The sequence below is a fragment of the Lepus europaeus genome, chromosome 4 (genome assembly GCF_033115175.1).
Source record: "Lepus europaeus isolate LE1 chromosome 4, mLepTim1.pri, whole genome shotgun sequence".
NCBI classification, from domain to species: Eukaryota; Metazoa; Chordata; class Mammalia; order Lagomorpha; family Leporidae; genus Lepus; species Lepus europaeus.
In genome coordinates this window covers 71430776-71574954 of record NC_084830.1, presented here as the reverse complement: position 1 = coordinate 71574954, position 144179 = coordinate 71430776, and positions in this window count along the sequence as shown.

Sequence of the window (144179 nt, the reverse complement as noted above, 5' to 3'; positions counted from 1 at the left end):
ATTCAGCTGTTTACGTGTCCTAAAATGCTAATCCCAACTGCTATCCTAACCTACAGTATATACAATAAAGTAATGACTAAGTTTTTCACACAAGAAGGCGAAAAAAATTGCTGAGGTGTACAGTTATACTCTGGCTTGTGGAATAAACACAGAACATGTGATGGAAATGCAAGTTTAAACTCATGTCCTATTCAAGTTCTCAAATACAGATCCACAGAAGGCAAAGGGCAAAAACCAAGAGTTTTGCAGTTCTTTGAGAATTTTTATTTTACATTGACAAATTACATATGCTGTGAACAATACTGATTTAAAAGAAACTTCTCTCTCTCTCTCTCTCTCTCTCTCTCAACACACACACACACACACACATACACACATACATTTAAAATTCCGTTGTTATTTAGTGTTACAATGTAACTTCATGCAGCAAAACTTGCCAAATACACCTAAGAGGAGTTTTCCTTAAGAAAGAAGGTGAAATTCCAGCCCACTTACTTTAGATCTGGATTTACTCCTGAGTGTCAGTCAGAAACTGGACCATATAGGAACAGTGAAGTCACCCTACAAGTGTGAGTTCAGGATGCTCTTATTTACAGGCACAATGTAGTGAAAGTTTAATGGACCAACCATGCCCCCGCCATACTTGGATTTCCTCTTTCCTTTCACTAAAGGAATGAATAAGGTTAGGAACCAAGTTAAATCTTTGAGTGTTTCAGTACAGAGCCTTAGTTGAAGATGCAGGAATAATAATACCAATAAAAGTTACGTGCAAGACTAAAGACAGTCTTTAAGCTCTAGGACTTTTGTAAATATGTCAATGTACTGTTAATCTGAAATATCCTGTAATCTGAAAATAAATTTCTGTGCCTGTTGATCCCCTAAGCAATCTATGAAATAAACCAGGAAATTTACTTACTGGTCACCATCTTGCAGGAGCCATACATTTTGACTTTTATATTCAATTTCTTATTCCAATAGGAGTGTTTTTCTAAACTAGCTATTGTTGATTTGTGTTAGGAATTACATTTCTCCTTTCAATACATAAAGATCATCATCATATTTCTTAAAAATACCTGAGATTTTGGAGGTATGCAATGAAAAGTTTGGGTGATAAGAGAAGTTTGCTTTTATCTTTATAGCTTAGGAGACCCAGTAAGGGACACAATACTAGAATTTTTGGCCAAATTACTACTAAAAGGAAGATTTAAGGTTAATTTTTAAGTGAGGCTTTACCCATAGCCTGTATATCATAAACAATTACTATGGTAAACTTTATTATATGGTTAATTTAAAAAAAAATCTGTTCTATTGTACTTTCCCTTTTAGGTAAATCTTCCAAAGCTATTGAAATAGAATGTTTCTGCATATTAAGCACTACCTAATATTTTTATCATTTTTATCTCTTGCCATACATACATGTGTACATATATATATATATATATATATATAAAACACAACTTTGTATATATTATTTTTCATTGTCAACTACTGTTGTAGGTGGAGCTTTCCTGAGCTTCCAATCTAGGTCATTCTACTTGTTAATATATCCATTTGTGAACTAGCTATATGTGCTTTGGGAAAATAGGAGTCTTTAATGCAACGTCACACATTGTCCCTCTTCCCCTCAAAAGCCAAAGGCAATGATTTCAGTGTGCTTTTAGCTTTCTATCACGTGACAAACAAGCATCAGGCTTACTATTCTTACAACCAGCAGATTCAAAAAATAGTAACTTTTCCTTCAAGAATAAAATAGCAGGTAAATTTTTTAAACTGTACAATATTTTGCTTCTCAAGTTTGTTTTAAAACAGAACTGCACACTCCCTAAGAAAACACAAATGGCCAGCAAGACAGAAAGACTTAGAAGTTGAATTTGTGTGTAGTTTGGAGTTGGAACTCAAGTTTATTACTTTTAGAATTTATTTCCCCAGACGTACTACTTGCACTTATCTAGGTTAAATCTCATTTGTGATTTCCTGACTCTGCTTTTGGCATGGCTGATTGTACTGTTGTTGACTTTGGTTTACAGTTGTAAATTGCTATTAAACTTTCCTAAGGAAAAAAAAAAAGATCCAATTTTTTGAATCCCATCATCATGCAAAAATAAAACTAAACAGATATACCTTTATGTCAGAAAGATTGAGATCTGGAAGTTTAGATTCTTTAAAAAGATGTAGCATAAAGGGTTTATTCTATAAAACATAGATTGTGGACTGAGGCCCATTTGGAGAAAGCATGTAGCTCCCTGCTGGCCAACAATAAGCCTAAAGAATAGTACTAGAGGTAGCAGTAAAGATAATTTTCAAACTGCCTTGCCTTGTATGCCAAACCAAGCACCACAAAACTGCCAAAATTAGTGCCAAAGGAGTAGTGGGAAGGAAAAAGCCAACAATCCATTGTTTGTTTGATAAGCATAAAATATCCAGAGCGAGGAAAATGATGTTTCCAGCCTTGTAGTTGTCTTTATTTCTTAGCATGTAACAGAGACACTGAAGAGCTATTTTTGGTAATGGAAACCCACTGAGTCCTTGAGTATTAGTCAGATACTCAGAAGGTTGACTTGCTCATTAGGGTTGATGTCTTTTGTTGTCTGTCTCCTTTTTTACTTGTTTGTTTTCTGTTTTGTCTTGTATTTTGCCTCCATGTGGTTTTTTTCCCTACACTAGATATTTTGTTTGTATTGTTTTGCTAGGATACTCTACTGTGTCACACAAATGTATTATTCTTAAGCCATCCTTTAATGAACGAAACAGGAAATTGCTTTATAGCATCTCGTAAACTAGTGTTTTGTGATATTAAATCTATATGTTAACTGAATCACAACCCGAGTCTATACATGTATGGTGAGTTTGAAAGGAGGGACTCAACACAAGGGATGATTGTGTTTTGTTATTCATTTTCCAGAATGCACAGTGGGCTGACAACTAAGGGGCTTTTTATTCTGAAAATTTTTCCCAGGATTTCACATTTTAATGTGCTGAAGATCCTGAAGTATATGGCTAATCTGATGATTTACCTACATCTAACATGGCATAGATATTTGCCTTCGAATTGTCAAATTGATTTATGCAAATAGAAAACACATAGTTTCACAATCAGCTAAGGAAACTATTGGTGATCTGCCTAGGAAAAGTGTTTGTTGGAGTAAAAAATGAATGATTTGTACACACAAGGAAACATATGATCTCTGTGGTCACTGCAGTGTGATTGCTTATAGCAATTCTAAATTTTGAAGTTATGTATAATTTCTTTGCAATCTCAAGTCACTAATTGAATAGGTCTGGGTTGCTTTCCAGCAACAGGGGGAATTTCTTAGTGAAATCAGACACGATGACATTGAGGGCACTGAGAGAAGCAGAAGGCGATGCTTGTGTGCTAACTTGTACTCTGTGCTAGTGGAAGTGGATCTCCAGTGTAGACAGGCACAGGGGGATATGGATGAATGCTGAAAATCATTTGTGAGCTAGAAATGCTAACAAAGAGGTGCTTTATTCTTCAAGAAATACTGCAAATTTGGTTGTAAGGATCAAAAGTGGGTGACTCACTGGATGTGAAGAGAGAGAGGAGAGAGAGAGAGAGAAGAGAGACAGAGACAGAGAGACTGGGTATGGAGCTAGTCTGTAGCGACAGAGGGGAAATCCTGTGTCAAAAACCATGAAAGGACTTGAGCCCGGTTCCGATAGCTAAGCAAAATTCACCTCAGGTAGGAGGGCTTTCTTCTGTTGATTTCCCCTTCTCTACGGAAATCTAGCTTCTTACTCAAGGCTCTTTCCTGGAGCCTGGGACACTGGTTCATTCTGAAGCAGTTTGTGCGGGGTCCCGGGAGATTTCCGAGGAGCCGGTACAACGTGCAGAACGTCCCGTCGCTCTGCCTCCTGGTTCTACAATTCGATTTCGGGCCGCTCTCCCCCCGCAGCCCCACCTCGCGTTATTTTTCTGACTACTTGAGGGTGTGTGTGTGTGTGGGGGGGGGGGTGCTGTATAAGAAACTCGAGAAGAGACTGTGGGACGCAGAACGCACACGTGGTCCTGCAAATTGGATAGGAGGGTGAAGGAGGCGGGGAAGAGAGAAGTGAAACTAGAAATTACGGCACAGCTTGAGAATTCAAGAATCTTATTCTTTCCCTATATATTGTTTTTGTTTTTGGTACTGCACAGCTGCACGGACCCAATAAAAGGGGAAGGCAGACGCCCATCTCAACAGGCACGTCTACGGACATTAAGTTACAAGGAGCTCCGCGGTGGGGATTTTTGCACCGACATCTCAAAGAGAGATGCTGCTCCCGTGGGTGTTTCTTAGTAGTAGCAGATTATCTTCTCAAAGATTATGAACAGTTCCTTTGTCCAGACCCAAGATACAGAAATGTGTGAACTCCCTCAAACACGACCTTCGAATTTCATTCGTTTAAAGGAGACCCAAGCCCACAAGAATTAGAGAAGACGAAAAGCCATCCCTTTATGATACCTTTTGGCTAGCTAACCAGGTAGGCAGATAGGTAAAGGAGAATGACTCACTTCTGGAAACTGTTTTGCTTCGGAATGTTCCTTCTTTCTGCTCAAAGAAGATGCTATTTTGCCTAAAACGACAAAAAACCGCTGTCGTTACAGATGCGGTATTTGATAAGTAAAAGTGAACACAGATTTCACTGGAAAGGAGACGATAAATCAAAGTGCTACTGCCGAGAGCTCAATCAAGGCAAGATTTAAGAAAAATCATTTCCCCATAAGTACCTTGAGTTTCATTTTTCTTTTCCAACATGTCTTGAATTAAACACAACATGTTAACAAGACTGTAACGAAAACTCTGCATGATGTAAACATCCAAAGAAAGAAATCCTAGATTGATTATATTCTGGGGCCGCAAAGATTTTATGACTAGATATCACAGAGGTAGGGGAACCAGAGGCCAGGAAGCAGCAGGACTGGGGGCAGGGGAGGGGGGAGGCAACGGAGAACCTTAGAGAACTCTCCCCCAATTAAAAAAAAATACTGCATAAATGTAAATATAATAAGTTAAGCCGAGGTTTATTTTTCAGGGATGCAAGTGTTATTTAGTAGATTTTGAAGGGCAATTGCCAATTCATGAATGTATGGGGAGGAAAAAAACACAAAAGCAAATGCCAAATGCCTGCGGTTTATGTGAACTCCACGAAATCACGGGGCTTTTATATTTAGGAAGATGACGAGGAGATAGAAAACGATATCATAACCAGTTGTTAGTGTCTGTCGTGGCTTTCTACCTACGGCACAAGTTTTTCCTCTCTCCAAATTTTTCGTTTACAAACCTTGTCTAAACTTTGCGCCTCCGAATCGTCAGCAGACGCTTCTTGACTTCGCTGCTCAGAAGTCCTTGGGTAAAGATAACCAGGGATCCTTCTAAGGGAAGCGCGTCCCCACTGCTCGGCCTCGGGGAACAATGGGACACGTTTGGGCACCTCAGTGAGGACGAGGACGCGGGACGAAGAGAGAAATGAGCGGGCTTCAGCTGACATCCAGCGTCCCCCGGCCCTAAGAAGCTTCGAATAACGCGCGCTTGGCACCTTTTGTTGGGTGCGAGGAGAGAAAAGGGAGGTCACGCTGTAGGGACTGTAGGGTCTCACGCAAGACCCAGGCCGATCCGCCTTGCAGGAGCGCGGGCGGGCAGACGCCTCCGCCGCGGGTCGCTCTTGCGGGTGGCGGCTCTGGCCGGGCTGCCACCCGCGCGCCCACTGCAGCCGCATGACTACCGCGCTGGGAGACCCGCTCCCTCCCAAGGGCGCCTATTACCAGCAGCTGCTTCTGCTTAGCCCTGCGAGATCGGTTTGCCCCAGCCCACGGCCTCTCCTAGGGTTCGGGCTCCTCGCCCCTCCCTTCCTTCCCCGCCTCTCCCAGCCAGCTTCAGTCGCGCAGTCACTGGCCCAGGTCCTTAGCCCCCTGGATGGGGCGCGCTGGGGGCAGGGAGCAGGAGAAATAAACCTGAAGGATCCAGAGGCTTTAAACCCACTGACGAGGGGGTAGAGGAGGGTTTAGGGGCGGTGGGATTAGAAGGCCGCAGGCGGGAAGAGCTCCGGGCTGGGCTAGCTGCCTGTACACGGAACTGGGCGCGCCCAGAAGCAGCACCCGAGGCCTCCGCGCGAGAGGGGCGTCCCCGCGTTCCCCAGCGCGCTGCCTGCCACCTGTGGCGTCGGGGAGACGGGACCCACGGAGAGAGTGCAGGGCACCGGGAGCTCGGGAAATTCTTTCCCTCGGCGGCGCTGGGGGAGGGCGCACGGTTACTCTCTGGGACACAACTGAGGCTTCTGCTAGAGGCAAGTGCCGGGGGAGCCACAGCAGGAGCTCCCAAAAGTTTCGATGCAAACTGAGACAGGGAAGTGGACTCTGAAGCGCTGGGTGGTGCAGGCTGGTCACCGGGCCACCAAGGTGGCCTTGCTTCCAGCGCACGAGATGGAGACCCCAGGCCTGGGAGAGAATCGACTGCTGAGGATGAACGGGCCCCTGGTGCTACGCTTTAAATGGCCTATGGCCGGCCCGCAGCCATGGAGGCCTGCTGGGACACTAGGAAGGGTCAGATGGTCAGGCCACAATTGCAGAGGGACGTTTCACCTGGTCTGCGGCCGTGCTTTGGGAGCTCCAACTGAGTACCTCCTGGACCGGATGGGTTGCATTCCCGGGATCTCATACAGATTTGTTCTGTCGGCTTAGCTCAGGGAGCAGTAGCATCGTGCCGGCCCAGAAGTGACCCAAGCACAATGGCCTATCGGGTCTTTCTCCCCGCCCACAGCTGAGAGTAGGGGGCTCCTCCGCCAGCGGAGGGCACACCCATTACCGCCTGAGTCCTGTTCGATAGCTATCTGGCCACAGAGCATCCCTGTGGTTGTCCTGCGGGTGAGGACGCTGACGTTCCTAGCGTCCAGTGACCTGTCCTAGAGGACGACGGTGCATGCCCAGCTTTAGAAGAATGCCGGGCTCCGGCCGAGCCACTCGCAAATAGGCGTCCCATGGGTGACCACACAGCCGGGTGGCGGTGTCCCGGGATCGGAACCCGGGTCTGAGTCCCGGCGCGCCCGGGTTTCCACAATCCCGAGCACAAACACTGGCTGGGGCGTTTCTCAAGCCGCAGCACAGCACTCGTGAACCCGATGCCCCGTAGCCCACCAGTGCCGGCAAACCAAACCTGATCCCTTCCCCCCTCCTTTCTGATTGCTGAGAATCCGCAGTCTCCAGCTCCCGCCCCACCTCGGTTTTGCCGCCGCAGTTCTGGAAACTGTCTTGGGGGCAGCGTCGTTTCCCCATTCTCACTCTAACTCGGCGGTGGGCAGCACGTTACGGGGGGTGAAACCTGGACACCCGGGCTTTTGCGGGGTGTGAAGGCAGGCTGCGTTAACCCCGGCCAAGCACAAACCTCCCGCTTCAGGGCGGGGTGAGCCTTTTCAGGGTCGCTCGGAGAGGCTTAGTGTCCCTCTCCAGCCGGCCTCCGTGAACCCCAGTCTAAGTGGGGGAAACGCGCGCGCGCGGCGCGTCCCAGCTGTTAGACCAGGGCCCCCCTCCCGTCCCCAATCAGACGCCAAGCCAACAGTTGCCCTTCGCCGAGGCCTCCTAGAATTTCTGGAGCCGCCACTGCTCTGGGGGAGCCCTTTGCTACGCAGTCGCGAGAAGAGACGGAAGGAGGCCAGGCGCTGGGAGGTGCGGACTGCCTCTGAGTGGTCACCCGGGGCCGGGAGGTCTCTGGTTCGTTCCGCAAAGCAGTGAGGCCACTGAACAGGACGCAGTCCAGGGACGCCCTGTTGCGGTTGGCTGGGCAGACCCCTTTGCTAAGTCATTTAGGGAACTTAAGAATCATCAGCCACGTGCCACCTGAAGACCCTCCCGCGGAAGACAGATGTAGGCATTTTTCGGAAGGTGGAGGGAGAGAGATTTGGGGGGGGGGGGCATTATGGAGATTTAGATCAGCAACTTAAACACCACTCTGGACAGACAACATTTATAAAACTCGACTCGGCAATTCTCGCCTTTTTACAAGATCCTGGCATCCAGGAGTGCAATGGTCATTGAACGAATGTGCCACCATTTGTGACAGTTCCGTTCCAGTTTTTTCTCTCAGCAGCTACCATCGTCCCTATTTCTATAATCGCCATGTGACGCAAGTAAATCAATTCGATTTCATGACTGTCAGCTGGATATATAAGGAAGAAACAGCTTTTCTTACCTAATACAGCTTAGCAACCAGGAGGGTCTTAGAATTAGGACTCTTCCTCATGATCAGAGAAACACGAACTCGTGTTCATATTCACCAGTAAGGAAGGTAAAGCAACACAAATACAGCTTTTAAAATAATGGGAAGAAATTGGTGTTTTTGGAAGAAAAATGGGAGAGATGCCCCAGATTTTTTTCACTGATCCTGAATTTGGGCAGCACCTAGTTTCTAGGGGGATAGTCACTGTGGCAGATACATCGTAGTAGCAAAATTACTTTGGTGTTGGAACAATCTTTTTCAAATATTTCCTATTCGATTGTTGTACCTATGTGCCAATATGGAAAACCTACCATTTATCATCTTATTAGCAAAGGTTCTGTGAAATATAACAAATCATTCTGGGAAGAAAAGAAAACAAAACAAAACAGAAACGAACAAGGACATTTTCAAAGACCAGATGTAGACACTTGCAAATCTTTCCTTTTCCTGAGGGTCAGCCTTGCTTTCCTTGGCTGTTGCATCTTAAAATAATATTTATAGGTGATATTGAAATCATGGTCTTACATCTCTCAACAAAGGGTTGTTGCCTGGTCTCAATCATATAAAACCAAACGACTTCACAATCATGGGTTTTTGATTGTTGTTTGTTTTCATTTGCACCTTTCAATGCCACACATTCTGTCTGTAGTATACTTCAAGCGTATATTACCAATATAGGCATCAGAGCAATATGAAGAAAAATCTCCCTGTGGCCAGCCAGTCTGTGGATTCTGCGGGAGCTGCACAGCGCTGTTAATTCTCTGAGCTCCATCTGCGGGAATGACAAAGTCTAGCCTTTATGGAGGATTGTGAGGTTAAATTAATTAGGCTCTTCCATTATAGTGCTGTCTTCTGGAGATGGTTGCCATTTTCCCTTCAAATGTCATTATTTCTAGATATAGTTAGCAGCTGATGCCATTAAAAAGGAGATAATGTAAATTTAACAATACAAATAACACTTTCTTTCACATCTCTTGCTAAATGCATGAAGAGAAGGACTGGTTAAGTTGTACCTGCCTACCATAAACAACCGATGAAACTCGTCCTTTGAAAGACTAATCTAAAACCAGCCAGTGTGTACTTGGGTTCTGTTCTTCAGTGAAGTCTTGAATCAATACTTTTGTTTCATGTTTTCATGTTCTCAGTAATGTTAACGTATCCAGTTACAAACTCTTGCCAGTAAGAAAGAAAATATGCCCTGCTGTGCACCCCTCTATACACATTTAAAGAATCAGGTTTTCTTTTCATTTGGAATTATGATTTTGATTGTCTGCTGTATCTTTGAAATTTCCAATGGATAATAAGTGAACACACTTAATTCCCCACACTAATCACCTGAGTAGAAAAACAAGGTCACATTAGCATCACCATAACATCTCTGATCTTGCACAAAAAGGGCATGTATAGACATAAAATAGCATTAATTATGATATTTATTCTGCCACTGCAGAAACAGATTAGAAAGACTGGTAGGCTAATGAAACTATACAGCAAATATCAAAAACAGATGTATTCCTATTGCATAATAGAGTAGGGATGTATTAATAGGCAATAAACTGCAATTCTAATAAAAATAGTGCAAAATAGTGCAATATAATTTTCAATTTGCAACTATTCAAAAATTATTCTATGATGCTTACTGTTAATAAGAATTCTTGGTAATTCAGTATCCAGTATGTCTAGGACCCATATTTAAACAGATAACAGATCACAAACCAGAGCCCCTTTGTTCACATGTAACAGTAGTGGTTGCTGGAGCTCTCCTCAGCTTTTCTCTTTTGTTTCCTACAAGATAGCTAAGCAGTTTTAAGTCTGTAAGGGGCACTATAAGATCCAAATTAGCTTATGAAAATAGCTCCTTTAGAGGTAAGCAATCCTAGGTACACTGTTGGCCTTCTAACATGTTTGTTGAGTTTTCCTGATGGCTGAATGGGCATTGACATCTGAATATACACTTCTGCTTCTTTCTCACTTTAGAATGAGGGATGAGAGGAAGTGTTGTCCTCACCATCCCTGCTCCACCTGGGTAAGTGTTTGGGTGGAGGATCACACTGGCATTTTTACTGTGGGTTGTGCAGGCTGTACAGATCCTGGGTGAAGACAACTTATAGTCAGGGGTGCTTAGGTGCACAGAGATCTCGGTACTGTGAAATTAATAGATGCAGGCACTGGCAGGGACTACACTCAAAGCTGTTCCTGATCCAAGATCTTATACTCTTGTCTTAAACACATGTGGAAGCCTTTAGCTGATATCAGTAGTCCCGGAATCTACAAGCACCAACATATTCGAACTCAAAGTCTCTGAATTAGGGAGATTCACAGTTTGGTACACAGTAATTGTGTTGAGGATAGGATCAGAACAGGTAAGTCTAAAGCTCAGCTATCTAAAATGAGCGTTTTATTATTTTATCTGATCAGATAGCCCAAAATATGTCACCAGCAGTCCTAGTCATGCCTTCATCTCCATTCTTTTCTCACCTCTTCTGTTGCTATTGCTGTGTTTCCAGATCAACATTGTCCTTTAAACTTTCAAGAAGGAGGATCTAGATTCTGGACTTTCAAAACTTTGTCCTTTCAGACCTTTTGGAGCTGTCAGTCAGAGGAGGAAAGAGCAGGGAGGGAGAGAGCAAAAGCCAGACAGAAAGAGCTGGGGGGAGGGGGGAGAGGAAAGGGGGAGAGAGAGAGAGGGCTAGTGGGAGGGGGAGAGGGAGGGAGAGGGGAGAGAGAGAGAGAGAGAGAGAGAGAGAGAGAGAGAGAGAGAGAGAAGAGAACTGCTTATATTTGAAAGGAGTTTGTCCCTCCTTCTCTTTCTTTATTTTTAAGTAGGAGGAGGGAGAGGGGGTCCCCTGAAACTCTCTGCAACACATGCTGTAGGTTTTGCTTTACTGAAAGTTTTAATTTTTAAAGTGAAAGGACATTTTCTTGACTATTTCAGTTCTTGCTGTTCATCTAGGGGAAAATCCAGGAGGCGAATTTAATGTAATTCAGTAAAATTTTCCAGCATAGCCTTGTTGAAGGCAAACATCTTGACTGGAACAGGTACTTTTAGATGCAAATCGAAATCTGTTTTTGTTGACATAAAAGGCTACTGGCATTTATTCAAATCTTCATTGGTTCAGAACAAGTTAACAAGTGGATTCAGTGGATATGCAGAGGAAGAAATAAAATGGAGAACAAGGAAGAGCAGGACTCACACGTAGTGAATTTCTTCAGGATACTTTTCAGATAATCTTCTTTCTCAAGTTTAATATTTACAGTTGGCTGAGAGACCAACTATATTGCAAAATGTAGTTAACAAAGAATTAATCCAGCAATTCTGAAGATGATTTGGTTAAAAAAAAAAAAAGGTGTATCCTGACACCAAAAGCAATGCATCACTTTGAATTAGCATAAAAGGATGATATGATGACTTCTCCAAGGAAGTTCTATATGTTTTTTAATTTGTAACTTGCTAAGAAATAATAATCACATCAATTCCTTTCTCATTTTATTGGAAAATATTTTTAAAGAGATTCTGTAGACGATTCTGGATGAGGAATTCACCTTGTTTTTTAAAACAGAAACAAAAACAATCGTCCTGTATTTAGTACTTTTTTTTTTTTTCCATAAAAGATGTGATGAAACTGAAGCTCAGAAAATTTCTTTAATGTTGATAGAGCAGGCTTGAAAAAACTTGTCAAATAAATCAAACCGTTCTGGGGGCAAACTCATGTTGTTTTTAAACCACAGAGTGGGTCAATGGGTGTGGTTATGCACATGGTTGAATGGTGAATGTATAGATTAAAATACATTTTGCCACACTAGTTTCCAGAGGATTGTTTTGGCTTGGGGTTCCAAGCCATGAGCCAAAACTTTGGTCAGTATTTTGACAACAGAGCCAGGAAAAACAAAAAAGGCTTAGCCTGTGAAAAAAGAAATGAAGATGTAGTGAAGGAAAACAGTAGTCCCTCTGCCACTGCCTTACTCAATCCATATGTGGGCTTAAACACAGGAAATACCCACCATTCACCGCAATCAAGCCAGAGGCTTGTGCATCAGAAAGCGCCTTGTGGAACTAATTGGACTCTATTAAGATTGTCATTGACATGGGAAAGCATTTTGAAATTTTAAATCAGAACATGCAATGTACATTGAAAAAGATAACAGTCACATTGTTGACTCAGGACTACAGATACAGGCATCATACACATGTGGACATGCAAGCTGTGTGTACTTTATTTATTGAAGTACTGTCTTAATTGTCATTCAGGAGCACGTTTATCTTCCTTCACTTTCTATGTTTGTTATTAATCTACAATCTTTCCAGAATGGGCAAATTTCACTGAGTATGATCTGGCACCACCTCATAGGCAGAGAAAATCTAAGCATTGTCAATTTAAAATGATAATCAACAAAGTTCATGGTACTTGCCCTAACAGCAAGGTTTAGAGAAAAGAAAACATAGTTTGAAATAATGGAACTTACAAGGAAATTTTTCATGGTATTATATGAAAACACATATAGTCTAAGTATTCATGCATACATACAAATCTAACTTTGCCAACAAATTCTTTGGGAAAGAGTATAGTTTAGTATTTTCATTACAGATGTCTATAAAAATTACCTGAATCTGGCCTCTACTGGAAGCTCAGCCTCCCTTTGTTCTTGCTACAGGCCAATGTATTATCACTTTGAGGACTGACATTGGAGTCCTATGGGCTTAGCTCTGACAACCATCTCAATGTTATGGTTGCCAATCACATTTGTTTTATAGATAAGGGTAACTTGTTGCTAATATTCTTGGGTCTAAAATCTGTATTTGGTTTGCTTTTCTAAAAATGATTTCCCACTATTATGAGGAACATGCTATATTCCATTTACCTAACATTTTGGGAAGGCATTATATTTTGTTGTCATTTGACTTAAGATTTTTTTCCTATGAATGGTGACAGTAACCATAGCCACAATCTATATTAGAAGATAATTGATGATAAATATGGATAGGCTTATCCCTCACCAAATTTTTCAGTCTAATGTTTACTGCCATTTATTAGTAGTAACTTTTGTTACTTTGTTAGTTTCAAAATGTCTTCTTTGTCACGGGTCACTTCTAGTGTAGTTCAGCATTTCTCCAATTTCAAAAACAAAATGATTGCAACTAGAGAGGATATGTAATTTGCGTTCCTGAAACTTAGATTTATCATGAAGATATTGCCAAAGGCGAATGCTGGATGGGCAACAAATCTTTGGAAGGCTCTGATTTTTATGTGTGTGTAGTATGTACTTAAATATCTTCATAATCCTAGTATCATGAAAATTTATATCAGATTGTTCTGTATGAATTAGAGAGCTAAGATTTTCATATGAATTAGCTCATTTAACCCTCACAATGACGCTCTGAAGTAGGTGCCTTTATAAGAAAATTGAATCACAGATAAGTAACTTATCTGGAATCACACAGACAGAAATTATAGTGTAAGTATTTTATTGGTAAATAATAAAACACTGCGACCATTGAGCTACTATATTAATACAAAAAGTACATAGAATATAGTAAAAAAAAAAAAAAGATCTATTAAGGGGATTTAAATGTGTAAAAATCCTGGCGCCGTGGCTTAACAGGCTAATCCTCTGCCTTGCGGCGCCGGCACACCGGGTTCTAGTCCCGGTTGGGGCGCCGGATTCTATCCCGGTTGCCCCTCTTCCAGGCCAGCTCTCTGCTACGGCCCGGGAAGGCAGTGGAGGATGGCCCAAGTGCTTGGGCCCTGCACCCATATGGGAGACCAGGAGAAGCACCTGGCTCCTGGCTTTGGATCAGCACAATGCGCCGGCCCGCAGTGGCCATTGGAGGGTGAACCAACGGCAAAAAGGAAGACCTTTCTCTCTGTCTCTCTCTCTCACTATCCACTCTGCCTGTCAAAAAAATTAAAAATTCTCATCCTCATTTTTTGTTTCTCAGCTTTGGAAACAAAAAAAAAAAATTTGTAAACCAAAACAATTATATGAAAATATCTAGTGGGAAATGGGCAAATAAAGATCAAAAATAGTTGCTATGGATTTATATGTGTGTGTGTGTGTGTTATATTGTTAGTAAAATGGCACAGTCTTATCTATGGTACAATCTACACCCTGACACCATCCTAGGCTCTAGTCCCCACCGCCATTTCTGGAAGCCAGGTAGCCACATGGCCCAACCACCAGTGTCAGCCCCACACCCATGCTAATGGGATTTGCTGCTCCTACTTCCCTGCCCACACCCTCCCCGGGAATTTTAAAAGGACCTGTTCCTAAACACGTGGCTCTCTCTTCCTCTCTATCTCCTGACCTCTGTCTGTCTGTCTGTCTCTCTTTCTCTCATGCTCTCCTCCCTCTTTTCCTTCTTTGCCCCTTTCCTCCAGTCTGTCGGGTTTCCCCGAATAAACTCTTTCCCTTACTCCGCTATTTGGTGTGTTTTGTGGCAGCCATATATATGTATATATGTTTAAGAAAGTGTCATTTCACCTTACAATTACATTGTCTTTTGTAAATACACATCATGGGTATACACATACAAACGTTGTGCCAGTTGGCAACCATAAAAGGATCTCATTGAGGCAGGGAGAAGTAGGCTACTTTACAGCTGGATGGGCACAAGCACCTTAAAATTATTTTTGTTTTGGGCCGGCGCCGCGGCTCACTAGGCTAATCCTCCGCCTTGCGGCGCCGGCACACCGGGTTCTAGTCCCGGTCGGGGCACCGATCCTGTCCCGGTTGCCCCTCTTCCAGGCCAGCTCTCTGCTGTGGCCAGGGAGTGCAGTGGAGGATGGCCCAAGTGTTTGGGCTCTGCACCCCATGGGAGACCAGGATAAGCACCTGGCTCCTGCCATCGGAACAGCGCGGTGCGCCGGCCGCAGCGCGCTACCGCGGCGGCCATTGGAGGGTGAACCAACGGCAAAAGGAAGACCTTTCTCTCTGTCTCTCTCTCTCTCTCACTATCCACTCTGCCTGTCAAAAAAAAAAATTTAAAAAAAAATTATTTTTGTTTTTAACTGCATGAAAAACTTCTCTTAAGAAGAGAAAAAAAATACGAGACTATACAATGGGAAAATTGAAGAAAACTGATTATTTATGGTTTTCAAAAGTAAAATAATTTTAAATGGGGATGGGATTAAGGTAGCAGTATGGTACAGGAGGGAGATTTGCTTTGAAATAGAAAATGAAACAAAGCTATAATTTTGCACAGGGCTAGAGCCCACATTTCCCATTTGTAAAACGTCATTAGTTTTGTTTCTTCCTCCCTCTCTCCCTTCCTTTCTTACTTCTTTCCTTAGAGGCATAGAAAGAGTAAAGCTATCAACCTACATTTCTTTTTTTTTTAAACTTTTATTTAATGAAAATAAATTTCCAAAGTACAGCTTATGGATTACAATGGCTTCCCCCCCCCCATAACTTCCCTCCCACCCGCAACCCTCCCCTTTCCCACTCCCTCTCCCCTTCCATTCACATCAAGATTCATTTTCAATTCTCTTTATATACAGAAGATCAGTTTAGTATATATTAAGTAAAGATTTCAACAGTTTGCCCTCACATAGCAACACCAAGTGAAAAATACTGTTGGAGTACTAGTTATAGCATTAAATCACAATGTATAGCACATTAAGGACAGAGATCCTACATAATATTTTTTTAAGAATTGATTAATTTTCTATGCAATTTCCAATTTAACACCAAGTTTTTTTTTTTCATTTTCAATTATCTTTATATACAGAAGACCGATTCAGTATATACTAAGTAAAGATTTCATCAGTTTGCACCCACACAGAAACACAAAGTGTAAAAATACTGTTTCAGTACTAGTTATAGCATTACTTCACATTGGACAACACATTAAGGACAGATCCCACATGAGACGAAAGTACACAGTGACTCCTGTTGTTGATTTAACAATTTGACACTCTTGTTTATGGCGTCAGTAATCTCCCTAGGCTCTAGTCATGAGTTGCCAGGGCTATGGAAGCCTTTAGGGTTCGATCTTATTCCGACAGGGTCCTAGTCAAAGTGGAAGTTCTCTCCTCCCTTCAGAGAAAGATACCTCCTTCTTTGATGGCCCCGTTCTTTCCACTGGGATCTCACTCACAGAGATCTTTCATTTAGGTCTTTTTTTTTTTTTTTTTCCCCCCCAGAGTGTCTTGGCTTTCCATGCCTAAAACACTCTCATGGGCTCTTGAGCCAGATCCGAATGCCTTAAGGGCTATCAACCTACATTTCATCACCTGTGAGTGGTTGTGAAGAGAGCTATTTTATGGCATTGTTGTGAGAATTAAGAGAATTAACCTAGATAATGTAGATTAAACACCTAATAGAATTCTTGGCAGAGTAAGTGCTGAATAAATGCTAATATAATTGTAGACATTTGAGCAAGAGTAAAACAAGGTTAGTAGGATTTGAACCCTCTACTCTTTATAATCCCTTAAAAAGAGTCAATTAATAAATTTCTATTTTCCAGATAGCAGAAGCTTTGGCTCTTTGTTTTCTATTTTGTGATTTTTACATTTGAGCCTCAATTTCTTTATCTATAAAATGGATGTATATCTGCTCTTAACTCTGTACTGGTTAATTTTTAAGATACAAGGACGTCTTCACATGGAATTAGATTTCTCAAAATAGCATCTCCCTGATATGGCACATAAAAATTATTAATGAACTGACAGTTAATGATTCATGAGCTATCATTTTGTCAAGCCAAATTCTTGACCCCAGAAACTCAGGGTCTAGTTTTCCTTTATTGGTTGGAATAGGATGATAATCTATTCAAATAGATTTAATTATAAAAGTAATCTTAGAGCAAGTCTTTCTTTTAAAACCAATTGTGCATATATATATGTATGCATATATATTATAGAACAGATTACAAATGCCAGTGGGGAAAACAAGTGACAGAAAATATAAAATAATATTTGTAGACTTAAAGCCAAGACTGTCAACTGAGAAAGTCATGGGTGACAGTTATACTGTGAGTCACCAAGAAAAGACCAAGGCACTTTGGATAGTTCCTCTGTGTTCTTTATATCCTGACCTTTGTTATAGCAGACTTGGAGTGATCTTCACTAAAAATCACCCCTGAGGGTACAATGAAATTTGCTCGTTAAACTATTTTAGTGTTTTTTCTGGATATCATGCATAACGTGCTGCTGTCTTTCTGTGGTGGAACCAAAAGCTAATAGCTTTTACTGATTCTGCAGATAAATATCATATGTCACTACCCATTAAAAAACTGTTCTAAAACCCAAGTTCCCATTAATCAATGTTGTCTTTGTTTTCAAATAATTAATTTTAAAAATGGTAAAAGAAGAACTTACAGAGAGTTCACAGTTAATTATGGGTAGAAAAATTTGACTTGCATGTTATAAAGCCATTTTTTGAATTCATATTTGGCTTCTACATATTTTCTTTTGAAATATAGCACTGTGTTCTGTTCTGTAGCTCAGTTATCTATAAATAACTTGACCACATATTTTATTTCCAAATTAGATACTTTTGAAAGTGTTGCCCAAAACAATAGAAATTGTCCTAGGAAGAGATGGAACGAAAGGACTCCTATTTCAACTTAAGTGTTTAAGCCTATATATTATAGAATAATTTGGTGATCTTATGAAAAAAAAAAGCCACAATTTTATCAATTGATATTAGTATGAATTCCCAAGCATATTTGAAACAAATATGCAAAGTACTTTAAAACCTAACACTTTTTCCAATTATCTAGTGAGTTTTCAGAAATGCATATTATTCTGGACTATTTGTTATTTTTCACATCAGTTTACATATTCATTTCTGTTTTTTTATTAAATGGTCTTAGATTTAACAGTAGGTCCACACAGTCAAAAAGAACTCACTATGGAAAACTCCAGTTATTATTGTGTCATTATTATTCTCTAGCATTATTATTCTCTAGCATTATTCTCTAGCATTATTATTCTCTAGCATTTAGCATTGCACTTCATAAGAATTAAATACCTGTTTTGTTTTGTTCACATAAAAAAGTTAACCAAGATATTTCTGGGTTAATTTGGACTTCTTTGGATAGTTCAGACCTCTTCAATATGTGAAGCAATTTCCTTAATCAAAATTTCTATGTAAAAAAAAGACCACATTCTACCTATTTTTGGAAGGGGTGTGTGTGTGTGTATGTGTGTATCACCACATCACCTACTAAAAAATCAAGCCATTATTGACACATCACTGCAAGAAATCATAGAATTCATCATCAAAGGTACAGAAATGCCATCTCTTTTAACCAAATGGAAGCTTGGCTATTGTAATTAAAAGAATTTGTATGACTAGCATGTTCTGCATGTACCTTCAAATTCTTGAGAAATAGGAAATAACCTAATAATGCTCAAGGAGGTAGTGATGTAGCAGTAGCTTTTTAAGATATTATTTAATACCACAAACCAGGTTCATCACCCAGGAAATAAATAAGAAATTCTAACATATCTTATTTCATTGTAATCCATAAGCTGTACATTGGAAATTTACATTCATTAAATAAAAATTAAAAAAAAAAAAAAAGAATGGGCGAGTCCAGGCAATACAAAACATCATGATGTCCTTGTCATCTTAGGGTCTCAAGATCAGACAAAACTTTGAAGGTTACATGTTACAAACACATCATCAACTTACACAGCACTGTCCCTCCCGAACTGCCCATATTTGCTTGTCTTTGACCCAGCTGAGATTTGTCCTAAGAAACTACTTTCATGAAGCCCTGGCAAGTAGTACCTGTGTATCTCCTAACGCACTACATAGCTTTGCACTTAGGAGTGGTTTTCTCTCTGTTAGTGCTACAAGATTATTAGTCATCTCCTGGTTGAGGCCCATGCTGTTCAGCCAGACCATTCTTCTAACCTCCCCCACAGGGAAAGACACTGGCTTTTGGCTTATGAACCTTTTCTTCACCTCAAGCCCCAGCATCTTAGTTCAGTGTTCCAGGTTCACCTGCTACCACCAAGGTCTCTCATCCCCTCCCTCCCCTTGACTTTCCACTCTATTTCGGTCATGTAAGCCATCCCCATGGCTACCTGAGACATGATCACCATCTGCAGTTTCTTCACCTCCAAAACCACTCATCTTTGAACCCACCTCTGACCACAGTCCTCTCATTTTCAGCTTGTCTGTTCAGCTGCCCCCCACCCCCCATTAGACATTCATTTGCACCTCACCTTGGCCTCTAGACAACCGACTGCTGCAGTTTATACGAATGCATCAGCCTTTACTTTATTTCACTGCTATCCCAATTAGAGATTTGGGATCATAACAATCTTTCCAATAACCTAAAATCCCTCCACCACTTGTCTTTTTTGTTATTAAAAAGATTCAATTATTTATTTGAAAGGTAGAGTTACAGAGAGAGAGAGAGAGAGAGAGAGAGAGAAGGGGAGACAGAGTGATCTTCCATCTGCTGATTCACTCCCCAAATCGGACAATCCGAAACCAGGAGCTTCTTTTGGGTCTCCCATGTGAGTGCAAGGGCCCAGGGACTTCAACCATGTTCCACTGCTTTCCCAGGCTGTAAGCAGAGAGCTGGATTGGAAGTACAGCAGCCAGGAGAGCCAGCACCCATATGGGATGCTGGTGCTATAGGATGAAGTGTAACCTGCTGAGCCACAGCACTAGCCCCATAATCCCTTGTCTTTTGACTGCATTTACTTACAAATCATTACGTTTAGGGAGCCAACTATTTACTTCCTCTGGGTCAGGAAGTATGATGATTTGGTTCTACTTCATTTATGACTAGCTTCAACTGGGGCCTCGATAATGCTTCATCTTTTTTATTGTATTTTTTGAGCTGTTTATTATTTATTTTCTTTTACTTGAAAAGCAGACATGCACGCATATATACACACACACACACACAGAGAGAGAGAGAGAGAGAGAGAGATTGACTTTCTATCCTCTGGTTCACTCCTCAATGCGAGCCTGGAACTTTAACCAGACTTGCAGCTGGAACTCAAACCCAAGCATTCTGATATGGGATGCAGGAGTCCCAAGTGGAAGCTTAACTTGCTGCACCACAATGCTTGCCCTTGCTGTTGTTCTTTGTATTGTTGTTAAGACTTATTTATTTGGAAGGCAGAGTTATGGGGGGGAGGGGGGAGGAAAAAAGGGAGGGAGAGAGAGAGATATATATATATCTTCCATCAGCTAATTCATCCTCAAATGGCCACAAGGGCTGGTGGTGGGCCAGACTGAAACTAAGAGCCTGGGGTTCCATCCAGGTCTTCTATGTGGGTATAATGGCTCAAGCATTTGGGCCATCTTCTGCTGCTTTCCCAGATGCATTAGCAGGGAGCTGGATGGGAAGTGGAGAGTGGGGATTTGAAACAATGCTCATATGGGATTCTGGAATCACAGGCAATGGCTTAATCTGCTGCACTAAAAGACAGGCCCTGCTTTTTTTTAATTTTTAAAGATTTATTTATTTATTTGAAAGAGTTACACGTAGAGAGAAGGCCAGCTGCGGCGGCCATTGGAGGGTGAACCAACGGCAAAGGAAGACCTTTCTCTCTGTCTCTCTCTCTCACTGTCCACTCTGCCTGTCCCCCGAAAAAAAAAAAATGGGGGAGTGTGCAAAAAACCATGAGCATAAAGGTATCATAGTGCCACCACACAGTCAAAACATGAAGTTCCAAGAAGTACAGAGAGTGAGCCCAACATTCGGGGCTGCTTTGCACCTTGAGATATTTACAAATCAACAAGTGGTGGAAGAGAGGCTGAAAGACTGAGTAGAACTCTCAAAATTTCATAGCACTAAAGAGACAACAAGAGGATTTCAGGGTCTACCAAGATACACCAACTCTATGAAAATCTCTATCTGGTGTATGGTGCTACAGATAAGTCATTGCTTGGGATGCCCACATCCCATGTTGGAGTGTCTGGGTTTGAGTTCTGGCTCTGCTTCCCAACGAGCTTCCTGCTAATGCACATCCTGATAGGCAGCAATGATAGATCAAGTAGTTGAGCCGCTGAAATTCACAGAGAGACTTGGATGGAGTTGCAGGCTCCTTACTTTGGCCTGGCCTAGCACCAGCTGCTGTGGGTATTTGGGGAGTGAACCAAAGGATGAAAATCTCTCTCCTCTCTCTCTCTCCCTCTCTCTCTCTCTCTTCCCCCCTTCAAATAAAAATAAATAAAGTTAAAAATGAAAATCAAACAAACCACAACCATTCTATTAAAAGCCCTCTAGAGTTACACCTTATGAATACAAATGATTTGGAAATACAGCAGACTTCTTAAAGAATGAAAACTTTTTTTTCAACTTTTATTTAATAAATATAAATTTCCAAAGTACAATTTTTGAATTATAGCGGCTTTTCCCCCATAACCTCCCTCCTACCCTCAACCATTCCATCTCCCACTCCCTCTCCCATCCCATTCTTCATCACAATTCATTTTCAATTATCTTTATATGAAAATCAATTTAGTACATACTAAGTAAAGATTTCAAGACTGCACCCACACAGACACACAAGTATAGAGTACTGTTTGGGTAGTAGTTTTACCATTAATTTGCATAGTACAACACATTAAGGATAGAGGTCCTACATGGGGAGCAGGTACACAGTGACTTCCATTGTTGATTTAACAATTGACACTCTTAAATTTATGATGTCAGTAATTAACTGAGGCTCTTGTCATGAGCTCCCAAGGCTATGGAAGCCTCTTGAGTTCACCAACTCTAACTTTATTTAGACAAGGCCATAGTCAAAGTGGAAGTTCTCTCCTCCCTTCAGAGAAAGGTACCTCCTTCCTTGATGGCCTGTTCTTTCTGCTGGGATCTCACTCACAGAGATCTTTTATTTAAGTCATTTTTTTTTTTTTTTGCCACAGTGTCTTGGCTTAAAGAATGAAAACTAAACCAGAATCCATTCAAATCCCATTTTTGTTCATTTTCTTTTTTACTTCCTGCTAGTCACTAAAGTAAATTTTCTGAAGGAAAATATCATCCAAGACCTCAAATGTCTTATATTCAATAAAAATAAATACATATATCAAGGAACACATCTAAACAACTGCCAACAAAGAGAATAATAGGAGACATATCTACAGATATTCAACTATTGAAGTATCAGACATGAACTTAAAAAAATTATGATTCATATGTTTAAAAATAGAGGAAAGTTGATGAATGTTAGCTAACTTGAACATAAAAAGTATTAAATATAAATTCTAGTGCTGAAAAGAAAAGTAATTAAAATTAAGCACTTAATAGTTAAGTTTAATGGCATATCAGTCACAGCCAAAAAGAGGATTAATGAACTGGAAGATAAGGAAACAGAAATAAAAGCACAAGAGAGGAAGGATGCGAAATGTGTAAAAGACACAAGAACATGATGAAAATGAGGAGACCATTGTTTTTTGAGTACCAGAAGGAGAAAGAGAAGAGAATGGAACAGAAGCAATAAATGAAGATATGGGGAAGTCAAAGTTTCATAAAACTGATAAAGGCCATATATTTAATGTCTATAACATTTGGGTTTGGTGTTTAAAAATTTGGATGGGCTGGCGCCACTGCTCACTTGGTCAATCCTCCGCCTGTGGTGCTGGCATCCTGTGTTCTAGTCCCAGTTGGGGAGCTGGATTCTGTCCCAGTTGCTCATCTTCCAGTCCAGCTCTCTGCTGGACTGTGGCCCGGGAAGGCAGTGGAGGATGGCCCAAGTGCTTGGGCCCTGCACTCGCGTGGGAGACCAGGAGGAAGCACCTGGCTCCTGGCTTCGGATCGGTGCAGCGGCCATTTTGGGGGTGAACCAATGGAAAGGAAGACCTTCTCTCTCTCTCTCTCTCTAACTCTGCCTGTCAAAAAAATTTTGGATGAATAATAACATCACTGGTTAGACAGGTAAAACTGAGGAGAATAGGCTCCAGTAGGCATGGAATTGGAGGAACCAAGAATTCAGTGTTGGACAGGTTAATTTCAAGAAGCCTATTAGATACTTCAGGAAAAATGTTGCATTCATATTTTCACACAATAGATGGGTCAAGAATGAAGAACTTATGACTTTATCTCAATTTAACTGACTAGATCAGGCTGATTCAGGATAGTAGATAAAAATACTGCCCACCACCTTGCTAAGAATGACTTCTCATTTTCTATTAGGAGTAAAAACCTCATAAAACTACAAGATCATTTGAGTACATAATGTTACTTTCAATGTGTACGTAATACTCATTGAAATTAAACCAACCAAGATATAATGCTAGAGAACTAAAGAAAAGGTAGATGTCTCTAGGATATTTAGATTTAAGATTTGATTCATAATATATGACAGTCAAGATTGGTGTATATGTTACTTAAATCTATATGAAATCACATAGGAAGTACGCATAGAGAAAGGAAATTTTGCAAATATTTAGCCTTGGATATACCAATACTTAGGGCCCAGTTCAAGGAAGGGATTCTAGTGCAGAAGCCTGGGAAGGTTAGACTGGTGGAGATGGAGGGAAATTCAAGAAAACGACATGTCTCAGGAACCTAGTGAATAAAGGAAGCTTTAACCACAAATGCTAGATGTTGCTGAAAGGTCAGGATGAGAACTGAAAACTGGCCATGGGAATTGCCAATGTGAGAGGCTGGTGACCTTGAGGAGAGCTATGTTAGTGGAGTGATAGGGATGAAATTGTTATTTGAATGGTTTTATATGAGAATGGGGAGATTTACGCCTCTCATAATGGTAGTATAGATCATTTAGATTTCTACGTAGACAGCTTAAAAATAAGGATTAAATATTTTTAAAGACTTATAAAAGCAATAAAAATGTAGCACAATATTGAGCAATTGTAGGAGTGCAATGCAGGAGAAGGCATAAATCCAGAAGAGGGAATCTGCAATCTGGGACTGCTTTTGCCCAGAAAGAGTTTGTTGACATGAAAGTGTGGCCAGCAAAATCAGCAGTGCTGCTAGGTGTCTCAGAGAATGGAGTCCAGGGTCTGCCAAGGGTAAGTCTTGGTGGACTAGCATGTGCCTTAGGTTAGTGTCGGGATGCTGTGCACACTAAAAAGGGAAAAGGAAGCCGGCTCCGCGGCTCACTAGGCTAATCTTCCGCCTTGCGGCGCCGGCACACCGGGTTCTAGTCCCGGTCGGGGCACCGATCCTGTCCCGGTTGCCCCTCTTCCAGGCCAGCTCTCTGCTGTGGCCAGGGAGTGCAGTGGAGGATGGCCCAAGTCCTTGGGCCCTGCACCCCATGGGAGACCAAGAGAAGCACCTGGCTCCTGCCATCGGAACAGCGCCTTGAAGTCTGAAATTAGATTCAAATTACTTTGATAATTTGTTATTGTCCCAGTGTGTTTGGAAGAAGCAAAGAACACACAAATAAGCAAAAAGTAAAACTCAGATAGATAGGTAGTAGATATGATATTTAAAAGTAAAGTAAAATATGAAGGTAGAGTCTATGTGCTCACTGCAAATATTTAAAATCTTCAGTACTTTAGAACATTTTAGAAGTAAAATATTGCTAAAAGTTGTCTCCAGAGAAAAAGTTTTATCATCCCAGGTTCCAAATAATGTTTTCTTTCCACCATTCCTAGGTGCTATGGATTGAATGTTTGTACCCCAACCCCCCAGTTTATATGCTGAAATCTTGACAACCTAGATGGTGGTAATAGGAGATACGTCTTTTGGAAGGTGATTAGGTTATGAGGGCTCTACCCTCATGAATGGATTAATGACATTAAAACACATGCGAGCTGTTGCTTGCTCTCTCTCTCTTTCACACTGCCTCTCCCTCTGCTTTCTACCATTTTCAAAGACAAGAAATCAGCCACCTGCATCACAGAAGACAGTCCTCACCAGAGCCTGATGACATCCTGATCTCAGACTTCAGTTCCCATAACTGTGAGTAGTAAGTTGCTCTTGTTTATAAGCCACGCAGCCACTCATGTGCTTTCTCTCACTATAGATTGGTTTGCATTTTCTAGGCATTTATATAAGTGAAACCAAATGCCACATATTCATTATTATTTTGAGATTCATAATATTTTGAGATTCATCTGTGTTGTTGCATGTATTAGTAGTTCGTTCTTTTTATTAATAAGATATACTAAAATTTGTTTATCCATTCACATGTTGATGATATATGGCAGATATCCAGTTTTGGGCTATTGTGTAAATTGTGTGCTAGTATGAGTATTGAAATATGCTTTCATTTCTCCTGTGTAAATACCTAGGAGTAGAATGGTTGGTCATATGGTTGGTGCATGTTTTGCATATGAAAAAAAAATTGCCAAGCTAATTTCTTTTTTTTTTTAAAGATTTATTTTATTTATTTGAAATATAGAGTTACAGAGAGAGGTAGAGACAGAGAGAGAGGTCTTCCATCCGCTGGTTCACTCCCCAGATGGCCACAACTGCTGGAGCTGTGCCAATCTGAAGTCAGGAGCTAGGAGCTTCTTCCAGGTCTCCTATGTGGGTGCCGAGGCCCAAGGACTTTGGCCATCCTCTACTGCTTTCCCAGGCCATAGCAGAGAGCTGGATTGGAAGAGGAACAGCTGGGACTAGAACCGGCGTCCATATGGGATGCCAGCGCTTCAGGCCAGGGCTTTAACCCACTGCACCACAGCGCTGGCCTGCCAAACTAATTTCTAACCACCATTTTTTATTCCTACCAGTAAAATTAGAGTTCCAGTTGCTCTACATACTCAGTGATATGTGATAAGGTCAATCTTTAATTTTAGACATTCTAATAGGGATGTAGTGAGAGCTTATGATTTTTGATTTACATTTCCCTAATGTCTAAGTATGTTGACTATATTTTATTGTGTTCTTTACCTATATGTTTTCTTTGGTGAAATGTTTGTTCATTCTTTTTTCCATATAAAATTTGCTTTATTCTCTTATTATTGAGATTTTTGAGAGTTCCCTATATTTTCTAGAAACAAGCCTTCATCATTTTTTAAAATTTTTCCACTCTGTGGTTTTTCAATATCTCAACAGTGTCTTTCAAAGAACATAGCTTTTTATTTTGATGAAATCTAATCTATGTTCTCTTTTTAAGGGTTTATTTATTTATTTGAAAGAGAGAGAGTGTGTGCTTCCATCCCCTGGTTCACTCCCCAAATGGCCCCAATGGCTGAGCTGACTCAGTCTGAAGCCAGGAGTTAGGAGCTTCTTCCGGGTCTCCCACATATGTGCAGGGGCCCAGATCTCTCAAATGTGGCAGGAACTCATGCACTTGAGCCATCATCTGCTGCTTCCCAGTCTCATCAGCAGGGCAGGCTTGGGGGCTGGATCAGAAGCAGAGCAGTGGGACTTGAACAGGCACCCCCATATGGGATGTGTGCATCACAAGTGGTGGCTTAACCTATTTTACTACAAAGCCTGCTCATATCAAATGCTCTTTTATGCTTTTTGATATTATATATCAGAAACCTTTGGCTAATCCAAGGTCATGAAGATTTGTGTGCTTTTGTTAAGATAGTATTATGGTTTTATGTTTTACATTTAGATTTATGATCCATTTTGAGTTAATTTTTGTATATGGTATGAGGTACAGATTAAAGATATTTTTTAACATATCAATGAGCTAATTGGTTTCTTCCAACAATTCCCTTTCATAGTTGCTGAAAATCCATATATGTATATTAGTCAGCTTTTTGTTATTGTAACAAAAATATCCAAGGAAAATAAAGTGAAGAGGTTTATCTAGCTTACAGTTTTACGTTCAAACACATGATTGGGTGGCCCTGTTGGTGTGTTCACTGGCAAGAGCAGTGGATAGAAATGGTAGAGTGTGGACAGAGGCAGGATCACAACATGAGTCAGGAAGCAGAGAGAGTGGCTGGGCCCACCTCAGGTTTTATGACCAATTCTCGTTAGAACCATCTTCTGAGAGTGCACTCCAATGAGCTCTGTGTCTCCCATTAGACTCACCTTCTGAATGCCATAATTGGATTGAGATTCCATCCTCTTAGTATCATTAATTTACAACTTAGCGTTTAAAGTCCAGCATGAGCTAGGGAGCCAAACTATGTTCAACCCATAGCAGGATAGTTTAATTTTAGACTCTTCATCCTGTTTTATTGACTGATTTTTCTGTCATTACACCACTGTCACACTGCCTTAGTTATTGTGTTAATATGTTAAGTATTCATGTTGGATAAAACAAGCATTTTAACTGTTCTTTTTCAAAGTTCATTTGGCAAAAGGTCCCTTGTATTTCCATATGGATTTTAGGGTCAGCTTAGGAAAAAAATCTTCTGAGAATTTTGTTGCAATTCTCTCAAATCTATAGATCAACGTAGGACAGAAGTGACATCTTAACAAAATTCAGCTTTCTTCTCTATGAACTCAATATATCTATTTTTGTTTTCTTCAGTTTCTCTCATAGCAATGATTTCAAATTTTTCATGAATTGGTTTTACACATCTTTGTCAGATTTATCTTTCATGTGGAAATATTTTTATATATTTTAATGCTTTTATAAATATTTTACATTTTAATTTCTTTGTATTCATTCTATAATAGGAATAGTTGATTTTCATTTATTTCATGTATCCTACAATATATCTAATAACCTTGTGTTAGTTTTACTAGCTTTTTCACAGATTTTATTATATAATTCTTATGATCATGTTGTAAATAAAATTTTTTCCAGTATGGATTTTTTTTTTCTTTTTGCTTTTGCACTGGCTATGTCTCTCACACAATGCCAAATACAGTTGGTGATGGAGGACTTTCTTGCCCTGTTCTTGACCTTAGAGGGAAATGAGTCTTTCACTTTTAAACATGACTTAGCTGAGGACTTTGCAAAACCCTTCATCAGGTTGGAGAAGTTCCCTTCTATTCCTAGTTTTCTGAGAATTTTTCTTAGAAATAGACATTGGGTTTATCTAATTTTTCTTCTGCGTCTATTGAGATAATCACATGGTTTCTCTTTTGTAGTCCATTAATATCATCAATTAATTACATTGGCTGTTTTTTTATTTATTAAATCAACCTTGTATCTGTGGGATAGACAACACTTTGTCACAATATTAATTATTTTATATATTGGATTTGCTAAAGTTTTGTTTAGAATTTTTGCATCTGTGTTCATGAAGAACACTACTCTGTAGTTTCGTTTTCTTTTCTCTGCTGTCTCCCTTCTCCTCTCCACCCCCACTCCTCCTTCTCATCCTACTCCTCAGTAGAGCCCTTCTGAGTTCTGGACCCAGAGATTCCCCACTCTGCTGCTGAGTGGCATCACCTGGACATGGGAACCCTCTCTGTTCACACAGAGTTCCCTTGCCCTCTGTCCCTTCTGAGTAGGAGCCCCTGTGCTGCCTCCTCCGAACACACTCCTGATGTGAGAGATGTCCTCACACAACCCTGTCCAAGCTTGGGTGTTGTTGCCTCTTGTGGTCATGTCTTTCTCTTTAAAAAATTCTCAGCATTTATTTATATTAATTTTATTTGATAGGCAAAAAGAGAGAGAGAGAGAGGGAGGGAGAGGGAGAGAGAGAGAAAGAGAGAGAGAGAGAAAGAGAGAGAGAGAGAGAGAGATATTTTCCATCCATTGGTTTACTCCCCAAATGCCTGAAAGAGTCAAGGGGCAGGGCCAGGCTAAAGGCAGGAGCCAAGAATTCAGTCTCCATGTCCAATGTGGGTAACAAGAGTCCAAGTACTTGAGATGTCATCTGCTGCCTCCCCAGGGAGGAATCTGGATTGGAAATGGCATCAGGAGAGTCAGGTACTCTGATATGGTGTGTGGGCATCTCAAGTGTCATCTTAAGTGTGCATTAAATGCCCACCTCTGTATCTTTTTTCCTTGATCAGTCCCAAGTCCCTCAAAACTCTGATCCCCTCCCCCTCCTCCTTTCTCCCTTCCTCTTTTTTTTTTTTTTGGTTTTGTGTGTGTGTGTGTAATATCTTTGCTTGATTTCAGTGTCATAGTAATTCTTCCTTTTCTTCAATTTTGTAGTTAGAACATGTGTAGTCTTGGTATTATTGCTTCTTTTCAGTGTTTGGCAGAATTCACCAGTGAAATCATCTGAGCCTGCAGTTTTCTTTGTTGAAAGGGTTTTAATGTTGATTCTTTCAGTGGATATAGGTTTATTCAGGTTCTTTCTTCTTGTGTGAGCTTTGGAAGTTTATGTCTCCTAGGGAATTTGTCTGCTTCAGCAAAGCTGTTGAGTATATTGGCATAAAATTATTCATAATATTAGCTTATTATCCTCTCAGCGTTTTTAGAGTCTGTGGTGATATCATTGTTTTCATGCGTAATATTAGTCATTAATATTTCTATATTTTAATTCCTTAGTAGTATGCCCAATAGGCTTATCAATTTTATTGGTCTTTTTGAAGACTTAACTTTTGGTTTCAATGACTTTCTCTGTCAGTTTTTTGTTTTCTTTAACTGAACTCCACTCTTATCTTTACTATTTCTTCTATTCTTACTTTGTATACAATTAATTTTTCTTTTTCTAGTTTCTTACATCATCATTGGTTTGAGATTTCTTTTCTCATATGGGCATTAGGTCTTTTTTAAATCATCCTGTAAATACTGCTTTAACTATCTCCCACATTTGATATGCTGTGTTTTCATTTTTATTTTGTTAAAAGCTTTCTAATTTTTCTTTTGATTTATTCTTTAATCTATAGGTTATTTATAAATGTGTTATGTTCTAAATAGTTAGAACCTTCAAGATCTTTTGTTATTTCTTTTGAACTTAATTTCACTATGGTCAAATAATATACATTATATAACTGAAAACATTTTAGAATTCGATGAGAACTGTTTAGAACCTAGAAGTTGCCTTCTCATAGAAAATGTTCCATGTGTACTTGAAAAGAATGTTTCCTGATGTTAGAGTGCTCTATAAATGAAAATTAGGATAAGTTGATTCATAGTGTTGTTTAAGACATCTATTTCCTGATTTTCTGTATAATTCTATTTCAGTCTATTATCTGTGACTGAAATTGCTGACTAAAACCATGATTTCATGTTTTTCTTTCAGTTTTTTAATCATGTATTGTTATGATCTCTTATTAGGTACATAAATATTTAGGTTTGTCATACTCCTTGATAAGTTGATCCCCTTATCACAATAAGATAATCTTTTTTATCCTGTTAAAAATTTTTCTCTGAAATCTAGTTTGTCAGATAATAGTATAAACAATCTGGAATTCTTTTCATTCATATTACTTGATTATCTTTTAACATTTTTTTAGTTGTAACCCAAGTATGTCTTTACAAATAGAGTTTGTATCTTATAGGAAGTATATAGTTGGGTCTTGCTTTTTAATACAGTTTGACAATCTGCCCCTTCTAATTGGAGTGTTTGATTTAAACTTACCTTAAATATGATTATTGATTTGGTTTGGTTTAAATCTACCATCTTGTTACTTGTTTTCTGTTTGTACTATTCAGAATTAACTATATAACTTTTAGGGACCAGTGCAATTTGAAGATATAAGGGCCTTGTTAATAAATTACTAATTTTACCAACAGCAGAACATTAAACCAAACAAAGGATGCTTCCAAGTGCAGGGTTTCTTATGACTTCATACTTCAGGTGAATACAGATCTGACTATAGACTTCTCATTTGGAATAGTTTTTTTGTTTATCTATTTGAAAAAGAGAGAGAGAGAGAGAAAGAGAGAGAGGTCATCCATCCACTGGTTCACTCCCCAGATGGCCACAAGGGCCAGCACTGGGCCAAGGTGAAACCAGGTGCCAGGAACTTCATCTGGGTCTTCCATGTGGGGGGCAGGGGCCCAAGCACCTGGGCCATTATCCACTGCTTTTCTCAGGCCATTAGCAGGGAGCTGGATTGGTAGTGGAGCAGTGACAACATGGACCAGCACCCATATGGGCTTCTGAACTGAGGGGCAGCTTTACCTGCTCTCTGCAATGCCAGCCTGTTGGTACAGTTTCTGTGTCTTCAAGTTTATTCATGTTTTCTTCTGTAATATCTACTCTGCCATTAATCTGATCCAGTGTATTGTTCATCTCAGTCATTGTGATTTTCATTTTTAGAATTTGATTTGTCTCAGTTGTAGATCAGTCTTAACAAGTTTAATCTTCCCCTAATGCAATACTTTCATCAAAATACATCTCTATTAATTAGAACATCTGTGTCACATCAGAGTTGGGTTCAATAGGTTGACTTTTACCCTCATTATGCATTGCATTTTTCTGTGTCTTTTCATGCCTGACAACTTCTTACTAGATGTCAATCACTGAGCATTTTAGTTTTTTGGGTACTAAAAATATTGAATTCCTATATATTTTCTTGAGCTTTACTCTTAGGTAAAGATAGACTATTTGGTACCAGCCATATCATTTTATGTCTTCTGTTATCCTTTGTTATATGGGACAAAAGCAGCATATAGCCTGTAATCAATATTTCTGTCTACCAATACAGGACTCCTTTTTACTAGTCTAATCAATAATTTATGAATTGTTAGGTCTTTCATTTCAGGTATTGGCAGCAGGCACTATTCTTGTCACTGGAGATTTGGGGACACTTTCCTTCTAATATTTGGGTGATTGTTTCCCTGGCCAATCATAGTTTCTTCATATGTATGTGTTTATTCTTGGCCAAATACTTGAAACAAACCTTTTGCAGGTCTCTAGAGAGCCTCCTTCCATGTAGCTCTCTCCTTTCTACTATCTTGCTGTACGGACTCTAGCAACTAAATTTATACATGTATTATAAAGTTGTATTAAATAACACAGCAAAAATGGAAATATCTCTAAGGAGAAGTAAACAAATCAGAATGGGGTATTTGAACACATCTGTCTCAGTAGTTAGTGGAGAAAGCATATATTTAGCCCATAAGAATAGGTAAGACCTGAACAAAACAATAAGTATGATCTAATGGACACATTTAATATAAAACTACTTTACTTTCATGCACATACAAAATACTTATAAATATTGATTAAACCAAGAAGCAACTGGCTCATAGAAAATATATAATCCCAGGACCACAATTTAATGAAAATAATAACTATCAGTAAAATAATTGCTAATAGAAAATTTTCATAAACTTGAAAATAGGCAGATCACTAAAAAAATTATGTGTATGAAGAAACCACAGACAATGACAAAATATTTTGAATAGAGTTAGTAAAAATATAAAAAAAATTCATGGTGGTGGGAAAATGTATAGTCTTACAAACTTATATAAGAACAAAAAATGAAAACAAATGAGTGGCTGGCACCGCGGCTCACTTGTCTAATCCTCTGCCTGTGGGGCCGGCACCCTGGGTTCTAGTCCTGGTTGGGATGCCGGTTGCTCCTCTTCCAGTCCAGCTCTCTGCTGTGGACCAGGAGGGCAGTGGAGGGTGGCCCAAATGCTTGGGCCCCTGCACCCACATGGGAGACCAGGAGGAAGCACCTGGTTCCTGGTTTTGGATTGGCGCAGTGCCTTGGCTGTAGTGGCCATTTGGGGGGTCAACCAATGGAAGGAAGACCTTTCTCTCTGTCTCTCTCTCTCACTGTCTAACTCTGTCAAAAAAAAAAAAAAGAAAAAAGAAAACAAATGAATAAACTATTTTAGATAGGTAGAAAATGAACTCTATCTCAACCCGACAGAAGGAAATAATGAAAAGCAGACATTACTGGAACAGTCATAATGAAAAAAATCACCAAATACCCTATAGAAAGCTATTGAAAAAATTAATTCTGTAATCTTGAAACTTCAAGAATAACTGAAAATAATTCTACTAGGACCCTCTGAGGCAAGATGGATTATTGGCAAACTTCAATAAACATATAAGGAAGAGTTAATATGCCACCTTGTTCTAGAGAACTGAAAAAGAAAGAATACTTCCTAAGCCATTTTTCTGAGGTTGGTATAAACACAATATGTTAAAGCTGGCAAAAATATTAAAAAAAGGAATCATTTAAGCTGATATTACCCATGAGGGTAGATACAAAATTTCTAAACAAACTATGTGCAAGAAGAATCCAGCAATACATAAATTAGACAATATATTATGAGTCAATTGGATCAATTCCAGGAATTAATGTTAGTTTAACATTTGTAAAATGTATCATTGTCTCCATAATAGAATAAAGGAAAATTATATTACTATTTCAGTATACGCAGAAAATGCATTTAATAAAATCCACATAAATTACAATAAACGTTTTTAGTAATTTGGGAATAGAAGTGAATCACTTTATGTAGAAAACACAGGCAGCTAACTTCATACTGTGGATCACATGATCAATATGAGTTAGTGGTATGATGTAGTTGCCAAAGAACTTGATCCAAACTTAGAAGGAAGCACAAGGCTCTGCTCAAAGAAGAAAAATGCTATTCTTCTCTGCTTAGGCTGGGACTGATTTGGAATAGTGTGCTCTTTTGGGGGAGGGGACTACTCTAACAGGGACATTAACAAACAGAACAGACCCAAAAAAGGTGGTCAAGACCACAAATCAAAATAAGTAAGCAAAGATGAAACAACTGAGAAGAGAAGACTTAACAAGTAGGCAATGTTCCCAGGAAGGAAGATCTACATGTGGTTTGAGAGTCTAGGGAAAGTATAACTAGAACTAGTACTAGGTAGGCAAAAGTCTAGGAGGAAGAACTTTTCAACAATTAAAGCTCTCTGGCATTGAAAACCATCTGCTTTCTATGTTCTCTGGTACAGTTATTTATTAAGAAGCTGCCCACGCCTTCAATAGGGATATGGTAGAAAGGATTGGGGTAAATTAGCAACAGCTAAGAAGACTTCCAACCTTAAGATTCTATAATTCAATAACCATAAATCAGAATGTTAATGATTTTTACAAAGAACCATTGTAAGTTTACACCTTGATGTTTATGGCAGCAAACGTAATGGCCTTAACAGTGTAGTTCTAAGCATTAATTGCCTATGTACCTCCCTTCTAAATGTTAGAAGTCATTGATAAAACATAGTACCCAGAGGGGTGTTGTGCTTATCTTGTCATCAATAAACCCTGAAGTCATTTCAGTAAGACTCTAAGTCGTCACCATAATGCTGCATGTGGAACTGAAAAAGCCCATCACTTAGTTTCTCCTTCTGGAGCCAGGATACTTACTGAATGAACAGCTCGAGGAAGTTGAACTGGTTTCTCAACATCCCTGAATTTGCTCACGACTTCTTGAACTCCTCTCATCCATTATTCTCAGTTTACATATCGGGTTTCTTCTCTTGAGACTGGTTTTACTTCCAACCTGCCTTTCATAGTCCCCCAATTTTACAGAGTTTAAATTAAATAACAGTGAAAATGTAGCATTTCAATAAAATTTCCCAGCGAAATTTCTAGAGAATTGTTACTTTGTTAACATACACTTCTAACTTACTTGTCTACATATTTACTCTCTCTTATTTAAGCTGTAGTCTTTTAAAATTGTATCCCAATTTAAGGTGTTTGTGGGTATATGAATACTTCATAATGCTACTAAATTTGCTTATGGAGCAGTTTCATAAAAATATCTCAGTGGTTCTAACATCTTGATGGAGAATGTGTGAATTCCTCTATCTCCCCCCCCCCCCCCCATGCCCTCAGTGGTTCTTTTCAAGTAAAGGCTTTGTTTACTAGTGAGAGAGAGTCACAAAATCAAACTCTGCAAACAGCAGCTCTAGTCACAAGACCTCTGGGGCTCTGTATCCAGTGTTTGAACACTACCCCCGGCCTCATGTTTTGTTGTTTCAGAAATGACTAATCATTAAAACAACGGTTAATGCCAAAGCTGCATCCTTGCACCTGAATCTTAGCACTGTGTCAAATGCATTCATACAACTGGCCGTCATTTTTTCCATCTTTTATGATTTGTGACTTGTTCAGATTGCCATGTTTAACATTATCTGCATTTCCCGTTATAATTTTACTTATTTCAAGTATAGTATAATGAAACTTAAGAAAATCTTTGTCTTCCCTCTTTTGAACAATTTTATTTAAGCAAATAAGCATATTAATTTATTAATATTGAATTTACAATTGTGTTTATTACTATACCAGACAAATTAATAGAGCTAGAATAAATTCTGTATTGTTAATACTGATATGATTTTCAGTACAATTGAGAATTATTTATTTTTAGATCACTTTGTTTTTATCTACCCAGAAATGCCAGTATTATAATTATGTATATGAACTTAAGAAATCATTTCTATTTTTAATTTTACTTAAAAACTTAGGCTAATTATGTGAAAATGTGTTATCAAATGGTTAATGTAATTGTTAATATGCTGCACAGAATTTTAAGCCACATATATAGTAACCTGTTTAACGATATTCATGGAAAACATTAACCCTTAGATACTCATATTGTAAATTTTTGCTCTATCAGTAACTACAAAGTTCTCACAAATACAAACATTTGAATGACTAAAAGTAGTCATTTTAGTGATATACATTCCTAATTATCTCCAAATTTATCTTTTTAAGAAATTCACAAGTTAGGTTATAATAGCTATATCTAATTTTGCTAAATAAAGTTGGACTATTCAAGGAATCAGCATGTAAAAAAACTTTCAAAATTCATGTTTATTTATTTATTTTTGGAACTCAACATTGTGTAGAATTTGGTATAACATTGATTTTTGTTTTGAATTCTTTCCTAAGAGGCTAGTTACTAAAAATGCTGCAAGGAATTTATTCTGAAATGTTCCTACAGCATGCTTCTGAGGCTACAATGAGAGCAAAAAAGAATAATGAAAAATCAAGAAATGGTTGGAAAGCCCATGCCAATCAAAGTGGACCTTGTAGTACTTTTATGTGAAGGAAATAAAAACCATGGGTTTTCTAGAGCAGTGATCAAGCTAGGCTTTTACCTATCTTCATTAAACAGATTTTGTTTCCTCAAATAAAGAAAAAGTGAATGGCTTTCAGCAAGAGGATAAGTTTTTAGAGTGGACAGTAAAGACCGTCTCCCCTGGGATAAGTAAAAAGCAGGCAATTCAGATTTATTTTTGCTCTTGCAATAAAATCTGAAAATGACACAAGGAAATGTAAGAATCTAATCACTCTAATATAATAAAAATAGACCCCAAATGATAAAACTCAAAACTCTAAAACTGTACTATACCATAGAGTAGCCACTAGGCAGGTATAGCTCGTTAAATTCAAATTCATCACATAGCACTAAAACTCATGACCTCAATTGCATTAGCCATATTTCCAGTGCTCAATAGGCAAATATGGCCAGCAGCTAATGTATTGGATAATACAGACATAAAACATGTCATCACTGCAGAAAGATATATTGGACACCACTGGGAATATGAGATACAAAAGGGATGTGCATATTAAAGGGAAAACAGCCTAAATCATATGGATTAATAGCATGCACAGTAGGTCTTTCTTTTCTTTTCCTTTTTCTGTTACAAGTTTTATTTATCCAGAAAATCAATATATAATGAAAGGTCATTCTCTGCTTTTTGTTTTTGTTTTGAAGAAATAGTGTATTTCCGAGATCAAGCCTTGCAAGCAAGAAGCAAGCAAGCAAAAATTGATCACCTCTAAAAGAACAGGGCCTGGGGTAGTGGCGCAGTAGGTTAAGCAATTTCCTACAATGCCAGCATTCCATATGGAAACTGGTTCAAATCCTGGCTGTTCTACTTCCCATGTAGCTCCCTACTAAAATACCTGGGAAAGCAGAAGATGGTCCAAGTGAATGGGCCCCTTCCACTCATGTGGGAGACTAGGATGGAGTTCCTGGCTTTTGCCTGGCCCTGCCCTGGTTGACACAGCCATTTAGGGAGTAAACCAGCAGATGGAAGATCTCTATATACCTACTTTCTCTAACTTTGCCTTCACAATAAATAAATAAATAAATAAATCTTAAAAAAAAAAAGAGCAGATCAAAACTTTACTAGTTGGCAGGCCACCAAAAGTGCCTACAGATATGAGGGTAGCAGAACTGATTAATGCTTGCTCTTTATAGTGCTGTAAAGGAAAAAAAAATCATTAATAGAAAATCATGGCCCTGAGTAGTGAGATGGGTAGCTTGGTGATTAAGAAAGGATTTGTGTCTCTGTTGACTGAACTGTCTTGTAGCTCATGGCTATCTTCAGAAAGAGTTCTATAAAGCCAACAAGGAAGAGATGGAGCCAGGTAATCCTGCAGATTGTTGGTATGGAGGCACCCTCAGGCTTGTGACTCATGACAGTAAGTGAATCAGGGGACTTTGGTTAGAGTAGAGGTTGAATAATGCCTTCTAACAGAAAAAAAAAAAAAAAAAAAAAAAGCTAAACCATGTAGATTCCAAGCTTCAGAAACCAATTCCATGTAAACCACAGTGACTCAGCAGGAAAACTGCTTATTTGAAAAAGTGTTTCTAAATGGAGACTCTCAAATTCTGATTTGATTAAATCCACTTAAGGAGAAAACACCCTTATTTTGTATTGGCCTATATCTTCAAATGATTAAAATGATATCATTACCACTTATAAATTTTATATCTCCCTTAAAGGTTGCATTTTTAAAAACCACTTAAATGACCCCATGCTACCATAAAAGGCAGTTTCTCCTCTCACTGAAATAATATTCCCTGAGGGGTCAGATTTACATCTCATGAAACACCATGGGAGAGTTAGACTCCAAGAAAGCAAAGAGAATCCTCATAGAGTTACATAGGATGAAAATTTGGCTCAGACATGATTTTTTAGATAGAAACTGATAAACAGAAGAAACATTAAGATACACAGAAATGGGGATCTGAGGTAACAATGCCCAAAGAAAAGAGGCTTTTGTTGTTGTTTCTAAGATTGGTTTTTTTTCTCCCTTCCCTGTGCTATTTTTAACCATTTCTTTCCTGTTGCTTCTTATGTTACTTGCGCTACTAAGACCTGTTAAAATAGAAAAGAACGTATTCGAATAAAAAGAAAATGGCTCCTTCTCTGACTTACCTTTTGTGAAGATTAGCTCTGAGTTGCATACCCCATGTGTCTCGAACTGTGAACTAAAGACCAGACTCCTGGCCTGAAATTACTCCATAGGACATGCTAACCACAGGGTAGTGAGGACACAGAATACCTCTTTTACTTTCTTCAACAGCCATCACCCTGGGCTATGGCATCTTCATGTTTAGAAAACCAATGAGGTCTTCTTCTTACTAGAAATGCAAATGTAAACCTCAAGATGTGTATGTGGCAAGTGGGCAAGCATAAAAGTGCTAATACATTTTCTTTTCTTTACTTACATTTTAATGTTTATACTTTCTTTACTTTGTTTTATTGCTACCACAACGTATCTTACCTACTATATTTTCCTGCTTATTCTAAGAACAGATTAACTACAGTCTACATTACTTACTTTTACTCAAATAGCTGATAATAGCTCTTTGTAATTTCAAAAATCTGGACTCTTGAGTTGTTTCTCACTCAGCACATAACTTACTTTCTAGGTTTGAGTAATATTTCTATACTGTATATTCTGGGCTATCCTAAATTATTTTTAATTAGTATGGTTTGGATAAATTCAACTCTAAAAACATTAGGCCATCTTCCAGATGTGAAGGCATATTTTCAGATATTCCTAACATGCTAATTGCTGGTTTTAGAGAAAAAAAGGTTAACTAATCTCTTGAGGTCTATAAAAGAAGCATATGTGGCTCAAAACACTGCCTTATTTCTCTTACTGTAGTATCTATGAGTGGTTGCCAATCTATGAGCTGTGGTTGGTACATTTCAAAATACCAGGTGCTTTTTGACGAAAAAGTCAATACTCCTTCAACTTCTAGCCCAAGAAAATCATATCAATGTGTTCATAGAGAATGCACATACTTGAGACACTACTCCAATCTCTTAAGTGTATTATTATCTTCTTTATTGTAACAGTTCTCTTACTGTCCCCATTTTGTCCATGAAGAAACCAAGCCAAAAAGAAGTTAAGGCTTCATTTAAAGCCTCATATTAAGATATGCTAGAACCATAACTTGATTCTCAGAAAATCCAACTCCAGAGAATCTACCAAAGGGAATATATATATACATCTAGATATTTAAATCATCCTGAGATTTTTGTCCAAGGAAGTTTTGTACTCAGCTATTTATTACTATTTAAGTCTCATTGATACTCACAAATAATAATAGCTTGATTGTCTGCAGGGATTGAAAGAAAGGGTACTGTGTGTAGAAGTATGAAACAAGAACCCTACCTTACACCTTATACAAAAATCCACTGAATATGAATCAAAGACCTGAATCTATGACCCATTACCATCAAATTGTTAGAGAACACTGGAGAAACACTGCAAGACATTGGCATAGGCAAAGACTTCTTGGGAAAACCCCAGAAGCACAGGCAATCAAAGCCAAAAAATATTACATTAAGTTGAGAAGCTTCCTCACTGCAAAAGAAACACTCAGCAAAGTGAAGAGGCAACCGACAGAATGGGAGAAAATAATTGCAAACTATGCAATTTATAAAGGATTAATATCCAGAATCTATAAATATTTCAAGAAACTCAACAACAACCAACCAAATGATCCAGTTAAGAAATGGGCCAAGGACTTTTTTCAAGAGAGGAAATTCAAATGACCAGCAGATAATTGAAACAATGCTCAGGATCACTAGGCATCAGGGAAATGCAAATCAAAACCACGCTGAAGTTTTACCTCACCTTAGTTAGAATGTCTCCTATACAGAAAACCAAAAACAACAAATGCTGCAGAGGATGTAGGAAAAAAGGTACCCTAATCCACTGGTGGTGGGAATCTAAACTGGTGCAGCCACTGTGATATACAGTAGAGAGATACCTCAGAAATCTCAATATAGACTTACCATATGACCTAGCCATCTCACTCCTGGGAATTTACCCAATTGAAAAGAAATAAGCATATGAAAGACAGATCTGTACTCCCATGTTTATCACAGCTCAATGCACAATAGCTAAGATATAGAATTAACCCAGATGTCCATCAACTGATGACTAGATAAAGAAATTATGGTATATATACACTGTGGAATACTATACAGAGGTTAAAAAAATGAAATGTTGTTTGCAACAAAATGGATGAAACTGGAAACCATTATACATAGTGCAATAAGCCAGTCCCAAAAAGACAAATACCACATGTTTTCTCTGATCTGTGGTAACTAATAAAGTACCTAAAAGGTAATCTGTAGGAATGAAATTGACAGTTTGAAATTTGGTGATTTTTATCAGCCCTTGGATAAACTGGTGAGGAACAGTGTTCTTTTCTTCATACTATTTGTTGAACTCTTTATTTAGTGTAAAGTTAACCTTATGAGTATAAAGTTAGCTGAAAAATAGATCTTTGTAAAACATAAGAACTGGAATAGGAGAGGGAGGAGGAAGAGGGGTGGGAGTGTGGGTGGGAGGGAGGGTAGGGTGGAAAGTATCCCTATGTTCCTGAATCTGTATATAGAAAATACATGAAATTTGTATACCTTAAATAACAAATAAATTAAAAATATAAAATAAATGGCCATAAACTTATACCATATGCTCAGCATTGTGTCATCTCATACAATTGGCAAGAAAGCTTGAAAATGCTGTTGATTTCCTATTATACCAAAATAAACACATTTCTCTTTTGATAAATAAGTTTCTGAAATTGTGTTGAAACATATCTGAAAGAAGAGATCATATAATTAAATAATCAGTAAGATTAGAAACAAATGAGTAATTGAATTGAAAGGCTAATTGTCCATTTTCAACATTTATCACAATATGAAGACCTTTGAGATTTATAAGCATATGATATTATAGTAACACATAATATATTAAAAGTATGACAAAATATTTCTTTTTTTTTTGACAGGCAGAGTGGACAGAGAAAGAGACAGAGAGAAAGGTCTTCCTTTTGCCGTTGGTTCACCCTCCAATGGCCACCGCGGTAGGCGCGCTGCGGCCGGCGCACTGCACTGATCCGATGGCAGGAGCCAGGGGCTTCTCCTGGTCTCCCATGGGGTGCAGGACCCAAGCACTTGAGCCATCCTCCACTGCACTCCTTGGCCACAGCAGAGAGCTGGCCTGGAAGAGGGGCAACCGGGACAGAATCCGGTGCCCCGACCGGGACTAGAACCCGGTGTGCCGGCACCGCAAGGCGGAGGATTAGCCTAGTGAGCCGCGGCGCCAGCCAAAATATTTCTTGATGGGAAGAAGATATAAATCTCTGGTCAATACTAGAACTACCACCAGGAATCCAGTTAGAGGTAATTATTCCATAGAAATAGCCTAGCTAACCAGATGGAGCAAGTGTGAATATCTGTACCCAAACAAGGTATAGTTTGGAGGAGGCTATGGCTATGAATTCAAACAAAGGTTCGTTTGGAAGGACTGAGGTAAATCCCAGTGATTGTGAAAAAGCAATACTTTAATGTGTCAGGAGAGGAGGACAGAATACTTTTTTCCCTCAAAGAGAGAAAGCAGTCATTCCTTCCCTCTCACTACGCAGAACTACAAGAGATATATTTTTTTTTCCATTTCTGTTAGGAAGGGACTCAGGATAAGATTGGTTATTCCCTTTAAAATATCTTACAAGCAGAAATGCTGAAATATTCAAATTTCTATCTGTAAAGCTACCACACTGTCCAGCACACTGTTGGACATGTGTTACACATGATTTTACAATGAATGAGGTAATGACTTAATGTATTTGTTTGACATGGGGAATGATGGATCACAGAAAAGGTGTATTTGGAGATCATAATAAACATATTTCAGCATAATTTGGCTTGTGTGCACACCTTGAGGGAAGCCTGAGACAAGTGAATGATAATATGCTTATGAGCAACATTAAAAATCTGCCTGTATTCACCCCTCCGCACTCCTTCATTCTACCAATATTATAGGACTGCAGATGGCAGTCAGTGAGTCACTTGGGTGTGGACAGGACTATAATAGAAAGGGGGTGGAAATTTAGAGGTAATTTATTGTACCTACCCATTCACTATTTCTCTCACTGATTATCTACTCATTAGTTCAGGAAATATTTATTAAAGACCTACTATGTGTTTCAGTAAGTGTTCTTGGACTATGGATATAAAGAGGCAAGGTGGTGTCATTGTCCTTAAAAATTTACAATGAAATTGAGGAAAAAAATTATAATGGCGTTTAAGTATCAGGACAGAAAAATCAAACAAAAGATTTTGTGGGACTCAAAGTGGAGCTGTCAGAATCAGAGAAGACATCCTGAAAGAAGTAATGCCTGAACTAAGTGAAGATCAAGTCTTCCTTAATCAACTATGTATATAAGAGGAGAGAAAAAAATGGGAAAGAAAAAGAAAAGAGCACTCCATAAAGAAATTATACACATGTTAAAATAGAGTCATGACATAGTAGCCATATATAGGAAATTTTAAGATACTCAGTGTTCTGAGAACAGATATTTGATGTAAGAAATGACAAGGGATGAACGTAAAAAAAAAATTGGTGTGAGACCAGGGGATATCTAATGAAACTTGGCATTTAAAGTCTTGGACAATGGAAAACTATGGAAAGATTGAAGAAACATGACAGGAACGAATTTCCATTGAGGAACAGTGTGGAGAATGGTTAGTGAGACTTCACAGTAGTCCCAAGAGCGATGATAAAATCTTGCCTTAGGCAGTGCTAGTAGACATCAACCCTACTGAGGGAGTTGGTATACTTACAGATGTCTCAGCTTTCTGGCCTCAGTGACTGAGTGGATGATCATGCTTCTACCTGGGCAAGAGAGCCTTAGAAGGAAAAGCTTCTGGGGGAAGATGATGAGTTTAGTTTTGGGTACAGAGTCATTCCACAGGATTGGTATCCACAGGAAACTAGTTCTAGGAGTCCCCTCAGATTCCAAAATCTGTGGATATTCATATCCCTCATATAAAATGGTATAGTGTTTTTCTATAACCTAAACACATTCTCCATTATACTTTAAATTATCTCTTGACTCCTTCTGATGCCTAATACAATGTAAGTACTGTGTAAATTGGTATTACTGTTTATTGTCTAGGGAATATGGGCAAGAAAGCATTCTGTACAAGTTCAATACAGACATAATTGTTATTTCCAATTATTTTTGATTTATGGTTGCTTGAATTCATGGATGCAGAACACACAGATAGGGAGCACCAAATGTATTCAGTTTGAGGGGCTGGAGAGAAATTGAAGTGCTGTGCATGATTTTCCTATGGTTTGAATGTTTGTGCCCTTCAAAAATTCATATTGAAACTTAATCCATGAGTAGAATCCATGCCCTTATGAACGTGTTCAATGGAACTAGCAAATCCTTTTTGCTGTTCTGCCGTTTGAAGATGCAGCAAGTAAGAGATCTTGGAAGCAAGAGCTGCCTTACCAGATATCAAATCTGCTGATGTCTTTATCTTGGGCTTCTCTGCTTTCAAAACTCTGAGAAACAACCTTATATTAATTACAAATTATCAAATTTAAGGTATTTTGTTTTAGCAGTAGCAACAGACTAAGACAGAAATAATCATTGAGAGCTAAGTAGGCATCTCTTGTTGATAAAAAGCTAGAAATTCCCCTCATATAGGTAGTCACTGAAGTTGAGAGTAGAATGTGAAATACAGGGATCGTAGATATAGTTAGAAGGACCAGAAGGAATATTATTATTATAACAGAGAAGGAAATGTAGCTCACCATGGAGAGTAAGAATGGTTTGAGAAATACAAGAAATATTATCATGCATTCCCCTGCAGGGAAACCTGCAGGGCATTTAACTTTCATATGCTTCTCTTTGAGCTCCTGTAACATCATAAGTACACCTTTCTTATAACATTATTGATATATCTTTTGAGCCTGTCACCATCAGACTGGAGTCTACTACTCAACTTGGATTGTGCCTTTATCACCATTATGCCCAAAACTGAATGTATTGTAAGCATTCAAAATGTTGGGGATACAGATCAATACACATATATACATGATGATCCCCTGCTCTTTTGTGAGACTATTTGGGATATAAATTACAGAAATTTATCCTGGGGCCAGCAGTGGCATAGAAGGCTAAGCCTCCAGCTGCAGTGCTGGCATCCCATATGGGCACCGATTCTGGTCCTGGCTGCTCCACTTCTCATCCAGCTCCCTGCTAATGCACCCAGGAAAGCAGCAGAAGATGGCCTAAGTCCTTAGGTCCCTTCATTCATACAAAGAAGCTCCTGACTCCTGGCTTTGGTCTGGCCCAGCTATTGCAGTCATTTGAGGAGTGAGTTGGCAAGTAGATCTCTCTCTCATTCCTTCTCTCTCTGTAATCTGCATTTCAGATAAATAATTTTTTTAAAAAAGAAACATCTTGAACTTGATAGTGGTTCATGGCATTTAAGGAAGAGTTAAATATTGAAGCTCTATGAAGGATAGGAAAGGTCCTAGGTTTCAGAAACTGCAGGAATTCAACATTGGAAAGTCCTCAAAACATTTTGTCTGGCATTTTTGTGCCACATTGACTTTTCAGATGATTTTTTTGGTTTCCTTTTTCTTTTGTTTTGTAAATCCTGGGAAATATAACTACAAACATTCCCCCATTTTTTTCATTTTATGTCTTCAACCATTGGATAGAAATTGACTGGGTATTTTGAGTAGGCACAAGTCTAGAAGTCCTAAAAGACACAGAGACATTGGTCTAGAGTAGACCAGGTGACTATTTGTGGACCAACTGACTATGTCAAGGGGATCAAGTCAGCTTTCACGAAATGTCTGCCATAGCTGAGACCATGAAGACAGGGGAATATTCCAGCCAGAAAGGGTTGTGTACCACAGAAGAGTATAAACCCATCAAAAGTCACAGAAGATGAAAACTGAAAGTAGAAACCTGATGACCTAGAAATCTTGAGAATCCTGGAAATAGCCTCCCATGTGAAGCAGCCTGGCAGAGAATTCAAAGTGTGGTCTTGCCAGAGATTTCATTTTCAGTTGTATCTCTTTCTGGCTCTGTGGATTTGGTGATATTATTTTACCTGACATAGGGTTTTTCCTCAATTGTAATATTTAGACATTTACTGTCTGCTGTGAGGGTATGAGATAATATTATAATAGTTTTGATTACATGCTTATTAAGGACTGGATACTGATCTAATACATTGCATTTATCTATAATAGATATAATTTTTATCTTTTTCAGAAAAGGATACTGAGGCCCAATTTTCCAAGTGTAGAAGCCAAAAAGGGATAAGTTAAAGTTTGACCCCAGGAGTATAATGCTAGAGCCTGTTTCCTAAATTACTATGATCTACTGCCTCCCTTATTTTTTATTTTTATCTTTTTAAATTTTTTGCCAGGCAGAGTTAGACAATGAGATAGAGAGAGACAGAGAGAGAGAGTTATAGACAGTGAAAGAGAGACAGAGAGAAAGGTCTTCCTTCCGTTGGTTCACTCCCCTAAAGGCCGCTATGGCCGGTGCTGTGCCAATCCAAAGCCAGGAGCCGAGTACTTCTTCCTGATCTCCCATGCGGGTGCAGGGTCCAATCACTTGGGCCATCCTCTGCTGCTCTCCCAGGCCACAGCAGAGAGCTGGACTGGAAGAGGAGCAACCAGGACTAGTACCCGGCGCTCCAACCGGGACTAGAACCTGGGGTGCTGGCGCCGCAGGCGGAGGATTAGCCAAGTGAGCCATGGCACTGGCCATACTGCCTCCCTTATTGACGAGTGTTATGATAATCTATGCAAAGGGATTGCAGGACCTAGAGCACAATTAGGAAGCACATTAACTCATTTGAAGAATATTTAGCATCTACCGTGTTGTAGAAACAGTTCTAGGTACTGGAAGTAAAGAAATAAGACACACACACATTAAAAAAAAAAAAAAAACAAAAACCCTCAACTCAGCAGCCTTCATAAAGTTCTACATTTTAGTGTAGGAAAAAGCTTCATAAGTATATAATTAAAATATAAGCATAATTGTAGGTAGTTATTAGCATCATAAAGGAGTTGAAATAGATCAGTGATACAGAGCATGTCTGAGTTGTGGGAAGCACATAGAGCCCCAGTAGTTGAGAATGGACCAGACAAGGAGATGACATTTGACCTGAGATGTAAATGATGAGAGGGATAGAGCCCTGCAAAGACCCAAGGCCAAGGGAAGGATTTTTCAGGAAAAGGATATAGCACTGCCAAGTCCCAGAATGGGAATGAGTGTAGGTGTGAGGAACTCACAGGAGATGAGTCTGGCTAGAGTTACATGGACTTTAAGAGTAGAGGATGAAAGTTGTAGTGATAACTGATTAGATGATTAGAAACTTTAGGGAATGACAAATAGCTTGGAATGTTTTTCAGGGTATAATGGGTTGATTTAGGGTTACATGCTGGGAAATGATATATGATTTAGACTTCAAGAAGATCATTCTATTTGCTACCTGGAAAATGGAGACCAGGCAGCAAGTAACCCAATACAAGGATGTGACAGATGATGATGGCTCAGACTAGCGTTTTGAGGTGCCAAGAAATGGTCAGAGTAAGAACATATTTTGGAGGTAGTGTTGGAAATATTTGCTCATCCTCTGATTGGCTATAAAGAAAAGAGGAATTGAGAATGAACCACGAAATTTAGCATAAGTTACCTAAGGGGGTATACAGGATGAGAAAGGGAGGCTCTAGTCCACTTTTATTTTCCTGCAAAATATATCTAAGAGAAACTAAAGTTAAAGATACACATCTAATCTGTTAGCATTTGTGTGGAAGAACAAACAATTTTACGTACCTAAGCAAAGACATAGCGGCTATCATCTGTCTAACTCTCACAGATGTTGTGGGGGAAATGGAAGTAGTTTTTTAACTTACATACTGATTTGGGTTTAATTTAAATTTAAAATGCAATTGGACTGGGATTTAAATTTTGTACTTTTTTTTTTTCCTAGTGAATTGCTGTACTCTGGAAGAAGCAGGAAATTATTCTTACAAGACTTTTTTAATTGATCAGATTTAAATTCTTAAAGGTTATTTGTAACAAGCCATCAGATAACTGACGGATCCACAAATCCTACAAACCCCATTTGGTGTGGCCCACCCTCTCTATCTAACTTTATTGCTATTGACAGCTGGGACCTAGGGGAAGGCCTAGTCTGAAAGCTGAGTAATCTGGGACTCAGCTGCCTAGGCCACCACGACAATGGGGCACCCAGTTCTTCTACTTCTCTTTCTTTGGGACAAGGATGTATTTCCCCAGGGAGTGTTCAATGGCTGGTGAGCAGGGACATGGGATGGGCAGCCAATTAGTGCCCTGCAAATTTTGCCCAATTTCATGACTTGGGAAATTGGGTAGCCTACATTTGCAGGTGATGCAATTTTGTTTTCAAGTTTCCCATTTGTGGCTTTCAGCTTTGAGTTCCATCTTCGTGAGTGTGCCACGACCATTCAGATACCCAGGATACCAGGGCAGCCTTGACCTACAACACTATATGCTGAATGTGCCCAGATCTTTCTTTTGAGTGTCCAGGCATGACCGTAGTATGGCTTTTGTCCATGTATTCAAGTTAAGGGTGATTGAGGTCAGTGGTTTATGAAAGGTTTTCTGTGAATCCTGAGGCAGAGGAAGCCAAGTCCAGGGAACTCTGGGCCTCCTGCCTCCATTTCAGTCAGAGCAACTCCATAATTTTTCATTTTACATTTTGGGCTTCCAAGTGAGGTTACCTGTGGGGCTAATGGAAAAAAAAATGTTGAAAACACTGTTTAGACAAATAAGTCTAAGCCTATAAAAATTAAGCTAACAGATTAGATGTGTATCTTTAACTTTAGTTTCTCTTAGATATATTTTGCAGGAAAATAAAAGTGGACTAGAGAGCCGAGGTGAAAAAAAAAATGGAATGTTTCCGTTATCTACATACCATTTATCACCAGGGAGAGGGGCTGGCCAGAAGTAGAGAGGGAAGAACAACATAGCTTTCTCTTTTGGGCTCTGTGTTTTGGCCTAGATTTTCTTAATTTCTTTTAGTTCTGGTTTAGGCTGGAATCCTCATCAAGTTCAGTAGTTCTGGAAGAAAAAATATTTAGTGATTGCTGCTTCGTAGTTTAGAATTGTTCTAACCATTCTTGTTGACTGACATCCATGCAGTAAGAATGGGCGGAATAGCCGTTTTTTTGTTTGTTTTGTTTTGTTTTGTTTTGTTTCCTTTCTTCAAGTTGATGAATTTTCAGGATCATGGCTCAGAAGTGATCAAAATAAAATTCTAGCCTCTGGTTATCTTTGTTAGGTCAAGAAGATGTGAATCAACTTGTAGGTTTACCAGGATGATTTGTTATTTTCCATGGAAAACTAGAGTTCTGTTTGGCCAGCAGCCCCCTCTGCCTCTCTCTCTCCACCAGCAATCTAGCCATTGTATAACAGGGCTTACAAAAAAATCATGGAGAAGTTTCTCAAGTGCACTAACACACGGGGAACTTGTACTGAATCCAGAAATCCAGCAAGTCCTTTGGGAGCCTGGTAGACAGATTTTGGCGTCAACAGTGCACCAACCCCCAGAATAAGCAAAAGAGCTACAAACAATGGAGCTGTCCAAAACACTGGGAGGCTCTGATGCCTGGACCTGCTACAGATACTACTTTCAACTTCTGGACTGTGTCCTATCAGTTATATCTATAAGCTTTACTTAACAAGGCCACCATTAAAGAGGTTGTTCTGTGTTCTCAAGGAAGCCATTATTTTTTTTCAGTTTTGTTCCACTGAATTGTGCCTATTAGGGTCATAATGCCCTATCTAAGTTGCTAATAGCTTGAACTAAAGTAACCTTGAAGAAACTGGAAATACAGAAGAGCCTGATATTAACTGCTTAGACTTGAGAAAAATTTCAAATAAGTTTCCTTTAAGCATCATCCCTTCAAAATGAGTGCTTGATGACCCCACATTCCCCATCCCCTTGGTTTATATGGTCACAACAAGATATGCTATGTCCTTATATGACCCCACACTACTGGTCAGAGATGGTAGACACAGGGCACAAAGAGATAGAATACCTGTTAGCCACAACTGATTGACCACAGAAAAGACACCAGATCCAAGTCTGTTCATCAGGATGATTGACTCAACATGAGACAGAGATGCAGACAGGTCCCTAGTCTGTGTGGAAGGCACAATTCTGGGAAACCATTGGTGACCACATTGTATATTGAAAAAATAAGTCAATGTGCAGGGAGCAGTTCTCTGGATTTGCCTTGCAGCCTTACACTTTTGTACTCTGGGTCAAGCTCTTTCCTCTGCCTAAGGGATTGTTTATTCCTGCCTCAAATTGGCAAACCCTACATTTTCTTCCAGGTTTGGCTCAGGTATAATTTCTTCTCAAAGAATGTCTTCAGTTTCCCAGGCTTTGGTACAATACATGCCGTTCATCTCTGTGTGCTCCATAGAAAGGACCTGGAGGGCAGTAACCACAACCTTATTCCTTTTGGTAATTCTCAAGGCTTCCAAACGCAGGGCCTGGGACCCCATGGTTTTGTTGAGAATCTGCTTTGAGTCTTGACAGGTTGTCACAATATCAGATCATTGGGATGATGGAGAAAAAAAACTTTCCAACTGAACTTTGCTTTATCATGTCTCTTGGTGGTATTAGAAGAGGCTCACAGTGCCTGATGGTATCCTGGTCTTATCTCAACTGACAGCATTCCCAGTGGATCCAAGTACAGCTTGGATGAATTTGTAGAAGCAAGGGATTATTCCTCAGCTGTTAATGAAACTATTGATCCATTATATTTTTGGAGGAAAAAGTTCCTAAACTCTGGGCATCATTTTCATCTCAAGGTATACAATATGCACAGAACTTATTTGCTGAATTAACAGAACATAGGAGAGCATGATTTCATGAAGAATACCCTGCATTCACTCACCTGTGAATACAATGCAAGTAAATGTTCAATCACATAGCTGGAAAGTATAGTGCATAACCTAGTGGAGGGTCGTGTGATGCAATCTTGATCAGGGGTGAGAGAATTGCCTGACCCAAGGAGTGCTTGTGGGGATCCTACACTCTAGGCTAGCAGTCACGGGGGAGTTTCTATTTTATTTTGTCTCACGATCTGTTGGCTATGCCTCTTGTGAGAAGGACTAGCTGTGAGAAGAGACCTTATCTGTTGCTCTTAGTACTTAAAAGAGTTGTCAGTTTAGGTTGTTTAGGGATTTATTTCAGGTAAATTAACAACATCATGCACCTCCTTTTTAATTCATTCATTAACTAAAAAATATTTATTGAGTCCTCAGTAAATAAACACAGCATGGAACAAAAACTGAAATGTCCCTGTTACAGTCTCTTAGAGTCTACCTTCAGTAGGGTAGGGAGGCATTTGAGTTAATAGGAAGTTGCTATCATAGGTACTAGGAAGAGAGATTGTGACACTTAGGAGAGCTCATAAGAAGATTTGAGCACATCAGGGAAGTTAAAGGAAGCTTTTCCAAGGAAGGTGGAAAGAAGGGGACAAGAGTATTCCAGAACGATAGCGCAGCTTGCACAACTTCTGTGAAGCAGCACATCACATGGTGCACTCAAGAGGCTGACTGAAGGCTGGTGTACCTGGAGTGCATAGAAGGAACAGAACAGGACCAGTAGGGGTCCTACCATGTTACTGGGTTTGAACCGATACTGAGAGCAATGGTAAGCCTTCAAGAGTTTAAGTAAAATGACATGGTCAGATTCATATTCATAGACTACTTCTTCTTGCAGCCAGGTGGAAAATGGAGTGGGGGAGGCCAGATGTAGTAGACTGGGTAGGGCTCCATGGTGGTTCTGGTATAAAATGATGGTGGGTTGTATAGTATGATAGAAAAAGACATAAAAGCAAAGGCATGGATTGAAGAAATATTTAGTACATAGATGTACATCATCTTCAGCAAGCTGTACAGAACTTCTGAGTGGTGGGATCATCTTCTGGTCCTTGAGCCAGGGGTCTGAAAGTATACTAATAATAAGGGGGGAAAGCATATAGTCATGCAAAAAAAATCCAGCAAAGGAAAATTATTCTAGTGTTAATATGCCTTTGCAACAAACAAAATTATCTGAACTTTCAAGGTACAAAAAACAGCCCTAACTCGTGTGACTTGTACTTAATACTAAAATGGGCAAGAAAATGTTTATAAGCTGGAGACTTTAATGTGATTCAAAGCTTTCAATAAATCTGTAGCAGAGATTTAATGTGACTGTTCATGCTAATTTTTTCAATATGGGATTCCTCATTGTTAAGATATTTTGGAGGGTAAATGACCCAGAATTTATACGCCCCCAAATAAAATAATTCTAGTCAAAGTGAATAATTGTAGTCAAGGAAAACTGAGTTATTTGGAATAGTCAGTTTCTAGTGAAAACATTCCAAGCCCAACAAGCAATTTTATTCCTGTGTTTATCCCTGGGACTCCGTTACTGTACCACAGAGACACAAGGTCTTCTATGTGTCTCTGGGCAGAAATTTAATTAACCATGAAGGTGCTTGATGGTGAGGAATCCTGCTTATTCATGGTGTTTTAACATCCAAGAAAAGGAAATACCATGGTTTTTAGGTCTGGTCATGCAGCCATACATTTCCATTGAGAAACATAACTTGGAGGAGGGGTATTTCTTAAATAAATAAACAAACTGATTGAAAATATGTGCTGCTGTAGATGAGATACCAGGAAGACTGACACTTACTGTTTTCTAAATGGATCAAAATGACTCAAATTAGATCTCTCTCTCTCTCTCTCTCTTCTCTTTCTCTCTCTGTATGTGTACCAAAATAAATTATCTTTTAGTTCTTTTTCCATGAATTTTTTGAAGTATGTGAGTGAATATGTGTGTGTGTGTGTGTGTATGGAAAACAAATACTGAACAAGTTAGAATATTTAATAACATTACCTTGAAACAAATATTGTAATCAAGAAACATCTTACAAAACATGTCTAAAATGTGAAATTACAAACTCAAGTTAGACATCTTGATTGTAACTTCAAATTATGTAATACAGATTCATCCCCCTAATGAAAAGCTACTTTTATTTCTAAAAAAAAAAAAAAAAAAAAAAAAAAAAAGCCACAACTTGGATTAACTAGAGAGGACTGGAAAAGAAAGAGAAAAGCCGTATGTGTCTCAACCAACTGTAAAATATGAAACAAAAACTATAAATGTAAAGAATAGATTTCTAGGGCTTTCAACTTCTAAAACCTGTTTGAAGATGGTACAATACCATTTTCATATGGTACCATGCTTTACCTTGAAGTATTTTCCCCAGCTCTGTATCCATTTTTGGCTCTATAAATCAGTAAATTTTGCTCATAGCCATCACTGGGTCTAGACAGATAATTGTTTAGAGATCCATTCTCTTTTGATAGATTTATAAAATTGCCACACCATTTTTTTCCTGTATAATTTTCCTTTTTTATTAAAAAGATTTATTTTTATTTATTTGAAAGACAGAGTTACAGAGAAAGGTAGAGACAGAGAGAGAGAGAGAGGTCTTCCATCCGCTGGTTCACTCCCCAGATAGCCACAACAAGCAGAGCTGTACCAATCTGAAGCCAGGAGCCAGGAGCTTCTTCTGGGTCTCCCACGTGGGTGCAGGGGCCCAAGGACTTGGGCTGTCTTCTACTGCTTTCCCAGGTGATGGCAGAGAGCTGGATCAGAAGAGGAGCAGCCAGGACTAGAACGGGCACCCATATGGGATGCCGGCACTTCAGGCCAGGGCATTAACCCGCTGCACCACAGCGCCAGCCCCTCCTGCAAAGTTTTCTATACCTTCCTATCACTCCTACTTGATGCAAATGGAAGGGGAGACGGAGCGGGAGAGGGGAGGGTTGCGGGTGGGAGGGAAGTTATGGGAGGGGGAAGCCACTGTAATCCATAAGCTGTACACTGAAAATTTATATTCATTAAATAAAAGTTAAAAAAAAAATAGCCACTCCTAACTCATTTTGTTTCTCTAAATACTGAAAACCAAGGAAACATAGGTCACCTAAAAAGCAGTGAAAGTGACCAGTGAGGGACACACCTTGAAGGTCCAGGCTGCTGAGTCTGAGCCTTCATTTTGTCACTGTCAGGCATGCAACCTTGCACAATTACTAAATCTCATATTCATTTTCTCAACCTATAAGGGGGATTGTTGTAAGGTTATAAGATTGCTGTGGGGATTATACAAATAAAAGGCCTAAAAAGTTCTCTACACAATGCTTAGCACATTATAATCCATCTAAAATTTTATTCTTCTGAAAGGTCAAAGACACAATCATTTGAACCCCAGCAGGGAGATGCTGGGAACATGGCATACGGAATTCTGTATCCATAACTACATTGTACGGATATTTATTTCCTCTGGCAGCCATTATTTGTATGAGAACAAAAAGGATTTCTGTCCATAGAGAGGATCACTGGGGGAAAAAAAGAGAAGGGAGCACTTTAATCAAGTCATGTTCAACCATGGGGATATTTTTTGTTTATTTTCAGAGTAGGAGGACTGTGCTCTGAAAGTTCTGTCCTGCCGGATGTGTGAATTATTTAAAAATCGATTCCAGAAATCAAAGCAGTTCTGTTCAGGATGCATTGAGGTCTAGAGTGGAGGCTCACGGTCAATGTAAATCATGTAAAAGCATAAGTCCCACTTGATGGTAAGTTGCGCAAAATAGAAGGAGCATGACAAGCAAATAAAATAATTTAAATCAGAGGAAAAGAACCAGTGGAAAGCAACAAGTCTATTCCTGTAGACATTCCACTGAGCCCTAAATATATATACACATACATTATGATGGCCACAAATGAGCTTGCGACTTTTCTCCTAAAGTATTCAAGCAGGAAATAAAACCTTTTCCCAGTGGATGAAATAACAGTCGTTTCTGCCAATCTAAGCAAGGCAGATTTAAATTTTATACGTGTCCAACTGCTTGTTCCCCCTTAGCTAATAACCTGCATGCTGGAAACATTTCAAGTGAAAGGGAGTTCACAGCCCCACAGCCGGGCTCTGAATATATCCACCATGCATGTAAACAAGTAAACCATTATGTTTCCTATTGAGATAAAGAATACAATGATAAGTGGGGACTTTGACAGAAACAAAGAGCTTCCTATTGAGCGTGTGGATAATCTTCCAGAAAACCCTGTGTTTTGGCAAATCACACCAGATTAATCTATTAGGCATCTCCTTTCATTATCAAATTTCCGCTGCCTATCACAGTGGCTGCCTTATCGAGCACCCCTATTTCAATAGCGGCCCCATTCCTAAGATTTCAGATGCTGGCTTTCCCTGCTCAGAAAACAGGTGTCCCTACTGTTTGTGGGCAGCAAAGGTCCCTGCACAGAAGCCTGGGAAAGGGCAGGGCTATCAGACTCTGTTCTACCTGAAGGAACAGGTAACAGAAAACTGTTGATTCAATGAATAGAACTTAATTGGCACACATTAGCCAGAAGTGAGTGAGGTTTTTTTTTTTTTTTTCCAAATTAAAATTCCTTAAAAATTCCCCACTGATGAGTAAAACTTTAAAAAGGAAAATACAGAAGATGATTGTATAATCTTCAGATGGACAACTTTAAACAAAACTATTCTTTACAGAATTCCTTTGTAAACATAATATTCACTCAGGTTCATTCTTAAAATTGGGTAGGTATCATGGCTGATAACTTCACACCAAATCAGTTACCTACAGAGCTTAAGCTTCGGGCACATTGTCTGCCTTTAGGAGGAAATGCATTTCTTGGTTCTACAAGGAGCTAATATTCCAAGTCAATTAGCACAACGTATCAGGTTTTCTGGTTCTCAGTGTCTCCATTTGCCAGCCTGTTTTCTCTTTTCTACTTAATAAAACTGCCCATGTGGGTTTCTGACCAGCTCTTTGTGTGCTAGGCCAGGGTCATCTACCAACATGAAGCAGCAAATGGTAACAAAAATCTCAGCTTTAACAGCAGTGTGCAAAAATATGCACATTTAAACAGCTGGATGTTGGTGCATTTTCCAGATGATACTAGACACATGTCATGCTCATACTGAAATTCATTTGCAGTCATTGAGAGGAAGACCATCATTTTGTCTGGCCTTAGTCCTTGCCAAGATTTCTTTAATTTCTTCTTGTCAAATTGGTACCTGGTAAGCTCTTGACTTGCCTTTATCTGTGTTCATCTACATTCTCCAGTGAGTAGAAAGACTTCATTCTCTACCTTAACTTAGCCCTTAAAAACTTGGCTGGGATGTGCTTTACTGTAATAAAATAAAGGCATTCAGGAAGGCCACCATACTGACAACCGGAAGATCCAGTCTGCCTGCAGCTTTGCTGCCTAACGGCTCAGGGATGGGTGCTGGGTCTGCAGGGTGGGTAGGAAGCAATTGATAAGTGCATGCCTTTGCTTCCGGCCCTCTACAGCACCAGCTTTGTTTCATCTACAGATGATTAAATGGGGTACAGGGCAATTATGAACTGGAGGAAGGAACAGCCAACTCTCTCCAGGTTTCCTCAATCAGCGTGATTGAATTTCTCAAAGGCAGGCAGCAGAAGCAGTTGCAATGACTATTCCTGGAAAATGTTGGGCAGCCCAGAATTGAGCCTTTCATTTAACTACTTGCTGTTTCATTTTATTATGTGCAAATTGTGGCTTAATAGATTTACAGTCGCTATAAACTCACAACTGTTAGGGTAGCCCAAGTGGCTAGTACATATTAAAATTACTGGTATGAACCCAAGAAAAGTGATAGTTGCACATTTTAACCAGGGACAGAATAAACAGTATTTGAATAAACAGCATCCTGATATCCTACACTGTTTTCTTTTTAGGAATAATATTTTTTATTGCTCCTTATGAATGATAGAAAAATATAAGGTATTCATTTTCCATGAAGGAAAAATGGAAGGATTTTTTGAGAAAAGTTAAAATAATTGTCTTCTATGTCACCATAGGAAGCAAAAGTGTTCTTATTTTAAAATACTGATTTAAAAATGCATACTATGGGCAAATATATACCAAAGTATTTCTCTGGAGAACAGAATTAAATCAGTTGATTTAGTGTAAAAAAAAAAATTAGGAATCCATACCTTTGAGGGGTCTTCAAAAAGTTCATGGAAAATATGTATTGAAAAAAAGCCATGCACAAATTTCAATTTTTTTTGCACCAAAATAAATTTAGCTTTTAATTTTAGTTTTTCACAAATGTTTTTGGAGAACTCTTCTATGTAAATAGACTATTTATAAAATTGTACTTTTTAAAAAATAGATATTAGAAGGACTTCCTATTTTCTTCACTGCACATTAAGGAGTAGTAAAACAGAACAAATCATTGTTGAGGTTCAGTACACTAATTCCTAATCTGAGGCAGCATCTTCACCAAGAGTTTCATTGATACAGGTCATAGATATATCAGAATCCCAGTGGTTGAGTGACTCACCCAACATGAATGATGTTTATAGATACAAATGTTGAGATAATCCATTACTCAAATGGAGCTTCTGAAAAGAGCATCATTAAAACTGTGCAACTGATTTGGTCCACTAGATTATAAAAAATTTCTGGACCATATTTCATAATTCCTGCATATAATTCCTGAATCTCACTAACTCGATGATTGGCCCTGGACTCAGGCTTGTCTTTGAACCTCCAAGACTCAACTCTGTCATCTTTTTTAAATGAAGTTCTACTTTTCCCCAGTTGGCTCATGCCATTTTGGGAATCCCTCCAAAATGAGAAACAGCTTTGAAAATATAAAATGGTATAAAAACATATTAATGTAACAGTAACACTTTATGAAAAAGAGGTTATTGGATGGACCAGGTTGACTAGCTGTCTGCTAATCAGCAGCAACATCTACAAGAATGTGGATAGTGATGGTGTGTAAGAGAAGGGAAGCAAAACAACTTAACAAAATAAAATCATTCATATTACAACAAGTTTCTGTGAGAGTCACACATGAAATGCCATGTACTCACGGTTCTGTAAAGGCACACAGCTGTGTTAAGGGTGAGCAGCCAATGGTTTAGAGACTACAGAGTGAATGCTCAGATCTAGGGGTGGTTAATCTGGACTATTTCATGAGTAGGCAGAACAAAGTGAGTCCTAATTTTACATGACTTGTCGGAAACAAACACAAATCAGTAAACATTGAATAATAAAAATGTCATGTGAAGCTTTCATCAGGGTAATATAATTTCTTTTGGTATCATTTAGAGTATCTTTTTCCCCTAAATTGTATAATAAAACCTATCGCCAAATACTAATCATAGGAGTCTGAGTTCAAGCCACTGAACTAAATGAAATAATCTTTAAACATTTCAATACTATACTTTTTTCTTCAGAGTAATTTCATTGAGTAATTTATTCTTCCTATGAGTGCTTTCAAAAAGAAAATCAACTTAATTTATTAGAGATTGGATTAAGCAATTGGCGAATTCTTCAGAGTCACTTGTCTAATTCAACACTTAGCAAAATCAGTACAAGAAGGAAAAGGATGGAATATTCAGATTAATTAGATTTATACACTTCTGAAATTGGCAAAAGATTTAAAATCATAAGGAAAAAGATTCTTTATATATTTTATGTCAAATAGAGAATATGCTGATGTTCTTAACATACTTAAATTCACTGTGGTTCTTGTATGAAGAGAGTTGGTGTTCCATAATTCCTTTAGAAATAACAAGTATAAGGGATACATGACATTACCCAAATGGACAATAAAATAATAAATAGTTCAGGTAAAAGTGTGCAAAAGCAAAAACAAACTGAATAGAAAGAGAAATATAAACAGATTTGTTGAGGAACTTTGCTTATCATTAGTTTTCCCCAAGTGTACTAAAAAATTCACAAGATTTTTTTAATGTTTGCATAAAATATTGAAATAAAATAAATGCCTTTATTTTCCTATTGCTTACACATTTCCCATATTCTTAAACACAAAGGGACACATAATTTTTCACTGGGAAACATCTTTAAGGGGGAAAAAAATCTCTTGATGATATGCCCTTGAAATAACATCTGTTTTGTATAATGTAGATAAGAGAACAGTCTTTAATTCATCCATCCACACAGCCACTTAAAGTGTAAGAATATATAAAGTCTAATGTGATTTGCTGCATTTTTGTTGTGAAACTCAATATTAAAATGGTTCAAATGCTCACGAATGTAATTTTTAAAATTCCATAGACTTCTACACTTCATTAACAAACTACAGATGTATAGATAATAAAGCTCTTTTTTGGAGAATATGCTATTATGCAGCTGTTAGAACGATGCAGTAAAGGTGACCATTTGCAAATCTCATTAATAGTTCTACCATTTTCCACCACTTGAATGAAAGTGATAATGTATAGATCTCACAGTCATTAGAACGTTCCGTTACTCCTTTAGGATTAATTTGCGCTGACCCAGAATTTTGTATTTGCTTAACACAAGCCGTGGGTTACTTTGATGTTATCTGCTTCTATAAACAGTAATATACAGTCCTCTCCTGGGCTAAAACAGCTCTTATTCCAGCGAGAATTGACGGTATTAATCATTCTGAAGTCCAAGAGTGCCGATCATAAATTGTATGTGGGGACCTCACTTAGTACCTCCCAGGACTCCCATTCATCAGCAATTCCTCTTTTCCACCTGGATATAAAGTATATAAAGAGTAATTTATCTCAGAACTTGGGCTCTGTGATCTTCTGGATGTCTAGGTGTAGTGAGAAACATTTGGCAACAAATAAATATTTATTCTCCTGTCTTTTGAAATCAAGACCTGAATGATCTCCCATTTCTTAAGTCTGATTCCCTCAAGTGGCCAGAATGGAAAATGCATGTCTTGCCTTGAAGTTTCATGCAAATGAAATCAACTGGAATGACAGCAAATTAAGGGAATAACTTTGCGACAATGTTAAAAATAAAAGACACTGCCGGCGCCCTGGCTCAATAAGCTAATCCTCCGCCTTGCAGTGCCAGCACACTGGGTTCTAGTCCCGGTCAGGGCACCGGATTCTGTCCTGGTTGCCCCTCTTCCAGGCCAGCTCTACTGTTGTGGCCAGGGAGTGCAGTGGAGGATGGCCCAAGTGCTTGGGCCCTGCACCCCATGGGAGACCAGGAGAAGCACCTGGCTCCTGGCTTCGGATCAGTGTGGTGCGCTGGCCGCAGTGTGCCGGCCACGGTGGCCATTGGAGGGTGAACCAATGGCGAAGGAAGACCTTTTTCTCCGTCTCTCTCTCTCTCTCACTGTCCACTCTGCCTGTCAAAAAAATAAATAAACAACAAAAAAAAAAGGACACTAACTTTAAATCATAACCAAATAGCAACATATATTTATTTTTTATTATACATTAAGGTAAAAAAATGCTAGCCTTTAATTTATCAACTATCAGGCCTGGAAAAGTGTCTGGAGAGCACTATTTCTTTTTTAAAATGCAAACCTGTACAAATCTGCAGGAATATGTATCTTCAACAAAACAGGAACAAATAAATTCAAGATCAATACAAATTGAGAGAAAACATAGAAACAATGTCTGCTACATTGATATCATTAACAGTCTCCTTTCCACATCATCCCAGTGAACTGTGGAATTTAAGGACGGGTAGGTTTGGTTTTAATTTTTAGGGGAAGACATATCCTCATAGACAATGGAATAAGAAAGGCCACAGGAAAAATAACAGAAGTGAGAAGGCTGCTAGCTGGGAATCTTGACTTTCAGGAGGTGTGCATTTCTCCACGTGATCGCATTTTGTCACTTTTGGGATTTTCATCAGGTAAGTGAAAGGAGGCAAACAAAAGCACATGGACTCACACTGTTGACCATGGAGATGTTTCTGCAACATTTCTGGCTTTGTCCTAAGCTGAGCTTGGACTTGGGAATTTCAAAGCTCTCCTGGTTTCATCATAAACATGTGGTTTTAAAATTTTGCCAGTCTTCTAACTTATCAGTGTGTGAGTTTCTTTTATATTAAACACCTTAAAATGCCAGTAAAAACAAGACTTACGTGAATCATTACATGAACCCCAAAGATACAACTTAAGAAACTAAGTGTAAAGGCTTTTTCCAGAGTATAAACTAGAAGAGTAAAATCTTGCAGACACAATCTTTGCTTACAGCATCTGTGAACTGCACAATGGTTCTCTTCTTTTTTAAAACAAGATCACAAAAATGGAGCATGGGAATATGTGTTATCCAAAGTTATTCTACAGATTTCCATTTGTCAGTCTCCTTTGAAAGATTAATTTAGTTTGTGCAGAGTTCTGTTCTTAGATATCAACTATCTTGGTATTCACTAGATGGCTGAAGGAAACTTATTCCTATGTTAAAATGTACCTGGGTTTTCCATTTGTAAATTGACTGTATCACTGACTGAATTGAATAATGAATTAGCAATGAATCAAGAATAACACAAGTATTCTTGTTTCTCTCTAGTTTGTAATCAGAATGATACAGTGAAAACTTTTATGTCCTCCAAGTTATTTGTAGCTAGAATACATAAAGAACTCTTGTAAATCAGTAATAAAGACAAATAACCCAATTAAAACTTGGCACAATATTTGTATAGACTTCCCCCCCAATATACAAATGTCCAATAAACATATAGAAAATTGTTAAATATCACTAATTATTAGAGAAATGCAAATGAGAATCATGGTGAAATATCCCTTCATATTCACTAGAATGGCTATAATAGGTAGACAATAACAAAAATTGACAAAATGTGAAAAATTAGAACTTACACATTGCTGATGGGGATAAAAAAAATTGTGAAGCTACTCTGAAAAACTATTTTTCAGAAAATGTTAAACATAAATTGATCATAGGATGCAGCGATTCTTTTGGAAAGCAGTGATCCAGGAGGAGTAAAAATTTATCTGCCTACAAAGACTTGTATATGAATGTTCATAGTGGTGTTACTCATAATACTTCTGAAATTGAAACAACACAAATATACATCCATCAATGAGTGGATTAGCAAAATATGGTAAATCTGAATGACAGAATGCTATTCTATAACACAAATAAATGAAGAACTGATAATGTGCTACAACACAGAAATATCATGCTCAGTGAAAGAAACCAGCTGCCAAAGACCATATATTGTGTAATGATATGAATTGGAAATGATATGAATTGCTCACCAAGACCTATGTCCCTAACTCTATATTTTCATACTCAGTAGTGATTTCCTCATTTAATTGCACTTATTTGCCCTTCCTGCCTACAGAGCAGTCTGTCTGGAAGTAGGATGATATCCTTCTTAACCTTGTATTCTTAGCATCCAACATCAGTCTGGCATTCAGCAAACTATCAGTTAATGTTCATACCATGAATGTTGTTGAAAGGAGCCCAAGAACAAAGGAAAATTCCAACTTCAGGTATGCCACCTTCTGCTAATTTGAGAGGCTGCTTGTCTTCTGTCCCATGGGTAGTTTTACAATGGAGTTATAGTTTAATCTCTAGTCAGAATATTCTTAATCATTATCATGCTACTCACTTTGATCTGAACTCTTAGAATCAATATTTTAGGAAGAAATAAATTTTTTTTTGTGATGAGAACACATTACATGTCCCTACTTCAGCTTGCAGACATTAGTAAAAGAAATTCTAATTTAGATATTTCCTGGATTTTGTGTACCTTCAAGTCTTAATTGCCTATTTCAGGAGGTTGAATCTGATTTGTTAAGTTAAACAAAACATCTGTAAAATGGATTATATTACCTACTGTATGTCGATGTGAAAGAGATGCCCAGGATATTACAGCACCTTTTTACAAGAAGCTGATATAATTGCTTGATCATTATAATTCACTTTCAACAAAAAGAAGACAATATTAGAACATTGAATATGCAAAAACAAAGTCAAACCGAAAGATCTCCCACCTTCTACTTAGGGATAGTCCAAGTTCAGCTCAGTTACTTACATTTAAAACATAAAATATGATGTTTTGAATGAGAGCTCAAGCTTAGAATTATGACCATGAGACTCGAATGATCCTAAACAGAAAATGAAGACTGTACTTTATTGTAATAAGTAATGGTAGAAACAAACAAAAATAACTTTGAAAGTAATTGGCCAGCCTATTTCCTATCATTTTATTGATGTGAGAGTCTATTTTATAGGAATTTGACAATAGGAATATCCTATGCAAAAAGTAAATAACTGACTCATGGCACATTTCTCTGCATTCTCTTAGTCTGAATCTCTATTGAGTCCTTTCTCACCAAACTAAAGAATTAGAGTTCAGCACAACACCTGTTACACAGATAAGCTCTTGCTAGTCCTGTAGTTTTTCTCTATGCAAGATCCCTGCCCTATTGGACACAGACAAAGCCAAATAGACATAGACAAAGAATCTGTCCAACAATGATTTCAATAACTGTTCCATTTAATTTTTTCAAAGTCTAAATTAATCAGTTATCTGAATTGACTGATTATTTTTGCATTTGTATCTTGAGAGTAACCGTTGGCAAACTTTTTGATTTGCTGTAATGATCTGGGCCAAGAATCTTTATTGTTTTAGCCAGTACAATCTTCTATTTCATATAAGTAGTCTGGCATTTTCAAACCACTTCATTAAATTTAGGGTAAATTTTTCCAATTTGCTTTTCTCATTGAGCTCTACCTAAAGGATTGTCTGACGTTCTAAGGTTTAGATGTATTTGAGCAATTTGAAAGAAAAAAAGGCAAAACAAGTAAAAATACGTTTCTTTCAAGTTGCTATCACTCAAAAATAAAAGCAGATTTCTCTCAGACTAGACCCATACCCACAAATCAACTTTGGGAAGCATCAAACAGTAATTTAATTTCAAAAGAAAAATTTTTAGAAAATGACATAAGCCATTATGATTGTATTGCTAAACAATTTGGAATCCATCTCTAGCACAGGGTCTTTATAAAGTCCATGTGCTGGTTTAAGGATTTTAACTTTAATAATTTAGATTATAGGTATGATATAAACCATCTGCATCTTCGTAGTGGTAAGCAGTGAATTTTCTTCTCACTGCTGGCCTGGACTTAAATTCTGTGAGCCAAGGGGCCAGCCAAGTGCCCTATGTATGGTAGCCATCTTTTGTAATAGAATATGAAATAAGAATATGCTGTGCAGAGTTGTATAATGTGACCCAAAACTTTTCTATCTGGGGTTTCAGTGATGTTTAAATGTTATTGCTTTTGTGTATTTTAACCTGAAGTTATTCAGTTTAAATGTCAGGAAGATTTTTCTGAAGACTCAAAATTTTGGATCTCACAGCCTCAAAATTTCTCAGTACTCAAAAAACTTCCTACTTTAGCCATCCAGCATTTACAATAAAACCATGAACAGGTGTGGAGAACAGTCCACCAAAACTTAGCCAATCGCAGGCTACAGGGTAAGGCACATTGTTGAAAGGTTGGTTAAAGGTGGTATTAGAATAGCATCACATGGCAGATGCTGACACTATGGTTCATGAGATCTTCTCTTGGCTTGTGGTTTAAAGAGGATTAACAGCAAGCTAAGATGACAGAGTTAGCCTTTCTTAGACTCTCCTTTATATCCAGGAAGGGAATGGGAGGAAAGGCAGAAGGCACTTACCGCTGCAGCCAGAGACCACCGTCACCGGGGTCAGGATGAGGCTTCTCAGGATGCAGTCAAGGATCATGGAGAAGAGTTTAAAAGAGGAAGGAACAGTGTCAGCAAAGGGAGCCAAGGGCGCTGAGTCAGCGTGCAGAAGCAGGAGTGAGGCAAAAGGTGCAAAGAACGGGAAGACGTCAGAGGGGAGAGGGCAGTACACACTCTGCGCGCTCCCTGCCATCTCACAGCCCGACTCCCTCAGTGGGTTCCGCTAACACGGCCTCTTCTTAGGAGGCACTTACAGGCTCGTCCTTTGGGTGAGGGGGAGTATGGACCAAGCTACCACTTGGCAATGCTGAGATTTGTGCACCCTCGTAGTCCAGAGATCATGCAGCTTGCACCTCTATATGCCAGACACTGCAACTTTCAGGCAGGTAGAAATGAGACTGGTAAGTAAAAGGCAATGTCTATCAGAAAGAACAATTCAGCGACTTTCTGCAGTGATGGGTCCTGGGTCAATTTTAACATGTCAGGGAAAAAAACGATTTAGCCATGCATGATTAAACCACTTTGACAGCACAATGGATGTAGCACGTGATGGCTGGCAGCAAACTTAACATGGTCAGCTGCATGGAAAGAGGTTCAGGCATGTGTGTACTTCAGGAGGGGTATCGATGCCCCAACAATAGGTCATGACTGCCCAAATACCCTACAGTATGTAAGTAGGGTGAAGGCAAACCAGGTCTACAAGGATGTATTGTGATTACAAATGAGTAGATAGGTGCATGTTTCTATATATACATTTTAACTCTAATGATTTTTTCATTAGAAAGTACATTTTTGGGCAGGCATATGATTAAGATGATGGATGGAATGTCTACACCCTGTATCAGTGTGCTTGGGTTTGAGTCTCAGCTCAGCTCCTGATTCCACCTTCCCACTATTGCATACCTTGGGAGACAGCAGGTGATGGCTCAAGTACTTGAGTCCCTGCCACTTTGTAGGAGACCTATGTGGAGTTCCTGGCTCCTGGCTTTGGCCTGGCCCTGCCCTTGATGTTGCAGACATTTGGAGAGTGGACTACCAGGTGGGAGATGATATTCTCTCACAATCTCTACTGCTCAAATAAATAAAATAAATACTTTAAAAAGAGAAAGCATGATTGAAAGAAAATAAAAGATCTAGAAATCCTTTTTAAAAAGTTTTGAAATGTTACAGGGTAGGGAATGAAAAGTGTTTTTTCTGCTTCCTATTTGTTGAACTCTTTATTTAGTGGAGGGTTAAGCTTGTGGTTATAAAGCAAACTCAAAGTATATCACTGTAAAAATTAAAATAAGAAAGGAAGGAGGAGGGAAGGTGGGAGTAAGGGTGGGAAATATCATTATGCTCTTAAAACTGTATATAAAAATACATGAAGTTTGTTCTCTTTATATAAATTTAAAAATAAAAAAGAAATACCATAAATTTAAGAAACAACAGACTTCAAAAAGCATTCCTTGAAAACCTACCAAGTACAAGGGCAAGTGCTACAAAAAGATGTATAAAAGGGAGGTCTTGTCCTTGTGAGCTACACCAGAAACTAGTAAGGGAGAAATACTTAAATAAACAACTAATTACATTATATGAAAGAAGGCAAGAGTGCTTTCTCAAGTACAGGTCTTTCTAAGAAGCTAGCAAGGAGTTGTTGGGATGGGTTTATTCTAAGTATTATTCTGAGTATTTTTGGAAAACATCAACAAACATGTACCTCTGTTTTGTCTCATGCCAAAAGTTGCAGTCAATACAGCTAAAGCTGTCCTGTTCAGAGCAACTCTGTCATGGTGGTCTGGAGTACGGATGCTTTAGGGTAAATACTCCATTCAGATTTCAGATACAGTTGTTGGAAAAGTAAAGTTTTACACTGAGCTTTCTCTTCTCTCATGGATTTGCTCCTAGCTTGTGTGTAGGGCAGGATATCTGGAGTTTCTGTGCCACCTCCCTCCCTGTCAGTGGAGATGTCTGGTTTCATGCTGGCCTCTGTCCTGTGGCATCTGCAGCTGCTCTCCTTGGCCTCGTGTGCTCCTGGGCAGTGCCAGTGTCTCCTGCTGCGGACATCCACAGTGTAAGCACCTTGCACCCACCTTGAGTGGCTGCACCAGACAACTGTGTGTGTGAGGACATACATGGAATCTCTCCAGGCCAGGCTTGCAGCTAGCGGATGGAAACTGTTATATTGGGCTTTTGCACACCCTAAATATCCCATGCCACCATATTTTCTTTATTTTAACCACCCCATGCAGGAGTAGGAAACACTGTGAAGCTGCCCCTTCACAGAATGCCAGAGAGGAAATAGGGACCAAGTTTTGTCGCTTCTTGTGGTCTTGATCTGGAAATCATCTTGGACCATCATTCACCCTCCCTAGGGTAAAAAACCAGGAGGTGAGCACCAGGGAGCACCCTCTGCCCCAGTCTGGGCTTCCTTTCCATTTCCGTTCAGCTTCCTCCTGTAACACATGGAAGGAATGAGAAAGCTGTGCTCTTCTTTTGCATTTGGGTTAAAGACTCTTTTTATAATTTATTTATTTGAGAGGTAGAGCTACAGACAAAGAGAGGGAGAGAAAGAGAAAAGTTTTCCATTTGCTGGTTCACTCCCCAAATGGCCTCAACAGCTGGAGCTGAGCCAACCTGAAGCTAGGAGCCAGGAGCTTCTTCAGGGTCTCCCACATGGATGTAGAAGCCCAAGCACTTGGGCCATCTTCTACTGCTATCCCAGGCAATAGCAGGAAGTTGGATTGGAAGTGGAGCAGACAGTACATAAACTGGCACCAGTATGGGTTGCCGGTGCCACAGGTGGAAGCTTAGCCTACTAAGCCACAGTGCTGGCCCTAAAGACTCTTGATAGTAATTAATTAAAAAGATTTTATGCCGGCGCCGCGGCTCACTAGGCTAATCCTCCGCCTTGCGGTGCCAGCACACTGGGTTCTAGTCCCAGTCGGGGCACCGATCCTGTCCCGGTTGCCCCTCTTCCAGGCCAGCTCTCTGCTGTGGCTAGGGAGTGCAGTGGAGGATGGCCCAAGTCCTTGGGCCCTGCACCCCATGGGAGACCAGGAGAAGCACCTGGCTCCTGCCATCGAACAGCGCGGTGCGCCGGCCGCAGCGCGCTACCGCGGCGGCCATTGGAGGGTGAACCAACGGCAAAAAGGAAGACCTTTCTCTCTGTCTCTCTCTCTCACTATCCACTCTGCCTGTCAAAAAAAAAAAAGATTTTATTTATTTATTTATTTGAAAGGCAGAGTTACAGAGAGAGAGAGAGAGAGAGAGAGAGAGAGCGAAAGTTTCCCTTCCACTGGTTCACTTCCCAAAAGATCACAAGTGGGCCAAACTGGGCCAGGTCAAAGCCAGGAGCTTCATTTTGTCTCCAGATGAAGTATCTGGTAAGGGCTCAGATACTTGGGCCATCTTCTGCTTTCTCTGCATGTTAGCAGGGAGCTGGGTCAGAAGTAGAGCAGCTGGGAAGTGAACGGGTGCTCAAATTGCATGCTGGCATTGCAGGTGGCTGCTAAACTCTCTGAACCACAACACTGGCTCCTGTTTTTTGATATACAAGGGAAAATCTTTAAAGAGCCAAGCCATTGGAATGAAAGGCTTGGTTATCCTCTACAATTACCTTCATAAGAGAGATCTTCAAAAAGTACATGGAAAGTGCACATTATGAAAAAAATTACACATATATTTCAAAAATTTCCAAGATGAACTAACCTGCAAATTCTATTTCCACAAACTTCTTGATGTACCATTGTGTTTTTACTGTACCCTTTCTTTTTTAAAGCTAGGATGCCACAGATTGAGCCGTGCAGAATTTGTCACATCCTTTCTAGCAGGTTATCTATGTCTGGGTTATCTGTGTCTCTCAGTGTTTGAATTATTTCACAACTCTATAGGCAAAGAAAACTTATGCAATGCAAATGGACCTTGTGAATAAAAATGCAAATAAATTTTGTCTGGTTGGAAGGCCAATTGACCAGTTGTGTGTTCATTAGCACATTCATATCAATATTTGTAATGGTGCACACAGTCATCCTCAGTATCCATGGAGAATTGGTTCCAATATCCCCATGGATACCAAACTCTAGATACCAAAGTCCTTTATTTAAAATGATGCAATATTTACAGATAACCTGTCCACATCCTCCTGCATAAATGTCTAATATATGCCAAATACAATCTAAATGCTATGTAAATAGTTGTTATACTATAGGAATGAGAAAACAATGTTTTCATATGTTCAATAGAGATGTGATATATTCTTACATATCGCTGATCTATAGTTGGCTGAATCTATGAATGCAGAGCCCACTGACAGAAGAGATGACTGTATATGTGTGTGGTTTTCAATTTTCCTTTGGCAGCTGTAACAGCTGTTTTCCTCATTAACGGGTTAAGTAACAGGCATTCATTTTATATTTGTGTGAGAATCATGATTTTACCTCTCAAAGTAATCAAAATAATCATTCTTTAACAATTTTATCTCCATATAAATAGAGAAGGGATTAAGTTAAAAAGAAATCTATCAAATATCCTAAGTTTAGAAACATAAAAATGGGTAGAAGCAAAGTTTGAACTTACAGTTTTGGCTGCAGATCCAAGCTCTTAAATTCTGTACTGCTTCATGATCAAAACATAAAAAAAATGAACAAAGATTTTAAGAGTCCACAGACAAGTATTCTAAAAGTAAAAATTCCAGAATTATCCCATAATTTTTTCTTTACTATGAATGCCAACCCTGGTTTTGTTCCTTTGTTGAGAGAGAATTTACTTCCTTTGCATTGTGATTTTAAAGCAAAAGGCTGTTGAACTCATTGCCATATGTGTAATTTTATAAATAGCCCCCTCTCTACAAGCTAAATGATTTTTCTAAAAAACAGTCCTTTGGCATTTCTGGACATTTACTAGGACAATTTTTTCAAAGTATATTTTTACACTGTGATTTATGGAAAAAATTATGAGTCATAGCTAGGGAGAAATATGTCCAATTCTGTGTCACATAGGTAAAGTTTATATGGAGATGAGAGACATTAAAAAGGGTAAGAATTATTAGGGTCACTTAAAAGGGTCTCTGAAGCGAGTTTTATTAGAAGTACCATCTCAATTTTAGTTTTGTGTGATGATTCCTAATAAATGAAAACAACACCTATATCCAGACACAGAGCAAAGACTCCTTGAAGAAAAACATCAATGTATCAGCTATGGTATTCCTGCATTCCAGTGCAAAAAATGTCTTATTTATTTTAAATAGGTTTAAATAGGTCCCCTGTTCTTACAAAAAACTCACAATTAATTTTTTCAAAAAGTTTTCAACTTTGCTATACAAACCCAACCACACATATTAATTTTCATTAATTTTGAAAAATTCAAAGGGATAATAAATGACTATCCCAAGAAATAAAATCAGCTAGTCTCAGTAGGGCATTCTTCAAAGAAACATTTAAATCTGTTTCAGAAGCTCTTTTTAAAAAGCAGTAAGGCCAGTGTACTTCTTGATCTTAGGTATCTGGATTAAATGACTTTAGAGATATTAGCTGCATACTAGTCCCCTCTTTTCAGTCTAATGAGAGAATGTATTGTAGCAGATATTGGTCCTTGCCCACCTTACAATCCTTCTTCAGCTACAACAACTTCAGATTTTACGTAGGGAGGAAGTGAAGTTCTTAGATCTCAGTGAAAGCGAACTTCCCTTTTCTTAGTCCCCAGGTAAAAGTCATGACTGTTAACGAAAATTGGTGTGAGTTGTGGACATTTTTTTAACCTGAGGGCATTAAAGATATTTTTGGATATATTTTTGTTTATCTTCTCAAGATTAACATGTTTTTAAGCATTGTCTCTTTTATTTAAAGCCTTGATCTCTTAAAGCAAACCAAATCAACAAAGCCAGCCAACCCTCTAGGGTGACATGGGGTACCAGGGAGTACACAATAGGCAGTCAATAAGCAAATGAATGAGGTATGTTCCTGAGTACTAAAGCTAAGGTACAAATGTGCTTTGTAATAATAAATGAAAGCAGCACTTACTGTGGATCTCTCTTCACTGGTTATAATGGAATACGCAGTATAGAAAATACTTTCAATACAGAAAGGTTCAATGATGAAAACTCAAATTATCAATTGTATGTATACATTCTAAAGTATTTAACATGGATTTATAGACACAGTGCTTGCATATCCACAGGAAGAAGCCCAATCATAGGAAACCCAGGGTAGTGGGGGAAACTATGAGGGCACTCAGGTTCAGCCAAGTCTGGGAGAGTCTTCGGGATTGTATTTAACTATGTACTTGCTTGCCCTACCTTTCCTGGCCAAGGGCAGATGATTTGGTGCTATTGGCTTTGCTAAGTTAACCAATACTGTCCAGATGTCTTGTTAAATGACTGTATTTCCAAGCTGCTACTTCTTTCAAAGTTCCAGGCAAAAGCAAGAGGGAGAGAACAGAAAGTGGGAAATCTAATTTAGTCAGTTTGGCGCCATCTGTTCTGTTCATGTGGTCAGTGTGCACTGGTGTGGCAGCAGGTAATTGAAAAGATTTAATCACTGATCCTCTTTCCAAGGAGGGTGGATTAGGTAGAAAACAGAGAAAAGAAAAGTAAGTTAGTGAGGTCCTACAAGGAGTAAGTTTTACCTTGCTGGTCAGTGGAAGTCTTGGCATCTTGGACCACATCTTTTTGATGCCAGTATTTTTGTTTCACTGTGGAAAGAGGGGTTTGTGCTGCTCCTAGTTCCAACAAGGCACATACTTGACAGACAGGCAAGGATTTATAATGCCAGAAACAACAATAAAGGATCCTACAGCAATCCTCTTTGCATGGATTTTTCTCTTCATGTTAGACAAAATAGCCAACATTGAGACCACTAGAATCAATGTAATTTCTCAGACTGTCCATTTGCTGACTCATGCTCTGGTTCAGCTACCTGTCAACAGGGGATTAACTCACTTTAGCTGTATTTGCAGGCTTCTCTCTGGTATAAAGCACTTTTGAAAGTGCTTTGAGTTAGAGATTAAGGCATTTTCCATTGGAGGAGAGTATAGAAAATAAGAATCTATTGTATCCATGGATCTCTTGAAGTTTGTATCACACACTTAGGATTCCATGTGACTCGAGTAGGAATGTGATGACTGCTTTTCTCACCCTCTGTCCTGAGAAAGTTTGTACAATTGTGAAACAGTATTATAATGTGATGAAGGTTCTCAGAAGAAAGGAAAACTCATTTTAAGGTATGGAGAAAAACAATCTCTAGAGAAAAGAACATAGCAGATGATCAGGAGGAAATGTAATATTTCCAGGAATTTGGAAATGTAACTTTTGTGTTCGATGTATCACTGAGATTAGAGGTTCATCTTCAGTTTCAGACCTGCTGGGTAACTCTTTCTATCATTAGCCAATAAAAGGCTCCTCTGATGCATTTTTGTGGTATATTCTCAGGGTTATAGAATTTCTTCTGCTTGGGTTTTTTCCCAAGGCTCCACTGGCTAACAGAGGAAGAAACTAATGCCCTTGGCCATCAGCAAAAAAAGTTGAAAGCAGGGGGAAAATACATGATTGAAGAACTGAACACTTAATTACATGTGCATGTACTAAAAGAAAGATCCCTTGAGCTAGCAGACCATAGGACAATGGATCAGCAATTTTGTAATCTATTTCTGACTCTGTCATTGACTCAGGATATTGGGAGAGTCCTGTGTTTCTGTTTTTCTAAAATTTATTGCACCATCAAGGCAATCATCATTAGTTTGATATAAATGATTCTTGCTGAGCATCCAGAATGCAGAAACTTTTACCAGAGTAGAAAGTAAAATGATTTTCATCTGCAAATAAAAGGCAAAAATATCATATGTATTCAAATGGTCAAGAATAATATCAGCAAAGATACTCAAAGGAGTGAAAAAAGTAGAGAATGATATTGGAAATATTTTTGTCAGGGCCTTCACAAGGGTTTTGTTTTCCCTGTGAATTTTCGGAACCCCATTTCTGTGTGCCACGAACACAACAAACTCTGTTTGCTTTAAAGCCTAAGGTAAGAAGTATCTCTCTCTTTTTTTTAAATTAATTAATTTATTTACTTTTGACAGGCGGAGTGGACAGTAGAGGGAGACAGAGAGGTCTTCCTTTTTCTCGTTGGTTCACCCTCCAGTGGCCGCCGCGGTAGGCGCGCTGCGGCCAGCGCACCGCGCTGATCTGATGGCAGGAGCCAGGTGCTTCTCCTGGTCTCCCATGGGCTGCAGGGCCCAAGGACTTGGGCCATCCTCCACTGCACTCCCTGGCCACAGCAGAGAGCTGGCCTGGAAGAGGGGCAACCGGGACAGGATCGGTGCCCCGACCGGGATTAGAACCCGGTATGCTGGCGCCACAAGGCGGAGGATTCGCCTGTTAAGCCACGGCGCCAGCCTAAGAAGTATCTCTTTCTTGCAAATGGACAAGCTGATCATGCCAGAGTTTAGAAAGCTTGTTGGGGGGTTCCAAGATGGCAGAATAGTGACAAAATGGTCAGACTTACGCAGGGCAAAATGTTTAAGAAGGGGAGCTACTCTTGTAGAATAGAGCTCTGGGGGAACCCCAATAGGAGACTTAGTGCGAACAATAGAAATGGTCCATACCTGTGCAGAAGGAGCAAATAAATGACAGAAAACGATGGAAGCTTGGATCTGGGGAGGAAGATGCCTGTCCTGTCAAACCAGGTAGATAGCTGCCCCCACCTCCTGTGCCTGTGTTTAACAATAAATAACAGGGCTGCACCCCACCCAATCAATGAGGGCCACAAAAATTCAGAATTCCTTCCCTCTCTGTGCCAGGTGCACTGCACCAGTTGCCTGGTAATTGGAGGTGGGAGGAGCCACCCCTACAGAGAGGAAGCATGGCCTGAGGGACTGTCCTCACACATCGAGAAGTGAGTGGGGCTCCAGTGGGTGGGTAATTTACACTCTGGTGAACCACTGACCTAACCAGAGGAAACCCCCGCATCCCACCAATACTGAAGCTAGTTGGGAGAACCACACACAGACAGCAGCTCTAGGAAAACCAGAGTTTCCTTATAGACAGGACTGGTTAGTGGGGCAGAGTGGCCCCTCTGACAATCCATGACCCAGAGAGCCCTGGGAGTTGAATCCGAGAAGACAGTGACTGCATAAGATGAGGCAGAGTATGACCAGATCCTGGGCAAACACAGAGCATCTCTCCACACTCTCTGAGCTCCTCGGTTACTGTAACAGCTCATAACAGAGGGAACCGTGCTCACAGGAAACTCCACAGATAAAATGTGCAGTTCATTAAGTAGTGTGGGGGACTAACATTAAACACACTGGGGACTAACACCAGGACATCCATCAGCTCAGAAGAGAGCTACCATGCCCAATAGGGTCATACCCTGGGTACTTGTCCCACCCTGGAATGCTGAACAGAGCACCCAGGCCACAAACAGAAAACACCTCTTGGTGTTCACTAAAGGTGTAGACATTCTACTAAGCCATTGAGACAAAGCCACAAAAAAAAAAAAAAGACAAAAGCCACCATACAAAAAAAATCTAAAAATGCCAAAAAATAAAGAAAATTTTCAATAAGTAAAAATAAGGAAGTCACTATGAATACCCCCACAAAGGGAGACTACAACATTTCAATATTAGAAGATGAAGATAAGAGATTGAGGAAATACCAGAAATGGAATTCAAAAACTAATCATTGGATTACTCAGAAGCAAATTTACAAAATAAAGAAAACTATACATGACATCACTGAAAATTTTTCCCATGAAATTGAGATCTTGAAGAGAAAATCAAAATGAAATACTAGAAATGAAGAATTTAATAGATCAAATAAAAATGCAGTGGAAAGGTCTTAACAACAGAATTGGCAAGGCAGAAGAGAGAATATCCAAGCTAGAAATCAAATTTCTGGAAAATCTCTGGAAATTTTACAGTCAGACCAAAAAAAAAAAAAAAAAAGGAAGAAGAAATTAGAAAACTAAAGCACACTGTTTAATATCTACAAGATACCATCAAGCAACCCAACATAAGGTGCTTAGGAGTCACTGAAGGCATGGAAAGAGAGAAAAGGTTAGAAGGCCTTTTTAGTGAAATCATAACAGAAAACGTCCCTAACTTGGAGAAAGAAAGGTATATCCAAGTACAGGAAACACATAAAACTCCTAATAGACATGACCAGAAAAGATATTGAACATGACACATTGTAGTAAAACTAACCACAGTAAAATGTAAAGAAAAGATTCTGAAATGTACATGAGAGAAACACCAAATTACTTTCAGAGGACTCCAATTAGACTCACAGTGGACTTCTCATTAGAAACCCTAAAGGCTACAAGAGAATGGCCAAATATATTCCAAATCCTAAGAGAAAAAAAAGCTGTCAACCCAGAATACTATACTGTGCAAAGCTCTCATTTATAAGTGAAGGTGAAATAATACCCTTCCATAAGAAAGAGAAATTAAAAGAAATTGTCACCACTAATCCAGCCTTACAAAAGATACTTAAGGATGTACTGCACACAAAACACAAAAACAGTGTGATCACTATGAAAGATGGTGAAGACAGAAAATCTCTCAGTAAAAATGAAAAGAAATCCAAAGTAAAAAATAGGAATATTAAAGGAAAAATGGCAGGGCAAAGTTATTACTTATCAAGGTGATTACCTTGAATATAAATGGCCTCAACTTTCTAGTTGAAAGACACAAACTGACTGAATGGATTAAAAAAATAAAATCTATCTATTTGTTACCTACATGAAACACATCTCACCAAGAAGATACCTGCAGAATGAAACAAAAAAAAGAGCTGCTGTAGCCATCCTAATATCAGACAAAATACTTTAAAAATACATTAACAGGAAAACTGTTAAAAGAGACAAAGAATGGTACTATGTAATTATCAATGTATCAATTCAACAGGAGGAAGTGCCTATTATAAAAGTATATGCACCTGATTACAGCACACCTGGCTATTTAAAAGAAATGTTAATGGTTTAATGGATCTAAAGGAAGACATAGACATAAATACAACAGTAATGGGGGATTTCAATACCCCACTTTCAGCAATGGACATATCAACCAGACAGAAAATCAGCAAGGAAGCAACAGAGTTAATTGACACTATAGACCAAATGGATCTAACAGAAACCTATAGAGCTTTCCATTCTACAGCTGCAGAATACAAATTCTTCTTACCAGTGCATGGAGCTTTCTCTAGGATTGTCCACATGCTAGGCCATAAAGCAAGTCTCAGAAATTCAAAAAAAAAAAAATCATACCATGCATCATCTCAGACCATAATGGAATGAAGTTGGTAATTAAAAACATATGTAAACACATTGGGACTGAACAACATACTCCTGAAGGAACAGGGGGTCATTAAAGAAATCAAAAGAGAACTCAAAAAATTTCTGGAAACAAATGAAGATGACAATACAATGTATCAAAATTTATGGGATACAGCAAAAACATTGTAAGAGGAAAGTTTATGACTATTAGTGCTTATACCAAGAGATTGGAAAGACTCCAAATGAGCTATCAATGCATGTCAAGGATCTAGAAAAACAACAGCAAACCAAACTCAAAACTCATAGGAGAAAAGAAATAATTAAAATTAGAGAGGAAATAAAATAAAAACCAATAAAGCAATACAAAAGATCAGTGAAATATTAGGTAATCGAATTCAAGAACAAAACAGAAAGATCATTCACCTAGATGAAGTGGGATTTATCCCTGGTATGCAAAGATGGTTCAATATTCACAAATCAATCAATGTGATACATCTTTAACAAATTAAAGAACAAAAACCAAATGATTATTTCAACAGATGCAAATAAGGCTTTGACAAAATACAATATCCTCTCATGATGAAAATTCTAAGGAAATTGAGAATAGAAGGAACATTTCTTAACACAAGGCAATTTATGACAAATCCGTGGCCAGCATCCTATTGAATGGGGAAAAGTTGGAAACATTCCCACTGAGATCTGGGACCAGTCAAGGATGCCCTCTCTCATCATTGCTATTCAATATAGTCCTGGAAGTTTATTCAGAGCCATCAGGCAAGAAAAAGAAATGAAATGGATAAAAAAAGCTTCCATGTTCATTATTGAAATAATTAATATAATCAACATATCCATACTACTTAAAGCAATTTACAGATGCTATGCCAATCAAAATGCTAAATCATTCTTCTCATATCTAGAAAAAATGATGCTGAAATTCATATGGAAACACAGTAAACCTTGAATACCTAAAGCAATCATATGTAACAAAAACAAAGCTAGAGGCATCACAATACCAGATTTTAAGACATACTACAGGGCAGTTATAATCAAAACAGCTTGATACTGGCACAAAAACAGATGGATAGACCAATGGAAGAGAATAGAAACACCAGAAATCAATCCGAGCATCTACAACCAAATTATCTTTGACAAAGGAGCAAAAGTCAACTCCTGGAGCCAAGAACATCTCTTCAACAAATGGTACTGAGAAAACTGGATCGCCACATGCAGAAGCATGAAGCAATACCTTCACCTGACACCTTTCACAAAAATTTGCTCAAAATGAACTACAGACCTAAAACTATGACCTGACACCATCAAATTATTAGAGAACATTTGGGAAACCCTATAAAACATTGACACAGGCAAAGCGTTCTTGGAAATGACATCAGAGGAACAGGCAATGAAAACCAAAATTGACAAATGGGATTACATCAAACTGAGAAGCTTCTGCACTGAAAAAGAAACAATTAGCAAAGTGAAATGGAAGCTGAGAGAATGGGAGAAAGTATTTGCAAACCATACAACTGATAAATAATTAATAACCAGAATATATAAAGATGTCAAGAAACTAAACAACAAAACAAACAACCCAGTTAAGAAATTAGCAAAAGACTTAAACATACATATTTTCAAAAAAGGAAATCCAAATAGCCAATAGACATATGAAAAAATGCTCAGGATCACTAGCCATCAGAGAAATGCAAGTCAAAACCACAATGATGTGCACATAACCCCTCTCCCGATTAGAATGGCTTTCATACAGAAATCAACAAGCAATAAATGCTGGTGAGGATGTGTTGAAAAAGGTACTCTTACCCACTCTTAGTGGGAATGTAAACTGGTGCAACCACTGTGGAAGACAGTATAGAAATACCTCAAAAATCTGAGTATAGTCATTCCATATGACTCAGCCATCTCACTTCTCAGAATTTACCCAAGGGAAATGAAATCAGCATATGAAAGAGCTATCTGTACCTCCATGTATATCACAGCTTAATTCACAATAGCAGAGACATGGAATCAACCCAAATGCCTGTCAACTGAAGACTGGATAAAGAAGCTGGAAAACATCATATTTAGTGAAATAAGCCAGTCCCAAAGGGACAAATACTACATGTTCTCCTTGATCTGTAAAAACTAATAGAGCACCTAAAAGGCAACCTGTAAAATTGAAATTGACACTTTGAGAAGCGATGACATTGAACAGCCCATGCCTTGACAGTTGAGGATGTGTTTTTATTTTATTTTTATTTTTTCCTTTCTTTTATTTTACTTATCTTTTTTCTTTCATACTAATCATTGAACTCTTTACTTAACACAGAGTTAACTATATGTGTATAAAGTTAATTGAAAAGAGATCTTAGCTAAAAATAAGAGTGAGAATAAGAGAGGGAAGAGGAAGGAGGGCAGGAGTATGGGTGGGAGGACAGGCATAGAGAGAAGAATCACCATGACCCTAAAGTTGTAATTGTGAAATTTATGAAGTTTTAACTGTAAAGTAGTATAGTTCTGCATACATTCCTATGGAATTATTTCTTTTTTTAAAAAATTATTTATTTATTTTTTATTTATTTTTTGACAGGCAGAGTGGACAGTGAGAGAGAGAGAGAGAGAAAGGTCTTCCTTTTTGCCGTTGTTTCACCCTCCAATGGCCGCCGCGGTTGGCGCGCTGCGGCCGGCGCACCGCGCTGATCCGATGGCAGGAGCCAGGTGCTTCTCCTGGTCTCCCATGGGGTGCAGGGCCCAAGGACTTGGGCCATCCTCCACTGCACTCCCTGGCCACAGCAGAGAGCTGGCCTGGAAGAGGGGCAACCGGGACAGGATCGGTGCCCCGACCGGGACTAGAACCCGGTGTGCCGGCGCTGCTAGGCAGAGGATTAGCCTATTGAGCCGCGGCGCCGGCTTATGGAATTATTTCTAAGAGTACAGCTTAAAAACTTGCCATGGGATGCATGGTAGGTGGTAAAAATAGCATTCTAAGTATTATAGAGATCATATGGATAGGATTAAGTGTTAAAGTGATCATATAGATAGGATCAAATGTTAAAGTGATCATATAAAGAGGACTAAGTGTTTGGTAATAATAATAGATAAAATTAAAAAGGAGTGAAGCATGGGAAACAGCCCATATAGTAGACTCATAGAATGACAGTTGCTTTAAGTAGCACTCTGACCTCACAAACAATCCTTAAGGCATTCTGGTTTGGCTGAATAGAGCATTTCAGGCATGGAAATCCAAGACACTGTGAAAAAAAAATGTTCTACATGAAGGACCTCTGTGGATGAGACCCCAGTGGAAAGAAGCGACCACCAAAGTAGGATGTACTTACCTCGGAATGGAGGAGAGAGCTTCCACTTTGCTATGGCACTGTCTAAATATGGAAGGAGATTGTGGATCTAAAAGTCTTTCGTAGCCTCGGCTGCTCTTGTCAAGATCATCGGGTGATCAATGATGTCATACCTAAGAGTGTTAACTGCTAATAAAGAACAGGAGTCACTGTGCGCTAACTTCCTACGTAGGACCTCTGTCCTCAAAGAGTTGTTATCATGAGACTTAATAGGAAAACTTGTTCTCAAAGAATTATTTCATCTTAGTGTATTAAGTGAAGGTTATTCTTATGTCTTATAGTTATGACCAAGTGCCTGCAAAAAAGGTATCATTCTTGGGTTCTTCTTTAAAGATAATTAAGTTTCTCAAAAAAAAAAAAGTGAAATTACCTTCTAAATGCATAAGACTTTGAACAGCCTTTGGAGTGTTGAAGAACAGTTTTTGTTTTTTTCTTTTTTATGTTTTTTTTGTTTGTTTGTTTTTAGTTTAGTTTCTTCCTTTTTCCTTTCTGATACAAAGTGTTGAACTCTTTACCTAGAATAGAGCCAATCTTCTGTTTATAAAGTTAAATGAAAATAGATGTTAGTAAAAAACAAGACTGGGAACAGGAGAGGGAAGAGGCAGGGGGTAGGAGTGTGTGTGGAAAGGTTGGTATGGTGGGAAGAATTACTATGTTCCTAAAGTTGTATTTTTGAAATGAATGCAAATAAATAAAATAAAAAGAAAGAAAGCTTGCTAAAGCTCCTGATCTTGGTAGCTCCAAAGCCTGTGCTTAATATGTTTTACTTCATGGACTTGAAAGTATTTGTCACAGGCAAGTGGTAATCCCAACCAGTTAACACTGCTTTCCTGTTCTCCCCTCCCTAATTCTACTTTATCTCTTAAATTCTTAAATTCTGGGGTTATATTTAGAAATATAGGGGTTCCCAGAATTCCTTGATATTCCAGTGTACATGGCCTGCATTAGCAGATATTCTAATTAATATGAAAGGGCTCCTAGAGGAATTGAGGTCTTCTGATTCTGTTTTCATTAGCAGAAGTGATTTCAGGCTGGGCATAGCTCAAGGGACCTATATTTTCTCTCCCTTCCAGCTGTCCCTGCCAGAAAAAATGCTTCTCTATAGCTCATGGTCTTTGAGTGGACAGTCTTCTCTCCTCTGCCTCTGCTTTTTCTTATGTAGTTGGTAGTAACATGTATATCACCAATGCCAAAATTCCACTGGAAATCCTCAGGACTCTATCAGAGCAGTATAAGATCACTTACCTAGAGAAGGAGAAGAACTTTCTCCTACAAGCTCCCTCACAGATTGCCATTCTGTTTCTTTATTCTGATCCTGCCCTGTAACTCTTACCCCAAGTTCCATCTACCACTGCTCCAGGAGTAAATACAATTAGGGGGAAATTGGGAACATTGTTACAGTCATTGTTCAAGAATACAATAATTAATAAAATAATAAATAATTAAACAGGAGAATAGACCTTAAAAACTTGGGAAGTAGAATCAGTCAGAGATTATTTTTAGAAGATTGATTGTAAGGAATTGCCTTAGGAGGTGTGTCTGTGGAAGCTGGCTCAGTAAGTCTAAATCAATAAGACAGAGCAAAGACTGGCTGAACTCTCCCAGGGTGATGCTGCCATTCACAGTGGAATTTCCATTTCTTTCACTCTGCTCTACAAAACTTTCAGCTGCGGAAATCAAAACCACCTACGTTATCTAGGAGAATGTCCTAGATAACTACAGCCAATGGATAAGGGCTTTACTCACATCCACAATATACCTTCACAGCAATACCTAGATTAGTATTTGATTGAATTACTGGGGACTATAGCCTCACAAAGTTGGCACATCATAAGACTGTTGCAGGGTCTGAGCTGTGGCGTAGAAGGTAAAGTTGCTGTCTGTGATGCCAGCATCCCATACGGGTGCCAGTTTGAGACCCGGCTACTCCACTTCCAATTCAGCTCTCGGCTATAGCCTGAGAAAGCAGTAGAAGATGGCCCTTGGGCCCCTGTATCCACGTGGCAGACCCGGAAGAAGCTCCTGGCTCCTGGCTTTGGATCCACTCAGCTCTGGCTGTTATGGCCATTTGGGATGTGAACCAGTGGATGAAAAATCTCTGTCTCTCTGCCTCTGCCTCTCTGTAACTCTGCATTTCAAATAAATAAATCTTTAAAAAAAAGATGGTTGCAAAAATGGAGTGATTTGTTGTTTGTTGTGTTAAGGTTAGCTGGAGTCATACTGGCATGACTTTCTAGTCTCACAATAAGATTATATCTCTTTGAGGATGAGATGCATTGTGGTCAGAAGTTTCTCCTCAGGCTAACTGACCAAAACCAGCTAGACCCCATATGGTTGCTTGAGTGACACTTCCAGAAGACTTCCAACTTCATTATAACTTAATTTCCAAGCTAAAGGACACATACCTACAAGCCACCATGAAACTGTTTATGGTCTAAATATCAGACCAGAAAAGAAGCAAAAGGTGGTGTCAACAAAGTTCTGAGAAATCTGCATTGACTGCAGGAAAATCCATGCATACTCTCTCACCTAATTTTTTTGGTAATAATCTGACTCCTCAGATTTCAAAAGTTTGAGAAACAGATTTGACTACTGAATAAATTTTTGCTGTTGATGCTCAGCTTCTGTTTTGCTTTTAGCTTTGTGACACTGCATGGTCAAATAACTCTGTATTGGGAACCCCCACCCCCACAAAGGCAGGAGTGGTCAGTACTGTGCTGGTAACACTAAGTTTTCAAAAGCTGAAGGACAGCATGAGAGTCCTAGGACCAGGAGGGAGAAGGTACAAATAACAGCAGTCCTTAGGAAGCCATGTTCCCTTCTCGACCCAGAGCCTGGTGGGTGGAACTCCCTTCTGGTGGATCCTCAGGTTCTCTGCCTCCTATATTTTTATATATTCACAGTGACACTGACACTTGTCAGGAGACTTATAAGTCATTCTGGCTCTGTGTGTTATAAGAGGAAACTCTCAAAGTTAGACAAGAGGCAAATGGAGTGGGATATGCAAAGTTGTCCTGCAAAGTAGAAACCAAATTTTAAAATGATTTGATTGTGGATAAGATAAACATACTAAACACTGGAGGAAAATTCTAGAAGAAAGATACTAGACCTAATTATACCCTCTCATGACCTGCTTGTGCATACTCCCCCATTCATATGTTGAAGCCTTAATCCTAGTTTGTTGATATTTGGAGGTAGTGGCTATGGTAGGTGATCAGGAATAGAAGAGGTCTTGAAAGTGGTGCCTTGTCTGATGGGATTAGTGTCCTTATAAGAAGATACACCAGAGAACTCACTCATTCACTCTGCCTTGTGAGAACACAATAGAAACCAAGCTTTCTGCCAGTCAGGGAGAGAACCCTTCTCTTAAGCCAAGCCCTTGTGGACTTCGCTCTGGGACTTTCTAGCTTCCAGAAGTATGAGAAAATAAATCCCTGTTATTTGAGCCATGTAGTCTATGATATTTTGTTTTGGTTGGACACATACAACCTACCAAAATTGAGATACATCACATGAACAAATTGAAGAGCAAAAAACATATGATCATCTCAATAGGTGCAGAGAAAGCATTTAACAAAATACAACACCCTTTCATGATCTTACCACTGCTTTTCAATATAGTTCTAGAAGCTTAGCCAGAGCCATTAAACAAGAAAAATAAATGAAATGGATACAAATTGTGAAGGAGGAAGTCAAACTATCCTTATTTGCAGACTATAGATAGGGGATCCAAAAGACTCCAATAAGAGACTATTGGAACCCATAGATGAGTTTCAAAATGTAGCAGGATATAAAATCAACAGCTTTTGTATACTTGAACAATGCCACAGCTTAGAAAGAGCTTCTAAGATCAAGTCCATTCATAATAGCTACCAAAAAAAAATCAAGTACGTTGGAATGAATTTAACCAAGGATGTTAAAGGAACAGGCAATCCAGGCCAAAATCAACAAATTGGATTACATCAAACTGAAAAGCTTGCGCACTGCAAAGGAATAATCAGCAAAGTGAAGAGACAACCAACATGGCTGGGAGAAAATATTTGCAAACTATACAACTGATAAAGGTTTAATAACCAGAATATATAAAGAGATCAAGAAATTCAACAATAAAACAAACAATGCAGTTAAGAAATAGGCAAAGGACTTAAGCAGACATTTGCAAAGAGCAAATCCAAATGGTCAACAGACACTTGAAAAAATGCTCAGGATCACTAGCTGTCAGAGAAATGCAGGTAAAAAAAAATGAGGTTTTACCTCACCACCATTAGAATTGCTTTCATACAGAAATCAAGAAACAACAAATGCTGGAGAGGATGTGGGGAAAAAGTTACCCTTACCCACTCTTGGTGGGAATGTGCACTGACAAAGCCACTGCAGAATACAGTATGGAGATACCTCAGAAACCTGAATATAGACCTAACACACACTCCTGCCATCCCACTCCTAGGAATTTACTCAAGGGAAATGAAATCAGAATATGAAAGAAGTATCTGTTCCTCCATGTTAATCTCAGCTCAATTCCAACAGCAAAAACATGGAATCAACCCAAATATGTATCAACTGAAGACTGGATAAAGAAATTATGGTATATGTATACCATGGACTACTACACCACAGGGAAAAAAAACAAAGTCTTGTTATTTGCAACAAAATGGATGAAGCTGGAAAACATCATACTTAGTGAAATAAGCCAGTCCCCAAAAGACACATTCTATATGTTCTCTATGGCATCTGATAACGAATAGAGCACCTACAAGACAACATGTACACATGAAATGGACACGTTGAGAAGCAATGATTATGAACAGCCCTTGATTGTTGAGCAACAGCTTCTTATTCTATATTTTTATCTTTTCCTTTATAACATTTTCTTAATCTTTTTCTCTTTCATACATTCTTTGAACACTATACTTAACAGAGTTAAGTATATGCAAATAAGAAAATAGATCTTATTAAAGAATAAGAGTGAGAATAAGAAAGGGAAGAGAAAGGGGGATGGGAGTGGGGGTGGGAGAATGGGAGGGTGGGCACAGTAGGAAGGATCACCACGATCATAAATTTGTAATTGTGAAATATATGAAAGCAGTATTGTCCTACATACATTCACACACTTACTTTTTTAAAGATTTATTTGCTTATTTGATGTGCAGTTACAGAGAGGCAGAGAGCAAGTGAAAGAGAGATATAAGTCTTCCATCACTAATTCACTCCCCCAGATGGCCGCAATGCATCCAGGAGCCAGGAGTTTCCTCTAGGTCTCCTACGCAGGTGTAGGGGCTCAAGGACTTGGGCCATCTTCTGCTTTCCCAGCACACAGAATATAGCTGGATCAGAAGTGGAGCAGCTGGGTCTCCAACCAACAGCCTCATGGGATGCTGGCACTGTAAACAGTGACTTTACCCAGCACTACTTATTTCTAAGAGTACAACTTCACAACTAGCCCCAAATCCCTTAAGCTGGCTGATAAAGACAGAAGCTTAAGTGTTATAAAGATCAAATGGATAGGAATAAGGGGTAAAGTTACCATATAGATACAATCAAAAGTTAAAGTGATCATACAAATAGGACTAAATGTTTGGAAACAATAATATAATTAAAAAGGAGTGAAGGCCCCAACATGGGAAGCAGTCCATATAGCAGACTCATAGAATGACAATCGCTTTAAGTAGCACTCTGACCTCAGAATCAGCCCTTAAGGCATTCCAATCTGGCTGGAAAGCCCAAGGGAAGCATTTCAGTCATGAAAAACCAACACACTCTGGAAAAAAAATGTCCTACATAAAGTACTCGTGTGGGTGAGACCCTAGTGGAAAGAAGTGGCCACCAAAGAAGGATGTACTTTTCTCTGAAGGGAGGAGAAAGCTTCCACTTTGCTTATGCTAGTGGATCCAAAAGGCTTCTATAGCCTAGGCAGCTCATGTCAAGAGCGTTGGGTGATCACTTCTGTCATACATAAGAGTGTTATTTGTTAAATAAACAACAAGAGTCACTGAGCATTAACTTCTCATGCAGGAACTCTGTCCACAAAGAATTGTATCATGAAACTTAATAGTAAAACTTGTTTTCAAGAATCACTTCCTTTTAGTGCATTAAATGGAAAATACTATGCTATATTATAAATTATAGTTATGTTTTAGAGCTCACAAAAGATGGATCATTCTTGGGTTCTTCTTTAAAGATAATTAAGTTTAAAAAGTAAAGAAGAGGGAGGAAGGAAGGGAAAAGAAGGGAAGAAAAAAAAGTGAAATCACCTTTGAGAAGGAGTAACAAAGAACAGCCCCTGTTTAGACTGTTGTGGAACAGTTCTTGTTTTTTTTTTTTTAATTAAATTCTTTTTTATCTTTCTTTCTGTTTCTTTTTCTTTCTTGGACCAAACAGGAGAGGGAGGAGGAATGGGGGAAGGAGTGAGTGAGAGAGTGGGTGTAGTGGGAAGAATTACTATGTTCCCAATGCTGTATTTATGAGATACAATAAAATAAACAACAACAACAACAAAAACAAACAAGTCTAAAGATTTCAACTGCTCCAAACTAGGACTATTAGCTTTAAAAATACTTGATCTAAATCAGTTATTTAAAATATTGACAGAATATTGGTAGAGTTGTCTTTATCTGAAAGCAACTGTGAGCTGTGCTCAGAACATTTCCACCTTTTCCTGGATACCCTATCACACAGCATGTACCAAAGCCAAATGCATCATGAATCATTGCTCTTTATTTACTTCCCTCAATGAGCTATTTGTGCTTTCTGCTTATGCTTAGAAATATCTGTATATTTATAATTGATATTCTGAAGACATAATGCCACATTCATTCTATTTATTTTCTAGGAATCAGTTCAAACTGAAATTGAATTCACAGTCTAACTGATGGGACTTTCTGTCACCTTCTTGTTCCCATTAGATTTCTTGCTAAATGATAAGGAGCTTGAGGCATGGACAGTATTACTTTGTGGAGAGGTTTTCCTCTCTTTGACCAGCCCTCCTTGAGCTTGGTGTCCTTGTTCTAATGGGAGACTTCATCACTGAATTCACATAGCATTTTATCACATGTAATGAAATATTAGGGTCCACCAAATAAAGCAAGGGGGACAAAGGGTGTAGGATTAATTTGAGGACTGGGACTCCTTTTAGTGTACAGATTAGAAACTTCCAAATTTCTTTTTGGGTAAAATCTGTCCTGAGAACAATACACGTCTTCCTCCTTATTTTAATATTTCAGCTCTCAGTTGAAGACACCATATATCTAGACTATTTCCTGACCATCTGCAATGGTCTTTTTTATAATTATTATAATAAACCCAGCTGTTGATTTTATATAGGCTGAAATGGCTTACTGGCTGTTTTGTATACCCTTCCATTGCTAACTCAAGTAGGCATCATGCCTCTTCTTTTTTACCTCTGAACAATGCTGGCATTGAGGAAATCACAAAGTAGACTGTCTACCACTTTACCCCCTTTCCTTTGCTGACGTTGCACCCACATCTGCTTTGCTAAAAAATCTGTTGTTCTTCATTTCTAACTCCTTTCTATGTCAATCTGTAACTTTTTGTGTCTCTTTTCTTTAGAGTCCAATTTTCTCTTTAAGATGATGATTAATATCCAGTAACTGGCAAGCATAGGTTCTACCACATGAAATTGCAAGGTTTTTGGCGGCAACAAAAGCAGCAATTTCACATGGCTTAACTTAGTAGATAGTTTTAATGAATTGCCTCTCACATAGGACATCTGGTGACACAAAATTGCACCCCAGAAGAATAAATTTATAAGAATGTAATTTACCCTTAGCAAGTCAGCAGGGAAATAACTTGGGCATTAAGATGCCTTGGCAGTGCTTTTCAAATAATAACTGACATACAGTTACATAATTTGCTAATGCCAAAGGTCAGGTCCCTGTCCTGGAAACATACTGCATGATTAATATCAGGTTATTTTCTTCTTTTTTACGTGCATTTCATATTAATAAAACAGGATAGAATTCAGCTGGTTGAATTCAAGATGAGCCATGCACAAATGCACATTCACTTTAGCAACCAAACCTCTCTCATACACATGAAGTTCAAATTAATAGGATAAATTTGTAAGAAATAGAAAATTGGAGAACAAGGCACTGAATAAATTTCAAGGTTATCAATACCCATTTGCAAATATTTGCTGTATGATTTAAAATGACTCCTCTTATGGGGACTTCAAACAATGAGTTCATATGAGTTTTCCAATCTATACACTAAGGTTAGATTATATACATACATATGTATATGTATATGTGTATGTATGTGTGTGTGTATATACACATATAGGTCCCTCAAATTTTATATTATATAAAAGATTTTTGATAATGTATGTGCCAGGGGATTCCAATACAATCCCATCAAGGTGGCATGTACCAATGCTATCTCACTAGTCCAAGTGATCAATTTCAGTTCACAATTGATGACTCTGATAGGTCTAAGAGTCAAAGGGATCACACAAACAAGACAGGTGTCTGCTAATACTAACTGATAGAATCAAAAAGGGAGAGAAAGATCCAACATGGGAAGTGGGATACACAGCAGACTCATAGAATGGCAGATGTCCTAAACAACACTCTGGCCTCAGAATCAGCCCTTAAGGCATTCGGATCTGGCTGAAGAGCCCATGAGAGTATTGTAGGCATGGAAAGCCAAGATACCATGGAAAAGAAAAAAAGAAAAGAAAAAAAAAAGAAGAAGACCTAATGAAAGATCTCTGTGAGATCCCAGTGGAAATAACGGGGCCATCAAAGAAGGAGGTACCTTTCTCTGAAGGGAGGAGAGAACTTCCACTTTGACTATGACCCTATCAGAATAAGATCAAAGTCAGCAAACTCTAAAGGCTTCCATAGCCCTGGCAACTCATGACTAGAGCCTAGGGAGATTACTGACGCCATGAACAGGAGTGTCAAATTGTTAAGTCAGCAACAGGAGTCACTGTGTACTTGCATCCCATGTGGGATCTGTCCTTAATGTGTTGTCTAATGTGCAGTGATGCTATAACTAGTACTGAAACAGTATTTTTACACTTTGTGTTTCTGTGTGGGTACAAACTGATGAGATCTTTACTAATTATTTACTGAATTGATCTTCTGTATATAAAGATAATTGGAAATGAAAAAAAACCCTGGTGTTAAATTGGAAATGGCATAGAAAATTAATTAATTAAAAAAATAATATTATGTAGGATCTCTGTCTTTAATGTGCTGTACACTCTTATTTAATGCTATAACTAGTACTCCAACAGTATTTTTTTTTTCACTTTGTGTTGCTATATGGGGGCAAACTGTTGAAATCTTTACCTAATATATACTAAACTGATCTTCTGTATATAAAGAGAATTGAAAATGAATCTTGATGTGATTGGAAGGGGAGAGGGAGCGGGAAAGGGGAGGGTTGTGGGTGGGAGGGAAGTTTTGGGAGGGGGAAGCCATTGTAACCCATAAGCTGTACTTTGGAAATTTATATTCATTAAATAAAAGTTTAATAAAAAAAAGAAAATAAGAAGCACACACACACAAAAAAGATATTTTATAATGATTTCTAGGCAATTCTATAAACACTTGAAAGTAAAATTAGAGTTCACTAAAATTACATAATGCCAATATCTTATAAATGACTTTGCATTAATTCTGAATCCTTTACTTCCTTAGTCTGAACTGTTAAAGCTTTATTATATTTTACTGGAATAGTTTCTGTTATGATTCACAACAACACAGATTCACATTTTCATTGGCTTGACTCCATATTGGTTTGGGGTTTTTGAAAGAGATCTATTCATATTTCAAAGATCTGGATGGCCAAACAAGGGAAATTGTTTGAAGACATTTGAAATTGTTTGAGAGCATTTGCGAATACTGGGGTCCATGCTCATTATTTCTTGGGTGGATATATTCCACTCTAGCGGCACCTTCAGTTTTCCCTAATTATCCATGTATTATCTGTATCTCCTATTAGACTTAAGTTTTGTGAGAGATTACATATTACTCAACGTTGTGCCTTCTGAAGCATTTACCATATTATCTTACACACAGTTATTCAATTAACATTAGTTGAGTTCCCTTAAATTGTAACCTCATGGGATTTCAGAGCCAGAAGAGAGTCTTGGAGGTCATCACAAACATTTTGCAACTAGAATATCTGAGGCCCAGGTGAGGTGAGACACTGGCTCATGGATACACAGATAACCATTGCTGATACAAAGAACCATAACTATGTCATAGCCAGTGGGATCCAACCCTATATAATGGGTCTTAGGAATAAGGGAGAACCAACAGCGCTTTCCCTGTCCCTTGATGGCCCATACTACTATGTGTCCCTATTGACAAGGGCAAGAAAGCACTTGATTCATGGTGTAGTATTAACCTGCTTTCCTGTTGTTGGTGTCTCCTTTTCATTCCCCTAATAAAGGCTGTGGATGATGGAGCATCTGCATGTGCCTCCAAGGAAATAATGTTCCCATAGAGTTAGATGGTCTCTGAAAATGCACTTTGCTGATCAGCACAGGATGCTATACCAGATGAAGCCTAACAGATCCTTGAGTATTGGTATAACCTCTGCAGACCCCAATATGTTTGTCAAATCCACGCATTACAAGTTTCACCAGCCTAGTAGGTCAAAGAGGAAGAAACCCTAAAATTTGCTCCCTATGGTCTTTTTTTTTTTTTTACAGGCAGAGTTAGACAGTGAGAGAGAGACAGAGAGAAAGGTCTTCCTTTTTCCATTGGCTCACCCCCAAAGTGGCCACTACAGCTGGTGTGCTGCGCCAATCCAAAGCCAGGAGCCAGGTGCTTCTCCTGATCTCCCATGAGGGTGCAAGGCCCAAGGACCTGGGCCATCCTCCACTGCACTCCTGGGCCACAGCAGAGAGCTGGACTGGAAGAAGAACAACCCGGACAGAATCCAGCACCCCAACTGGGACTAGAACCCAGGGTGCCCACGCCACAGGTGGAGGATTAGCCTAGTGAGCCATGGCGCCGGCCTCCCTATGATCTTGAAATATGGTCTTGCTGGTCCCTGCTATAAAATACTATGAAAACTAAAACATTTTTAGATGTGATTCTCGTACTAGCTTCTCCTCAGCTTATTGGAATAGTAATGGAAGCTCATTATAGGAGGGAAAAAGAGAAAATAAAGAAAAATACAATGAAATTAACTGGAATCCTACCACACTGAAATAACTATAGCTTATATTTTGGTTTATATACAGTTATATATATTATGTTAAACATAATATTAAGCATCTTTTCATGATACTACATGTAATTCTAAATCTTTATTAATGACTGTTATATTCCAATGAATTGCTGTACTATAGTTCATCAAATTATTTCCTATTGCATGTAGAGATTATTTTTAATCATCCCACATTTAATGATAACATAAATGTACCTCACTACTATATTCCATCTCTTTTCTGTTCTTAACTGTTCTTAATTATGTTAGTATTTTTAAATGTCGAGTTGATAATTAAAAAATATGTGACATATACTGCCATTTTGTGTTAGCAGATAGAGATTTTGCCAAAACAATTCTCTTGGGATTATCATTTATGTATTGATACAGTCTGTTTTGCTGTTATATATCTTTTAGTAATTCAAGCTCGCTCATACTGACTGCTAAATAGGGGAAATAATGGGGAGACATTGAGAATTTTCATATGAAATTTTTATTTGAAATTTTTCCCACCAGGCTAATGTTTTATATCATCAAGTAACAGCAGCTAAAGAGCTAAACTACATGAGCACAGCTGAACGCAGCAGAGGAATTCAGTACCACGTGGGTACCCCCGTACACCACAGCCATCCTGTTAGCTCAGTTTTGGCCACATGCTTGTTCTTAGAAGCACTTATGGTGATGTCCTTTCTATAAATTGGTATTTTGTCCTAGACTCCATAATCCAATAACCTCAACCTCTCCTTTCATCAGGTTACAGTCACCATTCTAAATATATTCAACATATCTTTTAATCTGTGCTAGTATTTTAACTAAATTGTTATTTTGTTTTATTCTCCTCTTTTCAAATAAATAAAAAAAAACTTTTAAAAACTTCATAGGATTTGAGTAATCTACTCCTATTTTATTGTTACCATTCATCTGTTATTTTTCATACAATTTTCAGGATGTGGAGGAAAAGTGTATATTGTGTTGCAGCCAACATGAACAAGCAGTCTGAGGAAAATTGGAAGAGAAATTTTCAAGAGTGGGGTACTGTCTCTTGAAGGTTATCTGTCCAAATCTGCCACTCAGTTCCAGGACATCAGCTCCCCAGGTCAATGTCAAAAGACAATGGAGGGGAGAAAAGTGTAGTAAAACCACTGTCACACTGGTCATTCTTCAAGTTTTAGTTTCTATTCCCTGTCTGTCACACATGGCTTATTTATATTCTGTGCAGTTATTAGCTGAACTCAACATGAGACACATGCTGTGGTGACTTTATTCATCTTGGCTGGCCTGAGAAATGCCTCATCCTTTTTACATAAATTCCCAGCATCTTGGATTTTTTTGTTTATTTCTATCTCCTTTGATCAGATTTCCAAGATAGTCTTATTGGAGAGAGGTGTGTATGTGTGTAGGTGGGTCCTCACCTTCCCTCCTGGGTCCAAGGGGTGGCCACATTAGGCTGATAGTGTCCTTTGAAGGAGTACCTATTAGATTCCTATTGCTTCCATTGTAGGCAATGTTGTATTCACCTCCTAGAATCTCTGATTCCAGTCATTTCCCACTGATGTCAAGGTCCCTGCCTACTTCATCCTATATCTCTCTTGTACCCTGGCTTCAAGTTCACCTATTTTTTTTACCTGTCAGGATTCTGATAATTCCTCACCTTGGCTCCAGTGCCAAGTCGGAAGTGGTTATGTGGAACTTCCTCTAGGGACCTGGAACTGCCCCTGTTATGTTCAGAAAACCAAGTCACCTGGCTTAATCTTCTCAGGTGGCCAGATATTCACCTAGATGTTGTTAAAGGCCAAGCTGTGACCCCTGCCTTAAGTCTAATGAAAGAAGAAGTGTGGTGAAAGAGAGACCGGAGGTCCCTGGACTCCTTTGATCTCTGTCTCCCTATTTATTCCCACAGTGTTTTAGGCCTAAAGGCTCAACTTGTCCCCTTTTCCTTCAACCTAGTACAGATCTCTCACATGTAAAATGTTATCAGCACATTCTTGATATGTTTAAATGGTAAATAAAGAAACTTTGGAAATCCTTTTCAAAAGCAACCACAGTTAAGAACCAAGAAGTGGGGACAAAGGAGCATGCTCAGTATTCAAATGCCAGGGGAAGTGGCCTGCAAGGTCTTTAGTGTCCTCCAGAATCTGTCCTCAGGCAAGTTGTCATCCAAATAGAGAGACAAAAGACATTTTCAAGTATGCAAGAACTTTAAGAATATGACATCTGGCCAGTGCTGTGACTCACCTGCAGCGACGGCACCCCAGGTTCTAGTCCCGATCGGGGCGCCGGGTCCTAGTCCCAGTTGCTCCTCTTCCAGTCCAGCTCTCTGCTGTGGCCCAGGAGGGCAGTGGAGGATGGCCCAAGTACTTGGGTCCCTGCACCCGCATGGGAGACTGGGAGGAAGCACCCGGCTCCTGGCTTTGGGTTGGCGCAGCCCCCCCCCCCCCCCATAGCGACCATTAGGGGAGTGAACCAACGGAAGGAAGACCTTTCTCTCTGTCTCTCTCTCTGTCTCTCTCACTGTCTGTCTGGCAAAAAAAAAAAAAAGAATATGACATCTAGGTGCTAATCTTGCAAAACCTACTTGACTGTAAAGTACAACTAATCAAAGATCAATAAGCAAATTAAAATAACAAACACATGAATAGAGAAACTGGTATAAATTACTCATGGTGACATTAATTTATACCAGCTATTATGATATTAATGAATCCATTTAAATTAAGAAATATAACAGTTGAGATTATGTTTATAAAACAATGAAAATGTTATATATCTAAAGAATAAAATTATAATATTTAATATAATATATAATATATATTTATATGCAATATAAATATATATCTTACTCAGAGTAAAAATAGAGTTGCTAGTGTCAACCCTTACAAAAAAATAAAACTGGGAGAATTATGAAGTGATGGTTCTTACATAGGAAGATTTGATAGTAATGATCATAAAAGACTGCCAGAACCACATAATGCAAAAGCCACCACAATGTTAGACAGAGGCACTTCTACAAAGACATCTGCCCAGCAACTGTCTGTTCAGTCTTGGACTGACTTTACCCTGGCTATTAATCACTGTGGCCAAGGATTATTGTTTCGAAATACCTTATGAAGTCCTCATTTTTTTTCTTTAAAAACTTTCCCTTACCTCAACCTCTTTAAATAGACACATAGTTTACTATGGAACACTTAATCCCACTGCAGTGTCATGCCCAAATATCACTATTCTTTGCAGAATCTGAGTTTTTTAGCTTGAAAAAATCACCACAAACAAAAATGGGAAATACAAAAGAAAGGGCATAATAATCTGTTATAAATAAAAATTTGTCGTATCATGTTTTATAGGCAGTCAATCAGTATAATCTATCTATCTATCTATATCAAAATATACACATAACTAATTTCTTTGGGTATTACCATATTTATTCTTAACCTTTGTAGGAATGTTATGACTGTCTTGTGGTAAATGAATATTCAGTTTAAGATCAGTACATTTTTCAAGCTTATTTCATTTCAATTTCCTCTGCTAAATAAAAACTTGCTAAAATCATGTATAAAGCATAATCTCATTTAATGTGATTTTTTATCAATTCATTCCCATTCACAATCTAAATCTGTAATTCTCCTAACTTGACATTAAAATGGTTATTTATGATCATGTCATTTTTAAAAAAGTATTCATTTGAGATGCATATTGAGAAAGGGAGGGAGGGAGAGAGGAAGGAAGAGAGGGAGAGAGAAGCGTCCATCCCTGGTCCATTCCCCAAATGCCTAAGCCAGGAATGAAATCCACATCTCACATGTGTGGCAGGGGCCCAACTCCAATGAGGAGTCCACTTTTTTCAGCCAGCATCTTTATCACTAGGTTCAACAGCAGCCCTGACCATATAATTCTGGATGTCTTAATTATATTGCTTGAATTAGTTTCTGTAATTGACATAGATACTTTTTACCCAAAATGATGTCTGTCCTCTCTTTGGGAATTTTGACAGATGGAGGTGAGTTGGATGAAGTCTCATGAATAAATTTTCCTAATTTCCATTCTGGGGAGAAGCAATTCTGTACAGCAAAGGTTGGTTGAGTTTGATAGTGAACAACCTGAGCACACAGCACAAAACACAATCCTGTTTGGTAGCCTCAGTATTAATGATGGTTTTACTGCAGTGTGGTGGACATTTAAAACAGACATGACTGGTTTTCATGAGGGCTTTTTGAAGGAATGTTGGAAGACACTGTGAATGCTTAGCCTTCTGTTAGTAAGACTGCAGCACCTACCAGTGCCCAGTCCACATTAGGAACGCCATTAGTGCTTTTTTCATTGAACTTAAATAGCAAAGGTTTTCATTTATTTGAAAGACTAACATATAAGAGAGGTTTTGCTTCTGTGTTTCACATCAGAGAGCAGTACAAAGCACACAGATTGAAGATGCTGGAAGGCAAACTTAACTCAATATAAAGAAGATATTTAGTCACTCAAAAATCACATAGGCTGCTCAGAGGTGAAACAGTCTTCAGTTCTACATGTTCAAGAGAATCAGGAGGGGTTCCAAGATGGCAGAATAGCCACAGGGCAGTCTGATTTATGCACGGTGAAATTAATATTAAAGAAGTGTAGAAAGTATACTCTTAGGGTAAAACTACAGGGGAAACTGTAGTAGGAAATCCTGCGGAAGCGATAGAAACAGCTTGGACCTGTGTGAAAGGTGCAGACATGCAGCAAGGTACAGGAAGACATCAGAAGACCCAGCAGCTTGGATCTGGGAAAGAAGGTGCCCACCCTAGCAAACCAGGTGAGATCAGACTCCATGGCCCATGTCACTGTTACAGCAGGAGGGACAGCTTAGTGAACTGTACCTTTTTGAGTCTGGCCAAGAGCCCCCAGGATAGCAGGATGACTGCTCACCTGGAGGGGGTGAAAAAAAAAAAAGCAATGCATCTCTCTCTCTCCCCTCCTCCCTCCTACTACAGTGACCTGCAACCAGCAGTGGGAGGGCTGGCACCATTTCTGGACACTGGCATGTAGTGGCTGCCCCAGCTTGTGTTCGCACACCTAGCAATTGTTGGGGTTGTCCTCTACCCAGCCAGGGGCACCCACAGCAGTACAAGAGCAACTGATGGGGATGGTCTCTACCATGCCAGCTGCACCTACTTGTAATGTGGCAATGGCAGGGCCAGGGGAGGAAGGGGAGCCATCGCTATGGAAGAGAAGTGTAGCCTATGGGACACTCCTATGCTCCCAGCACAATAGTGAAGTGAGCAGGGCTATGGCTGGTGGATATTGTGCACACCTGTGATCCAGAAATCTTCCCAGAGAGAAAAGCCCTTGTACTCCACTGACATTGAATCTGGTTGGAAGAACTGGGCTCAACCCATTAGGCTGGAACACACACATTGACCCTAGGGGTGCCTCAGTCCCGCTGAGGTCAGGACAGGCTAGCAGGACAGAGTGGCTCCACTTGTAGTTCTTGATCCTGAGATCCCTGGGTCTGAGACTGAAAAACACTGTGATTGTGTGAGAGGAGGCAGGGTGTAGCTGGGTTCTGAGTAATCACAGAGTGCTGTGGAGCCCTCTCAGAGATCCTTGATTACCTAGAGCAGCTCATAGCAAAGGGAACGGTACTTGCAGGAGGGGCTGCGTAGATCACACTAGTGGTTCATACACCACTGTGGATGAGTGCTGAACACACTGGGGGCTAATACTTTGGTGATCAGCTTGGAGGAGAAGGAATTATTGTACCAACAGAGGTGACCATTCCACTTCATTCAGTTAACCAGAGGAAAGATACCATGCCCAACTTGGGTGTCACCCTGGATACTCGCCCCATTCTGGAGCACTGACCAGAACTCCCTGGCCATACCCACCACATACCTCTTGGTATTCACGGAAAGTGTGGACTTTCCACTAAGTCACAGAGGAATAGCTCAAAGATAAAAAGCCATCAGAGGAAAAATAATTTTACAAATGCCAAAAAATAAATGCAAAAATTTAAGAAACAAGAATAAGGAAGACACTATGACCACCAGGAAGGAGTACAACAATATTTCAATATTATAATATGAAGATTAAGAGATTGAGGAAATGCTGGAAATGGAATTTTAAAAATTTATCATAGGATTTCTCAAAAGTAATCACAAGCAATCCATGAGCTACATAAAACCATATATGATATGAATAAAAAAATTTCCCATGAAATTGAGATTTTAAAGGGAAGTCAAAATGAAATACCAGTGGAAAAGTGGAAAGCCTTAACAATAGAGTTGGTAGGCAGAAGAAAGAATATCCAAGCTAGAAGACAAATCTCTGGAAATGTTATAGTCAGACCAGAAGAAATTAGAAAACTTCAAAACGGTGTTGGAAATATATGGGATATTATCAAATGAACAAACATACAGGTCTTTGGAGTGCCTGAATGAGTGGAAAAAGAGAAGGGAATAGAAAGTCTACTTACTGAAATAATTACAGAAAAATTCCCTAACTTGGAGAAAGAAAAGGAGGTCCAAGTATAGGAAGTACATAGAACAACTAACAGAGATGAACAGAAAAGATCTTCACCATGACACATGGTAGTCAAACTTTCCACAGTAAGGCAAAAAGAAAAGATTCTAAAATGTGCAAGAGAGAAATGCCAGATTACCTTCAGAAGATCTCCAATTAGATTCATAGCTGACTTCTCACCAGAAACTCTACAGACTAGAAGACAATGGCAAGATATAGTCCAAATCTTAAAAGAAAAAATGTCAACCTAGAATACTGTACTCTGCAAAGCTCTCATTTATGAAGGAATATGAAATAAAGACCTTCCATAATGAACAGAAATTGAAAGAATTTGTTACCAGGCATACAGCTTTACAAAAGATGCTAAAGGATGTCACACACAGAAACACAGAAAGAAAACCATCATGGTGAAAGAATGTGAAGACAGAAAACTCCCCAGTAAAAGTACAAAAGAAATCCAAAGTAAATGGTAGGAGGGGCCAAGTAGTTATTTATCAATAATTACTTTGAATGTAAATGACCTCAACTATCCAGTTAAAAGAGACAGGCTGGTTGAATAGATTAAAAAAACAAGACCCATCTATTTGCTGTCTACGAGAAACACATCTCACCAACAAAGATACGCATAGCTTGAAAGTGAAAGGATGGAAAAAGATATTCCAGGCTAGCAAAAAGTGAAAAAGGGCAGGTGTAGCCATCCTAATATCAGACAAAATAGACTGTAACACAAAAACTGTTAAAAGAGACAAAGAAAGACACTATGTAAAGTTTAAGGGATCAATTCAACAGGAAGATGTGACTATAATAAATGTATATACAGACAAATACAGGTCAACTGGGCTGTTTAAAAGAAAGGTTAATGGACCTGACAGGAGACATAGACTCCAATACAAAAGTAGTGGGGGACTTCAACACCCTGCTTACATCAATGGACAGATAAACCAAACAGAAAATCAAAGAAACAGAGCTATTCAACACTATGGACCAAATGGACCTAACTGATAGCCGCAGAACTTTTCACTCCACAGTTGCAGAAAACACATTCTTCTCAGCAGTTCATAGAACTTTCTCCATGATAGACCATATAGTAGCCCATAAAACAAGTCTCAGCAAATTCAAAATAATGTAAATCATACTATGCACCTTTTCTGAACACAATGTATTGAAGCTCAAAACCAAAAACTCAAAAATTTTAAGAACATATGCAAACACATGGAGACTAAACAACATGCTCTTAAATGAATAGTGGGTCATAAAGTAAATAAAAAAAAGAAATTAAAAAATTTCTGGAAATGAATGAAGATGACAATACCTCATACCCAAACTTATGGGATACAGCAGAGCAGTGTCAAGAGGGAAGTTTATAGCAATTAATGCCTTCATCAAGAAACTGAAAAAATCACCAAATAAATGATCTGTCAATGCATCTCAATGACCTAGAAAAAAAATAACAAAACAAACCCCAAATTAGTAGGAGGAAGGAAATAATTAAAATTAAGGAAGAAATAAATAAAGTAGAAACTAAAAGGCAATACAGAAGATTAAATAAAGAGTTGGTTTTTCAAAAAAATAAACAAAACTGACACACCATTGGCTCAAGTAACCAAAAAAAAAGAGGGAAAAGAACCAAGTCAAATTCAGAGATGAAAAAGGAAATGTAACAACAGATACCAGAGAAATAAAAAGGATTATCAGGAATTACTACAAAGAGCTGTATGCCAACAAATTGGGAAACCCAGTAGAAGTGGATAAATTGCTGGTAACATATAATCTACCTAAATTGAGTCATGAAGCCATAGAAAACCTAAACAGGGGCTAGCTCTGTGGCACAGTAGGTTAATCCTCTGCCTGTGGTGCTGGCATCCCATATGGGTGCCAGTTCTAGTCCTGGCTGCTCTGTTTCCAATCCAGCCCTTTGCTATGGCCTGGGGAAGCAGTAGCAGATGGCCCAAATGCTTAGTCTCCTGTACCCACATGGGAGACCTGGAATAAGCTCCTGGCTCCTGACTTCAGGTTGGCACAGCTCTGGCCATTGTGGTCATCTTGGGGCTGAACCAGTGGAAGGAAGACTTTTCTCTATGTCTCTCCCTTTCACTGTCTGTAACCCTACCTCTGAAATAAGTAAGTCAAATCATTAAAAAAAGAAAAAGAAAAGAAAGCCTAAACAGACTAATAACTAAGATGGAGATTGAATCAGTAATAAAGACCCTTCCAACAAAGAAAAGCCCAGGTCCCTACAGCTTCACTGCTATATTCTACCAGATATTCAAAGAAGAACTAATTCCAATTTTTCTCAGGCTATTCAAAACAATTTAAAAGCAGGGAATTTTCCTGATCTCCCTCTATGAAGCTTGTATCACCTTAATTCCTAAGTCAGAAAAAGATACAACAGAGAAAGAGAACTATACACCACTATCCCTGTTGAACATAGATCCAAAAATCCTCATAAAAATACTAGCTGATAGAATTCAACAACACATCAGAAAGATTGTCCACTCAGACCAAGTGAGATTTATTCCTGGTATTCAGGGATGGTTCAACATCTGAAAACAAATAAACATGATTAACCACATTACCAAGCTGAGGACCAAAAACCATGCAATTATTTCAATAGATGCAGAGAAAGCATTTGACAAAATTCAACACCCTTTTATGATGAAAACCTTAAGCAAATTGAGTATAGAAGGAACATGCCTCGACATAATCAAAGCAAATTATAATGAACCCACAGCCAGCATCCTACTTAGTGTGGAAAAATTGAAGGCATTCCCATTGAGATCTGAACCAGACAAGGATGCCCACTCTCACCATTAATATACAATATAGTCCTGGATAATTTAGCCAGAGCCATCAGGCAAGAAAAAGAAGTCAAAGGAATAGAAGTAGGGAAGGAAAATTCAAAGTATCCCTATTTACTGATGACATGATTCTATATATATGGAATGCAAAAGGTTCCACAAAGACACTATTAGAACTCCTAAGAGTTTGGTAAAGTAGCAGGATAGAAAATCCACACACCAAAATCAATAACCTTTGTATACACAGACAATGCCATAGCTGATAAAGACTTCTAAAGTCAATCAATCAAAATAGCTATAAAAATTTAAATACCTTGCAATAAATTTAATCAAGGACATCAAAGATCTCTACAATGAAAATTACAAAACATTAAATAAAGAAATAGAAGAAGACATAATAAAGTGGGAAAGTCTTACATCTTCATGGATTGGAAGAATCAGCATCTTTAATTGTTCATATTAACAAAAGCAATTTATAGATTCAATGTGATATCAATTACTATACCCCAAACATTCTTTTTCTATCTAGTAAAAATGATGCTAAAATTCATATGGAATAACAAGAACCCCCAAATACCTAAAGCAATCTTAAACAACAAAAACAAAGCTATAGGTATCACAATACCAGACCTCATGACATACTACAGGGCAGTTATAATCAAAACAGCCTGGTAATGGCAAAAAAAAATGCATAGATCAGTGGATCAGAAAAGAAACTCCAGAAATACATCCACACACCTACAACCAAATTTGTCAAAGGAACAAAAATAAACTGCTGGAACCAAGAGAGTCTATTTAACAAATGGTGCTGGATGGGGCCGGCGCTGTGGCACAGCAGGTTAATGCCCTGGCCTGAAGTGCCGGCAACCCATATGGGCGCCGGTTCTAGTCCTGGCTACTCCTCTTCTGATCCAGCTCTCTGCTATGACCTGAGATAGCAGTAGAAGATGTCCCAAGTCCTTGGGCCCCTGTACCCACATGGGAGACCTGGAAGAAGCTCCTGGCTCCTGACTTTGGATCAGCGCAGCTCCAGCTGGCCATCTGGGGAGTGAACCAGCAGAAGGAAGACCTTTCTCTCTGTCTCTACCTCTCTCTGTAACACTGTCTTTCAAGTAAGTAAAATAAATCGTAAAAAAAAAAAAAAAGGGAAAACTGGATCTCCATATGCAGAAATATGAAATAAGGCAATTTAATCTTTAGACCTTATAAAAGAGATGGCTAACATTTTTCTGTAATAGCATAGCCAAAATAAGAGCTTAAATTATAATCTCATAGCTACATTTACTTCGCCATCAGCAAAGTAAACAGTAAGTAGAAAAAACCTCCCTTTCAGACCAAAGGGAAAGAAAGTTTTAAAGTGAGAATATAATTTTCCTCATGGGCATTGTCTACCTTAGAAAAGTACTACAGAACATGCCTGTGACTATAGACTTGTAGTTCAGGCCACTGAAGATTAGAGATGGGACTTGGGCACTCCCTTGACTTGCATCCTCTGGTCTGCTTTAACACAAACCAGGAGGAAAAGAAAGCTAGGCATCAGAAGCAATGGGTGGCAGGCCTATTAATGGCTGATCTGTACAGTGATTTGCCCTCAGGGAGACCCAACAGGCCAGTCCACTGCAGTGGCTTTCAAAGTGGTAAGCCTGGGCCTCAGCAGAAGCCAGCTTGTGAAGAGCCCTGGCAGCTCTGCCAAGAGTTGGATCACTGGAAATGGACCTGCCCTGGAGTCGAAGGATGCCCAGGTCAGAGCCACAGATCTCATTGGCTCTAAGCTGAAAAGCCCTTCACTCAGCCCAACTTCCAAAGTGACCACTGCAGCTGAGGGAACGGCCAAGTAGGGTCAGCAACATTGCAGGCAGAACTGTAAATTTCTTGTTAGAGATGCCACCTGCTTTTACCTGGCCAGCTCTCCTCCCAGGCCAGCCAAGTAATGAAAGTCAACAGAGTGCCTTCCCCTAGGAGGTTCACATCTCCCTTAGGATGTACCCCATGTGAAGAGATAGATAGGTCTGGGCCTCTTAACTCACAAGGCCTAAAGCCCACCAGATTATTACCAGGCCCCTTCTGTGAGGTTCTATTTGCCTCTCAATCAGAAAACTTAATTGTAGCTTAGACAGTACCTTTCTTAGCTCCTCTAATAATGACTCTGTCCTTTGTTCTAGACCCTGTCTAGTGCACTTGGGCCTCATTCCTTTGTAATAACCTCTACTCTACCACCAATGGCTCTACTCCCAACCTGTGTGTACTGATGGTCCTCTTCCCCACTTAATGCTGTATAATTGTTCAAACCTGGTAAATGCCACTCTTAGGATCATTGGTTACTATCCTCACTCTGTCTTTTATGACCTTGTCTAAATATGATCAGAGTCGGCAAACTTGGAAGGCTTCCATAGCCTTGGCAACTCATGACGACAGCCTAGGGTGGTTACTGGCGCCATAAACTAGAGTGTCAATTTGTTGGGTCAACAACAGGAGTCACTGTGCACTTGCACCTCATGTGGGATCTCTGTCCTTAATGTGCTGTTTTTTTTTTTTTTTGTTTTTGTTTTTAACTTTTATTTAATGAATATAAATTTCCAGTGTACAGCTTATGGATTACAATGGCTTCACCCCCCCCCCCATAACTTCCCTCCCACCCACAACCCTCCCCTCTCCCGCTCCCTCTCCCCTTCCATTTGCATCAAGATTCACTTTCAATTCTCTTTATATACAGAAGATCAATTTAGTATAAAGATTTCAACAGTTTGCACCCACATAGAAACACAAAGTGAAACATACTGTTTGAGTACTAGTTACAGCATTAAATCACAATGTACAGCACATTAAGGACAGAGATCCCACATGAGGAGCAAGTGCACAGTGGCTCCTGTTGTTGACCCAACAAATTGACACTCTAGTTTATGGCACCAGTAACCATCCTAGGCTGTCGTCATGAGTTGCCAAGGCTATGGAAGCCTTCCAAGTTCGCCGACTCTGATCATATTTAGACAAGGTCATAAAAGACAGAGTGAGGATAGCAACCAATGATCCTAAGAGTGGCATTTACCAGGTTTGAACAATTATACAGCATTAAGTGGGGAAGAGGACCATCAGTACACACATGTTGGGAGTAGAGCCATTGGTGGTAGAGTAGAGGTTATGATTATAAAGGAATGAGGCCCAAGTGCACTAGACAGGGTCTAGAACAAAGGACAGAGTCATTATTAGAGGAGCTAAGAAAGGTGCTGTCTAAGCTACAATTAAGTTTTCTGATTGAGAGGCAAATAGAACCTGATAGAAGGGGCTTGATAATAATCTGGTGGGCTTTAGGCCTTGTAGATTCAGAGACCCAGACCTATCTATCTCTTCACATGGGGTATATCCTAAGGGAGGTGTGAACCTCCTAGGGGAAGGCACTCTGTTGACTTTCATTACTTGGCTGGCCTGGGAGGAGAGCTGGCCAGGTAAAGGCAGGGGGCATCTCTAACAAGAAATTTACAGTTCTGCCTGTAATGTTGCTGACCCTACTTGACCATCCCCTCAGCTGCAGTGGTCACTTTGGAAGTTGGGCTGAGTGAAGGGCTTTTCAGCTTAGAGCCAATAAGATCTGTGGCTCTGACCTGGGCATCCTTCGACTCCAGGGCAGGTCCATTTCCAGTGATCCAACTCTTGGCAGAGCTGCCAGGGCTCTTCACAAGCTGACTTCTGCTGAAGCCCAGGCTTACCACATTGAAAGCCACTGCAGTGGACTGGCCTGTTGGGTCTCCTTGAGGGCAGATCACTGTACAGATCAGCCATTAATAGGCCTGCCACCCATTGCTTCTGATGCCGAGCTTTCTTTTCCTCCTGGTTTGTGTTAAAGCAGACCAGAGGATGCAAGTCAAGGGAGTGCCCGTTTCCCATCTCTAATCTTCAGTGGCCTGAACTACAAGTCTATAGTCACAGGCATGTTCTGTAGTAGTTTTTCCAAGGTAGACAATGCCCATGAGGAAAATTATATTCTCACTTTAAAACTTTCTTTCCCTTTGGTCTGAAAGGGAGGTTTTTTCTACTTACTGTATACTTCGCTGATGGCGAAGTGAATCTAGCTATGAGATTATTATTTGAGTTCTTATTTTGGCTATGCTATTGCAGAAAAATGTTAGCCACCTCTTTTATAAGGTCTAAAGATTAAATTGTGCATCCTACAGATTCCTTCATAATAGAATTAGTTTCCTACCTTGAAGAGAATAGAGAAATGAAAGAACAAGTTGGGCTTAGAATAGAGAAATGAGGGAGCAAGTTCTAGATCGCTTGCTGACAATAGCAATATCGCATGAATACTTAGCAAACTGTTTCAACCACTAGATAACAACTTAAGAAAACATTTACCAGAAGGTCCAATGCCTTCTATTAATTTTAAGAATCATGTATTTGAAAACACCTCTTAAATATCTAACATGGTGTAGTTTGTTTAACTAGTAAACTTAAGCACAACCATATAAAATGTTTTTAGTTTCTCTCTACCAACAAGTTTAAAACATATGATACACAGATTCAGGTCACACAAATTAAAATGTATCTTTGATTGATTTTAGCAGCTTAAATTTATGGACAATCTTATCTATAAGCCATTTAAAATAAAACTCTTAATAAAATTTCCCCATGTGGACATACAATATGTACACACATATAACATAGCATAATAGACCAATATAGCAATTTTAATAATAGCTTTTAAAATCTTTAACTCTTTTTGTAGATTGCCAATTGATTTGAATTGCTTTTTGTTTTTAGTAACCTCAGTTAACCATACTTTCTCTCAGTTGGTACTGTTAATACATTATTGGCTTCATCTGTTTACAGAGCCATCCCAAAGTACTGAATACAATAAAAGTGGCTGGAAAAAGTCCATAGGAACCTATAGGAGGACAGCTAAACACAGAACCAACAATGCTTTAGTTTTATGAGCAGCACATCATATATAACTGTGGATGACAAAAGACTTTAAGTCGCCATGTTTAAAATTATAAACTCATCAACCAACAAGAGGCACTTGCTTACTTCACAGTATTTTTGAAAGCACCTGTAGGATTTTACAAGTATTTAACCCTTTAAGCCTCTGGGGCTTTCTCATTAAGATAACTATCATGTCTAGTAACACAAGATCATTAGACTTTTTAATTCTCAAACATTTGTATTAATAGCATTTTCCATTATAGAAACTTAAAGTCTGGTACCACATCACATCTTGACAGTACTTCTAATATACTCCAAATAGACTGATTAGTTGGTGTCTCTATAAGATGAGAGACATAGGTCCTTCGATTTTTTCAGTTGGGCCCAAACTGGAAAAACCAAAGTCCAGGATTTACTGGAAATTTTAGAGACCAGATTGTTTGAAACTTTGATTTTTTGAATGCCTGTCAAGAATGCCAAGAAGGCTCAAAATCCAAAATATCTGGTTGAAATAAGATTTCTTAAAATCATGACATAACATAGACCAAATGTGATCATTGTTACAAGGTGATTATTCAAATTTTTGAAAAAAGCACATATTTAAATAACCCATAGCTCTTAATAAAAATTCAGCTGTTTTTGAACAATTAGAATTGAACAGACATCAAGAGAACATAATAGATTACTTTAACACATTGCTTTAACAGAGCATCAGAGTTTAATTCTATGTCAAAGAGAAATTGAGCTTTCTGTGATCTTTTGCTGTGAGGTTTCCTTCCTTTACCTTCTTTCATATTGGTGACCATGTTTCTGTGTTTCTGTGTATAAGACATCTTTAAGCATCTTTTGCAGGGCAGGATGAGTGGCAACAAATTCTTTCAGTTTCTGTTTGCTATGAAAAGTCTTAATTTCACCTTCATTCACAAATGAGAGCTTTGCAGGATATAGTATTCTGGGCTGGCAGTTGTTCTCTCTTAGTACCCGGGCTATGTCTCGCCATTCCCTTCTAGCTTGTAGGGTTTCTGATGAGAAGTCTGCTGTGAGTCTAATTGGAGATCCTCTAAGAGTGATCTGACATTTCTCTCTTGCACCTTTTAGGATCTTTTCTTTATTTTTCACTGTGCTGAGTTTGATTACAACATGTCGTGGTGAGGATCTCTTTTGGTCGTGTTTATTAGGGGTTCTATAAGCTTCCTGTACTAAGATGCCTCTGTCCTTCTCCAAACCTGGGAAATTTTCTGCTAGTATCTCACTGAAAATGCCTTCTAATCCTTTCTCCCTCTCCATGCCTTCAGGAACTCCTAGAACCCGAATGTTGGGTTTTTTAATAGTATCCTGTAGATTCCCGACAATATTTTTTAGGTTTCTAATTTCTTCTTCTTTTCTTTGGTTTGCCTGTTTCCTTTCCTGTTCTCTGTCTTCTAAGTCTGATATTCTCTCTTCTGCTTCGCCCATTCTGTTTTTAAGGCTCTCTAATGTGTTTGTCATTTGATCTATTGAACTCTTCATTTCATTATGATTTCTAGTCACTATCAGAGTTTCTTGTTCCACTAGTTGTTTCATTTCATTTTGATTCCTCCTTAATATTTCACTTTCATGAGAGAGATTTTCTATTTTGTCCATGAAGGATTTCTGTAGTTCAAGAATTTGTTTTTGAGAACTTGTTAATGTTCTTATCAATTTTTTGAGATCCGCTTCTTGCATTTCTTCGATCTCATCATCTTCATAATCTTGAATTGGGGTGTGTTTTTCATTTGGGGGTGTCATAGTTTCTTCCTTGTTCTTGTTAGCTTGGTTTTTGCGTTTGTTGTTTGGCATGTTGGAGATATTTGGTTTCTTCACTGTGGTGTTTTTTCTTGTTACACTATGGCTCTATATTAAGTGGACTGTCTGCTTTCAGTGGAGCCTTAGAGGCTTGAGATGAGTGTGGACTGAGAGCTGTGTTTGGTTCCTCAGGGTTGAGGGTGTGTCAAGGATGACACTCCCAGGTTAGGTGTGGTAAATCTCTCTTTCTTTTTTTGATTTAAAAGGGAAGGAATTCCGCACAGCTGAACGTAATTGGAGGTAGTTAGCAGGCAAATGATATACCCACAGGAGCCAGAGATCGGAAGCTCTTTCCCAAGGACCACACAGGGAATCTCTGCTGCCCTCAGTGTGGGCTCCAATTCTCCTGCAGTCTCCCACTGGGTTGCCAAGTTAGATGCTAATCTCCTGTTATTTCACCCCTCCCCCCAGAGTCAGGTTTTTCTGCTAGGCTCAGGGCTGGTGCAGACCTGAGGTCGCCCTGCTTATGACGTATGTCCAAAATGGCGCCTGCTCTGTCTTGCTCGCCTTTGAGAGGTGAGAGGAGAGAGAGAAACTTGTGTCCGTATCAGTCACTTTTTTTATTTTTTTTCTCTCTCTTCTAGTTGGCCTGGTGAACTTTTCCCCACGGAGTTTCAAGCCTCGTTCCCTCTAGCCTCCTCTTTCCGCTTGCCTGCTGGTATCTCGGGCTATGGAGGTTCGGCTCACCTCGCATTCCAGCGCTGGTGCGTTGAGTCTGCCGCTGGTGTCCCGAACTTGGGCTCCCACGCTCTCCACGCAGGTCCACTGTGAATCACTAGTTCCGGAAGAGTTTCCTCTGCTGTTTCTTCCCCTACTCTTCCTTGACCCTGCAGTATCTCCACTTATATTAAACTTTCTCTCCCCCCGGACTAAGTGTGCTTCCTGCCTATTCCGCCATCTTGCCGCCTCTCCCCTAATGTGCTGTTCATTGTAACTTAATGCTATAACTAGTACTCAAACAGTATGTTTCACTTTGTGTTTCTATGTGGGTGCAAACTGCTGAAATATTTACTTAATATATACTAAATTGATCTTCTGTATATAAAGAGAATTGAAAATGAATCTTAATGCAAATGGAAGGGGAGAGGGAGCGGGAGAGGGTAGGGTTGTGGGTGGGAGGGAAGTTATGGGAGGGGGAAGCCATTGTAATCCATAAGCTGTACACTGGAAATTTATATTCATTAAATAAAAGTTAAAAAAATAAGAATGGGAACGATAAAGAAATTATGGTCTATATACCCTATGGAGTACTATATAACTCCAAAAAATAAAATCCTGTCTTTTGCAACAAAATAGATAGAATTGGAAACCATTATACTTAACGAAATAAGCCAGACTCAAAAACACAGATATAATATATTTTCCGTGATCTGAGGTAATGAATAGAGTACCTAAATGTAATGAATTGGAGTGAAATTCATATTTTGAGATTTGTTGATTTTTTATAGCCTTTCTCTTGAGTATTGAGGAACAGTGTTTTTTTTTTTTAATACTATTTTTTGAACTCTTTAGTTAGCATATGAGTATAAAGTTAACTGAAAATAGATCTTTTTAAAAAATTAAGAGTGGAAATAGGAGAAAGAAGAATAAGAAGGGTTGGAGCATAGGTAGGAGGGAGGGTAGGGTAGGAAGTATCACTATGTTCCTAAGTCTGTACATAAAAAATTCATGAAACTTGTATACCTTAAATAAAATTAAAAATATATAAAAAGAAACTATTAAGGACATCCACTTAGAGCCCAGGGTTCCATAAACATAATAACATGGTTGTTTGCATTTGAAGGCTTCTGAATGCTGACTTGGCTTTGATCTTGCTCACTGTCTTAGTATCCCACTGATAAAATGAAGCTGAGTAAGTTGATTACTATTGCTTTTCCAGTTCTAAGATTTTTCTGTTGGTATCCTCTCTTGTATATGATGATTTTATATCATTGCGTTTCATTTCAATATAATTCACCAAATATCCACTGTGCTAGGTTGCTGAGCTGTGTCTTCACTCAATCTCTTTTGCTCTCAGTCTTTAGGAGCCCATAACTGGTTAGTGGGGAAGTGTTCTCAACATGGCTTTAATGTTATCCACAGAAAACAGAAATCAGCACATTTCAAAATGCCCCATTTATACACCGAGAGGCTCAGACATTCTGTTTGTGCTGCTCGACATCACCAAGTAATTTCTCACTGGCTCAGCACGCGTTTCTTCTGAAGGAAGTTTCTCTAACAATGAAGACTTCACAGTATAAAACCCTTTCCAACTGCCTGACCACATGGAAGTGAAGAGTTGTTATATTAATCTAAACAATTATGCAAAGTCATCCTAAAAAAATAACTAAACCTCAACGAGGAAATGAAAAGGTATCTTAAAAAAATTGATGAGAAATGACCTGGTGACAGATTTCAGCTACCTGGTGAGAGGAATAAAGCATGGTGGTGCCTTCTTTTTAAAAATTAATCCAAGACTGATCACAAGCAAAAAATAGAAAATTCCAGAAGCATGCTCTCGGATACATTTATTTTCCACTGTAAAGTTATATGAAGTTTCAACTAACTACCCCACCTTAAGATCTGACATTTTATATTTACTCAAATTAACTTTGAAGAATCAAGTTTAGATTTCCTATTACTGGTTTTCTCCACCACACCATCTCTGTTGCTATTCACTTTGAGAACTGTTTATTGAATGCAGTCATGGGGTGGAAAGTCAACAAACTGAGCAGATGCAGGTGTGGAGGTGATGAGATCTGATAGAGCCCACAGTCCCAAAGGAAAATAAACAGGAGCCATTGATTTAAATGAACTTAAATGTTGTCTGTAACCCTAAGGTCATTATCCTTCCTTTCCCCCTTCCTTTATCTTTAGTGAATACACATTTAGGTTACATATAAACATTTGGACTTAAAGATGAATTTGGGGTGATGCCTCAGAAATTCAATAGATCTTGCTAATCACACAAAATTCAAAATTAATAATGCCAAGGGTAATGTCTCATTACACGATATCAATAAGCAACACATGTTGAAATTTGCCACCTTTGATGGAGTGCTAACCCATGGATCTGCTTTGCATTAATGCTAATTTTTAAAAAAGCATCATTGTGAAAGCACTGTTACTAAATGAATTGAAATAAGCATGATTATTGCATGTAGGATTAATTGAAGAGAATCACAAATGCTTTAATATAAATTTATTTCAGTTGAAACCAAATTTGCCTTAATTTACAAAAATACCCTTCAACAGAGTAGATATAAAATTACTCAAACTCATTTTTGCTTGGTTTGCTGTGACACATTTAATTTGCGTTAACAGTCCTTGTGCCGTGCAGTTGAAAAAATGCATTAACCCTTGATTTTAAAACATTGTGTCTTCCAGGATAGTAGTTCCTGATGTAGTCAGTTTTAATTTCCATTACTATTACCGATGAAATTTCCCAAATTGGGAGACCATGGAGCACTTTGTAAAATTTTGTCTAGAACACCTGAACACCGCTCATATACTAAGAGGGACAGGAGTCTGTAAAACAAGGCTGTAGTGCAAGATTTCCTATCTTTGTTTAACCATGACTTTTCTTTGCGGTCAGCTATTAATGCCTCCAAATACAGGGTCTTAAGTAACAACACTTAGGAAAGATTAAACAACAAAGATACAGGAAAGACTAATGTAACACCCAAAACTAGCAGCACAAATATTTCTGGGTCTTACTCTTTTTCCTCCCTTAAGGCAGGTCTCAGCAATGTTACTATTTTTTCCATTTTAATGGGAGGGATACAAAGAGGTTGGTCCAGAGGCACAATGCGATGGGAGGAATAAGCTCTGGTGTCCTATTGTACTGCAGGGTGACAGTATTTGACAATGTCATATTCATGGGACAGGCATTTGGCAGCTTGAGACACCCACATTCCTGAAGTGCCTGATTCAAATCCTGCTTCTAACTTCCTGCTCATGTACACCTAGGGAGGTAGCAGGCAATGGGTTAAATAGTTGCATTCTTGTCATGCCTTTATGGAAGAATCAGATTGGCTCCAGGCTTTGGCCTGTCCAAACCATGGTTGTTGCAGGCAATTGGGGAATGGACCAGCAGATGGAAGACCTGTCTCTGTCTCTCTGTACTTCCAAGTAAAATGAAAATAGATGAAAAATATTCTAATCTTGGGGTCGGCACTGTGGCATAGTGGGTAAAGCTGCCGACTGCAGTGCCGGCATCCCATATGGGCACCAGTTTGAGACCTGGCTGCTCTACTTCTGATCCAGCTTTCTACTGTGGCCTGGGAAAACTGTAGATGGTGGCCCAAGTACTTGGGCCCCTGCACCCACATGGGAGACCCAGAAGAAGCTCCTGGCTTCAGATCAGCACAGCTCTGGCCCTGGCAGCCAATTGGGGAGTGAAACAGCAGATGGAAGACCCCCCCCCCCTCTCTCTCTCTCTCTCTGCCTCTTCTCTTTCTGTGTAACTCTGACTTTCAAATAAATAAATACATCTTTAAAAATAATCTTAAAAAATATGACCCTTCAATGCCTTTCAAAGTAATGTATGTCTTTTCTGAAGCTCTTTTAAGGAAGTTTAGAAGAGAGTTGGAGAACACATCCAGTAAAACTTTCTAAAAATCCAATTTTCAATTTCTCCTTTTCCAAAATTTCTACGCCGCATGATGCAAATCTCTCTCTACCCTATCCTTGTTCTACAACCTCATTATCCTTCCCAGATATTTTCCCCTTGTTAGCATTTGAAATCTTGAAAACTGACCAATGATCTACCTTGTTTGCATCTACCTCTGCTGCACCTGGAAGTCAATTAAAAGAAAATTTGGGACCCATTCTCTTTCAGAGACCATGAAAAAGAAAGCCAGAAACATTAACAGAATTCCCTGGAGGAGGGGAGGTGGCCTGGGGTCCTTTCATTTTTTTTCTTATTCTTTGCATTCCTTTCACCAGTTCCTATTACTCCTCTCTTTCCAGATTGTCTTGTGAAAGGAATGGAAAGAAATAGAGACTGCCTTTAGAGGACTAGGTTAGTCTGCAGTTTGGATGGGGAACTAGTGCATGCAGCCTTAATGGGATGGGTAAACAGGGATTAGAGCTATGGAGCATTTTGGAGGTACTGGAAGCCTGCCTGGAACTCTGACCACTGCTGACTTCAACAAAGGCCATCATTAGTCCATATAACTTCTTAAAAAACTGAAGAAGGAGCACTTCTTCCTCAAGATACTACCTCCACTGTCGGAAAATTGCATTGGTGCACACACACACACACACACACACACATATATATATATATATATATATATATATATATATATATATAACTATGATGTCAACAACGTTTATGTTGCCTTTTGGGTCATGGAATATCCAACCTGTACAACTATATATGAGATTATATATAAGGCTTGGCCTTGGGGGCTGTAATTCCCTTGTTGTGCAACTGGATGGTAGGATTGGGAATGGAACTAGTGTTTGTGAGGACATCGTGCAGCAGACAAAATGACACTGAAAATGGTAGCTGCCCAGAACAGAAGAAGGGGTCCTTTCTGTAAGTGGAGAAGCTGGTTTAAAATGTATTAGCCAAAAGTGATAAGGGCAGATATTTAAATTTCTTCATCAGTTTCATATAAATGAGGTTTAATATTTTCATTGCTACTGCAGATTTTATAAAATGCTATTTTCCCATTAGCTCTTTATTTCTAATCAAGCTAAATCTCTATTGAAATTTTCCCAGTATCTGTCTTATTTTTGTGTTTGCCAGCTTTTTTTCCACTTTGATTTCATATGAAGCTTGAATTGTAATTATTTGGGCTGTGAGCCAAAAGAAATATATGAAACTTCTTCTCATCCCTTCTTTAAACATCTCTGAAAACTGATGTTTAGTTTAAAATTTTCCTAATTATGTTAAAATGTTTGTATTTTGCTTATACAACCTCATTAGGAAAGGGGAATCAATAATTGACAGTCTAAATCAAAGTTTTTTGTCACACAATTGAGTTATTGTCACATAATTAAGGATAAAAATGAAAATAAATTTATTGTGTAGATGACTTTATGTTATTTATTAACACAGTTTTCAATTCAATAGGATTTGCTTCCAATTCCAAAGGATTAATATTCCCTAAGCAAATTTAAAAACTAACTTTCCATCTTCTTCCCAATTTCTTCCAAACAGAATCTCCTATTTTATTGTAAGTTATCTAACAATAGAGTCAGCATTGTTAGGTCACTAAACTTGGGATTCTAGCTTATCTTTTCTTTGCTATATTCAAGAATTAAACAATTTGTTATTTCTCACTTTTATCTATTGGCTTTGTATTTCATGTTCATTTTCATGGCTGTTATTAGAGCCCTGGCTTTAATCACTCACTGCATCACTGCCCCCACCCCCAACAATCTTTGAGCAAGTACCCTTGCTTCTGCTTGCTTGCACTTGCTCTCTCTTTGTCTCAACTTATTGTTCATATAGCTATGGCCTTGTCACCCTAAAACATCAAAAGTAGGCATCCCACAAATATTATTACTGTTTATGTGTATGTGAATATATTAAATATCCAAATTTATTATTTTTATCAAATATAAAATCATTTATAACCAGTATAAAATTATTTACACCTGGTATAAACTTTATACATTAAATACTTGGAATTGTGGATGGGTTAAGCCATGGCTAATGTTTAAGTTCCATAGACTTCAGTGGGAGAATCCCTGGAGAGTGGTAGAAAGGTCTTGGATGGATACACAAGCAGGGAAAGCAGGTGAGGAATGGAGGTGGGGCGAGGGTTTGCTCTCTCCATGTCTTTCTCTTTTTTAAAGAAAAATTTTATCTGCTTGAGAGGCAGTGAGAGAGAGAGAGAGAGAGAGAGAGAGAGAGAGAGAGAGAAGCACTCCCCCATCTGCTGGTTCACTTCTCAAATGTCAACAATGATCTCAGGCTGGTCCAAAGCTTAAAAGAGCCAAGAAGCCAGCTCAGATCTCCCACATGGATGGCGGGACTCAGCTAATTGAGCCTTCCTGTTGCCTTTCAGAGTCTGCACTAGCAGGAAGCTAGAGGTGGGAGGCAGAGCTAGGAATCGAATCCAGACACTCCAATGTGGGATGAGGCCCTTTGGCCAAATGCTTACCCCTCCACTGGCCTTTCTACCTCTCTTTCCCCTTTCTTCTTCCCCCAACTATTCATCCTGTTTTTTCCACTCCTCTTCAGTTTCTCCTTCTACCATTTATTTCCTTCTTCCTTTTCCCTTTTTGTCTTTCTCAATGCCCTCCTCTCAATCAACCATATGAACTCACTCTACCCAGGGCATCTGCTAGTGGCTGTGCAGGTTGTACAACTGCCTAGCCCCAGGAGGTGAGTATTGGTGAATGTGATTCAGTGGGGTTGAGCAGTACACAACAAGAACCTTATATGAGACTATCATAACTTAAACTGCTTTGACTACATACAATGTTTTTTACATTGACACCTAGTAGACCATATAAACATATGAAAAACTGGACCATTTAGGAAAACGAACAAGTTCCTCATTCTTGCAATATGCTGCTCTTCATTTATCTATGTTTATTGAATACCTAAAGGTTGCAAGTCATCATTTTAGGAGCTGGGATACAATAGAAAACAAAACAAAAATTCCTGAGATATGATGGAGAATGAGCAAATATATTTTTAAAAACTACAGCACGTAAGATTTTAACAGATGGGGCCCTGCACCCACATGGGAGACCCAGAAGAAGCTTCTAGCTTCTGGATTGGTCTGGTCGAGTTATGGTCACTGGGGCCATTTGCAGAGTGAACCAGCAAATGGAAGCTCTTACCTCTCCCTGTCTCTCATAATTCTTTCTAGTGAATAAAATAAATCTTTGTTTTAAAAAAAAAAGGTTGTAACAAGCACCATGGAAAAACTAGGTGCAGAAGGGGGCTAGGGAGAATGTCTGTGTGCCTGTGTGTGTCTGCAGGCTCAGGACTGTATAGGTGCCAAAGGGATGCAATTTAAGTGGGATGGTCAGGTGGGCCTCACTGAGATAGCAGCACATGGGCCTCTTCAGAGGGAGAAGGAAGAGGTGATACGGTGCCAGGAAGATGAGCACTACAGGTAGAGTGGTGAAGTGCCACAGCCAAGGCAGGGGCAATCCTGGCAACATCTTGGTGATGTCACGGTCCCTACTATAAAATCACCACAAAAGGTATCTGACCAGTTCGTTGTAAAAATATGGCTCTATGAGATGGTTATATTCTTGTCACTGACTTTCATGCATTCTGGCTTGTGCTACTGTTTTCCTTGGGCCATCCTTGTTTTGTGAAATGCTTCAGTGGTAAATAAAAGGTTTGAGCCACGCTGCCAAGGGGATGTTTTCCAACTAAGTGCCTTGCAATGCTCCACTGCAAAGATAGATTAACATCAGCCTGACTCATGTGGCTAGCTACTCAAATGACAAATGTTTATCAGACTTCTGCTGTGTGCCAGGAAAAATACTATGTGGGGAAAAAAATTTGCCTTGCTGTGGACCCAGACAATAAGATAATGATAGTAGATTGTTAATAACACTAGGAAGAAAATTAACAGGGTTTGTGGATAACAGTCAAAGGGAGTCACCCACTGGAGGAAGTTATGAGAAGTTGTCCAAGAAGGCCTCCATGGGGAAATGACATTGAAGTTGCTTGCTCAAGTGTCCAATCCTGTAAAGAGGAGAAAGAGGGAATGCTGTGGTCTTGGACAGAGTGGACTAGAACTTGCTCACTAAGGGGAAAATCTGCTGAGATGAGGTTAGAAATGACCAGGGGCTGGGCATTTGTAGATCATGCATTTTATCTTCCATTCAATAGGAATCTGTTGGGAGGGAACCACATGATCCTTGTGATACTCTGGCTGCTACACTAAGATGGGCTTAGGGGGCACACCAGCTGCAGTTAGCCATTGGAGGCTGCTGAGGTTGTCTGGTGAGTGATGCTTGAGGCATGTGTTCATTTAAGATACATTTTGGGGAGCCAGCATTGTGGTATAGCAGGTAAAGCCGCTGCCTGTGATGCTGGCATCACATATGAGCACCTGCTCAAGTTCTGGCTACTCTACTTCTGATCAAGCTCTTTGCTAATGTGCCTGGGAAAGCAGTGGCAGATGGACCAAGTGCTTATACCCCTGCACCTGCATAGGATACCTGCAAGAAGCTTCTGGCTCTTGGTTTCTGTCTTGCCCAGCCCTGGCCATCGTAGTCATCTGGGGGGTGAACCAGGGGATGGAAGCTTTCTCTCTCTCTGTAACTTTGCCTTTCAAGTAAATAAAATTAATTTTTTTAAAAAGGGTACATTTTGGAAGAACAGGTAGAACCTACTTCTAATTGAGCATAGTGGGAAGGAGCAAAGGGGAGGAATCAAACATGATTCCTCAGGTTTCTAGATCACAAGATCTATACCAATGGTATATGTTTTCCCTCCCTCCCTCCCTCTTTGTTTGGTTTTTCTGCTAAAGGCAGCCAATCCTACTTTGAACTAATTGAGACTGATAGTGAGAAGTCTCCCTTTTACCCAGATCTCAAACTATATAATCCCCTCCCCCAGAAAATATTTGTAGATTTTCTGAAAATATTTTAGCTGGTAGTGCCCATAAGTAGGCATACACATGCATACATGCTTACATATCTTGGAAAATATATCAATACGCGAAGCACGTCATTCCTTCTTGAGTTGCAGAGATTTTAATTGAGTTGATACAATATGAAGAATTAATGAACTTTCAGAATGTTGTCAATCACTGGCTACTACAAACACTGGTGTGACAAATAACTTTTGTGTATTTCTAATCAACTGATTTATCCTGAGTGTGTATCTAGACAATAAATTCCTGAAAATCCAACTGTTAGTCAAAGAGGACGTGCTTTGTAATTTGAATAGCTGTCCTTCATAGATATTATACCTGTTAATCTCTTAATAACAATATACTCAGGGGCCAGCGGTGTGGCGTAGCAGGTAAAGTGGCCGCCTACAGTACCAATATCCCATATCAGCACCAGTTCAAGTCGTGGCTGTTCCACTTCGGCTGCAGCTCCCTGCTAATACTCCTGGGAAAGCAGTGAAAAATGGTCCAAGTGCTTGGGCCCCTGCACCCATGTAGGAGACCTAGAAGAAAACTCCTGGCTCCTGGTTTTAGATTGGTCCAGCTCCAGCCGTTGAGGCCATTTGGGGAATGAAACAGTGGATGAACTGCCTCTGTTCCTGCCTCTCTGTAACTCTGCCTTTCAAAAAAATACATACATCTTAAATAAATAAAATAACAAATAGAGACATAGGTTTCAAAGATTTTTGCACCGAAATAAGCCTATCTTTTAATTTCATTTCCCATAAACTTTCTGAAATACGCTTTGTATATGAGTGCCCTAGAACTGGGAACAGAACTTGAACTAAAACTCAGCACTCTGAAGTGGAACACAGACACCTCAATGAGCAGTTTAAGCACTAGGCCAAATGCCTGTTCCATGCATACATTTTTTATAATACGTATTTCCTGTGAAATTTTGAAAACCCCTTTTATGTGTAGATTTAAAAGTCTTTTTGCATTAAACTTATTGTTTAATTGCATTTTCTACAGACTGTTTGACTCACCTTCCTATTTCCTGCCTGCATCAGGCTCTAGGAAAACCAGTGTTGTGCCCAACAGGACCTCGCTCACTTTGCTGTGAGACAAATCGGCTCTGAGCCAAATCCCAAGATTGATGCACCTAAGTCGTGCAACATGGCCAGTCAGTCCATACTTCTCTCCTTGCTTTCAGGGCATGTCCTTTCCTTGGGGGTCCAGCATTCCTGTGCTACTGGAGATGACCATGAGAGACCTCCCAGTGTGAGGAGAGAGCAGGCTGGATAACAACAATTACCTTGTAAGCATTAGCACTTAACATGGGCCAGGGTCTGTTCTAAGCATTTATTATAGGTTAACATACCATCCTGCACCAATTCCCTGTGAATAGCACTAATTATTGTCATCTGCAGTTTATGGAAAACTGAGGCACTAAGTGGCTAAGGTCAAGATCACATAGTAGTAAGGGGTGGAGCAAGGATTTGATTATAACATTTCAGGATCCAGAGTCTGTGTGCTTCACCCCCATAGGTACTCTCATGACATTTGTAAAAAAAAAAATATTTAATTACTTGAGAGGCAGAGAAAGAGAGAGAAAGAAACCAAGGGAAAAGAACTTTGTCCATTCATCCAACTCCCCAATGCCTGAAGTGAAGCTGGGAGCCAGGAACACAATCCAGGTCTCCCATGTGGGTGACAGGGACCAAATTATTTGAACCATCACTGCTGCTCCCCAGGATCTGCGTTAGCAGGAAGCCAGAGTCAGGAGCAGAGGTGTCTTGACCCACTAGGCCAAATGCCCACCCCATTTTCTCATCACATTTTCTCCAAAGGCAGACCCACTGTGGGTTTCTCGATAAACCGTGCATCTGGTATTTCAGGGATTGTCTTGCCTTCGATCTTTTTTCTCCCAAAAAACACAGTGGCCTGAGGAGATAATTAAATAACTCCCAGTCTGCTCAGAGGAGGCAGCCACAAGAAAATAGAACACAAATGCTAGCGCAAAAGACAGAGACGAGGTAACAAACAAGAGAGCCCAAGAATGGGTGGAGGGGAGCGTCAGCAACAGAATGGGAGAGCAAAGCAGAGCAGTAGAAAATGGACGAACAAAGTCCTGACAATAGCAGCAATGGATGTGCACTGCAGAACCACAGATGCATGCAATGTGAGCCATTCACAATGGTGACAGGCAGGCCTGTGTCCCCCACATGAGCAGTCACAATCCTCTAGGCACCCACGTTGCCCACAATAGCACTTAACACCCAGCAGGTGCTGTATGGAAGTCTATGGCACGAGGAAGGGACAATTCTGAAAAGGACCCAGGAAATAAGGATGAACCTAACACCCAGGACCAGGGAGCTAAAACAACCTGAGAACAGGGCCTGGAGGTTCTGCTTAAACTCGGGGGCTCTGTAAAGATGCCTTCAGTGGCCAGTTGCAGAAACTCCAGCGCAGAAAACCTGGAAGTTCAACTCAAAGGAAACAATTATGTCCCACAGTGGATCCCAAGCTCAGTGATCTGAAGGCCTCAGTCACAAGGACATGTCCCTTTCCCTCAAGGTTCTGCTTTTCTCAGCCTGAAGAGGAGCTGCTGTCGCATCTGGGGGGTCACATTCAGCAAAAGGTAACATCCCTGCTGGTGGCCTTCTGAGTGTAGAAACTCTAGAAACCGTACCACAACAGGACTTTATGTACATGTCACATGCCACAGGGGATGTAATGGCCCCTGGCCTCACCAGGCCACATAAGAGGATCAGCTCCGCCTGGGAAAGGAGAAGGCCCCCAAACCAAAGCCAGCCTTTGAGAAGGACGACAGGGGCTGACGCTGTGGCGTAGTGGGTAAAGCCTCCGCCTGCAGTGCCAGCATCCCATATGAGCATAGGTTCAAGTCTCAGTTGCTCCATTTCCAGCTTTCTGCTATGGCTCAAGAAAGCAGTGGAAGATGGCCCAAATCCTTGGGCATCTGCACCCGGAAGAAGCTCCTGGCTCCTGGCTCAGCTCCAGCCATTGTGGCGGTTTGTGGAGTGAACCAGTGGATGGAAGAACTCTCTTTCTCTATCTCTGCCTCTGCCTCTCTGTAATTCTGCCTTTCAAATAAAACAAATAAATCTTAATTTTTTTAAAAAAGAAGGAATGACTGGGCAATGAATGCTGTGTGGACAAGCTGCAGACTTTAGAATGGTGCTATCTATTTCCCTTGGGGACATTTTTATACAACGAAAGATACTGAATGTAAGTGCTTATTTAATTACCATCAAATAATTAAAGATCCAATTTAGTATTTCTAGAACTATGCTTGTGTCACTTGTACCACAAGCTTGCTAACCTTGATCTTTTTCGAGTTGCAAATGGGCTTGGGATGTTTCAACTAGATGATTTCCACAGAGAAGAACAGGTAGCAGCCTGATGTGGGCTGGTGACATTCTCTGGGCAGGAGAATGTGATTGGGAAGATGGCAGAGCGTGGTCATCCCTCTGCTCCGAGCCAAGCCAGCAGATCCTCTGTGAACAGACTCAGGTCTCTAACTGAATGACTTTGAAGGATGTCTGAGAGGCAAAAGAGCTGCGTTTATACAGCTGTCATAGAGAGAGCTACAAGGCTACTTCAAAAACATTTGTGGAAAAATGAAAGTAAAAGATAAGTTTATTTTGGTGCCAAAATTATAAAAGTTAAAGCATGGTTTTTCTATAATACACATTTTCATGAACGTTTTGAAGAGATTTGATTGAGAAAAAAACAAATCAATGCATTCCAAATTCTATGAATCTTTAAAATGCCAGCAGTATAAGTGGTTTGTGATAGTCAAAACAGAGCACCCTAGATACTCTCTAGATTTAATGTTAGTAAAAAGATGGGCAGGAAATTGTTATTAAACAAATGTTTATGGAGTTCCTACTAATATTCAGAAAAAATACAAAATTCACACATAGTTACAGGCTGCCAGATTTAGTAGGGAAAATAAAACATGTCTCTGTTGGTTTATACTTGTACCTTGGTTTATACTGTACCTTTTACATACTGCTGGGGGAACATTTCTATTGGTGGTAATTATTTCCTTATTTGTTTTCTCCCCAATCTGATGTGAGCTCCTAAGATTATCATAGTCCTCTCTGTGTATCTAGCATCCAGGTTTGAAAGCACTCACTGTTATTCAGGCACTGCCAATTTATCCCTGTATTGATGCTATAACTATCCTATAAATGAAATTAATAACGATACCAAATTAAAAGATCTATTTTGCTGAAAAGCAAGGATAGAAGCAATGGAAAGCATATTCAAGTCCAAAGGGTACCTATATCCAAATATCCTCTCTGAGGCTCTTCATTAATCCAATGGTCTCTAGATGCACACGGGCCATGGCTGCTTTGCAATGTAGTTAGGTATGTGGTGACTCAACCAAGATAGGTGTCAACTTTAGTCCCTGGCTATCAAAGTTTGGGGACCCCAGATAACTCAGTTTGTTGCCCTGTTCCTGCAGCATGGGTTAAAAATACCATCTATGCAACTATACGTGCCTTGTGTGGCTTTTTGTTCCTCTCCTTTAGTTGAGGAAGACTCTCATGGCACACAGTTGATGAACATGCTTGCAGGGCATCACTGATGCATGGAACCTTCCTTTATAAATAAGGGTTGAGCTTTGGGGACATTGTATGATGACTGTCCAATTCTATCATGAATGTAACTTATTCTGAGAGCTTGAAGAAATGACAAAGTGTGCTCCATCAAGTGGGAGGAAAATCCTCTCTCCTCATACTCAGATGGCATTTTGGGCTGTCATGAAAAAAGTCAACAATTAAAAGCTCTGTGATTGTGAGGTTTATTCTTGTATATATTTCTGGGCTTGTCCCTTTTGCATGTTTATATCTATACCTAAGTCATACACAAAACCAAGGAATTGCTTGGCAGGAACAGAGGGCTTCATCCATCCTATTTCTAATCTGTACCAAACTTTCATTTCCATCTACACCAAATAAACATGTAATTTAGGCAAAATCGATGTACTACCTAGACAATTTCTTTAGTTATCCTTTGCAACCCAAAATTTTGGCTGCTAAACTGCTTATATAGAGAAATGCTGAAATGTCTTCCACTTAGTTAACTTATGCCTCTCAAAAGTCTACTAGGGTTATACCAAATTTATTTAACATAAGGAAGTTTTCAGAATTTTACTTGTAATATATATAAAATATGTATAATAATTGATGTATATCAATTAACTTTAAAAGCACAGAAAATTATCAGTACTGTAAAATACTAAAATTTAGGGCAAGCATTCATCAACAGAGAAAACAAATGATTCATAAACAAATATGTATCTAAGAGTAAAAAGCAAGACAAAGATAATTTCTATTATTCACACTCCTTTGGGACTCTTTTCGCTGCCTAAAGAAGTTTATCTCATTACCCTCCCATTTTTATTTTTAGAAATCATTTATAAACAGTAAAGTAGGGGCCGGCACTATGGCGCAGTAGGTCAATCCTCCACCTGTGGTGCCAGCATCCCATATGGGCGCTGGTATGAGTCCAGGCTGCTCCTCTTCAATTCCAGCTCTCTGCCATGGTCTGGGAAAGCAGTAGAGGATGGCCCAAGTCCTTGGGCCCCTGCACCCACGTGGGAGACCTGGAAGAAACTCCTGGCTCCTGGCTTTGGATTGGTGCAGCTCTGGCCGTTGTGGCCATTTGGGGAGTGAACCAGGGGATGGAAGACCTCTCTCTCTGTCTCTCCTTCTCACTGGCTATAACTCTACCTCTCAAATAAATAAATAAATAAAATTTTTTAAAAAAACAGTAAAGTATATGATGCCACTGTGATAACACCATTTTATGACTGAAATGATGTGGTTTGGAGGATGATACTTCCATTGCAATATTATACTTTTGTATGAGATTTGCTGCTAAAATTGAACACTGTGGAGAGCAACATAAAACACTAGTATTTCTGAGCAAAATCTTAGATTTGCTTTGAGAAAATCTGATTGTGTGTCACTGAAATTATTTTACATTGCCGTTGCTTCTTGCATTACTGCTTTGGAAGACTACACCAAAATGGAAATCCTTAATCCCAAGAGACTTTTTTGATAAAATAATTAATAAATAACCCAAATGATTCTGGCCTTGAGAGTATATAAATGTATAAATTATCAATGAGGGATTAAATAGGCAAGGCCTTAAAAAGCTTATGGGAATACTGATTAAGTTGGGATTTCACGGAGGATACAGATTTCTAGAAGAATGAGAAAGGGACTAATTGAGTCCTATAAACTATTTGATGAAGCACTTAATTTAAAGACAAGAGACTTGTGACTGAAGAAAGGAAAGGAAATGGAGACAAGCGTAGATGCTAACAAAGGAAACCGAATTGCAGCTCCAAGATTCCCAAGAAGAGGGATCCAACTTTGTGATAACATTAATGGCTACTGACTGTTTAAGTACCCTCAAATGATTGCTTGGAGCCAGCAGTCCATTTGATTTGAGGCAGTGATGTTTTCCTTTATCTTTAAGAGTGCAATAGAAGCTTTGAAGTAATAAGGTCAAATTCAACCACTTTTGCCCAGACTCTGTACAGCAATATTGGGTTTGAGTTTCCAGGGGACATGAAGAAGTCATTTCAGCCAAGCTTTTACCACCCAGAAGTTCTTTTAAAAGACTCTCAGAAGCATCCCAAATTTGCACATTACCTCCTTGACCTTGCAAGCAGAGGTCAGAGCTGAATCAGTGCTTTCAATTGTCTGATAAGATATTGCTTCAGTGTTGGCTTGGCTAAAGGTTAAACCAGCTGGTTTCTATATCTTCTCTAATCATTAGGCAAGCCATGAAAATGTTATCATAGCATTTTATTAAAGTTGCTACCATGTTGCATGATGAATGGAAAAAAATGGAGACAAAGCAAACAAATTGAGACTGTTCTAACAAAAGCCTCCATTCCTAAATAAATTCAGAAACCCATGATGCTTCGTTCTGAAGAAACTTAAAAAAATGAAAAGATTTGAAAAGAAGCTTGTCTCTTTTGAATAAAGACAAGCTTTCTTTCATCGTAAAATAGAAATTGTAAAATTCCTCCTAATTTTTGGTTCTTGATGGCTAGAAAGTTTATACAAAAGACTCATTGTTTAATGATTGCACCCTAATCTCATTATATCCATCTCCTAAACATGGATCTGTCTTCTCTATATGATTTCCTATTTTCTAAATTTTGAGTTGACTATTATTTAATCCAATTTTATTTAATGATTGTATTGCTCATCTGTCTAATTGGGTGTATATTAAACAAAAACCATTAAATGAGCATAAGTTGTGACTGTGACACCCAAACACGAAATATTTTATTAATGACATTAAAATATAAATTAACCTAGTATACAATTGAATATACATTTCAATTTTGGGGGGAGTTGGGTAGACAATGAACTTTGGTACTGGGAAAATGTCTTTGCTATCATGTAAGACTCAAATGCTTAAGAATGTATTGAAAAATGATGCTTGTATAAAGTGATAGCTAGTATATTAGACCTCTTTCAATTGTGTGTGATGGAAATTTCAAATCAAATTGGCTTATGGTAAAAAGAAAATATAGTGCCTCATGTCATTGAAGAACAATACACTGCACTTAAGAACAGCTGGATCTCAGGTTTAAACAATATCATCAGATTTCTCTTTGTTAGTCTTCATATTTCTTTCATATGCTGACTCTATGTTCTCTGGCAATAGCTCCTTTTTGATGTTTTGATGGCACTGGATGGCTGCCAGCAACTGTTACCTAGTAGTCAATCAGCCCAGCAGTAAGGGAAATCCTTTAAAAAAAAAAAAACAACAACAAAGATTTACTTTTGATTTTTTTTTTACTTTTATTTAATGAATATAAATTTCCGAAGTTCAGCTTATGGATTACAATGGCTTCCTCCCCCCCCCCCCATAACTTCCCTCCCACCTGCAACCCTCTCCTCTCCTGCTCCCTCTCCCCTTCCATTCACATCAAGATTCATTTTCAATTCTCTTTATATACAGAAGATCAATCAACAGTTTGCACCCACACAGAAACACAAAGTGAAAAATACTGTTGGAGTACTAGTTATAGCATTAAATCACCGATAGAATAAAAAAAAAGGGAGAGAATGATCCAACATGGGAAGCAGGATACACAGCAGACTCATAGAATGGCGGATGTCCTAAATAGCACTCTGGCCTCAGAATAAGCCCTTAAGGCATTCGGATCCAGCTGAAAAGCCCATGAGAGTATTTTAGGCATGGAAAGCCAAGACACTCTAAAAAAAAATATATATGACCTAAATGAAAGATCTCTGAGAGTGAGATCCCAGTGGAAAGAACAGGTCATCAAAGAAGGAGGTACCTTTCTCTGAAGAGAGGAGAGAACTTCCACTTTGACTATGACCTTGTCTAAATATGATCAGAGTCAGAGAACTCAAAAGGCTTCCATAGCCTTGGCTACTCATGACAAGAGCCTAGGGTGATTATTGATGCCATAAACAAGAGTGTCAATTTGTTAAGTCAACAACAGGTGTCACTGTGCACTTACTCCTAATTTAGGATCTCTGTCCTTAATGTGCTGTACATTGTGATTTAATGCTATAACTAGTACTTTTGATTATTTGAAAGGCAGATAGAGAGAGGGAGAGACATCTTCTGGTTCACTTCCAAAATGTCCACAACTAGCAGGGGCTGGGCCAAGGGAAAACCAGGAGCCTAGGACTCCATTAGGGTCTTCCACATGGATGCAGGGGTCTAAGGACTTCTGCTGCTTTCCCAGGCATATGAGCAGAATCAGAAGTGGAACAGCCAGGACTCGAATTGGCACTCCAACATGGGATAGGAGGCAGCTTAACCTGCTGTGCCATGATGCTGGCCCTGGGATACTTCATTTTTAAATGGAGCAACAAAGCCCCACTGAGTTCATGTGGTTCTAACTTGTCCATCTGTATACCCCAAAACCACTTCCCGGACCCAGAGATTTACTATGCTTTATCTGAACCTTGTTTAAGTCACATCCTCACCCACAGGCCCAGCTCCATGCAAACCACATAAACCAAGAATGGGATGAGTATTTTCAAGAGTATATAATTAACCTTTTACCAAAAGGAGACAAAGATCACAGGAACCAACTACAATATTTCACTCAACCAGACCAATTTTTTTTTTCTGACCTTGTTTTTGCAGGAAATTGAACCGCCACTTAAAGGTCAATATTGATCAAATGAACCAGCTAGGAAAGGAAATCCTGGTCTTTGTTATTCACATGAGATGCCCATGAACCCCTGATAAATATATTAATGAAGGCATACAGTAATGTTAATGAGTGATGTAGACCAAGTTTTGCTTATTGTAATTGTTGTGCCAACATATTACCTCATTCAAACACTGTACATCATTTTACAACCTTGCTAAAATATTTCATATTTCATGTATAGCTCATAGACTTTCCAGGTTACATCTAGAACATCCAACATTTTTGTCTAGTCTTTCTAGCCATGGTGGTTTGGGGATTACAATGAGGAATTAATAACTAGCTGCCTGAACTCATTTGATTCCTCACTCATAAATAAGCCTCCTTCCAAAGTCATTTGTTGAATTAAAATTAAAAAAAAAGAAATAGAGACAGATTTATGGTAAAAAGATAATTTTAGTTATACTACTCATATGCGCTTAAAATTCTTCAGAGACGAGAAAGTTCTAGAAATGCTTATGTCTCATCTAACTTGAATTGATGGTTTTATCGGTGGAGGCAGGTAGAATAAGATATCAGTGTAAAATTTCAGTTCCTAACCATTTAGGACCAAAGAAAAAACAAGATAAGATGGAGAACAGAACAATTAGGCAACAGAGCAACTGACCAGCTCTCTACCCTCCAAGCAGCTCTTTATGCTTGCAGTCAACATTTATCCACTCTCCTGTGCTGGAAGTTGTGGTGGGTCTTGGGGTAAAGAGAACTCAATGGACTTAGAGACTATATAGATAATTAATGGGGCAACAATGACAACGGCAACAAAATTATTGAATCATTCAATCATTCACATGGCCATTGGGTACAAATCAACCCAGGATTTTCAATTCTGCTACATCCTATGTTGGTATAATCTTAGGCAAATTGTTTGACCTTTGAAAGTTTTAGATTTCTTGCAAAACAGAGACAAGAATACCTACTTTGTAGAGTCAGTGGGGACATCAGATGAAATGAGTAGAGTAGAAGCAAACATATGCAGAACACTTACCTGGGCCTAGCCGTGTTTAAGCATTTTACCTGATTATATCAACTCACTTAACTTTCACATGGCCCCATGAGTTAGGTGCTATTGTCACCAACACAATCATACACTTGGGGAAACCACAACACAGAAAAGTTAATGACAGTGGCAGTCAGGACTTCAGCATAAGCAGTCTGGCTCTGAAGTTCAGGCTCCTTATGGTAGAAATGGAGATGTGTCTCCAGATCACTCTTCAAGGATCGTCACGCTGAGTCTCTGGAGCGAGCATGAGGAGAGGGGCCCTCTAGCTCCTAGCTTACTGAAGGCTCCCTCAGCTGTGGAGAGATCCCTTAGCCAGGGCCCTGCCTTTTCCGAGGAAGCCTGGATCTGATGACTGAGCAGTGCAAGATTCCAATGGCCTGGCCACAACAGCCTGGCCCAGGTCAGGGTCGCTGGCCTACAGAGCACAGCGGTTCCTGCCAGGCTAGCGGGGCTTTGTCAGGTCTGCACCGCTGTTAGGCTCCTCCCTCTGCTCAATCCTGTGTCCTGCCGCTTCTTTTCACAGGTGAGAATCCGTAAGCGATGGCTCCTCGAAGCTGCCCCTAGCTCAGTGTGCGGTTGTTTACGTGAAAAATGCATTTCTCCTCTTTGTATTTCATTCTGGATGGTTTTTATTCTCTGTATTTAAGTTCGCTGATTTTTTTTTTTTCTGCAAATTCTACTCTTCCCTTAATCCCAATCAACGTATTTGTCATCTCACCTATTATAGTTCTCATCTTTAAAATTTAGATTTGGTGATTTTCAGATTCCCTGCAGGCTCTTATTTCCAGAGAATTGTCCTCAGACACGAGGAGTAGAGGAGATGCTCAGCACTCAGCAAAACACGTGAGTCTCTTGGCACCCTTGTCCCTAATTTTACTGTCAGATGGAAAGCACAGCAGCCGCGGTCCATTACTGTTTGAGGGCCAAGGGATCAGACTGCTCAGGAGCGGGAGCTGGGATCACCCCAGGAGCCTCCGGGTGAGACTTGCCAAGGGTGAGAAGCGGTGAGTGAGCACCGGCTCCAGCTCGGATGGGCAGTTCCGGAGAGGGCTGGAGTTCAGCCTTTGAGGGCAGTTTCTTCGGAAATAAGACCAACCGTAATTCTGGCGACACCGTGCACAGGTGGAATATACTTCCTGCAAGGAGAAAGTAGATCCGAGCGGTGTTAGAGGCGGTTCCTTGCTCTTAACTCTGACACTCCGCAAACACCGCTTTGCAGGGCCAACACGCCATCCCCAGCTGCTGTGAATGTTTGCTGCTGATGCTCCCCAGCTGCGCCCCTCACCAGGCACTGGCCTTGCTCCCCGGGAACTGGCCTTCCAAGGGTGAGTACCTTTCCAGTTGGTGGTTCACAGCCAGAGACTGGCTGCTGTCAGGATGCAAGGACTGGCCCACCTGCCTCCTTGGGGAAGAGCCTGAGGAGCCATCCTGTGGAGATCTTCGCTGAGCTGGAGAGGAGGTATCAACACAGAGCAGCCAGTTAAAGCAGCAAGCCACGTGTGAGAAGTTACGCCTGAAATCACGCACTGCCGTGTTAGAAGCAACAAGCTTAGAATAAATCTTCTACTCTGTTCTTGGGCAGGGCTCTTTGATGCTGTGGCTTCAGAGACCATGGCATGTAGCTCGGCACTATGGCTGAGGTTTCCCTGCCCGCGTCAAGGACTCAGAAACGTACAAATCCCTGTGCCAGAGCTACAGTTACAAAGTACCTCCGCCGGTGTTCCTGCGGCGTAGTGGACATCACGTTCACTTAACAAAGCACCACTACCCTGGGGGGCTTCGACTGGGGGCTTGGTCCAAGACCAAGGGGTTTGAAAGGCTGGCTCCTACTGAGACAGTGAGGGCAAATGCTCCAGGTCTCTACTGGTTTCCAGTGGTTTGCTTTGGTGGCCCTTGTCTTGTAGAAAAGCACAGCCCCTCCCCGATCTGCCATCAGGTTCACCTGCTGTTTTCCCCACGTACATATCTGTCCAAATCTCCTTTTTTATAGAAGGATATTAGTCATAGAGGCTCAGGGGCCCACCCTACCCCAGTTAACTAAGTGTATCTGCAGTGACCTGATTTTCTCAAAAGGCCACATGCTTTAGGACTTTGACTTACAGATTTTGAGTGGATGCAATTCAACCCTTCATAGCTTTGATTCTCTGAAGACTTTACTGCAACAAAGCTGCCTACTGTTCCTCTGTGCCATGGGCACAGGTGTCACTGCCTCCAACTCTACCATACTCTTTCTTGCTAGGGCAATAAAGAAATTGGCCCAGAGCACACGTTTAGCCGAACTGCTAAAACTCTGGTTAAGACATCTGGGTCCCATTGTGGAGACCCTGGGTTTGACAACGGCCTCTACTTCTGACTCTAATTTCCTACTAATGCAGACCCAGGAAGGTAGCAACGATGGCTCAAGTAATTGAGCCTCATTGCCCATGTTGAGTGGATTGAATGCCCAGCACCTGGCTTTGGCTGGGGCCAAGCCCTTGTGGCATTTGGGGAGTGGCCCAGTACCCAGGAGCTTTCTCTTTCTCTGAGTCTCAAATAAATACAAAAACTGCACTGTGTTTTAAAGAAAAAGGAATGAGGCTACTGTCTCACATGTCCTTACGCCCCACTGAAAACCACAGCTCCACTTTCTATGTACAGTTTCTGACTTCCTTGGTCTCCAGTGCAAATTAGAGGGCTTGGTGAGGGGTCCCGGCATTATAGCACATCAGGTTCAGCAGCCATCTGCATCACCAATGTTCATGATGCCCGCATCCTATATGAGCCCCAGTTGGAGTCCCGGCTTCTCTACTCTGGATCCAGGCCCCTGGCAACGCACCTGGGAAAGCAGTGGAAAATGGCCCGATTTCTTGAGTTTCTGCCACCCACGTGGGAGACCCAGATGAAGTTCTGGGTTCCTGGCTTCAGCCTGGCCCAGTCCTGGCCATTGCAGCCATTTGAGGAGTGAATCAGCAGGTGAAAGATATCTTTCTCTCTCTTTTTCTTTCTCCCTCTCTCTCTGTAATGCTGCCTTTCAAACAAATAAATAAACCTTTAAAAAATTAAAGGTTTTGGGGCCGGCGCAGCGGGATAACGCCCTGGCCTGAAGCGCCAGCATCCCACATAGGCACCAGTTCTATTCCCAGCTGCTCCACTTCTGATCCAGCTCTCTGCTGTGGCCTGGGAAAGCAGTAGAAGATAGCCCAAGTCCTTGGTCCCCTGCACCCACGTGGGAGACCCAGAAGAAGCTTCTGGCTCCTGGCTTTGGATTGGTGCAGCTCTGGCCATTGTGGCCATCTGGGGAGTGAAGCGTCAGATGGAAGACCTCTCTCCTCTCTCTGTGCAACTCTGACTTTCAAATAAATAAATAAATCTTTAAAAAAATTAAAGCTTTTGTTGAGAACTACTGTTGGATATTTTTGTTTATTTTTTACTCTGCCCCTCTCTCTGGCTTCATGTGCCTATAAATATGCTCAGACATAATCTTTCATATGAAATTGTAAAGAAAAAGTAAATGATAATGATGTATTCTTATCCTCTGCCAGTTTCTCTAAGAGAGGGGAAGCTAATCAGTGACTACAGCCAGATAGATTTAAAAATGTCTTAAAAAGCAGGTGCTTTGGGGTCAGCGCTGTTAAAGCCCTGGCCTGAAGTGCCGGCATCCCTTATGGGAGCCGGTAATAGTCCCTGCTGCTCCTCCTCGGATCCACCTCTCTGCTAATAGCCTGGGAAAGCAGTAGAAGATGGCCCTAGTCCTTGGGCTCCTGTACTCACGTGGGAGACCTGGAAGAAGCTCCTGACTTTGGATTGGCGCAGCTCCGGCCGTTGCAGCCATTTGGGGAGTGAAGACCTCTCTGTCTCTACCTCTCTCTGTAACACTGTCTTTCAAATAAATAAAAATAAATCTTTAGAAAAAATATCAGGTGCTTTGATTCTACACTAAGAAAATACCAAAATTCTTCTACATGAAATTCTTGAACAAAACTTAGTTAAACACCTGAACTCATTTAAATTAACTAAATAAATTTATATAACTAATGAGTTCACTAATAAGAACTTTAACCCAAAATTCAGTTAAGTAATAACAAATAGTATATTATAGTAAATATTTAAATATTTATTTAAATAACAATAATAAAGTAATGAAAGAATTTTCTCATGTGTATTCAAAATAATGACATACTGCCTTAGTCATTCTGCATTGCTCTGACAATGCAGAAGAGAAAACTGCAGAAAATATTTATTTCGGAAGTGTCACTGATAAAGATCTAAGTAAAATCTAGCTTTCTGGAGCAAGAAGAACAGATTTAATACTGAAGAAGGCAAGCCACCTTTATAGCCTACTTGAAAGAAATTGAATGAGTGATGTAATTTATGCTTTCAAATATGAAAATAAATGCAAAACCACTTGAATTATATTGACTATCTGCCCTGCAGTACTGTGACTCTGCTTAGTGGATGACTTATGATGGGATAGCATATTAAGGGGTATCTACACTATTGGGATCATTATGTTATGGGCTGGACAACTTAGTTGTTTTTTGAAAAGATTTATTCATTTTAATTGAAAGGCAGAGTGACAGAGCGAGAGAGAGAGACAGAGATCTTTTATCTGGTTTACTCCTCAAATGGCTGCAACAACCAGAGCTGGGCCCCTCTGAAGCCAGGAGCCAAGAGCTTCTTCCAGGTCTCCCATATGGGTTGAGGGGCCCAAGAATTTAGGCCATCTTCCATTTCTTTTTCCAGGCAATTGGCAGGGAGTAGGATTGGAAGAGGAGCAGCATGGATTCGAACTGGCATCCGTACGGTGCTGTAGGTGGTGATTCTTAGTGTAGAATCAAAGCACCTGGTATTTTTTTTTAAAGATTTATTTTTATTTATTTGAAAGACAGTGTTACAGAAAGAGGTAGAGACAGAAAGGTCTTCACTCCTCAGTTGTTTAATTTTTAAAATATTTATTTGACAGGGAAGGAGAGAAACTTTCATCTGTTGATTCACTCCCCAAATGCCCACTGCAACAGGAAAGGCTGGGCTGGCCACAAGTTGCAAACTCAAGCCAGGTCTCCCTAGTGGCTGGCAGGAATCCAGTCACTTGAGCTATCACTCTGCATCTCATGGTCCATATTAGTAGGAAGTTGGAGTCAGGAGCCAGAGGCAAGTATCAAACCCAGGTACTTCAAGATGGGACATGAGGTATGTTTTGTCTAAAGATTTATGGAGATAGCAGCTTTATTCATGTCTCCTATGCTTTTCCAGGCACACCATCAGGGAGCTCAACAGAAAGCTAGACCAGAAGCAGAGCAGCCAGAACTCGAACTGGTGCCCGTGTGGGATGCTGGCATCACAGGCAGTGGCCTAAACTGCCCTTAACTCAACTGTTGAGGAACAGTTTTTTTTTTTTTTTTCATACTATTTGTTGAACTCTTTACTTAGTATAGAGTTAATCTTATGTGTATATAGGTCTTAGTAAAAATGAGAATGGGAATAGGAGAGGGAGGAGGAAGAATGGTGGAAGTGTGGGTGGATGTGGTGGGAAAAATCACTATGTTCCCAAAGTTATATTTATGAAATCCATGAAATTTGCATACCTTAAATAAAAGATTTCTGGACAAAATAATCAAAAGTAGTTTTGTCATTTAATAATAAAAAGACTACCCTCTATTGTGTGTTTACTATGTGTTGAGCACTGTGAGTGCTCATCTAGGGCTATCCATCACCCTTGTGATCAGTGCAACTACTTGTGAGTACTGCAAGGTCAATCAGATGCGTGTTAGCATAGGTGGGGGATGTCAGTCTGCTGGACCCCGGAAGCCTGTGCTCCTCTGACAAATAAGAACATATGACCATGAAGCGTTGTCTATACATATGCACATCAGAGCATTTTGTTAAAGTGCAGAGTTGAAATTCTCAGGGCCAGGTGTTTGTCCCAGCAATGAAGACACCAGGTAGACACATTCATATCCTGTATTAGATTGCTTGGGTCCAATATCTGTCTCTGGCTATTGCCTCCAGCTACCTGTGTATGCAGACACTGGGAGGCAGGGTTGATGGCCCAAGTAGTTTGGGAATTGCAGCCCACACTGGAGTGCTAGATTGAGTCCTGGCTCTTGGTGACGACTTCTGCCTGGATACAGCCATTATGAGCATTTGGGAAGTGAACCAGCAAACTGGAGCTTTCTCCCTGTTTGTGTCTCTCTGCCTCCCAAATAAGTAAATAAATAAAAATTGAAAAAGGAGTTAAACCTCTTAACTGATTCATTGCAAATCAGTGACTTGGGGTTAGGAAGAGTAAAACCATGTATCCGGATTTCATTGACTGTCAGGCACACAAGCGCTCAGTAGATTCTTGTTGAATTCATTCTCTACCCATGTACTTCAATTGACCTTCTTGACCTAAAAAGCACTTAGATTAAGAAGGCAGACACTTGATTGGCAAGCTGGAGGTTCATCTCTAGATAGAGGAGTACCATGAGGCCTAAACTGAGGGACTCAGGAGGATCAGACACATTCCTTCAGAGTAAACATTTTTTTTTTTTTTGACAGGCAGAGTGCATAGTGAGAGAGAGAGAGACAGAAAGGTCTTCCTTTTTGCCGTTGGTTCACCCTCCAATGGCCGCTGCGGCCGGCGCATCTCGCTGATCCAAAGCCAGGAGCCAGGTGCTTCTCCTGGTCTCCCATGTGGGTGCAGGGCCCAAGCACTTGGGCCATCCTCCACTGCCTTCCCAGGCCTCAGCAGAGAGCTGGACTGGAAGAGGGGCAACCGGGATAGAATCCGGCACCCCAACCAGGACTAGAACCCGGTGTGCCAGCGCCGCAAGGCGGATGATTAGCCTGTTAAGCCACGGCGCCGGCCAAGAGTAAACATTTTCAAATATTCAGTTCATTGCTGCCCTGCATTGCTTAGCACAGAAGACAGTGTTCAGGACTCTGCAGAAAACTGCCATCCCAGAAGTCCCTGTTGTGTTCAAAGTCATGTGCTCCACTGCCTCCAGAGAAAGGGTGTTTGTGGGCTTTCTGTGTCCTTTCTGGCTCCATTTACCTGCAAGTCTAGGATTTGTCACTGTGTGCACCTGGGCACCAAGTATACCTACTTTGAATGTATGTTTGCCGGAGAGATGACACAACTAGAGAGATGCAAGGAAACTGGAGTGGAATGATATTAGCCTTCCTTTCCACCCAAACACTGGCATCTCTATAGCCTGAGTACTGCAGGGTTATCCAGGAACTAGACAAGATGGAATAAAATAAGAGTTCCTGTCTGAAGTATTGACATGCTCTTCTTTTTTTTTTTTTTTAAAGTTATTCATTTACTTCCAATCCAGCTCCCTGCTGGTGCGCCTGGGAGAGCAGGGGATGATGGCCCAAGTCCTTGGGTCCCTGTACCTGCATGGGGGACCCGGGGGAGGCTCCTGGCTCCTGGCTTCAGCGTGGCCCAGCCCTGGCTGTTGTGGCCGTTTGGGGAGTGGGCCAGTGGATGGAAGATCTCTGTCTCTCTGTAACTCTTTCAAATAAATGAATAAATCTTAACTACACACACAAGGACTGCACTGTTTCGGCTCTGCCTCTCCTCCATACCAGGCAGATGCCCGGGGCTCCTGCTCGAACTCTGTGATTCATAAAAAACGGTGGAGCCGCCATGTATGAATGGACTGGCTGAGCTGCTTTCCACGATTGACGGTTCAGGCTCCCAAGCTGAGAACTGCACACACGCTAACACTTGGAGACTTGAAACTAGAAGTCTAGAAGGCCACCAGCCGGTGGGGTAGACTCACTGTGAGCCACAACTGGAACAAGTCTGGTCAGCAGCTTCCCTTGATGTTATAAACACCACTCAACGTCTCAGATTCCAGGACAGGAGAGGAGGGGCGCAGACAGAGAGCTCGCGGAGACGGGACGGCTGAGCACGAGTGGAAGAAGGAAAACCTCTTCTAGCAGATAGGAAAAAGCTCCACAACCCTTGCCCCTCATGAAATTACGTAAATTGGAGGACAGAGCTGTGACGCACCGGGTAAGGCCGCTGCCTGCAGTGCCGGCATCCCATATGGGCGCTGGTTCAAAAAAAAGTTATTCATTTATTTATTTGAAAGGCAGAGTTACAGAGAGGCAGAGGTGAGAGAGAGGTCTTCCATCCACTGGTTCTGTCCCCAGATGTGTCTTTGGATGTGCACCTTCTCAGCTTTATTGTATTCTAACCAACAATGCAAAAGAGTGCATTTCACACTACACTTAATGAAACTTTCTACTATCTACCTAAAATTGTATATGAGTGTATTTCTTTTTGTTTTAAATTATATTTTCCTGATTACCAATGATATATGACTTTTTAAAAAAGATTTATTTTATTTACTTGAAAGGCAGAGTGACATAGAGAGGTGGAGCCAGAGAGAAAGAGAAAGTTCTTCCTTTCTGCTGGTTCACTCCCCAAATGACAGCAATAGCAAGAGCTGAGCTGATCTGAAGGCAGGAGCCAGGAGCTTTTCCAGGTCTCCTATGTGGGTGCAGGGGTCCAAGGAATTGGGCCATCTTCTACTGCTTTCCCAGGCCATATCAGGGAGCAGGATCGGAAAAGGAGCAGCTGGGACTTGAACCAGCACCCATATGGGATGCTGGTACTGCAGGCTGGGGCTTTACCCATTTCGCCACAGCACTGGCAACAATATATGACTGTTCAATTTCACTAGTAATCAGAAAATACAAATTAAAACAAACATGAGTATATACAAATACAACAAGGGTACTTCAAAAAGATGTATAAAAATAGAGTCAAAAGTATGAATTTGTTGCAAAAATTTTTGGTATAATTTTTCTGATATAATATGTGGAAAATACATGGTGTGATGTTTTCTTGCATGAAAATAAACTCAGACTTTCAATTCCATTTTTCCACAGGTTTTTGAAGTATCTTTGTATATACGTAGACTTTCTGTTTTCCTCCTTGGTGAGCTGTTTTTTATAATATGCTTTGGCAACTTTTCATAGGAAACATTTGCTCTGCCTTATGAATTTGGTGGCAAGGTTTGTCATTATTACGTAACATGGACCCTGGCAGACATGGAGGTGAACTGTGTCATATGTTTGCCCTCTGCTTGCTTTTCTGCTCCAGCAGCCTTCAAGATTCTCTCCTTATCCCTAGTGCTCTGCATTTTCAATAATACAATGTGTCTACTTGTGAATTTTTACTCTTACTCTACTTTTTTTTTATTTGACAAGTGGAGTTATAGACAGAGAGAGAGAGAGAGAGAGAGAGAGAGAGAGAGAGAAAGGTCTTCCTTCCATTGGTTTACTCCCCAAATGGCCACTACAGCTGGTGATGTGCCGATCCGAAGCCAGGAGCCAGGTGCTTCCTCCTGGTCTCCCAAGCGGGTGCAGGGGCCCAAGGATGTGGGCCATCCTCCACTGCCCTCCTGGGCCAAAGCAGAGAGCTGGACTGGAAGAGGAGCAACCGGGACTAGAACCTGGCACACATATGGGACGCCGGCGCCACAGGCAGAGGATTAACAAGGGAGCCACAGAGCCAGCCCAACTCTTACACTACTTTACAATCATCGTATTCTTTCAATCTAAAGGCTTCTGCATGTCTTAAATTCTGGAAAATTCTTAGCCATTTATCTTATTATATATTACCATTGTATAGTTTTATCTAATCTCTGCATGGCTCTCCACACATTTTCTCTCCAACTTGTCGATCCAACTGACACAGGCTTGGACAGGGAATCTGGATGGTCAGGGGACCTGATGAAATTGGTTCTCAAGTGCTGTCAAGGAAATAGGGAATTAAAGTCTCCATGAGATCTTTCTTGTGTTTTCCTGGTAGAAAGTTTTAATCTATTCATGAGTGTTTCACATGAGAGACACATTTTCCCATTACTTCTCCTTGAGCAGTGGCTTTTGCTGTGGATTAGAGATAAGACTCTAATATCTCTGATACAGTGTACTCCTGCTCTGAGTGATGGATTCCCTAGGCAGGAAATAGGTAGTCTAGTAAGAAAGGCAGGCCACGTTTCCACATTTCCAAGTCAAACAGAGCAGGTGCAAAAGAACAGAAAGTAAATAGACGAGGAGTCGTCGACTTGATTGCCTCTCTCCACTGAAAAGTCTCTGTTTTCTCATTCAGCTTCTAGTACCAGCAGATACTGTGTTGTATGTCCCATGAAAAGAGCCTTGTGGCATCTCGCATTCAAGTATTTGTCCTCCATTACAAGTTACTCATTGTAGGGAGACCAGGAGAAGCACCTGGCTCCTGGCTTCGGATCAGCGAGATGCGCCGGCCGCAGCGGCCATTGGAGGGTGAACCAACAGCAAAAAGGAAGACCTTTCTCTCTGTCTCTCTCTCTCTCTCACTATCCACTCTTCCTGTAAAAAAAAAGTAAAAAAAAAAAACAAAAAAACAAAAAAACAAGTTACTCATTGTACTGGTCCCTGATACCTGGACAATGTTCCTGAAATCTGGTTGTAGTTTTATCTTCTTCTTGGACTGATTTGTATCCAGAATTTCAGTGTTACAAAAGGACTCAAGTAAGTGGTGGGAATGGAAACAATGATGACAATGGTATAGTGTTCCATGAGAGGGGATGAAACTTGTCAGTATGCCAAAAGTCTATCATCTGAACTACTTGGCTATTGGTATATTGTTTAGCAATGTAAATGTAATTGAAGAGCCTGCTACGCTGTCTGACATTCTGCGGACAATGGTGCTGCACAGATGAATGTAGAATTGAAAGAATTTCTATTGAGAATTCTGTATCTTGGATAATAATTGAGAGTTATGGCTAAGTACTCAATGCATGTCAATGATCATATTACTAGATAGGTTGTAAATGCAGGGACTCAGTACAGGGTACAGGACCACTAGAGGTCCCTGAAGCCTCAGCTCTGTTTCTCAGATGGACCACAGCAGCAAGTTCAGGTGTTCCCACTGTCTAGTACAAATTGTGGACACAGCTAATCCCACCTGGAATGTACACCACCAACCCTTTCAGCCATGTGAATGAACACGTGTTCTTTCCCTATCTCTTGAGATGAGTCCCACTCATGCTTTCAGACCCATTTGAAATGTACCTTCTCAAAGAACTAGTCTTGAGGCCCTTCTTCCCTGCCCGATGCCAACCCAGAATGTGAGCCTCTCTTGCTGCATGGACTTCTGGTATTCTCTGCTCTGGTGCCCCTGAGACATTTATTATTTTTGTAATCATTTGTTCAATTTCTGATTTTCTACTAGACTTTAGGGTTCGGGGAGGCAAAGGCAATGCTTACCTACTCCCGAGAACAAGGCTTACAATCATGACTATAGCGGACTAAAGGACTCAGTGAACAAATAACCGCGATAATGTAGCTTCTACCTGCAGCCATACCACCCTGCATGCACCCGATCTCATCTGATAGCACAGATTCTGCAAATACCTCAGACTGAAAAATGTTGGAATGTTGCCCTTAAAGAAGTATCTCAGTGAGTAGTATTCAGACCAAGGATATCTCAGTGCAGTCTATGTTGTCTTCAAGTTTTCTGGCTTCTGGGAAGCGATGTTTATCTTTCAGTTTGGTAATACGAGTTGACAAACCTGAAGAACTTTAAAAATAATGGCCTAAACAGATACTTCACAAAACAAGGGTATGGATGCCAATGGGTACATGCGCAAGGTTCAGCATCATTATTCAGCTAAAATCAACATGAAATGCCCATTTAGAGTGGCTGGAATTTTGAGAAGACTGACAGTATCACACATTGGCAAAACAAGGAAACAATCAGAACTCTCAAACCTTGCTGGTGTCAGTAAGATAATGACACAATTTTAGAAAGCAGGCTGGAAGCTTTTAATAAAGATAATGTGTGTGTGTGTATGTGTGTGTAGCAACTGTTGGTGAAACTGCTAATGGTATAGCCATTTTATTTTATTTTTATTTATTTATTTATTTTTATTTGACAGAGTTAGACAGAGAGAGAGAGAGAGAGAGAGAGAGAGAGAGAGAGAGAAAGGTCTTCCTTCTGTTGGTTTACCCCTCAAATGGCCGCTTCGGCTGGTGCTGCGCCGATCTGAAGCCAGGAGCCAGGTGCTTCTTCCTGGTCTCCCATGTGGTTGCAGGGGCCCGAGCGCTTGGGCCATCCTCCACTGCCTTCCCAGGCCACAGCAGAGAGCTGGACTGGAAGAGGAGCAACCGGGATTAGAACCCAGCACTCATATGGGATGCCTGCACCACAGGTGGAGGATTAACCAAGTGAGCCATGGCACCGGCCCCTAAAGATAACATATTTTATATGACTCAACAATTCTGCTCATAGACATTTACCCAAAGAGATGAAAACGGATGCCCAGAGAAAGGCTTATATGTGAGTATCCGCAGCAACTTCATTGTAATAGTAAAATGTTGGAAACAGCCCAGGGGTGGATCAACAAATCATGGCACATTCACACAATGAAATTTGGACCAGCAACTTTAAAAAGAACAAATCATTAATACCCACAAATATTAATGAGTCTCAGGAACATAATGTTGAGGGGATGGTACATTAAGACTCGCTTGTTGCACCAGCATCCCATATGGGGACCAGTTCAAGTCCTGGCTGCTCCACTTCCAATCTAGCTCTCTGCCATGGCCTGCAAAAGCAGTAGACGATGGCCCAAGTCCTTAGGCCCCTGCACCCACATGGGAGACCTGGAAGAAGTTCCTAGTTCCTGGCTTCAGATCATTCCATCTCCGGCCATTGCAGCCATCTGATGAGTAAACCAGTGATTGGAAGATTTCTCTGTCTCTCTCTCCCTCTTTCTGTCTATAACTCTGCCTCTTAAATAAACAAATAAATAAATAAATCTTTTTAAAAAAATGATGTTGAGGAAAAGAAACACAAATAATTCCTTCTTTGTGACTCCATTTCCATATAAATGGGCATATTGATTGTCTCAAGATGTGTTGATGGAAAAATGGCACAAGAAAACTCTATAGATTGATAGGAATGCTCTCTATCTTATTTTGGATGATGGTTACATGGATGTATAATTTATAAACAGCCAGAAGAATATAAACATAAGATCTGTGTTACTATATACACACTATACCTCATTAAAATTAAAAATATAAGTTGCAAAGATATAAGAGAGATCCACAACCTGCCTGTGATCAGCTGACATTCTAGGTTTACTGCCATTTTTAGACTGCATTGGTTGAGCTTTATTACCTCTGAATTATGGTAAAACTATATGCTACTGTTCAGAGAAAATAATTCCCACTTTCCATTGGGCTACTTGATCTCTGTTGGGACCACCCTAGCAGAAAAAGGCAGATGTCCTAGTGCAAAGCATGGTTTTGGGGTTGAAGGTCTCAACTATATGCCATAGTGGGTTGTGTTAAGCCAAATGAAGCTACGTGAATGCTATAGTGATCTTCGGGAATCAAGCTGATTCCATCACCATGTTCAGAGGCAATGCTATCGGACGACAGTGGGAGGAAAGTAGAAACAAACATCGGTGAAATTTAGGGAATCTTAAAGTCCATATCCTGAACAAAGCATAGACTTTCTGAATTAAGTTCTCAGTAGAGGGGAACGAACACAAAAGAATTTAGAGCGAATAGCAATAGGGAGTTGGGAAAAAAAAATGGAGATAAGAGGTTTGGATATCAGAGGAGGAAATTGGGGAGGAGTATTTGAAAGTACTCACAGGGGAGGAGCATTTGAAAATGCCTCCCTGCACGTGAGCTGCGAATGAGGACAGAGCTGCCAATAGGCTTGGAGCTGCTGCGGACAATGGCAGGCAGTCACTTTGACTGAAGGGCCTCTTTTCTAACCTGTGACTGTGTCATGTGGATGGAGTCACCGTCTGTTTTGTGCAAATTCCAAAGTAATATTTTTAATGGAAAGAATTACAAATGCTTGAAATCTGGAATCTCTCTTTGAGAAATAATCTAAAAGTAATTTAAATTGATATACACTGACGATTAAAATTGTCCTGTTTCAGATTTTGAGGCTTGCCGATTCTTTCTGATTATTATCTTTCAGTTATTTAATACAAACCACCATGAGATCAAGAGAATCGAACAGAAATGTTGCGATAAAACTCAGGAACTATTCACAAACAGCCAAAAACAGCTTCACAGATCGCCTTCTGAAGACATTTAATGAGTCTGTCATCATCAGTACATGGTTCTCCAGAAACAAGAATAAGAAACAGCTGCTTTGTAGCAAGTCCCAGCTACAGTAGGGATTAATTCTAAACTCATGTCACATTTAGTCAGTTTTCATTTGGGACAACAGAGAAAATCTTTGCCAGGCTAAGGGCAATTATGTATTTGTCAAAACAGATGAAACATAAAATGTTAATTTTGTTTTCTCTCAGATAAATATTTCTGTGGAGCGCGGAATCTTTTAATGTTGGAGTCATCAGTGAAGGAAGACTTCGGACAGTTCTTCCTGTGCCTGGATTTCCTTCTCCGTCACTGGATTGAATCTGTCTGAACCCCCTGAGAAGTCTTTAGTGGTGATGATGAATCTCTCCCTCACCCCTCTCACTCACAATAAACAAAGAACAATATATTTGTTCATCATCAAGCATATTGCCACTGATGGTGGTTTTTTTTTTAATTAATTTACTTATTTGAAAGACAGAGATACAGAGAGGAAGAGGCAGAGAAAGAGAGAGAAGTCTTCCATCCACTGGTTCACTCCCCAAATGACCTGGGATCTGGGGCAGACTGAGGCCAAAAGCCAGGAGCTTCAACTGGGTCTCCCACATGGGTTCAGGAGCCCAAACACTTGAGCCATCTTCCATTGCTTTCCTAGACACATCAGTAGGGAGCTGGATAGGAAGTGGAGCATCAGGGACTTGAACTGATGCCCACTGGGATGCCAGCTCTGCAGACAGCAGCTTTGCCCACTATGCCACAGTGCTGGCCTCCACTGAAGGTCATACACTCTTGTGTATGACTATTTATTTGAGAGGCAAAAAGACATACATATAGACAGATAAACAAAACTCCCATCCACTGGTTCACTCTCCAAGTATGTGCAATGACTGGGACTGGCTTGAGCCTTGAGCCTGAAGCCAGGAGCCAGGAACTCAATCCAGGTCTCCCAGAGGGCAGGGATGCAATTACTGCTATAAGGCTGCTTTTAAAAGATACATGAGGGGGCCAGTGCCGCGGCTCAATAGGCTAATCCTCCGCCTGCGGCGCTGGCACATCGGGTTCTAGTCCCGGTCAGGGCACAGGATTTTGTCCCGGTTGCGCCTCTTCCAGGCTGTGGCCTGGGAGTGCAGTGGAGGATGGCTCAGGATGGCTCAAGTCCTTGCGCCCTGCACCCGCATGGGAGACCAGGAGAAGCACCTGACTCCTGGCTTCTGATCAGCGCGATGCACTGGCCGCAGCGCGCCAGCCACAGTGGCCATTGGAGGGTGAACCAATGGCAAAAAGGAAGACCTTTCTCTCTGTCTCTCTCTCTCTCACTATCCACTCTGCCTGTCCAAAAAAAAAAAAAAAAAAAAAAAAGATACCTGAGGGGCCAGCACTGTGGCAAAGCAGGTAAAGTTGCTGCCTGCAGTGCCGTCATCCCATCTGGACGCTGGTTTGAAACCTAGCTACTCCACTTCCAATCCAGCTTTCTGCTGTGGCATGGAAAAGTGGTAGAAGATGGCCCAAGTCCTTGGGTCCTTGCACCCATGTGGGAGACCTAGAAGAAGCTCTTGGCTCCTGGCTTCAGATTGGTGCAGCTCCAACTGTTGCGGTGAGTGAACCAGCAAATGGAAGACCTCTCTCTCTCTCTCTCTGTCTCTCCTTCTCTTTGTGTGTAACTCTGACTTTCAAGTAAATAAATCTTTAAAAGATATATGTTCCAGGCTGGCATTGTGGCTTAGTGCATGAAGTCGCCACCTGAGATGCCAGCATCCCATTTGGGCATCAGTTCATGTCCCGACTGCTTCACTTCCAATCCAGCTCCTTGCTAATGGTCTGGGAAAAGCAGCGGAGGATGGCCCAATTGTTCAGGCCCCTGCCACCCATGTAGGAGATCCAGACAGAGCTTCTGGCTCCTGGCTTCTGCCTGGACTGGCCCTGGCCATTGAGCCATCTGTGGAGTAAACCAACAGATGGAAGGTCTCTCTTTCTGAATTTCCCTCTCTCTGTGTAACTCTTGACTTTCAAATAAATAAACCTTTAAAAATAAAAATAAAATACATGGCCATTCACTGCAAACTTCATTGCTGAAAATTCATCCATGGAATGTGACATTCTCCTGTGAAAATCGGCAGCTGCTTCATTCTTAGGGCTCTCTAAACCTACTTCATTTCTGACCTCCTGTTTTTTTCTTTTTTCTGGAAGTTTTAATCTGGACACTTAGATTACCCACTGCTACTGGGACTGGTCATTATTTCTAGATGTTTTTCAGGAAACAAAGCTAGAAAAAATCTTTTTTGCAGAATTCATCAGAAATTTAGATTGATACTTCCTACTCAGGTTGAAGATGACAGCATTTTTCGTTGTTCTTGAAGTTGAAATCAAATATTTCTCATGACCTTTATTTCTCAATATCCTTAAAATAGTCTCAGAAAAATAATAAAAAATGTATCACCTACTGTATAATTAGCAAAAATAGTATAAGGTTTTATTTTTACAGATTGTTTCTCATTCTTAGGCTATATTGTGTTAGAGATTTTAGCCAAATTGCTTTTTTAAAAGTCACTTTGAATTTCTGTGACTATACTACTAACTCATTTGCTAAATTTCATTGTTTATTTTAGGGATTAATTTTATCATTTTTTTTGTGATTGTATAAAATATCTTCATGGTTCATGTAAAATCTTCAGAACAAACCTAGTTTCTCTTCCTGACTCACCTACCCTGTTTGTTCCCTTCTCCATACACAATCACTCTTTCCATTTTGTTTTCTTTCCTGTATTGGTTTCCTATTTCTGCCATAAAAAAAATTAAGAAAACCTTAGTAGCTTTAAAATGCACAAATTTAATACCTGTAGTTCTGTAGGTTAGGAGTCTGACATAACTCTCCCTGGACTAAAATGAAGACATTTGCAGGGCTGTGGGCCTACGTGCCAGCTCTGGGGGAGTCCATTGCCTTTCTGTAGCTTTCAGGAGCCACCCACGTTCGTTGGCTAGTGACTCTCTTCCCCCTCTTCTCTGACCCCCTACTTCTGCAGATGCCTCTCCTGTTGCCCCTCTCCTGCCTTCCTCTTGGCCCTCGGGATTCCAGGACAGTCCCCGCCCTCTCCCCTCAAATCAGCGTCCTTAATTTAATCACCCATGGGAAGACACTTTTATGCAGAAGGTGAAGTAATTCAGATTCCAGGGATTAAGATCAGGACATAGTTGGGGGGACCACTATCTGGCCTGCCCCACTGGCGCATAACACCCATGTTTTCTCCACCATGCTCTTTGTACTTTCCACTCTACAACTGAGTAGCATTCTGTGAGGATCTACCTTCATGGATCTAACCAGCCCTCATTATTGGACTTTGGGGTTTGTTTCTACTGATTACTGTTACACATATCCTCTACTAAATAGCCATATGCATTTTTCTGTTTTTGTTTTCCCAACATTGTCTGTGAGTAGATCCACAAAACTTGGCTTGCTGGATCAAAAAGTAAAATAAGTCTGTACTTTTTCTTGAGGATACAAGTTTCCCTCTAAACAACTATCATTTTGCATTCATACCATGAATTTGTGAGAGTTCTCTGGGGGATACTGAGAAACTTTTGAATTTTTGCCAATCTCAAGATACTTTTAATTTACATTTATCTTTCAAGTGTGTTGTGCCTATTTCCATATGGCTAAGGTAAACTTGAATTTCATTTTCTTTGTGTTCTGTTTTTGTGTTTTCAACTTATTTTCCTGTAAGATAATTCATTTTATTTTTCTTCTTCTCAGACGCATTTTATAACATATCCCTTGTTCTATGTTATGAATTACAACTATTGATATTATCTTTTTACTTTTCTTACAGTGTATTTTGCCATTGAAATTTATATTTTTAAAATAATTAATTAATTTTTAAAAAAAGATTTTATTTATTTATTTGAAAGTCAGAGTTACACAGAGAGAGAAGGAGAGGCAGAGAGATAGAGAAGTCTTCCATCCACTGGCTCACTCCCCAATTGGCCACAATGGCCAGAGCTGCGCTGATCTGAAGCCAGTACCCAAGAACTTCTTCCAGTCTCCCACATGGGTGCAGGGACCCAAAGACTTGGACCATCTTCTACTGCTTTCCTAAGCCATTGCTGATAGCTGGATCAGAAGTGGAGCAATTGGCACTCAAACTGGTACCCGTATGTGATGCTGCCACTGCAGGCGGCGGTTTTAGCCACTATGGCACAGTGCCAGCCCCAGTAAAATGTCTTAACATTTCTCCAAATAAGTTTAACAAGTAAAAAGCAAAAATACTCTTGTATAGTGGAAATATAGATAACTGCTATAATCAATAATTGAATGGAAAAATGACCATTTCACCTATATGCAGTAAATTTTAAAGTTATCACAGATCATTAAAACAATAGTGATAAAACATTATTAATCATTGGTTTAACAAGGTATAAAACAGTTTCACAAAACAATATTTGTGGCCATACTGATACACATGGGCATTTGTTTCTTCCTTCTTTCTCTCATTCTTTCTTCCTTTCATTCATTCATTTTTTAAAAAAAAATTATCTCCCAGCTATAAGGAGAATATGCTGTATTTGTCTTTCTTGTCTGGCTTATTTCAGTCAACATGATGTCCTCCAGTTGTGTCCATTTTTTTGCAAATGGTAAAATTTCATTCTTTTGTACAGCTGAATACTACTCCATTCTGTATATATACAACATTTTCTCCATCCATCCATCTCATGATGGATACCTAGGTTGATTCCAAATTTTGGCTACTGGGAACAGTGCTGCTATGAACTGGTGGTACAGGTATCTCTGAAGCATCGTGTTCATGTCTTTCAGGTGTATACCCAGTAGAGAGATTACTGGATGGGATGGCAAATCTGTTTCTAGTTTTGTCAGAAATCTCCACAGCATTTTCTACGGTGGCTACACTAATTTACACTCCAATCAACAGTGTATAAATAAACAGTGGTCCACATCTTCTCAGCAT